Source organism: Gymnoscopelus microlampas (genome assembly GCF_963454915.1).
Source record: "Gymnoscopelus microlampas genome assembly, chromosome: 24".
NCBI classification, from domain to species: Eukaryota; Metazoa; Chordata; class Actinopteri; order Myctophiformes; family Myctophidae; genus Gymnoscopelus; species Gymnoscopelus microlampas.
Genome location: NC_139961.1, coordinates 15,077,769 through 15,221,947, shown reverse-complemented (window position 1 = coordinate 15,221,947; position 144,179 = coordinate 15,077,769). Strand labels below are relative to the sequence as shown.

Here is a 144,179-nt window from a genome sequence, read left to right as displayed (position 1 = left end):
TCTGTCTGTCACTGTGTCTCTCACTGTGTCTGTCACTCTGTCTGTCACTGTGTCTGTCTGTCACTCTGTCTCTCACTGTGTCTGTCTGTCACTCTGTCACTCTGTCTCTCACTGTGTCTGTCTGTCACTCTGTCTGTCACTGTGTCGGTCTGTCACTCTGTCTGTCACTCTGTGTCTGTCTCTGTTTCTCTGTCTCTGTGTCTCTCTGTCTGTGTCTCCCTATCTGTGTCTGTCTCTGTGTCTGTCTCTGTCTCTCTCAGTCTGTCCCTCTGTCTCTCTCTGTCTGTCCGTGTCTGTCTCTCTGTGTCTCTGTCTCTGTCTCTCTCAGTCTGTCCCTCTGTCTCTCTCTGTCTGTCTCTCTGTGTCTCTGTCTGCCTGCCTGCCTTTTTTTTCTCTCAAGTTCAGTGTTTTATGTTTCTATGGCTTATTGTGCATATTACTTATCATTACTTTCTTTTTTCTTTCTGCATTCACTGGCCCCGTGAATGCTTCTACAACGCTGCAGAAAAAATATAATGGAGATGTACAGACAGATCCCAGCTGTCAAACGACAATTGTGTAGCAGAAAAGACATGACCAGTCAGAGAAGTCGTCCATTGACAAAGCTTGATCTGATAATCCAAGATGGAGTACAGAGAGTTGGAGGCCATCTCCATGCATCTGTCATGCCAGAGCATGGAAAGCTCCTTCCACCACCTCCTTCTAACACCACCTCCTTCTAACACCACCTCCTTCTAACACCACCTCTTTCCACCATGCTTCTGGTATGGCAGATGCATGGAGTAGGCCTCACACCCCAGTACTCCATCTTGGATTATTAGATCAAGCTTTGTCAATGGACGACTTCTCTGACTGATCATGTCTTTTCTGCTGCACAATTGTCGTTTGACAGCTGGTATCTGTCTGTATATCTCAATTTTTTTTTCTGCAGCATTGTAGAAGCAGATCCTTGACACAGAGAATCCAGGCCACAGTGCTCTTCAACCGGTACCAACTGGAGTAATGGTTGATGAGCTTGCTCAGGTTATTCATTTACTTAGAAAGTCTGCAGCGTCCGCACTGGCCGCAACGCTGGTCCCTAGAGCTTCATCCAGGGTGGTCCTGCCAACGTTCCCAGTCTCCTGTGTGGCTCCTTTTACGAAGGTAGGCTGCCAAGATGTCCATGTGGACATGATGGAGGTAATTTGGGGTAGAGCGGCTGAGTTGGATTTGACAGACCAGGAGTGTTGGTGTAGGGAGAGGGCATGGCTGAAGAGCTTTGCACATCACTGACTTCTTGCTGCAGCCCAAGTCAAAACAGTGTGATAGCTGAAGTAAGTCTACAAGTACACCTGACTGGTAGCAATAGCCTGGTTGTGATGTGTAGATGTGATCAATCACGGTGTGCTCTTTGGTCATTGCAGTGGAGATAAGCATTTGTTGTGGCTTTTTTTAAATTACGGGGCCAGGCTCTGCAGAGCAAGGCTCCATTTTGTTATTGGCATTATTTCTCTTCTTCTTCTTCTTCTTCTCTGTGTCTGTCTGTCTCTCTGTCTGTCGGTGTCACTCACTGTGTCTGTCTGTCACTCACTGTATCTGTCTGTCACTCACTGTGTCTGTCTGTCTGTCACACTGTGTCTGTCACTCTCTGTCTGTCTCTGTTTCTCTGTCTCTCTAGCTGTCTGTGTCTCCCTATCTGTGTCTGTCTCTGTGTCTGTCTCTCTCAGTCTGTCCCTCTGTCTCTCTCTGTCTGTACGTGTCTGTCTCTCTGTGTCTCTGTCTGCCTGCCTGCCTTTTTTTCTCTCAAGTTCAGTGTTATATGTTTCTATGGCTTATTGTGCATATTACTTATCATTACTTTCTTTTTTCTTTCTGCATTCACTGGCCCCGTATTATTGCTGTTTGCAGCTATATTTTTTATTTTATGTCTCTCTCTCTCTCTCTCTCTCTCTCTGTCTCTCTGTCTCTGTCTCTCTCTGTCTGTCTGTCTGTGTGTCTGTCTGTCTGTGTCTGTCTGTGTCTTTTTGTCTGTCTGTCTGTCTGTCTGTCCCGCTGTGTCTGCCTGCCTGCCTGCCTGCCTGTCTGTCTGTCTGTCTGTCTGTCTGTCTGTCTGTCTGTCTGTCTGTCTGTCTGTCTGTCTGTCTGTCTCTCTCTTTCTGTCTGTCTGTCTCTCTGTCTGTATGTGTCTGTCTGTCTGTCTGTCTGTGTCTGTGTGACGCCTTCTTGGCCTTAGATCTTTGTCGGAGTTCCTTGGGCTCCCCTCATTAGTGGGGAATCCTGCACACCTGTGTGGGGTGATTGCTCACCCTATATAATGGGGCATGAGCCTTCACTCTGTCTCTTGACATTCTTAACGGCAATCGATTATAGATTATAGATTAATTGTTAACATCCCTAGTCTCCATCTAAACTTCCTATAAAAACAGTGTGAACAAAACTGTTATGGCAAAAGCTACAGGCTAGTGATGCACTTAAAGTTTGGGCTAGTGATGCACTTAAAGTTTGGGCTAGGTTGTCGTTTTCAATGTTTTTTTTTTTGATTTTGTAAATTCATGTGACGCGGCGTGTGCTAAAATGGATCGCTGCTACGTAATTTATTGTGACTATTTATTTTCAGTTATGCTACACACGGCCCGTCGCTACTACCGATCGGATGGCTTAGTGAGGTCCTCGGACGGGCACCGCCGGAGTCGGTCACGGCCCCGGGGAGCGCTCGGAAGTTGACGGGTACCCAGAACTCGAGGCTGTTTTCCGGAGAAAAACTGCCTCGCCGCCGCGGTCCACGGCCGGGGGCGGTGAGTGGCGCGTGGCACCGGGCTCCACGGGGCCCCTTCTCGCCCGCGTCGCTCAGCTGCCGTCCCCCGGCAGGGCCCAAAGGCCTTGTCAAACTCACGGGTACCCAGAACTCGAGTCTCTCCTCCGGAGGGTCGTCGGGGGGTTCAATGTCCGCAGCCCCGATCCCCGCCTCGGCGGGGCGGTGACCTGTGGCGCCCGGGGGTCCGTCGCCAAGAAAAAACCTCGCCGCGGTCCGCAGCCGGGTGTCGGCAGTGGCGCGTGCCGCCGGGCTCCTCGGGGCCCGGTCGCGCCCGCGTCGCTCAGCTGCCGCTCCTCCGGCCCGGGCCCAAAGGCCTTGTCAAACTCACGGGTACTCAGAACTCGAGGCTCTTCTCCGGAGGGTCGTCGGGGGGTTCAATGTCCGCAGCCCCTATCCCCGCCTCAACTGGGCAAAGCCACTCGGCGGGGCGGTGACCTGTGGCGCCCGGGGGTCCGCCGCGGTCCACGGCCGGGGGCGGTGAGTGGCGTGTGGCGCCGGGCTCCACGGGGCCCGTTCTTGCCGGCGTCGCTCAGCTGCCGCTCCCGGCAGGGCCCAAAGGCCAAGAAAAACCTTGCCGCGGTCCGCGGCCGGGTGCGGTGTCGGCAGTGGCGCGTGCCGCCGGGCTCCTCGGGGCTCGGTCGCGCCCGCGTCGCTCAGCCGCCGCTCCTCCGGCCCGGGCCCAAAGGCCTTGTCCAACTCACGGGTACTCAGACTTCCGAGCGCTCCACCGGGGCCGTGACCGACTCTGGCGGCGCCCGTCCGAGGACCGCACTAAGCCATCCGATCGGTAGTAGCGACGGGCGGTGTGTAGCATAACTGAAAATAAATAGTCACAATAAATTACGTAGCAGCGATCCATTTTAGCACACGGCGCGTCACATGAATTTACAAAATAAAATAAAAAACATTGAAAACAACAACCTGACACACATCACTCCATAAAAGCCCAAACTTTAAGTGCATCACTAGCCTGTAGCTTTTGCCATAACAGTTTTGTTCACACTGTTTTTAGCGTCTGAGGAGTTGCTGGATAATTTTACTAAGGACCAATTGAATAATTGCTCAACATTATTCCATAGACATTGACACCAAACGTGTCATTTTGTGGATCTTTTGTGAATTTATTGTGGCATTTTTGTGGCACTTTTTGTGATTTGTTTTGTGAACGATGTGTTTTCACTTGGACCCCCCCCCCCCCCCCACCATGATTGGTGGGGGGGCGGGGTCCCCACTCTCGGCCTGCACCTTGTCGTGGTGAGTGGGCTTTAAACCAAGACAGGCCATTTAACCAATTTAAAACCGGGACAGCGTCTGTCTGTCTGTCTGGTATGTATAAAGTGTTTTAAGTGTTTCAGAAAACTCGTAGGGTTTAGAATATTGGTTCTAAAAAATAGCAGATATACAAGCTCGCACACATCTGTTATTTTTTAAGATTTTGGAAAAAAAAGTAGCCTAAGGTTTGGTCTTGATCAAAAAATAATTGAAAACCTCAAAGGGGTATTTATTAAATATAGTATATAATAATACAAAAAAATAGCAGATCTACAAGCTCGCGGCACAAAGTGACGCGCTGCAAGCTTGTAGATCTGCTATTTTTGAAAATCATTGAAAAATATCAAATGCTTGGAAAATGTTGAATCATTTTGAGTTTTGAGTTTTTTACATAATTCTTCTCTTCTGGGGGTCCCCGGCACAAAACATGTTCAGATGCTGGTCCACAGGAAAATGCATATAAATTTGGGGGTCCTTGTTTCCAGAACATTGTAAAATGGTGAAAATAGCCGATCTGCAAGCTCACAACACGCCGCATCGGGAGCGTCTCTAGGTAAAAGTTGAAATATAAATGAGAATGAATGTTAACCCTTTAAGACACTCGATGCCGCGCTATGAGCTTGTGGATCTGCTATTTTTGAAGGAAAAAAACGTGAAAATGTGTGCAAATCTTTGAATGTATATATTTTTAAAGCGAATATTTGTAACTCAAATATTTGCTTCTGGGGGATTCTGCTAATGTCCAAGTTTTTTTTGAAAAAAAGTAAACTTTTTCATGTCAAGAGCCCCCAAAATAATATGTAGTTGGCCCCCCATCTCAAAACATTTAGTTGTTGTTACCATGGTGTTCCAGATGGCGGCGTGCTGTATACGTTTGGAGACGGGAGGCATGGCAAGCTGGGTCTGGGAGAGGAGAACTTCACCAATCAGTTTAAACCGACTGTCTGTCCACGCTTCCTCAAGTACAACGTTCATTCGGTGGGTTGTAGTAGCATGGACATGCTTGCTGCATGTTTCTCTTTTTGTTGTTGTCGTTTTTCCATCGTCCTATTAAACGTCTGCGATATGATTATTGTGAGCGATTTCTCTTTTTTTTATCACGATAAAGGATAATAAACGATTATCGTCCCTATATAAGGTGATGTGTGGTGGTTGTCACATGGTGGTGCTGGCACAGCCCCGCGGCGAGGAGAGCGGCGAGCTGACCCTGGAGGAGGACGACGCCGTGGCCAACTACCTGGAGAGACTGGAGCTCCTGGGGGACGCCGCCACCACCTCCACCCTGGAACGGAGCCTCTCCGCCCGGGTTCGCAGGAGGGAGAGGGTGGGTAGAACTTTAGGCCTCGGAGGGACACTGTAAATGGTGCATTTATATGGCGCTTTTATCCAAAGCGCTTTACATAGATTGTGCATCACAAGCGACGCGTTGTGTGCTTGTAGATCTGCTATTTTCAAAAGATTTTTTTTATACATGACAAACTTGTGAAATAGGACATAGTGCATAATGAGTACTTTTACTTTTGTACTTTAAGTACATTTTGATACCAATACTTTTGTACTTTTACATTGCAGTATTGATACTTTTACTTAAAGGTAGGGTAAGTGATTTTCTTTGGTTAAAATAAGTGTTAACTAGCTCTATATTCTGATAGTACTCGTTGCTATAGTATAGAGTGTTTGTTCAGTAACAGGAGTCTCCATGTCTCCTGTGCATTTTTATAAAACAGAAAATGCATTTTTGTTTCAGTTTCAGTTTCATTTCCTATTTTATCCAATCAGGATAGAGAACTCAATCAGGATATAGATTAAACAAGTGAAATTGGAAGTGTTGACACTAAGAAATGAGCAGGCAAAATTGGAACTGGAACACTATAAAAATGAAGCTTAAAAATGGGTACTTTCTCCTGATTGGCTGAGATTTTGACACCTACCGGAAAATGTATGTTCTGTGTATTAAAGAGCTGGAGAGGCGGGGAGACTCCTGTTACTGAACAAACACTCTATAGCAATGATTACTATCAGAATATAGTGCTGTAACCTTTTAACACAATACTTTTTGTTTTAACCCAAAAATATCACTTACCCTACCTTTAAGTTAACAATTATTTTGAGTACTTTTTCCACCACTGCCCAGCCCTAACACATACCGTCCTTTCAGGAGCGCTCCCCGGACCAGTTCCATGTTTAGCACCCTTCCTGCCAGCGTGACCGCTGGTGACTACCTCGGCTCCCCTCTGCCCGTGCCCTGCCAGACCATCCCGCCCAGGTTGCCCCTGCCGCGCCTGACCCGCGGAAAGACGCCCAACGCCACCCTACCTCGCCTCCTCCTTTTCCTTCTCCTTCTCAGTGGTGGAAAGTAATTAAGTACATGTACTTAAGTACTGTACTTCAGTACAGTTTTGAAGTATTTGTACTTTACTTGAGTATTTCCAACTTCCAATACTTTTACTCCTACTCCACATGTATCTCAGAGGCAAATATTGTACTTTTTACTCCACTACAATTATTTGAAAACTTAGTTACTAGTTACTTTTCAGATATAAATTATTATATTATGAAACATACATTAACCACTTTAGCCCTATTTTATACCTAGGCTTTTTGAAAATAGCCGATCTACAAGCTCACAACGCGTTGTGAGCTTGTAGATCGGCTATTTTCAAATATTTTTGTACTTTTACTTTTGGTACTTTAACACATCGGGTGCCAGCATCTTTTCATAACAACTTACTGTGGGTGCCAGCATTCTCCCCATTGACTGCGCTTTGCTGTTTAAAGTTTCCGCGTGCGTTACAAGCAAATCCACGCGCAAAAAAAAGCATCGATTCATGTTGTCCCATGAGCCTGGCTACAGCCTGGAACCATAACATTACCCTGGCGAGTTACAACGTGGGGGGATCGCGCATGACCGGTTTTCCCCACAGGAAACGGATTTGGAAATATAGGCGTTTCAAAGTAGGAAATAGACAGGAAGCGGATGGGGGAAAAAAAATTGTTTCCGGTGAGCGATCTGGCACTTCCTTCGCAGGATTACAATGGGTGCTCCCAGAGCTGCTCTAGCCCCGCCCGCGCGGAGAAAAACGAAAAAAACAAAAAGACTAAACTCACGGTTCAGACCGTGTTCGGCACCGAAGCGGCAGAACCGCCACTATGTAAACACACGGTTCAGACCGTGTTTGGCACCCGATGTGTTAAGTGCATTTTGATGCCAATACTTTTGTACTTTTTTTTTCTCTCTCTTTTTTTTGTACTCTGAATTTTGAATTCTGGACTTTTACTTGTAACAGCATTTCTACATTGCAGTATTGGTACTTTTACTTAAGTAAAACATTTTAGTACTTTTTCCTCGTACTCTGTAGATTTGCCTCCTCTTTTTTGTGATTCTTCACATGGTTGAATAAATGCAGAAGGGGTGCTACTCTTAATCGAAGTAATCTAATAGAATTAGAATGATTAATTCATAATCGATCCCTAGGTGAAAAGTAAAAAAGTAAAAAATCTAAAATAGTGAAAATAGCTGATCTGCAAGCTCACAACGTGTCACATAGATCATTGTGCGACAAAGTATGAAATAGCCCTTAAGTCGATTCATTGTGAATACACCTGGTGTATTATGCACAGTACATGTTAAGAAACCATTGTTTTAAATGTATTAACCTGAGGAAAATGATAGAAACAACACAATAGTCTAAAGGCTCACCTAGTTGCCCCAAGAGGTTGCACTGTTTCAGTTTTTACACATTCACCCATTTGGTTTTGAGATACCTTGTGTGCAAGTGGAAATCTTGACCTTAGCATGTCTAGTGATACTTACACTCTGTCGCAACCCAATCCCACAGTTGTTAAATTGTAATAATCAGGATTGAGGAGTTAACACATTGACTGCCAGAGTTTATTCCAAATTTACCCCCTTGGCTGCCAGCGATTTGCGTGTTTTTTTGTTTTCTCTATTTTCTTATTTAAATGCATTTAAGTTTCTCAGGCCATGGTTTTGAACACATACGACGATCGACCAGCAGAGCGCAGCAAAATGACACCCTCGATGACTCGCTGACTCGCCCCCCCCCTCCCTCCAGGCTCAAACAGTCAAAACAACATGAACCGGATGTGATTGTCTTCGACAATCTCTGATCGGCTTGTGATACGATGTGATACACGACGACGATGCCTGATCGTCACCCGGACCAAAGAAAATAAAAGGGGAGCTTTCCCTTTGTATTTTATAGCGTGTCCAAAAAAGGGGTTTTCTCTATTCTGGACGAAAATGACCGGAGAAAAACGATGTGACCCGGAAACGAATTTTTTTTTTTACATCCGGCTTCGGGTGAGTGTGACGTAGGTGGAAAACGAAAGTGATGATGAAAAGTAAACAGACCCGCGCGATCACAGATGAAACCAATGAAAATACCTAATATCGAGTTAACTCGATCTAGGCAGTCGAGCGTTGGATTACTAATATCGAGTTAACTCGATCTAGGCAGTCACCAGACACCAACTAAACACAGGTAAACTAATGGTTGCAAAGTAGGGATGCACCGAATATTCGGCCACCGAAACATATCAGATAATGGTTAAAAAATGCATTTTTGGCTTTCGGACGAAAGGGTTTCAACTTTCCACGCTCCACACTGGTCGTAGGCAGTGTTGCCACATTTTGTGAGAGAAATAAGCAACCAGGTCTATGAAAACAAGCCCAAAAGAAGCCACTATAAAAGGCTGAGCACTTTTAAACCTGTACATCTAGCCGATCAAGCTTGTAGCTTGTAGAGATGCTATTTTCAAAAAATCTTGGAATAAAATGTGGATTATTTAAATAAATTCATCATATATATGTATATATAAATCATATTCGGCCTTTCGGTACTCGGTTTTTGGCCAACTGTTTTCTATTTTCGGCATTCGGTTTCGGCCAAGAATTTCCCATTCGGTGCATTTCCCATCCCTATTGCAAAGCTGATGAACAGCGTTGCATCTTGGGAGTAAACCAGTTACTGTGACAGGAAATGTAACTAAAATGTACATGTTGAATTGAGACAAATTATGCATTTTTGCAGGTGATATAGAAAGTTAAAAAAAGGGGGGGGATGAAACATCTCACCTCAGGTCAAACACAGATAAGAGAACAGCAACAAACAAATAGTCCCGTCTTAGATTACAGGATACGAAGTGATAATGTGAAATATCTTCCTGTTTTGTGACATGGCAGAGCCAGAGCAGCTTGAGAGAGACAGCCTGACTGATACTGACAGTGTTAAAGACCTCGGAGACACCACAGATTTCCTCAATATGGTAAGTCATGTCACTTAGTCTTCCCTTAAAGGGAATCGCTGGAGGTCCTCAAATGATTTTTTGGGGATTGGTTGGGGGGGGGGGGGGGGTTAGGGGAGGATTAGCTTTAATGTGCAACATTGTTTTCTCACTCAACAGTAAACAAACCAACTTACAGTATAAAGTGTATACATAACAGGGTATCTGCACTTTCCAAAGTTACAATTTAATTACTTTATAGACCTTTTTCATGCCAAATTGTCAAATATCACGTAAGAAAGAGGCATCATGAAAATAGCCGATCTACCCATTGTGAAAATAGATGATATACATTGCAATATTTGTCTGTGGAACTGAGTCAAACTTAATGTATTGCCTCAACTCCTACAATTCCAGGTGCTTGTCAGGGTCTGGGGTTCCCAAGTTCAAATATGATTATTTTGGGGGGTCATGGCCTGAAACGTTTGGGAACCCTTGCCTTATAGGACCATACTATGAGCGTGTAGATCTGCAAACCTTTGAATATGTATATTTTTAAAGCGAACATTTGTAACTGAAATCTTTGCTTCTGGGGGTCCCACAAATGTATTTTAAACCCATATTTTTGGGACAAACATCTGTCTACAAAGAGAGACAACTTTTCTTCTATGCAATTGCAAGTTTATTTGTTCAGCGTTAGAAATCAACTAAATATGACATTGCTGTGATTTTGTTTCCCCATGGCAGACACATGTGATGAAAGTGGACCCTGGTGACAAGACCCTCACTTTGTCCCCTATTCAGAAGGTAATTGAACGATCTCACCATATCTGTCTCACAGTCACACACTTGTCACACATTGTTATCTCATCAGGTTGTGCATATTGTTGCTGTTGGCCAGAAACCAGCTAACCCATTTTTTTCTCCATAAATCAGTGCTATTGAACACCCTTTACATCTGTGTTTTGGTAAAAAGAATATTGAAAAGTATTAAAAAGTGATTCTGACAAAACCAGCTAACTCCATTGGATCCTCAAACTGTCTGCTAAACCAGCTAAGTCCACCAAAGGGTTCAGCTGTTCTTATCAATGATGAACAAAACCTCCTAACTCCACTTTTTGCTGATTTCCTGAAAAATGGAAATTTTAGAGTTAGCTGGCTTCTGCCCGACGGCAGAGATATCAGATGCCTTACATTTTACTTTCTTTTTTTCCATGACCCATTTATACACTATTGATTTACCAACTTCTGAGTCTTTGCTAATATGAATGTTACACATGTGTTCAAATGTTCAGTGAGCAAAAGGGTCTTATGACAAAGCGTAAATTAGACTTGTCATTTATCATATCATACCTGTCGCTCTATCTTCCATGCCTTAGTTTTTACTTTTAAGTCATACATTTCTGGCTCTCCTATCCTTTTCTTTTTTTAACCTTTTGTCTTTTGGTTCACTGTCTCATGCTGGCTTACTTTTAATTTCCTTTCTAATTCATTCTTCTCACCTCCTATTCTTTTTCTTCATGCTTTCTCACACGTTGGGATTAGAGGAAGGGTAAGCACGGTAAGGCCAGGGAAGGGGAGTGCGAAAAAGACAACCAAAAGGCAGAGGAAAAGCTCGCACGGCGGGGGCGCGTTTCGCCTGCGTCCTCGTCTCCCCGGAGGGCGGAGGTCAGCCCGCGACGGGCGCCGCTGCCCACTGAACTCTTAGGGAGCCAGAGCTCGCTCGCGGCACAGAGCCCCGGCCGCCGGGAGGCAAAGGGTGGCGGGGCGTCGTCATCCCCTAAAATAGGAGAGGAAAAGCTCCCGCAGCAGGGGGGGCGCGTTTCCTCCACGCCCTCGTCCCCCCCGGAGGGCAGAGCTCAGCCTGCAGCGGGCACCGCCCACTGAACTCTCGCGGAGCCAGAGCTCGCTAGCGCCACAGAGCCCTGGCGGCGGTCGGAAGGCACAGGGTCGCGCGGCGTCGTCCCCTAAAAGAGGAGAGGAGAAGCTCTCGCAGAAGGGCCGCGTTTCCTCCACGCCCTCGTCCCCCCGGAGGGGGGGGGGCGCCGAGGCCGCTGAACTCTCGCGGAGCCAGAGCGCCCGCTCACTCGCAGCACAAAGCCCCGGCCGCCAGAAGACACAGGAGACCCCGAGCCGAGGAGAGGAAAAGCTCCCGCGGCGGGGCCCCGTCTCCTCGACGTCTGCGTCTCCCCGTAGGGCAAACCTCAGCCCCGCCGACCTCTTGCGGAGCGAGAGTCCCCGCTCGCTCGCGGCAGAGAGCCCCGGCCGCGGTAAGGCGCGGGGTCGCGGGGCGGCGACGCCGTCCCCGAGCAGAGGAGAGGAGGAAAAGCTCCCGCGGCAGAGGCTCGTTTCTTCGACGCCCTCGTCCCCTCGCAGGGCGGAGCTCAGCCCGCAGCGGGCGCTGCCCACCACCGAACTCCTGAGGAGCCAGAGTCCCCATTCGCTTGTGGCAGAGAGCCCCGGCCGCCGGAAGGCACAGGGTCGCGAGGCGTCGTCCCCAAGCAGAGCAGGCGGTAAGGAGAATGTTGTGTCCGCGGAGCGGTTAGAGCCTGCCGCTACAAAGGATAGAGCCGCTAGGAACGAACCTTTGAGCACAGGCAATGTTAGCAATGTAAAGACCCAACCACAGCCCAGGGCAGTCCAGGTCAAAAGCCAACAGGTTGAAGTCGTGAAGCAGGCAGGAAGGGGACTGAGTACAGATTCTAAAGTCGATGAGAGTTCTGCTCAAGGTCAGAGTCCAGGGCCCAGAAAGACACAGTCTAAACCCAAAGAGGTGAAAGGTCAGCTAGCGCAGAGTGAGACCAAGCCGATTAAGGTAAAAGGCAAAGGAGTCACGTTGTCTTATGAACACGGTGGCGTAGACGCCAACGCTCTTGATCTAAGGGATTCTTTGGATCATGCAAGGAGCTCGGAGAGTCCGCAGACCCTTTCCAAAGGCCACAGGGAGTCCAAAAAGACCTCCAAGTCTAAAGGGCAAAGGGCCCTATCGAAAGATCCCAAAAAATCTAAGAACGAGACAAACATAAAGGAGGCTCGAGCCATGAAGGGCGCTCACCCTGAAAGTCCCAAGCGAGCAGAGGTTGAACGAAAACCCGGCGGGACGTCAAAGCTCGGCCTCATCGCAGCCGCGTCCTCGCTGGCAGCCGGCTCGACATTCGTCAGAGAGGTAACATCCGTTGGCAGTTTCGCTTCACCGTCACCCGTCCCCTCCGACGGATCTGGCACGGAGAGCGACTCCCGCGACATCTTGAGAGACAGCGTGGCCAAATCCGAACACTCGCAGAGCGAGGAGTCCGAGTCCAAATCCGAACTCTTGCAGAGCAAGGAGTCCGAGTCCAAATCCGAAAGCTTGCGGGGCGTGGATTCAGACTCAGATTCCCGGTCATTCGCCGCTGAGGACGGCAGGAAGACCGCTGTCAGCATCAACATCGTACCACCAAGAGACAGTCCCGAACAGAGTGACTCGGAGGAGGAGGAAGAGGAGGAGAGGGACGGAAGCGGCGAAGAGAACATGGAGGGTAGCATCGCCGACACGGCAACGGATGACCGGGACGAACAGGGGGCGGAAGAAAGCGACGGAGGGCAGACGACGAGCGCGGCGGAGAGCGGGACCGCCACCGAGTCGGAGGCGGCCAGCGCTGCGACGGCAACGGAAGCAGAGGATAGCGAAGAAGACACCGACACCCTGACGCAAGGAGCAGAGGAGGAGGAAGGTGAAGAAGAAGAGAAAACTAGCGAAGGCGAGGCAGAGGAGAGCGACAGGGGAGAGAGTGAAGGAAGCCAGTCGAAGGGAGACGGGCAGCAGGAGGCGGAGGAGGAGGAGGACGATGGGTCGGAGGCCACGGCGAAATCTGAGAGTGGTGTGGACGAAGAGGAAGAGGAAGAGGAAGAGGGGACAACAGGAAGTGAGGGAGTTAGTGAATCCGAGACGAGCAAGGCAGGAAGCAGAGTAAGCCAGGAAGAGGAGGAAGAAGAGGAGGAGGAAGAGGGGACAACAGGAAGTGAGGGAGTGAGTGAATCCGAGGCAAGCGGGACAGGAAGCAAAGTAAGCCAGGAGGAGGAGGAAGAAAGTGAGATGGCGTCAAGTAGCGAGATGGAGAGCAAGGGAGGGGATTCTGAGAATGAGGAGGAAGGCGAGGAGGAAGAGGAGAGTGGGGAGGAAGAGGAGAGTGGTGGGGAGGAGGAAGAGAGTGGTGGGGAGGAAGAGGAGAGTGGGGAGGACGAAGAGGGAGAGTCGGGCACGTCTTTAGAGTCCTCAGAGGGGAAAGAGAGCGAGGCAGAGAGCGGGACAGTGGAAGGAGAGGAGGAAGAGGAGGGTAGTGAGGTGGAAGAAGAGGACGAGAGCAGCGAGAAGGCAGAGAGCGATAGCCAAGCGGGAAGTGAGGATGAGGAAGAAGAGGAAGAGGAGGAAAATGAATCTGAAGAAGAGGAAGAGGAGGAAGATGAATCTGAAGAAGAGGAAGAGGAGGAAGATGAATCTGAGGAAGAGGAAGAGGAGGAAAATAAATCTGAAGAAGAGGAAGAGGAGGAAGATGAATCTGAAGAAGAGGAAGAGGAGGAAAATGAATCTGAGGAAGAGGAGGAAAATGAATCTGAAGAAGAGGAGGAAGATGAATCTGAAGAAGAGGAGGAAGATGAATCTGAAGAAGAGGAGGAGGAAGATGAATCTGAAGAAGTGGAAGAGAGCGAGGAGGATGAGGAGGAGGTGAAGAAGAGTAGAAAAAAGCCAGCCGACGTCCAGAGACAAAGTACCAAATCCGCCACAAGGTCCAAGCCAAGGTCCGGGAACAAAGGCCAGGACGCGGGGGAGGCGGAGGAGTTTTGGGACGATGTCTTACCTCAGTACCTCCGTCTGAAATAACGCTTGCCTTTTGCCAGATCACGAACCACAGAATAGATCAATACAAGACTGAGAGACACTAGAACTGACCATCAGTCAGGCTTCGCTTGGATGTGCGTTAACCATTAAGACCTGGAACGCATCTGTGTCATTTTTAGATTTGAGCTAAAAAAGCCTTATTTTACACTTTGGCTATTCAAAAATAGCAGATATACTTGAGCTTGTATATCTGCTTTTTTTGAAAAATCTTGACAATCTTAGCAAATCTTTGAATATATATATATGTTTTCAAGCGAATATTTTTAACTCCAATCTTTGCTTCTGGGGGGTCCCTGGAACAAAATATTTTGAAATGGGGGGTCCACCATTATTAGTGGTGTCAAAAATAATCGATTAATCGCAATGCGGACATTGACTATTATGAATCGATTCACAAATGTAAAAAAAAAAATGTTTTCATTTATTCTTCTTTTTTTATTTTATTTTTTTATCATATTGCTAATTGCACAAAGCAGCAGACAGATTTATATGTTGTTGAGTATATCTGACTGCTTGTAATGACTGATGAAAAAGTTGCCGTGTTGTGCAGCTATATAGAAAAGTGTGATGCATCGAGATGCATCGTAGAATCGAATCGTTAACCTGGTGAATCGTAATGGAATTGAATGGTGAGGGCAGTGCCAATGCACACCTCTATTGGTTATGGTATCCATAACGATAAGCATCATGGTGGCTGTGAACACGGATGTAAGGCACGCTTATGTCCTATCTAAATGCTTTTATATAGGGCCGCAGCCAGTGTTGCCAGATTCTGTGAGAGAAACAAGTAACCAGGTCTAGGAAAACCAGCCCAAAAGAAGCGACTATGGGCCACATGAGCACTTTAACATATACATCAGCTATTTGAAAATAGCAGATCTACAAGCATTCGCGACGCGTTGTGAGCTTGTAGATCGGCTATTTTCAAATAAAATCTTGCAGGGAAATTATAATAAGCAGATCTGGCAACCCTGTCTGCAGCTATGGATTTTCTTTACTTTTTTTGATTTAATCGAATAATGTTGAAGCGCTTTTTGTTTTTATAACTTTATTAAATGTTTTATATATCAACACAAACACATTCTCTAATTGAGTTTTTAGAATCGACTAACCACTCTGTTGCACCCTTACTTTTATATCTATGAAAACCCCTGACTGACCTTCAGTATTCTATGGTTGATCTATGATGACAACTTGCCTTTAAACTGTGCCGGTAGAATAATCATACCATCATGATTAATCCCAACGATTTTATGATTTGAGGGATTTTTTTCTTTTCTTTCAGAGATGTACCTTGTCCTTTCCTGCGTTTTACAATAAATGTTTCAGATTTTATAAAAAAAAGTGTTCTCTCCTGTTGTGAAGTAGGCTACATTAATACTTAAAACAAAATGCCAGACATTCTAAAACAAACAAAAAAATGCAGAAATTAATAATAATGATAATAATAATAATGATAATAATATAGCTTCGACACCCCTGCTTTTAAAGAGTTGACAGAGGTCCCCAAATGCCAGTAGAACACTGGTCATACATAAGTCGCAATTCCCATGATTTAAATAAAATTATTATTTTAAGCAATATTTTATGTAAAAAAATATCAGAAATTGCCCATCTACAAGCTCACATCACGTTGAAAGACGTGTTGCGATGCTAATAACGATACATTTCCCAGCCCTTCTTTAAGGTATTCCAAGTCATTTTAAACCTGTTAGAATTGTCAGCACGCCATGGACTGTCACTCACCAGACTTATTAAGCGTTTCATTTGGCCTGTTCCAGTCAGAGGTGGGACCTGTTTTCATTCTCCATTCATTGTAATCCTCTCTCTCTGTGTAATCCCACTAGTAATCCTTAGCAATCCCTTATGGTGCGTACTCTGTTGTAGTATGGAACTCAAGGTTGGATTCAGTCTACTTTCAACTCATGCTGACAGTCAGGAATTGCTTGAAGATAGGATCTGATTCAGTCATTTTAATTAATTAGAGGACTTTTATTTTTTTTAATGTTTATTTATTGGTTCCCCATTAGCTAACAATAATGTAACAGCAGCTACTCTTCCTGGGTTCTCCAGGAATGCATCAAAAGTTACAATTATCCACTTTGGATTGTATAAAATATCCACTTCCTACACAGCAAAATCCTGAATGTTCATTTAACTCGGAGGGTGTAAAAATGGACCTGTCCATTTTTTGTTAGATTAACGTTTAACTGAAACATAGTCATTTTAATTTTCCACTTTGAATTCTGCCGTGTGAATTGGTTGAATTGAAAGTAAATTGAGTCCATTCTCCTCTCAAGCAGTAAGAACCATGTGTTGTGGATGGATGTCCTCGTAGCTTGTAGCGTCCTCGTATTCCTGTTACATTGTGTGTTGTCTAAGATGGTACTTTGACCCAAGTTTGCAGTGGTGTAAAGTAACTAAGTACATTTACTTAAGTACTGTACTTAAGTACAATTTTGAGGTATTTGTACTTTACTTGAGTATTTCCAATCTCCAATACTTTTACTTCTACTCCACTACATCTCAGAGGCAAATATTGTACTTTTACTCCCCTACAATTATTTGAAAACTAGTTACTAGTTACTTTTCAGATATAAATGATGATATTATTTAACATACATTTACCACTTTAGCCCTATTTTATACCTAGGCTATTTGAAAATAGCAGATCTACAAGCTCACAACGCGTCGCTTTGCGACGCGTTGTGAGCTTGTAGATCTGCTATTTTCAAACATTTTAGTACTTTTACTTTTGGTACTTTAAGTACATCTTGATGCCAATACTTTTGTACTTTTACTCAAGTCAATTTTGAATTCTGGACTTTTACTTGTAACAGAGTATTTTTATTTTCCAGTATTGGTACTTTTACTTAAGTAAAAAATGTGAGTACTTTTTCCACCACTGCAAGTTTGTGACATGACATACTTTAATGGGTCTTTTAGTCCAGGGATTCCCAAACCTTTTCACTCAATGCATTTGCTGTCTCTCCAGGACCCACATGTACAAAAAAATCATTATGAATGAATCATTTAAGCCCTATTTCAAAAAAAGAGTGAAAATAGCCGATCTTCAAGCTCACAATGCGACACGTTGAGGGCTTATGGATCTGATATTTGCACTCTGCACCCCCCCCCCCCAGGATTTAAGACCTGAGGAAAGTAAGGATGAAGAAGAAGACGAGGAGGAGGAGGAGGAGGGAAAGGAGAATAACACGTCTACCGTGACAGAGGGACGGTCCTCGCAGAGTTTGGACGGTTCGATTGGGGACGTGGACGAGGTGTCTCACAGTCCTGTAAATACCGTATGTAAATTTCACACAGCATTGTACATAATCGGCGCCGTTCGGGGCAGAAACCTCTTAACCCATTAAGACCCGAGGCCGATTCTAAAAATGTTTTCTAAATCCTAACAGTTTTTTGAAAAAAATATAAAAAAATATATTTTTCACAATTTTTCAAAAATAGCAGATCTACAAGCTCATAGCGCAAAGAAATCTAAAATGACACAGATGCGTTCCTGGTCTTCATGGGTTAACCCATTCAAACTGGGAACGCATCTGTGCAGCCACTTTAACCATTATTTTATTTGTATACTTTAAAAAATAGCAGATCTACAAGCACGTAGCGCGGCTATGAGCCTGGAACAACATGTTTTCAGATGGGGGTCCGAGGCCAAATACATATCATTTTGGGGGGTCCTTGACATGAATACGTTTGAGAACCACTGATTATAGCAACATACGTTTGTTTTGAAAAAAAAATGGATTTAGAAGACATTTGTAGAATCCCCAGAAGCAAAGATTTTAGTTTTAAAAATAGATATTCAAAGATTTGCACACATTTTCATGATTTTTCTAAATAAATAGCAGATCTACAAGCTTGTATATCTGCTATTTTTGAATAGCCAAAGTGTAAGACAATGGTTAAAGTGGTTAAAATCTAAAATGACAGTTGCTTTCCGGGTCTTAAAGGGTTAACTCACATATTTTATCTTTCTGTGGTTTCTTTTTTCGTAAATTAATGCCCTGCTTGATCATACTACAGTGTCACCCAAAAGTATCAAAAATAGCAGATCTACAAGCTTGAAACGCGGTGCAAAATGACACTTTTTGTAGTTTGTCGATCTGCTATTTTTGAATTTCAATCTTGAAAAGTAACAGTTTTGGACATACGAGGTTTCCACGCGAAATAGAAGATATTTTGCCCTGTAACAACTTATGTCTTTGTTGAGTGTTGTTTTAACTAACAAGGGTCTCCCTGTTCCTCCAGCTCTTTAGTAAACAGAAAATACATTTTTCAGGTCGGAATCACAGTCAATCATTTACAAGCCCTTTAACCCCATTGTCTGTGTTAAGGTACTTATTTTCTAACCTGACTCTGCCAGACCGAAGAAGCTTGCGTCACATTTGTTTCACATGCTATAGTCAATACCGCCCCCATATGGCGGAGTCAGGTTACTTATTTCCCCCCATTGAAAGCAAACTATTTGAACCTTGTGATCCTTTCGAGGCTTCCTCCCTCTTTCATTGGTGTGCCGCCCAGGTTGTGCCTAAACCCTAACATTTAACCTCACAAACACTATGCCTAACTCTAACCTTAACTATAACGCAAACTTCACAAACACTATGCTTAACCCTAACCTTAACCCCTAACCTCACAGAAATTATGCCTAACCTCAAAACCCTGTCCACCTGGGCGAAACCCCAGGAAAAAGAGAGACTCCCTGATCCTATCATAAATGATTGGATGGACTTGACTGGTTGGATGAAACGTGAACGCGTGATTCATTTATGTGTTCCCTACAGATGCACCGTGCACCACAGATGCATAGGCTGACTGAGTGATGAAGTTACAGCATTGGTCGGCCAATTGGCCCAACAATAAACTAGCTAATCAAAGAGCAATCGTCCCTCCAGGCCATGTGAGAACAATGGCGGTTTGTCTGGAAACGATCTCTATTTCACCTATACAACCCAACAAAATTAGGTTGTGTAAAATGGTTTGCGAAGCACTTGCTATCCTGTCACATTCAACAATCTGTCAAGTCACTGCCCGGCAGAGAGTCAGAGTCATCGGCAGAGTGTCTCATCGCTGGCATGCATCCGTTTAGGCCTGAGGTTCCGATTCTGCAAAATGTCTTTCTGAAAATGTTTCTATATCAGTGGTTTTCAAACTTTTTCATGTCAATGACCCCCAAAATGATATGAATTTGGCCGCGGACTCCCATCTGAAAATATTTTGTTCCAGGTACCCCCAGAAGCAAAGATTTGAGTTACAAATGTTCGCTTCAAATGTATATATATATATATTCAAAGATTTGCACACATTTTCACGATTTTTCAAAAATAGCAGATCTACAAGCTCGTAGCGCGGCACCGAGTGCCGCGCTACGAGCTTGTAGATCTGCTATTTTTCAATAGCCAAAGTGTAAAGTAATGCTTTTTTTTAGCTCAAATCAAAAAGTGACACAGATGCGTCCCAGGTCTTAATGGGTTAAATTAAAGGGTAATGTCCTATATTTCCAGAAGACCAAAGAGCTGAAAGAAGAATCCGTACCCGACGGAGAGCCGAGAGGTGAGCAAAGCATTTTCGAAGGCGTTTCTCGATCGTTTTATGAAGCTGCATGTCGGGAAGAAAGGATTCACTCTGTGAAGTTTACTATATTAACTGTCTTATTACATGTACATACACGTCTGGTTATGTCTACAGAGTCTGAGATCACAGAGGGGTCCGGTACCATCGATACGGACGACACGGACATCAGCAGCAAACCAGCCAATGGGACAGCAGATGACAAATCGAGGAGCCAGTCAGGTTCAAGCAAAAAGGTGTGAGGATGTTCACAAAATTTAAATCGGCACACACCTGACGTTTATGGCCTCAAGTAGTGTCTATGAAGTTTTTAAAGGTAGGGTAAGTGATTTGCGTTGGTTAAAATAATTGTTAAATAGCTCTATATTCTGATAGACCTCATTGCTATAGAGTGTTTGTTCAGTATTAGGAGTCTCCTTGTCTCTCCACCTCTTTATTAAACAGAAAATACATTTTCGTTTCAGTTTCATTTCCAATTTTATCCAACCAGGACAGAGAACTCAATCAGGATACAGATTAAACAAGTGAAATTGGAAGTGATGACACTAAGAAATGAGCATGCAAAATTGGAACTGGAACACTATACAAATTGAGCTTAAAAATTGGTACTTTTTCCTGATTGGCTGAGATTTTGACACCTACCGAAAAATGTATTTTCTGTTTATTAAAGAGCTGGAGAGACCTTTTAACAAAATACTTTTTGTTTTAACCAAAAAATATCACTTACCCTACCTTTAAGTATACAATATATATCTCTGCTGTCGTCGGGCAGAAACCAGCTAACTCCAAGAGTTAGGAGGTTAGGAAGTTTTAGGAGGTTGTGTCCATCATTGATAAGAACGGCTGAATGGACCTCCAAGCTCAAAAAAGGGGTGGAGCCTGGAGTCAGCAAAACCAGCTAACTCCACCCCCCCCTTTGCTGGAGTTAACTGGTTTAGCATAAAGTTTGAGGATCCAATGGAGTTAGCTGGTTTTGTCAGAAGCGCTTTTTAAATACTGTTCATTGGTTAAATATTTTTTTAAACAAACACACAGACGTAAAGGATGTTCAATAGCACTGATTTATGGACTTAAAATGGCGTTAGCTGGTTTCTGCCCGACAGCAACGACAACACTTCATCTTTCTTTGAAACCAGATTGTGGGAGATATCTAACTCTGCCTTTTTATGTACCGTTGTCCTCAGCTGTTCTCGTTCAGGCGGCTGTCGTCCTCCAGGTCCAAGCGGACCGACGAGAAGGGCACCGTCGGTGTGAACACGGCCGTCCAAGAAGAAGAGACCCCGTCCGGGTTCATCAGCAGCAAACCAGAGGCAAACGCAGGCGGAGAGCAACCGACGCCACCTTCTAACGCCCGGCGCCAGCGGTCTCGCTCTGAAACCTGCACCTTGCTGTGATAACACACAAAACGCCACTTCCGTTCCTTTTTGGAAGAAGAACCTGCTTTTCCTCCACGCTGCAGTTCCAAAACACTAAAGATCTTCCCATGGGGGCGGGGGGATGAGCAGTAATCGTATACGAACCGTTCAATGTGCCTTTGTTTCAGATGAACCACTATTATTATTATTCAAAGGTCAACCACTATCTGTTCACAAAGTGACCTATTTATTGAGTCCCTCGCCTCTGCTCCGATCTCTCCGGTTATGTCCAATCAATCGCCTGCCATGCAGGAGCGAGCCTACCAAACAATACACCTGTGAGCGAATGTTCCTATGGTATACTTCACAGATGCGTGCGACGCATCTGTTGGCCTAATATGACATGCCCCGAACCTGAATTGGGACCTTAGGGCAGGGGTCTTCAACCAGTGGTCCGGGGACCACCAGTGGTCCTTGAGGGAGTACCAGGGGGTCCCCAGCGAAATTAGTTAACATAGCGTCACAATCATTTTAACCGCTTAGCTTTGGCTATTCAAAAATAGCAGATATACAAGCTCATAGCGCGGCACCGAGTGCCGCGCTACGAGCTTGTAGATCTGCTATTTTTTTAAACCTTGAAAAAGTGTGCATATCTTTGAATATTTATATTTCTTTAAAGCAAAAATTAACTGATATCTTTGCTTCTGGCGGTCCCTGGCACAAAACATTTTCAAATGGTGGTCCCCGGGTCCCCGGGCCGCGGCCAAATGTATCACTTATTGTAAGTCGCTTTGGATAAAAGCGTCTGCTAAATGACTGTAATGTAATGTAATGTAATAACAATTTAGGGGTCCTTGGCATGAAAAAGGTTGAAAACCACTGCCTTAGGGTCCCAATTCAAGCATGCAGTGTGCACTAACAAAAGATCATCCTACTGAGACCTTACCCTCTGTTTCGGTAAGAGGCGATGATGAGCCCTTCAGGATTACCACAATGATGTGTAAGCCGTAACATATATCCTCTTTTTCACAATACTAAACCCAAGGAATTGAGAGGAATCGATTCTCACTTAAAACCCCATATCCTCTGACGATCACATCATGCCCAGTGTGTAGTTGGGGATGTCACTGTGGTTGATGATTTGACTGATATACCATTGGTTCTCAAAGTGAGGTCCGGGGACCCCCAGGGGTCCTTGGGGGGGTTCCAGGGGGTCCCCAGCAAAATGTGTTAATATAGCATCACAGTCATTTTAACCTTTTATACTTGGGCTATTAAAAAAGAGCAGATCTACAAGCTTGTATATCTGCTATTTTTGAAAAACCTGTGACAATTTGTGCGAACCTTTGAATATATGTGTATTTTTAAGCGAACATTTGTAACTTAAATCTTTGCTTCTGAGGGTCCCTGGAACAAAATATTTGAGATGGGGGTCCACGGCCAAATACATCATTTTGGGGGTCCTTGACATGAAAAAGTTTGAGAACCACTACTGTATACTATATACTCCCATTTTTCCAAATCTCTCTTTTTTTTAATGACCTCCTTGAACAAAACCACAGCTTTTGAATCAAGTATATGTACTTAAATGACAAGATTCCAGGAAAATCATCAGCAGACAGTTCAAACTAGGGCTGCAACTATCGATTATTTTCAAAGCGATTACTCTATCAATTACATATTTATATATATATATATATATATATATATATATATATATATATATATATATATATTCATTTATATATATTTTTATATTTTTTCTATCAACAAATTCTAATTGACTTTTTGTCTAATTGATTAAATCAATTAGATTAACCCCCTTAAGCCCTATTTTATACTTCGCCGTACAATGGTATAACGAGAAAGTAGCCAATCTACAAGCTCACAATGAGTCACAAACTTGCAGATCGGCTATTTTAGCGATCGAACTGATCGCAATCCGACTCGTTCGGTTAACTGTTGCACCCCTAGTTCACACACTCACTCGCAGCATTACTCAACCTAAATACACTAGACCAGGGGTCTTCAACGTTTTTCATCCCAAGGACCCCCTAGCTGAGAGAGAGATGAAGCAGGGACCCCCCACTACATGTGTATTCATGTAAAAAAAAAAATCTGACATTTAACCACTTAAACCCTCAATACTTTGTAAACTTGACTGTTGGCTCTGTACTCGGTCTACTCTTTCTTCCCTCTACACCTTGCCGAAAATAGCAGATCCACAAGCGCACTCGCGAGGCGTTGTGAGCTTGTAGATCTGCTATTTTCGGCTAATGTTCCCCTCAGAATAGGGACGCTAGTGTAAAAAAAAATCCCTGTCCGCAAATATTTGGCGGCCCCGCTGTAGTAACTCTGAGGACTCCCTTGAGGCCCCGGACCCTCTGTTGAAGACCCCTGCACTAGACCCTCCATGGTAGCTGGTTGAACAACACTGCACTATGACATGTATTATTAGTATCATTAGTATCCCCATGTTGCTGTGGATAAAATGTTTGTATTTTTTATGGGTTTGTTTTGTATCTGTGTGGCACATCTTTTTCCTTCTAGGCTGTAGTTGAGCCTCTGTGCGTGCGTGTGCGCGTGCGCATGCACTTTTCTAAACTGTGAGATGTAAATATAATTTAATTTATTGCTTAATGAAACATCCTTAAGCACATTTGGGCATTTGCACTTTTTGATGTAATTTGTATGTTTCAGGGTAAACGAAGAATTTTATATTGTGATATGATAATCCCCAAACTCTTGTATGTCCATTTTTCTTGGATTTTTGTGATACAAGTAAAGCATTTTGATATACTGTTGATATACTGTGTGGTGATTTGTTTTTATGTCGTGACTGCAACTATTAGTGGTGTAACATTCAAAAACTAAATAGTAACATTCAAATATAGTATGTGATACAGTTTATCCCCTCCCCTTATCTTACCATACTTTTACAGATATTTAACTTGGGTAGCACTTTACAATAATGACCCGTTATAAAGCATTTATAAACGTTTATAAGTAGTTTGTAGACTATTAACAAATCATTAACAACCTGTTTGTTGACATTCGTAAATGATTACTAAAACCTTTATAACTACAGTTACAAATCATTTGTAAAGTATTAGTAAGTAGTGAACTATTCATGAATAAGCCATTTATATACATCTGTAAAAGATTATTAAATCATTTGTAACGACCCATTCTAAAGCATTTATAAACGTTTATAAGCAGTTTGTAGACTATTAACAAATCATTAACAACCTGTTTATTGACATTCGTAAATGATTACTAAAACCTTTATAACTACGGTTACAAAGCATCTATAAAGGTATTAGTAACTATTCATGAATAAGCCATGTATAATACATCTGTAAATGATTATTAAATCATTTGTAACTGATGTTACATAATATATACAAGCTATTGGTAGCTTGTTCATGTTCAAACTCTGAGGACCCCCTAGGGGTCCCGGAGCCCCTGTTGAAGACCCCTGTTCCACAGGCCCCTGTAAGCAAATGGAAACTGCACTGAACAGCTGGCTGGTGTCACAGGTCTGTAATCGTTTAGACAGCCGACATTTGTCTTTTTTGGCCGGTGCAACCGCCCCTATATGTGAGGTTTGGACATCGACACCCATTGCACCCCCCCAACCCTGCGCTGTGATTGATTGGCCACCATGACTCTATTCAGGACTGTGAAACACATGACACATGTGCATAGCCCTATAAATAGGACTAACACATTTATGTTTTTTTAAGTGAATCACTTCCATTACTGTGATGACCACTGTGACCACACCGCCCACTTCACACTGGGTGTGATTTTTTTAGGTACCGGAAACAATTACAGAAGATATAAAACAAGCTGTTACTTTACATAGGTTGGGAGACCAGTTAAAAAAAAAAATCTCAGTAAAAAAAGCATAGAAGGTTGATCAGCGCACTGCTTGATGGTACAGCTGCAGAAAACGAGGTCGGGACGTGCCGCTCTACTACCGTCGGTGGTAAGTGGTTAATGTACTGTATGTATGTTTTTGTAAATGAAATCTACAACTAGTAACCAAAGTTTAATTGTAGTGGAGAAAAAATTACAATATTTGCCTCTGAGATATGGAGTAGAAGTATAACGTTTCCAAAAAAATGGAAATACTCAAGAACAATCAAAGTTTGTCAAAATTGCACTCAAGTACAGTACTTCAGTACATTTACTTAGTTACTTTGATGTGTTTAACATCAAATCTACAGTAGAAGTAGTTTGGCTGTAGTTTTGCTTAGTCTGCTTTAGGCTATTTGTTTATTTACTTATTAATTCATGTTAACTACACAAAACCAATAACGTCCTTAATTCTGGTGCAAGTGTTCGGCGAAAATAGCAGATCTAAAAGCTCACAACGTGCCGTGTAGTGGCAGGTTGTGATTTGTTTTAACAAAAATCTTCCCTTCTCGGGGTCCCTGGCACAACACTTTTCAGATGGGGGGGTCCGTGGCCAAATACACTCTTGCTATCATCGGCACCGTGCCTTATATTTCCTCAGTCCTACAGTATGTTTTCCCTCAGTCGTATCGTCTTTTAACAGTCTCATGCTCGAATTGACCGTCGTTTTACGGTTATTTTAGTTGGTTCGATGAATTTCAGATCAAAATAAAACGCGGCATTTGTATTTCTAGTGCTCATTTGTATGTGCGAAGCCCAGTGTTGTCTGAAAGCAGCAGCTTTGGACCCTGCAGACTACTTATAAATCCCTGGCTTTGAAAATTAACAACTAGAAATGTGGGCTCCGAGGAGCGCAAATCTCCACCAGGAGGCATGCCCCTGTGATAACACTTACAATGTCTCTCTCTCTCTCTCTGAACACATCCATGGGGCAAAAACACATCATCATCAAAAATGATGATGTGACAATTTCACTTAGGCCTGGCTGTCAGGACAATAGGAGCAAGCAACAACACAATGATGCTTGTCTCCTATGACAGTGGTTCTCAAACCTTTTCGTGCCAAGGACCCCCAAATTTGACACTTATTATCCCGCGGACCACCATTTGAAAAGATGAGCCAGGGACCCCCGATAAGAGAAGATTATTTACGGCTCTAGCAGTGATTCTCAACCATTTTAATTTCAAAGACCCCCAGTTTGACATGCATTAGGCTGCGGACCCCCATTTAATGGCATTTCTATCACTTGGACCCCAATTTATATTGTAAAATCTATGTTAATTTAACTCTGAGAGTGTACAAATGGAACCAAATGGACCCGTTAGGGTCCATTTGGTTCCATTTGTACACTCTCAGAGTTACAGACCCATAAGGGTCCATTTGGTGCCTAATCTATCATTTAGCTGGGGACCCCCTGGAACCCCCTCAAGTACCCCTGGGGGTCCTCGGACCCCACTTTGAGAACCAATGTCCTTTGACGAGGGTTCCCAAACTTTTCAGGCCAAATAATTATAATTGAACTGGGGACCCATCCTGACAAGCACTTGGAATTGTAGGCATTGCATTTAGTTTGACTTGGTTCCAGGGGCGTCAATTGGGTATGGCAGGCTATTGCAGCTGCCATACCCTGGCTCCAGGGGAGAAAAAAAAAAAAAGTACTTTTTTGATAATAAATCGGGAAAATCAGGCAAAAATAAGAATTAAATAACATAACTCTAACCTAACCCTAAAACCGAAATAAAGTAACCAAAAACTGGAAAAAAACGAACCCAACCCGCCCAGAACCGCACAAAAATTTCGCGCGCGCGCGGGGATGACCTCATGCACGCGCGCGCATGTTGCCATACCCTAGCTTTTGCTGAACTGACGCCACTGCTTGGTTCCACAGATAAATATTGTGAATAAAGCGGAACTATTAAGCTCACTGGCCGTCTCTCTCTCCCTTGAGCAGCCTGAGCGGCAGGCTACAAACACTAGCCCCCTGCTGCACACACGCTGCAGTCAATGAGATTCCAGCGTTCCATAGCCTGAAGGGTTGAGACCAGGTTGAGATGACGTTTGATACTGAAACTTTTTTTTTTAAATGGCCATTTTCACCACGACTTTAAGACCTTGTCTGTCTGTCTGTCTGTCTGACTGTCACACTCTCTCTCTCTCTCTCTCTCTCTCTCTCTCTCTCTCTCTCTCTCTCTCTCTCTCTCTCTCTCTCGCCCATTGTAAAACTAAACTATAAACGTGTTAAAAGTTAACCCATTAAGACCTCGCCCCACACCCTGCATCTTATGTCCAACCGCCTCTTGCCTTCGCTTTGCTGCTCATACATAATAGATTCTTCTGATGAAATGATGCATGACATTTAGATAAACGTAGACTAAAGCCGTGGTTCACAAAGTGGGGTCCAGGGACCCTCAGGGTTCTTCGAGGGGGTTCTAAAGGGTCCCTTACAGGTCTGTAACTCTGACAGTGTACAAATGGAACCAAATAGACCCTTTTATGGGTCCATTTTGGTTCCATTGTGGGAGTTCTTGAAATGAAAAAGTTTGAGAACAGACTGAGCTATGTTTTTTTTGTCTTAACATTTAAGTTATTCTGTAGACTATGTGAAACATGTTCAGTTACACTATTACTCATCCTGGATAGTTGATTAAATCAGAGCATGTTTGAGCAAGGGGAACACTTTTAACAACTTGACCCGAGTTGGAGATGGAGTTTGGCTAGAGGCTCATTTCACCACCAGCTGGGGAAACAGCTCAGAGTTAACATCCAACTAATTAACCCATTAAGACCTGAGGCCGATTCTAGAAATGTCTTCTAAATGCTAACAGTTTTCTGGGGGGTGGGGGGGGGGGGGACGTATGCTTCTGTATCAGTGGTGCTCACTAACTTTTTTCATGTCAAAGACCCCCAACATTATACAGATGTGCCATTACAGAACTTCACAGGCCCTGCCGTTGGCAATTAATGGACAAATCAGTGGGAAATCCAAACCTTTTCATGGAGAAAGTGGGACATTTGCCACGTGCAAAATGGTGGTAGGTGTGAAATAGTGTAGATTTTAAAAAAAAATAAAAAAGAGGCTAATCAGGCGCTAACAGGTGGGAAAACTGTGGCTTTTCAGGGGACTTTCAGGGAAATGTGTGAAGTTCTGAAATGGCACATCTGTATGTATTTGGCCACCGACCACCCATCTAAAAAATGTTTTTGTTTCAGGGACCTCCAGAGGCAAAGACTTGAGTTAAAATTTACAGATATACAAGCACATATAGCGCGTCACTTCGTGCCACACTATGAGCTTGTAGATCTGCTATTTTTGAAAAATCTTAAATAAATATATTTTTAAGCAAACAGTTTTTTAACTCAAATCTCAAAACCATAAAGTATAACATAATGTTTAAAGTGGTTCAAATCTAAAGTGACACGCTTGCTTTCCCGGTTTTAGTGCGTTAATTAGCAGTGGGACAGCCCTGGGCCCCTCGCAGACTTATCAGGAACTCCACATCAAAGAGATTGGGTTTACGGTTTAGGCTCCGTTTGACGTCACACGTTGTTTTCAGACTTTGAGCAGGCCTATATGTGCAGTGGCGTGCACAGACGTTTTGAGGGGCAGGTGCTCAAGTAAATTATACTTTTTTTTGTTTACTTGGTCTGCTCTTTTTTCCCTCTACACCTATACCTCTTTGCCAAAAATAGCCGATCTACAAGCCTGTGAGCTTGTAGATCGGCTATTTTTGGATAAAGTTCTCCTCAGAAAAGGGATGCTAGGTTTCGAGTGGTTATGGTAAAAAGAAAAATCATATCACATAAAGATTTGGCGGACCCCCTGTAGTAACTCTGAGGACCCCCTAGGGGTCCCGGACCCCCTGTTGAAGCCCCTGCTGTAAACTGAAAAAAAAGAAAAAAAAGTTTTTTTTCCTTTTTTTCAAAAGGGCACTTCTGGTCAAGAGAGTCTATCTGTGCACGTCCCTGTATATGTGTGCAAGCATGACACATGGCAGCCCCGGGCTCAGTGGAGATCGTGAATAAAGATGGCACTGACAGAAAGAAGCTCTTTCCGTGTCGCCTCGGCATGAGCAGTGTGCTGGGAAAAAGTACTGAAATTGTTTTACTTAAGTAAAAGTATCAATGCCACAACGTAGAAGTACTCTGTTACAAGTAAAAGGCCTGTGTTCAAAATGTTACACGAGTAAAAGTACAAAAGTATTGGCATCAAAATATACTTAAAGTACCAAAAGTAAAAGTACTAAAATGTTTGAAAATAGCAGATCTACAAGCTCAAAGCTTGTAGATCAGCTATTTCACACTCATATTGTTTCAAGACTTTATAAATTCTGCTTCCTCCAGTGAATCACATGTCTGTTTTATCTTTCCCTATTTGTGTCATTTCTCATTAAAAGTGGTATGAGTGCACCATCTGGTGGAGTCATTGTAAAACTACACCACCTGATCCCCAATCTGGGAACCCATTCGTTAAAAAAAAGGAGACAAAAGCTGAACATGTCTTGAGAGATTACCTGATCTGATCTGATAATTATCTGCTGGAGACTTGGTTAAATGCATTGATTCAGTGTCTTATAACTGCTCTGGCCAATTGGCTAGGCTCAGTGGTGGACAAAGTACTCAATAGTCAAATATTACTTAGCTACAAATGAAAGTTGCTCAGTCAGATTTGTGTATGACTTGAGTTAAAGTACTGTAGTAATTAGCCTACTTGCTTTTAAGAATACTCATAGATCTGTAGATCTGCTATTTTCACTATAATTGAAATAGAGCTCAAGTGGTTAATTCATAATGTAGGCCTACCTTTTCCCTTCCTAGAAATGTAGTGGAGTCAAAGGTACAATATTTGGCTTTGCAATGTAGTGGAGTGAAAGCCATAAGTATGCAAAAACACAAATAACAAAATAATGCATGTTTGTTATTATACACCCCTAAACTAATGCTAATCTTGTGAATCACAATGAGAGGATTTAAACAGGACATGCTTGAAGCCAGTGTAGACATGGTTCACATGATGCTTGTCTGTTACAAGCGTCATGGAACCACCTGTTCCTGGTTTGCGAGGTTTGTACATTTACAACTTGTACATCTACATACACATTCAGATTTCAAATATAAAGTGCTGAACCCACGGCCACGGATGTTTCAAGTTAAAGCGCCCTGGTCTAAGTGCTTGTATCTTCCGTATTGTTCAATAAGAAGCCTTTAATCCGATTGGTGGCCATTTTCTCAGAATTTTCTCTGATACTTTCAACCACGTGACCCTATTGGTTGGAAGATGTATTGCACCCTAATACATTATAAAAAATAAAATGGAGAATGGCCGCCAATCGGATTAAAATGCGTTTTATTGAACAATACGGAAGATACGGGTACTTAGACCGGTGCGATTTAACTTGTAACATCCGTGCCTTGGGGCTAAGCACTTAATATTTGAAATGTGAACGTTAATGTAGATGTGGCAGTTGTAAATGTAAAACATTCGCAAACCAGGAACAAGTGGTTCCATGACTGTCATGGTATGACTGTCATGTTTCAGGGTCAGGTTTTTTCCCCAGCAGTGACAAACAGCTCCCCTTACTGGAGAGGAGCTACAACCACACAACATCTCTAAGGTCTTCCATACATCAAATGCAGAAATATTTTACTGCAAAAGTGTTTAAATTGATGTATTGTTATTATAAACCCCTAAACTAATGCTAATGCAACAGAAATAAAGCCTGACTGTACCACAGGTCCTGGCCACCACCCTGCCCCGGCCCCCAGCTCATCGACGGGAACCTGGGCTACTGGCACGGTGAAGCTGATGGTGGCACAACGTGGCCGTGCTCATGATCACAGCATGGTGCCAGTGATACTGGACACCATGACCATGACCAGCAACCTGGGCTGCAGGAGGTTAACCCATTAAGACCGGGAACGCATCTGTATCATTTTAGATTTCTTTGGCTATTCAGCTCATAGCACGGCACCAAGCGCTATGAGCTTTTAGATCTGCTATTTTTGAAAAATCGTGAAACACATTCAAAGATTTGCACAAATTGTCACGATTTTTCAAAAAAGAAAATAGCAGATCTACGCTATGATCCGTGCTATGAGCTTGTAGATCTGCTATTTTTGAATAGCCAAATTAATCTAAAAATGACAGAGATGTGTTCCCAGATTGAATAGGTTAATAGACATAGGCATAGACTTGAAGGAGAATCTCACAACTGTCTAACTTGTGAGACAACACATTCCGTTTAAACCAGGTTTACAAACTGTAAGGTGTAAGGTGTAAGGGAATGTGTTAATATAGCATCACAATCACAGGTCCCTGGAACAACAGATTTGTCCACGGCCAAATACATTTCATTTTGGGGGTCCTTGACATGAAAAGGTTTGAGAACAGTAGTGGAGCAGTGGTTCTCAAACCTTTTCATGTCAAGGATATATACTCCCATTTCTCACAGGCTTTATTTCCTTCCAAATCCTTTTTTGTATGACCTCCTTGAACAAAACCTCATAATAAGTAAACATGGGCATTTGTAAGTGCACTAATTCTTTGGACACATTGTGCAGCTTTTGAATCAAGTATACTTAAATGACAAGATTCCAGTACAATCAACAGCAGACACTTCAAACTAGGGCTGCAGCTATCCATTATTTTCAAAACTCTATCGATTACACATTTATATATATTTTTACATTTTTTTAAATCTACAAATCAACAAATTCGAATTGACTTTTTGTTTAATTGATTAAATCAGGTAGATTAACCCCCAGCCCTATGACCATGTTGCTGTGGATAACATGTTGTTTGTATTTTTTTATGGGTTTGTTTTGTATCTGTGTCACTGTGTGGTACATGTTTGACCCAAGGAGGCTTTGTCTGTCGGTCTGTCCTCTTTTCCTCCCCAGCCATTCAGGAACGCTTCAGACAGTAGTGAATGGGGACACTTACAAACATTGAATTACCTTTAATTCAACTGGTTTAAACATGTGCCGTGTAACTGTACAGGATCTGTACTTGTTGTAATTGTGGTGCCTAGTTTGGTTCATTATTGGCCATTAGATCATATTTATGGAATAGTTCAAAGAAAGACATGTCTAAATGTGGTCATTAACTACAGTACATTATAATTATAGACTGTCGTGACTGCAACTATTAGTGGTGTAACATTCAAAAACGAAATAACCCCACCTCTTTTTTTTGTAGCCACAACCCCTCTTTCCTCTCTCAATTTTTATGTAAAATTTCAGCTGTCCATTCATAATTTTTCTATAACCCCTCCCCTTTATTGTCTGGAAACCAGGGGGAATAAACCCCCCCGCCCTCCCCGCTCTCGCATGGTCGGGACAATCTTCAGTACCTTGCTTCACGGGACTTAGCTGGATTTGGCTTAGGAGCAAACCAGGATTCGAACCCGCGGCCCTTAGTGCGACGAGCCCTAGCCTGTTCTGCTTGGTGGAACTGCTAGGCCTGTGACTTAGTCCGCCACGCTATTGGTACCGGCTAAACCTGATGCTTTCTGTGTTGGTTTTGACTAGTGCTTCTGTAGCCCCTAGAGGGCAGTAGAGGGTCGGGACAATCTTCAGTACCTTGCTTCACGGGACTTAGCTGGATTTGGCTTAGGAGCAAACCAGGATTCGAACCCGCGGCCCTTAGTGCGACGAGCCCTAGCCTGTTCTGCTTGGTGGAACTGCTAGGCCTGTGACTTAGTCCGCCACGCTATTGGTACCGGCTAAACCTGATGCTTTCTGTGTTGGTTTTGACTAGTGCTTCTGTAGCCCCTAGAGGGCAGTAGAGGGTAAAGAATGAGCGGAGTTTAGGTCAGATCATGAAGGCAGCGTCTTATGGTTAAAAGAAAGACATGCGGTCATTAACTACAGTGACTGCAACTATTAGTGGTGTAATATTCAAAAACTAAATATGTGATACAGTTTATCCCCCCTCGATAACTCCCACCTCTTTTTCTTTCTACAACCATTCTTCCCTCTGCTCTAAATGTTTCTGTAAAATGTCAGCTGAATAGTTTATATCAGACGCCAATTCATTGTATTAACGTCTCTCTAGGTATATATAATGTGACGAACTCCTGTTCCCTAACTAATAAAATAGCCTACATTTTCACTCATGTCATTGTTATCCAAGTACCAAAAGTACTCATTATGCAGAATGTCCCACTTCAACTTTTCAGATTGTAGTGGGTTGAGCTTTATGCTGGTTGCCCCTAGCAACGCAACGCCACGCCCCCCGTAATCAACAGGCAGCTGTACGTGGCCGCTAGTTAGTTTGTCTGGCTGGTCGTGGCACCGTTTCCGTGTCTTTCTTAAGGTACCATAACTATGTATTGACGTGTGAGCTTGGAGAAACCTAATGTTGTCCTAACTGCTCCCCCGACCTCCTTGTAAACGGAGGTGCTCCCGGTGTCCGTCTGTGCCACTTTATGGAGGTCGCTGCGCACATAGTTTTTGTTTTAAGTCATTGGTCAGGTTATTATGTCCCTTTGTTTAGTTAGAAGCTCCGTTTGCCTCTGCTGTTTTTGTCCTTATTATTTTTGGTTTATTGTTTGTGCAAACCAGCTGTTCTCACTGATAATTAGAAGGCCGATAGGTGGGTAGTCACGGGTGTAGTATTGGGGTTTGGTATTTAGCTTTAGTGCATGATCAAGAATCCAGTGTTGTGTGTATTTTAATATATTTCTCTCTTGTCTTACAGTGAGTGAAGTGCTTGTGTGCGCTTTTGATGGCAGTGAAACCCCTCTTTCCCACCTATACCCCCCGGCTACTGGTATCTTAGCTAATGCCCCTTTTTGATAGATATTTGTACTATGTTTTCATTAGTTGTGAAATTGCTGCTAAATAAATATATTTCCTAAACTTCATGAACTTTCCATTTTTATATGCTTATTCTGCCTTGAATTATAAATAAAAATAAACATCATTTTTAAACTGGAAACCCACGTCTCTGCCTCTTATTAATAACCTGTGGTCGGTATTCAATGTGTATTGTGCATCATATGGTATTCTCTGGGTGGTGTAAGTGCCCTGGTCACAAATAATGCCAGTCCATCAACATCATTAAAGGTATTGGCTGTAACGTTATGATCAGATCATTCAAATTGGATATTTAAAAAAAGGAGGCCCACAGTCCATGTAATCTGGCAGATCCAGTACAGGAGCTGGACAATGAAAACAAAAAAGGCAGTAAAGAGTCTCTCAGTAAAGAGGTTCCAGGCTTACCGAAACGACCAGAGTATTAATGTTTCGTTAGGTTCAATTCTCTACAGTGTCCTATACTATATTACTACACTATTATATTACTTACTACTACACTATATTACTTACTACTACACTAGTATACTATATTACTACACTATATTACTTACTACACTATTATATAGGTTCAATTCTCTACAGTGTCCTATACTATATTACTACACTATTATATTACTTACTACTACACTATATTACTTACTACACTATTATATAACTAACTAACATACTTACTACTATATAACTAACTAACATACTTACTACTATATAACTAACATACTACTATATAACTAACTAATATACTTACTACTATATAACTAACATACTTACTACTATATAACTAACTAACTACTATAGAACTCTAACATACTTACTACTATATAACCAACATACTACATAACTAACTAATATACTTACTACTATATAACTAACATACTTACTACTATATAACTAACATACTACTATATAACTAACATACTACTATAGAACTAACTAACATACTTTTACTACTATATAACCAACATACTACTATATAACTAACTAATATACTTACTACTATATAACTAACATACTTACTACTATATAACCAACATACTACTATATAACTAACTAATATACTTACTACTATATAACTAACTAACTAACAAACATACTTACTACTATATAACTAACTAACTAACATACTTACTACTATATAACTAACTAACATACTTACTACTATATAACATACTTACTACTATATAACTAAAATTCTACTATATAACTAACATACTTACTACTATATAACTAACTAATATACTTAACTAACATACTTACTACTATATAACTAACTACTATATAACTAACTAACATACTTACTACTATATAACTAACATACTACTATACTTACTACTATATAACTAACTAATATACTTACTACTATATAATACTTACTACTATATAACTAACTAACATACTTACTACTATATAACTAACATACTTACTACTATATAACTAACTAACATACTTACTACTATATAACTAACTAACATACTTACTACTATATAACTAACTACTATATAACTAACTAACATACTTACTACTATATAACTAACATACTACTATACTTACTACTATATAACTAACTAATATACTTACTACTATATAATACTTACTACTATATAACTAACTAACATACTTACTACTATATAACTAACATACTTACTACTATATAACTAACTAACATACTTACTACTATATAACTAACTAACATACTTACTACTATATAACTAACTACTATATAACTAACTAACATACTTACTACTATATAACTAACATACTACTATACTTACTACTATATAACTAACTAATATACTTACTACTATATAATACTTACTACTATATAACTAACTAACATACTTACTACTACTTACTACTATATAACTAACTACTATATAACTAACTAACATACTTACTACTATATAACTAACATACTACTATAGAACTAACTAACATACTTTTACTACTATATAACCAACATACTACTATATAACTAACTAATATACTTACTACTATATAACTAACATACTTACTACTATATAACCAACATACTACTATATAACTAACTAATATACTTACTACTATATAACTAACTAACTAACAAACATACTTACTACTATATAACTAACTAACATACTTACTACTATATAACTAACATACTACTATAGAACTAACTAACATACTTTTACTACTATATAACCAACATACTACTATATAACTAACTAATATACTTACTACTATATAACTAACATACTTACTACTATATAACCAACATACTACTATATAACTAACTAATATACTTACTACTATATAACTAACTAACTAACAAACATACTTACTACTATATAACTAACTAACTAACATACTTACTACTATATAACTAACTAACATACTTACTACTATATAACATACTTACTACTATATAACTAAAATTCTACTATATAACTAACATACTTACTACTATATAACTAACTAATATACTTACTACTATATAACTAACTAACATACTTACTACTATATAACTAACTACTATATAACTAACTAATATACTTACTACTATATAACTAACTAACTAACAAACATACTTACTACTATATAACTAACTAACTAACATACTTACTACTATATAACTAACTAACATACTTACTACTATATAACATACTTACTACTATATAACTAAAATTCTACTATATAACTAACATACTTACTACTATATAACTAACTAATATACTTACTACTATATAACTAACTAACATACTTACTACTATATAACTAACTACTATATAACTAACTAACATACTTACTACTATATAACTAACATACTACTATACTTACTACTATATAACTAACTAATATACTTACTACTATATAATACTTACTACTATATAACTAACTAACATACTTACTACTATATAACTAACATACTTACTACTATATAACTAACTAACATACTTACTACTATATAACTAACTAACATACTTACTACTATATAACTAACTAACATACTTACTACTATATAACTAACATACTACTATACTTACTACTATATAACTAACTAATATACTACTATATAACTAACTAACATACTTACTACTATATAACTAACTAACATACTTACTACTATATAACTAACATACTACTATACTTACTACTATATAACTAACTAATATACTTACTACTATATAATACTTACTACTATATAACTAACTAACATACTTACTACTACTTACTACTATATAACTAACTACTATATAACTAACTAACATACTTACTACTATATAACTAACATACTACTATATAACTAACATACTACTATATAACTAACTAATATACTTCTTACTTACTAGAATATACTACTACACTCCACCCCCTAGCTCCACCCCTGTCTCTAGCTCTGCCCCTTCCTCCCTAGCTCTGCCCCTCTCTATCGCTCCACCCCTTTCTCTCTAGCTACGCCCCTTCATCCATCTCTCTGTAATATTTCAGCTGCCCGTTTATATTTTTCCTATAACCCCCTCCGCTGTACTGTCTGGAAACCACGGGGGAGTGATCCCCCGGGCTCACCCCGCTCACGCACGGATGAGATGATCTTCGGTACTCGACACTGGCGCAACTTATTTCGACTAGTATCTGGCATGGCAATGCCAGTCCTTGTGACTTGAATTTAGTCCGCTAGGCCATCAGTACCGGCTGAAATTCACTGCTTTCTGTGTTGCTTTTAAGGCTTTCTGGGTGTGTGAGTTCAAACCTCACTCACTCCTTACCCTGAACCTTTCCTAGTAAAGGAAAGATTCCTGGTAAAGAGCGAGTGGGGCTTGAACCCACAGCCTCTGGATTATGCAGGCAGTGTCTTACACACTGAGCTATCAACTGCCTGACTGTGATAAGGTCTCCATTCGTCTTTGACAAACAACACACAATACCAAAAAAAAGGATCTTAACAGCATAATATTTTGTCTATGGTTTGTAGTGCTGTTGCTTGTCTAGATGTTTGAATGTTAATGAACCCCAATGGAAACGAAGCCTTTGGCTTTTCTATTTGGCCTTCAATTCTTAGCACAGCACAGTGGTCCACTGGATTAAGAGCCTGCCTGAGAAACCAAAGGTTATGAGTTTGATTCTTAACTCTGACAATATGAACACATTTGGAATAAATATATATATTCTTTAAAAGTTTTGTCATGGGGGGCCCTGACAGTACTTTTTCTCTTTTCACAATGAGTTCCACTGCCAAATAAATGTCAATTTGGGGGTGCTTGACAAGAACATGTTTCACAGCTTCCAAGGTAAGCTATAGATGAATGGTTAGTGTGACTACCTGGTGCGCCATAGGTTACAGGTTCAAGGCTCAACCACTGTAGTTGGCCACAGACTGCCACTGTAGTTGGCCACAGACTGTCACTTCCCTACAAAACCATAGCAATGATTAGATCACAAATCCAGAATATAGAGCTTATGGGGGGGATAAAAATGATTATTTAACACCTTTTAAATGAGTATAGCCTGACTTTTTTTTAATGTTTTACTTACTTACATTTTGTAAAGCTTGACTCTGACTTAGTAGAGTCTGCCTTTTGTTTCCTTTCAATTTGTAACATTACATCTTAATGAAAGTGCCATAGCTGAGTGGTTAGTGGGCCTGCAATATGGTGTATGCTTAAGAGTGATTTGAGGCTGCTAGTTGTTATAGTGAAGAGGACACATTTCACATTATGTGACTGTGGCTAGAAACATTTGTATGAATAAGTTTGATTTTCGTTTTTTCCCCATATTAACACAGTTCTAATGTTGAGGAAGGTTTTAATTCCAGTGTAGTATTGGGGTTTTGTGCATGATCAAGAATCCAGTGTTGTGTGTATTTTAATATATTTCTCTCTTGTCTTACAGTGAGTTAAGTGCTTGTGTGCGCTTTTGATGGCAGTGAAACCCCTCTTTCCCACCTATACCCCCCGGCGACTGGTATCTTAGCTAATGCCCCTTTTTGATAGATATTTGTACTATGTTTTCATTAGTTGTGAAATTGCTGCTAAATAAATATATTTCCTAAACTTCATGAACTTGACCTTTCCATTTTTAGATGCTTATTCTGCCTTGAATTATAAATAAAAACAAACATCATTTTTAAACTGGAAACCCACGTCTCTGCCTCTTATTAATAACCTGTGGTCAGTATTCAATGTGTATTGTGCATCATATGGTATTCTCTGGGTGGGTCACAAATAATGCCAGTCCATCAACATCATTAAAGGTATTGGCTGTAACGTTATGATCAGATCATTCAAATTGGATATTAAAAAAAGGAGGCCCACAGTCCATGTAATCTGGCAGATCCAGTACAGGAGCTGGACAATGAAAACAAAAAAGGCAGTAAAGAGTCTCTTGCCATTTGAACAGCCAATTCATGGAAAAACTTTACTAGATCATGACATAAGAACAAGTTGACAAAGTGTAAAAATCAAACTTTATTTAATCCTTGGTCTGGGGGAAATATTTAACTGGTCAGTGAAACAGTAAATCCAGGACCAGTCGCCCAAGCAGAGAATGCAGGATCGGCCCAACCTCGACAAAGAAGTTACTGCAGAGCAGGAGCTCGACGGCCTTGCTGTGACATCGTCTTCATTCCTCTTTGACAAACAACACAAAAAAACTGACTAAACTATTAACATGATACTGACTATGATTCTCCTAAACTATGCAGGTTAATACTGTCCCTAAATAAATATAGTTTCGTCAGGTTCAATTCTCTACAGTGTCCTATACTATATTACTACACTACTACACTATTATATTACTTACTACTACACTAGTATACCTACTACACTATTATATTACTTACTACTACACTAGTATACTATATTACTACCTACTACTATATAACTAACTAATATACAACTAACTAATATGTAATCTAGAAAACAAGTTGAATCCACCAGGAAACCTGTAACTCTCAGCCAACAGTATAGCTCGACTGGTAGAGCGTCTGTCCAATGACTTGACTTGACTTGACTTGAGTGGGTTCGATTCCCACTCGAGTCAAGTGTCCCAGGTAACTTGGGGCAACGTCTGTCCAATGACTTGACTTGACTCGAGACGCTCTACCAGTCGAGCTATACTGTTGGCTGAGAGTTACAGGTTTCCTGGTGGATTCAACTTGTTTTCTAGAAGTTAGTCTGCAAAGGGAAGCATCACTAAGGATATCAGTCAATTTATCCGTTGCCCCAAGTTACCTGGGACACTTGACTCGAGTGGGAATCGAACCCACTCAAGTCAAGTCATTGGACAGACGCTCTACCAGTCGAGCTATACTGTTGGCTGAGAGTTACAGGTTTCCTGGTGGATTTAACTTGTTTTCTAGAAGTTAGTCTGCAAAGGGAACATCCTACTCTCTCTCTCTCTCTCTCTCTCTCTCTCTCTCTCTCTCTCTCTCTCTCTCTCTCTCTCTCTCTCTCTCTCTCTCTCTCTCTCTCTCTCTCTCTCTCTCTCTCTCTCTCTCTCTCTCTCTCTCTCTCTCTCTCTCTCTCTCTCTCTCTCTCTCTCTCTCTCTCTCTCTCTCTCTCTCTCTCTCTCTCTCTCTCTCTCTCTCTCTCTCTCTCTCTCTCTCTCTCTCTCTCTCTCTCTCTCTCTCTCTCTGCCATTGGTACCGGCCAATCCTCACTGCTTTCCGGGCGGTTTTAGACTAGTTCTTTTGGAACTCAGTCTTTAAAGGAAGGTTTCGGGGTAAAGAGTCAGTGGGATTTGAACCCACAATCTCTGGAACATGTTAAGAGTGTTGGCAGTGACTCAACCCGCTGTGCTACCAGCCGCCTTGCTGTGATGAGGTCTTCATTCCTCTTTGAGGAACAACACACAACAATACAAAAACAAAAAGATCTTTACAGCATATTATTTTGTCTATGGTTTGTTGTGCTGTTGCTTCTGAATGTTTAATGAACCCCAATGGAAACAAGCCTTTGGCTTTTCTGTCATTGTCTAATTGGCCTTCAATCTTTAGCATGCCACAGTGGCCCACTGGATAAAGAGCCTGCCTGAGAAACAGAAGGTTATGAGTTCGATTCTTAACCCTGACATTGTGTGAAAATAAACACATTTGGAATAAATATATATATTCTTTAAGTTTTAAATATAAATCTTTTTCATGGGGGCCCTGACACTACATCTTTTCACATTGAGGTCCACTGCCAAGTACATGTTAATTTGGGGGGCCCTTGACAACAAAATGTTTTAGAACCACAGATTTAAGTGGAGCTGTAGCTGAATGGTTAGTGTGACTGCCTGGTGAGCCAAAAGTAACAGGTTCAAGGCTTGGCCACTGCAGTTGGCACAGTCTGTCGATTCCCTACAAGACCACAGCAATGGGGGATTTAGGGACATCTGAATTCAATTCACCCTGTAATAAGGTTTATCTTGTCAATTATCATATTCAACACTGATCACATTAAATTATCCAGGCACTTATATTCAACACTGATCACATTTTAGGTATTTTATACCTAGTTTTTAATGTCTGACTTGTTTTTGCTTTTCTTGGAGGCTGCTAATTTTTTGGACAACTTGGTATAGTCTGACCTTAACATGATTCTAATGAAGGCTCTGTTCCATTTAGCGTAGCACAGTGGTTCATACAGCCCTAGTATGAGACAGTCCGAGTAGAAGAAAATACCACCATTTTATCATGAGCATTAGTGAGGACCAATTATATGAAGATGAATATGGGTGAAGTCGGCCTTTAAGCACAGTACTTGAGTAAATATGCTCCTCCTTACTTTCCACCACTGTGAGAAAAGTGAGTTGCCAGATTCTGTGAGAGAAACAAGCAACCAGGTCTAGGAAAACCAGCCCAAAAGAAGCGACATGGGCCACATGAGCACTTTAACATATACATCAGCTATTTGAAAATAGCAGATCTACAAGCTCACAACGCGTCGCGATGCGACCCGTTGTGAGCTTGTAGATTGGCTATTTTCACATAAAATCTTGCGGGGAAATTATAATAAGAAGATCTGGCAACCCTGCCGGTGACTTGTAAATTCAAAGTAGTTGCTAAAAGTGGGTGGAAACGATTCAGACCTTTGTCATGTGATGTCATGACCACAGTAAACAACTATAAAATTCATAGAAACATATGACACATTGAGTGATTGCAGCACTTACACACGAAAAGATTTATTTAATGTCTCCACAGTTACAAAATAGCATTTTTTTTGTAATCAATATAATATAATTTTTTATTCATTTTTCTGACTTGCTTGAGGTATACAACAATAATTTTCAGTGAATAACAATTAAATGGCACACAAAGAGAAGTAGATGTTAGTAAAATGAACGAAGGAGGATTACTGAGCAGGATATTCGCTTCCAACACTTTTTCTTCTACATCTCGGATGCAAATATTGTACTTTTACTCCACTACAATCATTTGAAAACTTTAGTTACTAATTACTTTGTCGATTTTGATTAACCACTTCAGCCCTATATACATTTCGGCCATTTGAAAATAGCCGATCTACAAGCTCGCGATGCGACGCATTGTGAGCTTGTAGATCTGCTATTTACAAACGCTTTTTATACATTTGAAAACTTCAAACGGGGCATTCTGCATGATGAGTACTTTTAACTTTTGGTACTTTAAGCATATTTTCACACCAATACGTTTGTACTTTCACTCAAAGTAAATTTTGAATTCCGGACTTTTACTTGTAATGGAGTATTTCAACATTGTGGTATTGATACTTTTACTTATTAAAGAATTTGAGTACTTTTTTCCATCACTGGTAAAGACTAGGACCACTACTAGCATCTTGTAAAGACTAGGGTTGTGTCCAAAACCACATGCTAGTACGTAGTACATACTATGCTATTTTCACCCTACTATTTAGTATCGTCTAGCTTAGCCGTAGCGGTTCACTTGGGATATATACTAGCTTAGCCGTAGCGGTTCACTTCGGATATATACTAGCTTAGCCGTAGCGTTTCACTTCGGATATATAAGTAATTTTTCGCATGTCCGAATTGAAACCATATTGCTTAGTAATTAGCAGGCTGAAAATAGCAACTTGTGTAGCATTTAGTATGTTAGTGCTGTATGTGGTTTTGCACGCAACCTAGAACTTACTGTACTTCTTCCTACCTCGCATCTTTTGAGAGGCTAAACGCTGGATATCTTTGTGAATAACGTTCCGATCCTCCCCGGTTCAATTCAACGGCAGCTTCGACAGCATATCTCTGGACTGAATATTTTCTGTGCATCGATCGTTCGGAACCCGCCACCTGCTTTTCTGGATGGAAAACAGACCGAATTCATTGACGTCCACTGTACAGATTCCCATATAGATACACAGCCACACCACGTATATACAGGTATACACCACCGTACCTTCTAAAATGAGCCAGAAATTACCTTTTTTTACTTTTCTTTTTGGACATCACCATTACACAGTTTCAAGGCATCGTCGCCCTGGGAGAGGGTGGTGGGGCCATGGTGGGGCCGGGGGGGTGGGGGGCAGAAATAAAGTAGCACAAAGCCATTCACAAGGTCATTCATCATTGTCCAAGTAGACAGAAAAGGCGAGGTACTCTAAGACACAGGTGATGGTTTTTTTCTTCCTTCTTTTTTGTATAAGATACAATTCCAAGTGCAAGGGGTAGTCGTCGGGTCGGGCAGTATAGGGGTCAGGCAGGGCGGGCGGTCGGTCGGTCGGTTCACTGGGGCAGGGCTTTGAGGATGGCGTTGACCTCCTCTGCCACGGCCGTGAGCGCAAACTCAAACTGGTCCTGGAGACGTGGAGAAAAGATTATTTTTGTACATCGCATGCTTTCGTCATAACGGTCTCTGTGATTTTTGTGGACACACACACACACACACACACAAACGGTAAATTACTGAGTTTTAAATTTAACTCTCAGAGTGTAAAAACAAACATCAACCCATTAAGACCGGGAACGCGCCTGTGTCACTTTTTTGATTTCTTTGGCTATTTTTTAAAAATCGTGAAAATGTGTGCATATCTTTGAATATATATATTTTTCAAAGCGACCGTTTTTAACTGAAATCTTTGCTTCTGGGGGGTCCCTGGAACAAAGTATTTTCAGATGGCGGCCAAACGCATATCATTTTGGGGGGTCCTTGACATGAAAACGTTTGAGAACTACTGATTATAGCGCGTACGTTTAAAAAAAAAAAAGTGTTAGGATTTGGAAGACATTTGTAGAATCCCCCAGAAGCAAAGATTTGAGTTACAAATGTTCGCTTTAAAAATACGTATTCAAAGATTTGCACATATTTTCACGACTTTTCAAAAATAGCAGATCTACAAGCTCATAGTGCGGTACTCGGTGCCGTGCTATGAGCTTGTATATCTGCTATTTTTGAATAGCCAATGAAATCTTGAACCAATGAAAATGACACAGATGCGTTCCCGGTCTTAATGGGTTAAATTAAATCAACAATCCGGATTTTACTGTGCAGGCAGGCAGATAGGCATGTACAGTATGAAGACAAGGCATGCATGTAGGTAGGTAGGAATGTAAGTAGGTTTGAATTTAGGGAAGTAAACAGGTAAACAGTAAGTAATAGACAGACAGACAGACAGACAGACAGAGGGAGACGAGGCAACAACTCTGTAACCCCAATCTACACTAAAATCCTCAGTTTTAATATAACTGAGAGTGTACAACTGCACCAGTTGAGGGTCCATTTGGTCTCATTTGTACACTCTCACTCTCACGGTTGGATTGTCCATTTTGTTTCACAAATATCAATCGTGTAGCTGCTGGGGACCTCCTGGGATGCCCTCAAGGACCCTTTGCGGGTACCCGGACCCCACGTTGAGAAGCACGATGATGTAAAACCGCGCCTACCTTGGTGCATACCATCCCGGGTCTCTGGTCACGAACGTGCTCGAGCGTTGCGGCGATGTCGATCTCCTTCACACCTGCAGCATGACGATTGTACGCGGTCAGGACAGTGAGGGTGCAAAAGGGAGGGAATGTGGGAGGCCAGCGTTGATTTCGTCGACTAAAACTATGACGAAAAATGTTCGTCGACTACCTTTTTTCACTGACGAAAACTAAATAAAAAACTAAGCTAGGATGACTAAAACTGAGACTAATTATATAGACAATTTCGTCAACAAATAAAAACTAGACTAAAATGTCAGACTAGTGGAGAAGAGATCCAGTAGAACTAAAAGACAAGTCATTTTGTGTTTGGTTACGCTCGGGTGTTGTGCTCTGGAGATAGCAGATCTACAAGCTCACAATGCGTTGCGCTGCGCCGCGTTGTGAGCTTGTAGATCGGCTAATTTCAGCATGCAACCAAGTGTAAAATCAGCCTTTACGACGCCATCAAGGCACCACCAAAATACATTATAGTCGACTAAATCAACTGTAGATTTAGTCGACTAAAATCTTATGATATTTAGTCGACTAAAACTAGACAAAAACTAAAACATTTCTGGTGACTAAAATATGACTAAAACTAAATCAAAATGTGGTGTCAAAATCAACACTATGGGAGACCAGCGTTTGGATCCAGGTCCAATACTATACATTCTGTACACACAGACAGACTGGGCTCACCTTTAGCCATGCGGTTCAGAACCATGTCAATGAGGATGTAAGTCCCGGTCCGTCCGGTGCCATCACTGTTGGAAACACACACATGTCAACCAAATACTATAGAGCAGTGGTTTAACCCATTAAAGACCTGCAGCCGATTCTACAAAATGTCTTCTAAATCCCAACAGTATTCTGAAAAAAACGCATGTTTCTATATCAGTGGTGCTCAAACATTTTCATGTCAAGGACCCCTAAAATTATATGTATTTGGCCGCCGACCCCATCTCAAAATGTGATGTTCCAGGGACCCCCAGAAGCAAAGATTTGAGTAAAAAATGTTTGCTTGAAAACAATATGTATTAAAAGATTTGCACACATTTTCATGATTTTTCAAAAATAGCAGATCTACAAGCTCGCTATGAGCTTGTAAATCTGCTATTTTTGAATAGCCAAAGTGTAAAATAATGCTTTTTTAGCTCAAATGAAAAAGTGACTACAATAATGGTGTATGCATGCCACCAAGTGGACGTACAGTGTACTGCATCTGAAAGGTTACCTGCAGTGCACAATGATGGGGCAGGATCGGCCTCGGTAGCACTTGTTCACCTTCCTGTGCGGGGTATAGAGAGACATAGAGAGGAAATCATTTAACATCCAACGTCTGTGTGTAGAGATCTACCTCCTCTAACTCAGCAGAAACTTCTAAATATAAGATATAAAACCAGAGTAAGCTCAATGGTTTAAGTGACTCCAATAGGGTCTCTGTGTTCACTTGACCGTTTCTAAAGATTATCCAATCAAAGCCAACTTTGAGAGACCTGCAGTAATTCAAAGTTAGTAGCACATATAGACAGTGGTGGAAAGTATTTAAGTACACAATTTTGAGGTATTTGTACTTGAGTATTTCAACTCATGTTGTGCGCGGTCGATAGTTCTGTCAGGACAACACATAAATGGATAAAGACAACTCATGAAGAATAAGATATATTTATTGAATATAAAATGAGCAATATATTTAATATGGTTTGGCGATGAAAGCAAGCAGAATGAGAAGTGCAACCTTCCAGCTTAAATAGAGCGGTGTGCTGTGAGTGGATGAGTATGTGGAGCTGACCTGGTCCAATGGTAGGCCACCAACAACTGCACTGTGTTCCCTGACAGAACTTGACATTTTTTTTTGCAGTCAGCGCATTAAAAAAAACAACAGAGTAGCTTGCAGAGCGTTCTGTCCCAATAACCAGTGACCCACCTGTCACTCACTTTCAGGACCCTCCCTGTAGCCACCTTCGACTCACACGATTGGCCAGAGGGGGGGGGGGGAAGCATCATCTGTCTCGAGCATTTATCTGCTTCAAAAAGGTGTGCGCGACGCTCGGAAAGATGCGCAAGACCATCAAACGGTCAAACCACACGATTCTCATTGACAAAGCATTGGCGGATGCCGCCCCATAGGTAAAATAACTGTGCCCTGATGGAGCTCTCTGCTGCAGCCACATGAGTCCATGATCATTGTTGTGACTATGCAACTGGAACCAGACTACTAGCTGCAAATCACAAGAACGTCCCAGACACACATGTTGTACAGTATACCAACACTACAACCTCCATCACACAGAGAGAGCGAGAGAGAGAGCGAGAGCGAGAGAGAGAGAGGCAATTATTTTGCATAATAGTTTCCAAATAGTGGAAATAGCAGATCTACAACCTCACAACGCGTCGCGATCTTTTAGATCGGCTATTTCCCATTTTTTTCCCAAAGTATAAAGTTATTAAGTAGGTCAGTAAAATGTCTTTGTATATTCAAGTTGTTTTGTCATATGTGCCCTGTGCATACTTCAAAGCCTAAAACAGAACAGAAATATATAAACAGAAATATATTTTTTATTCAAACGGTATGTTTCCCAGTGTTCAACGACTAAACGCACAATGAAATCGTCAATCGCAATTATTTAAGTGACAATTAATCGTCAAGTAAAGTTTTACAATCGTGACAGCCCTAGTGACAAACGTGTTTCTGTCACCACCGCGCTCTAGTGACCACATCTGGTGTGTGTGTGTCCTAATAAACTGTTCAACAATAAAAAATGAAAAGGGGTCGCACTCAGAAATAAAACCCGTTTCCTTTTCATTCTTCCATATGCCTTACGCAGATCACAAACCTTACGGCTATGCATAGCTGAAACCCTTGTGATCTGTGAGGCATTTATATGGAAGAATAAAAAAGGAAATGTTTTATTTTGTTTAGGATGGACGTGTATGTGAACATGTTTTTTAGCTCAGTGGTTCTCAAACTTTTTCAAGACAAGGACACCCAAATTGATATGTATTTGGCCGCGGACCCCCCATCTGAAAAGGCTCTGTGTGCCAGGGACCCCCAGAAGAGAAGATTTACGTAAAAAAAAAACTCGAAATGATTAAAAAAACTTCGATAGCTTTCAAAAATATTTTAAAAATAGCAGATGTACGAGATCGCACGAAGTGACGCACTGTGAGGTTGTAGATCTGCTATTTTTTAATATCCAACATGGATAAAGTGGTTAAAATAATTGTGATGCTATGTTAACTTATTTAGCTGGGGACGCCCTAGAACCACCCCCAAAGACCCCTGGGGGTCCCCGGACCCCACATTGAGTACCAATGCTTTAGCTAACTTTTGTCATAGCCTACTACACGAGGACTGGAATGTGTTCAGGAGGACAGTGGTATCATCATTATATGCCCCAGGCAGGCTGCAATACCTGCGGAAGTCCAGCAGGGGTCGCGTGGAGGTGGGGATGCCCTGGGCGGGCCAGCTGAGGAAGTGGAACTGGGTCAGGGTTCTGGTCTCCTGGGTCTGGACGTTCTTCAGGTAGAAGCTCCGCACCAGGAAGTCGTTGCACCAGATGTGCTCCGACACCAGGTTCACCTGGGAAGCAATGGACTTCATTGATTGATTGATTGAACACTTTATTAGTCATAAATGTAAAACAGCATGAGGTATAGTCAAACTTTAAAGGGATAGTTCACCCCCAAAATGACTTTTTTTTCTATCGATCAGTCACCCCATGGAGACTTGAATTCATGGATATTTTTTTTTGTTTTTGTCGCATTCCTAAGCCAATAATCTGATGATCAAATTATTGTCTTAGGAATGCGACAAAAACAAAAATGGATGAATTCCACATTTTGGTGGCAGGGTAGTAGAATGAGAACAAACAGCGCATGCACATAAACTCTCATATACTCTCTCTTGCACGCACACACACAAGGGCGTGCACACACACACACACACACACACACACACACACACACACACACACACACACACACACACACACACACACACACACACACACACACACACACACACAGTACTTAAGTACAATTTTGACGTACTGTATTTGTACTTTACTTGAGTATTTCCAATTTCCAATACTTTTTCTTCTACTCCACTACATCTCCGATGCAAATATTGCACTTTTACTCCACTACGTGTATTTGAAAACTTTAGTTACTAATTACTTTGTCAATTAAGATTATTATTCAAAAGCATACATTAACCACTTCAGCCCTATATACATTTCGGCCATTTGAAAATAACCGATCTACAAGCTCACAATGTGTCGCGATGCGACGTACATTGTTAGCTACATACAGACATACACACACACACACACAGTTCTGACCTCATAGATGTGGTACAGGGAGGAACCCTCGTCCGGCCAATAGCGGTCACACTGCTTCTCTCCATCCTCCACCAGAGCGGTCATCATCACGATCACTGAACAGCCGCTCTCCCACACCATCTGACCAACACACACACACACACACACACAAATCCTGTTATTTTATCATCACGATGATCACATAACCATGCAACCACTGTTATCATCACTATCAACATAAAAGTAAAGTGATTCTTCATGGTACGTTTCGAGCTCACTAGCTCTTCCTCAGACTGAGGAGTGGTGTAAAGTAACTAAGTGCATTTACTCAAGTCAGTGTTGATTTCGTCGACTAAAACTATGACGAAAAATGTTCGTCGACTACCTTTTTTCACTGACGAAAACTAAATAAAAACTAAGCTATGATGACTAAAACAGAGACTAAAAATATTTTTAATTTCGTCAACAAATAAAAACTAAACTAAAATGTTAGTGAGGGACGAGTGGAGAAGAGATCCAGTAGAACTAAAAGACAAGTCCTTTTATGTTTGGTTGGACTCGGGTGTTGCGCTCTGAAAAAGCTATTTTCAGCATGCAACCAAGTGTAAAATCAGCCATTACGACGCCATCAAGGCACCGCCAGAATACATTTTACCCGACTAAATCAACTGTGGATTTAGTCGACTAAAATGTTATAATATTTAGTCGACTAAAACTAGACAAAAACTAAAACCTTTCAGATGACTAAAATATGACTAAAACTAAATCAAAATTTGCTGTCAAAATCAACACTGACTAAAGCATACACAACAAATCCTGTTATTTTATCGTCACCATGGCATCACATAACCAACCACTGTTATCATCACTATCAACAAAAGAAATGTCATGTGATTCTTTTTTGTTACCACCCCCACGAGTGACGTTTTGAGCTTACTAGCTCTTCCCTCAGACTGAGGAACTTAAGGAAGAGCTAGCAGTGGTGTAAAATAACTAAGTACATTTACTCAAGTACAATTTTGAGGTATTTGTTTTTACTTTACTGGAGTATTTCCAATTTGCAGTGCTTTTACTTACTCCACTACATCTCAGAGGCAAATATTGTACTTTTACTCTACTACAATTATTTGACAACTTCAGTTACTAGTTACTTTGTCGATTTGGATTATTATCACAAAACATACATTAACCACTTCAGCCCTATATACATTTCGGCCATTTGAAAATAGCCGATCTACAAGCTCACAATGCGTAACATTGCGACGCATTGTGAGCTTGTAGATCGGCTCATTATGCAGATGTCCCAAGTTAAATGGGACATCTGCATAATGAGTACTTTTACTTTTGGTACTTTAAGTACAATTTGATGCCAATACCTTTGTACTTTTACTCAAGCAAAACATTCGATTACTTTTTACACCACTGGAACTAAACAGAAGAACACAATAGAACAGGTATTAGTGTATTCCAGAACAGAGCTTTGGGTAAACAGACCTGCCAGAAGTCAGAGATGGTGTGTGACAGGGGTCCCTGGGTGGCGATGTAGGCGGGCATCCTGGGGTCGTGCTCAATCTAAAAGCAGGAAGAGGAAGGTCATGTCAACACAAGCACTGACTGGGTTTCCATGACGACAGAGCTGTCTGTCTAGAGTGCGCCAAGGTCGGCCTCAGGCTAAACGCCAAGAAAACTGAGGTCCTCACCTACAACGTTCCACCAGAACATCAACCTCTGACTACAACAGGAGGCACTGTGCTGAAAGAAGTCGAGGACTTCAAATACCTGGGCGCATGGGTCAACTCAACTGAGCAAGATCTTAAAGTGAGGAAGGCACTTGCATGGAGGGCCCTGAATGGCATGACCAGTGTATGGAACTCCAATCTCCCCCGCCAAATCAAACTCAGCTTCTTCAACGCGACAGTAGAGTCCGTTCTTCTCTATGGCAGTGAATGCTGGACCCTGAAACCAGCCCTTGAGAAGTCCCTGGACGGGTGCTATACCAGGATGCTGCGTGCAGTGCTTAACATCAGCAAGAGTGCGCATGTTACCAACAGAATCCTGTATGAGGGAATACCAAGGGTGAGCGAGAAGATTGCTGTAAGGAGAATGAGACTAGCAGGACACTGCCAAAGGCACCGAGAGCTGCCAGCCAGCAAACTGGTGCTGTGGGAACCAACACATGGGCACCGGTCAAGAGGACGCCCCACACTAACATACGTGGACACGCTCAAGAAGGATGCAGGAGCCCATAGCACCAATGAGCTGGCCAGATGTATGGAGAATCGGGATGACTGGAAGCAACGATGGAGGGCTCGTCTGAGGACGACCTAGAGAGATCTACAAGCTCACAACGCGTCGACGTGTTGTGAGCTTGTAGATCTGCTATTTTCAAACATTTCAGTACTTTTACTTTTGGTACCTTAATTACATTTTGATACCAATACCTTTGTACTTTTACTCAAGTAACATTTTGAACACAGGCCTTTTACTTGTAACAGAGTATTTTTATATTGTGGTATTGCTACTTTTACTTGAGTAAAATATCCGAGTGCTTGTGCGACCGTGCGTGTGTGTGTGTGTGTGTGTGTAATCTTACTATGGTGCTGGCATTGATGTAATCCACACGGGACGGGTTGACCTCTGCTTTCAGCTTCACTCTTGAGTGATCATCTAAAGAAGAACATCCACACTCTGAATACAATTATGCATACATGGGCAACTGGGCGGCCCGGGGGCCACATGCGGCCCCCACCTTCACTTAATGTGTCCCGCAGGTTAATATGGGAATACTGATATATTATTGATTTCAGCTGTTTACAATTCCAAACAAGCAAACATGACCCGCTTTAATTACTTCAGTCTATTAGTAGCTTTATCACTAGTATTACAATTCTATTGTATTTCTTATGTCCAATGTATTTGTATTTAAGTTCATAAGTATAACTAAATGCATTTGAAAAAAAAAAAAAAAAAAAAAATCAGGATTCTAATTCAAAAGTAGCAAAAATAGCAGATCTACAAGGTCAAAACGCGTCGCAGTGCGACGCGTTTTGACCTTGTAGATCTGCTATTTTTGCTACTTTTGTGTGACATAGAATGGCGAAGTACGCATTAATTGATTTACAATTTTCTTCGTCATTCAATGGTGTCACGCTGCGAAAATAGCCAATCTACAAGCTCCTCCTTTGCTACTTTTTGACAAATCTGACAAAAATCTGATAATGTTCTATACCAGTGGTTCTCTACCGGTGGTCCGGGGACCACCAGTGGTCCTTGAGGGGGTACCAGGGGGTCCCCAGCAAAGGTAGTTACTATAGGGTCGCAATCATTTTAACCACTTAAACCACATTTTATACTTTGGCTATTAAAAAATATGCCAGGGATTTTTCAAGAATAGCAGATATACAAGCTCATAGTGCCGCACTATGAGCTTGTATATCTGCTATTCTTGAAAAATCCCTGGCACAAAATATTTTAGAGATGGGGGTCCGCAGCCAAATACCTTGACATGAAAAAGGTTGAAAACCACTGCTCTAAACTAAAAACAAATTTTGACTATTTACTTTTTTAACGGAGGTCAGTGGGATTTCACGGATTGTCCACATGTGGGCACGGAGGATCGGTTAGACTCTTTCAGGATCTTTAAGGATCTATATGGCGGTCAAATCAGGCAGAAACCTTGCCCAAATATGGAGTCATTACGTCATGGATGGAAGTTCGAGAACCACTGTCATAGATGACTGACGTCATAGACTGGCCACTGTCTGAGATCCACATGAAGCCATGATGCTGTTAGGGGACCCGCGCAGTCTTGTTGGATTTCGTTGCTGTCGGGCAGAAACCTCTTATCTCTAGCTCATTTGATTTAGCTATTTGTCTCATCTGTTTAACACATTGAGTGCCAAAAACGGTCCGGACCGTTTTTCATAATCCAAACGAGGTGTGCCAAAAACGGTTATGGCCGTTTTTGGGCAAAAATATGAAGGAAAAAAAAAGCACCAGGAAATATGATTTTACGAAGATTTAGACTCCAATCCACTTCCTGGTTAACGTATGACTTCAAAAGCCTGTATCTCGGCTCCTGTGTACTTTTTGTTTTTACGATGTATTTTCAACTGGCTGCAACTATGGAACGGATTACAGAATGTTTTTAATCTTTTTCCCCGGAATGTACGAGACCTCTATGTGTGTAATGAGGGTATCACCGTGAGGACGGTGATCACTGAAAATGTTTTGTGACTACTTGAAAAAGGTTCAAAAATGGTTAAAAATCCAGGCACTGGAGGTACCCTGTTTTGAAAAAACCCTGGCACTCAATGTGTTAAGAAAGTAGGTAGCTGATATATTGCACTTTTACCTTAGCGCTAGGTATACTCTTGGTTGGGCTGTCAAACGAATATTCGATATTCGAATATTATTCTTATATGGGGGAAATATGTATATTCGAATATGAAAATTAATATTCGATATATATATACATTTTTTAAAAATGTTTATTTAACAGGGACAATACAAAAAACTATGTATCAAGTTATAAAAACAAACAAAATATATGTTTTATTGGATCCGAGCACTTGATACATTGTTTTTTTGTATTGTCCCTGTCAAATAAACATAATATTATTATTTTTTTTTTAAATAATTATAATAATATTCGAATATATTCGAATATCTGCCAATTCGAATATTTAAGACCAATATTCGATCATTTCTGAGGAATGTTACCAGCCCTAGTTCACGGCAATGAAATAGTTATTTTTGAACAAATCGATCACCAACGACCCATCACTAGAGCGGGTGACTCACAGGGCACAGCGTCCGGGCAGCGGTTCTTCTTGGCGTTGGCCTCGCTCTGGGCCGTGGAGACGGCGCTGGGCTCGGCCTGGTAGGAGCACAGGGCCTCCCATTCCTTCTGCAGGCGGTCCTTGTTCCTCAGGTGGTCCTCCATGTAGGCCTGGAGGAGGAGGAGGGGACACATGGGGGTCTCTGCTTAAAACGGGACCCATTCAATCCCGGAAAAGCATCTGTCATTTTAGATTTTTAGCTTAATAGCTCGTTGGCTCTCAAATTTGGGTCCAGGGACCCCCAGGGGTCCATATTTTATACTTTGGCTATTCAAAAATTGCAGATATACAAGCTCATAGCGCTATTTTTAAAAAATCGTGAGGATTTATTTGTGTAAATATTTGAATATATTTAAAGCGAACATTTTCTGCTCAAATATTTTACTCAAAGCTTCTGAGGGGGTTCCTGGAACAAATGACATGAAAAGGTTTGAGCACCACTGACATAGAAACATACGTTGTTCAGAAAACTGTTAGAATTCAGAAGACATTTTTTGAAACGGCCTCAGGTCTTAATGGGTTAACTAACACAAGGCTTTGTTCACAATTCAGAATAATACATTTACATACACAAACTCAAAAAACACGATCACTATTCACCATGTAATCTGAAATGCAATAGGCTAAAATGTAACTTAGATAGCATGTTATGTAGACAGATGCCAGGTCATTGTTGGCCTTGGCATCCTATAGTGCAGTGGTTCTCAAACTTTTTCATGTCAAGGACCCCCAAATTGACACTTATTAGCCCGCGGACCCCCATTTCAAAACATATGCCAGGGACCCCCCATAAGAGACGATTTTTACGGCTCTAGCAGTGATTCTCAACCATTTTAATTTCAAGGACCCCCAGTTTGACATGTATTTTAGGCTACGGACCCCCATTTAATGGCATTCATATCTCTGGGACCCCAATTCATATTGTAAAATCAATGTTAATTTAACTCTGAGAGAGTACAAATCTCTCAGAGATTTGTACTGTATTACTTTATTATTAGATTACTATTTTTTTAATGCATTTGATGTATTACGGTGTATTATCTTGTGTCATTGCTTACTATAATTCGCTCTGGATTAAGAGCGTCTGCTAAAGGTCTAAACTGTAAACTATTCTATTGTACTCAAATTCAGTCTGGTCAAGTTAGCCTTTATTATGTAAGCCACGAGGAGTGCAAGCAAAACTATTGGAATGAGGTTGCCTGTGTATTATGTCACTAAAAACACACATTTGTCCACCAGAGGGTGCTGAACACACCACAGACAAACTTGGGCCCTCTAATGACAAATTATGAGCCAATGACACACGCCTTCACCTTGCCTTGTTTGTGTGCCACGCGGAATCACAATTCTTGTTCTTCTGTAAAGTTGCTTGCAAATATTGATAGTTGCAGGTTGCGAGTTTTTGGGCTTGTTTCTAAAGTGTAGCTGCTTATTTGGGCTTGCTTCCAATTTATTTATTTATTTGTATTATTATTATTTGAGAATAGTGGTTCTCAAATATTTTCATGTGATGGACCCCCAAATTAACATGTATTTGTCCCTAACCCCCATTTTAAAAAAAGGGTTTTATCCCACGATTTTTGAAACCCATTTTTTCACCCAGTGCCAATTGACTAAACTGTAATCCTGGGCGCTACTCTCCCTCTGCCAGCCTGGGGAGAGCCCCATGTTCATGCTTCCTTCAATGCATGAGGAGTGAGCAGGCCGCTTCTTATCACCCGACAGGGGGGGGGGGGGGGGGGGGATTTCCCCGGTAGGACGTAGCGCGTGGAAGGAACACGTTATTCCAACCAGTTCCTTTCCCCTCCATCAGGCGCCCCGGCTGACCAGGGGGAGGCAGTATAGAGACCAGGATTACTGCATGGTTTTTGTATAGGGTACCTACCCTAGGAGACACGGGGAGAACATGCAAACTCCATACAGAGAGGCCTCCATCTGAAAATATTTTGTGCCAGGGAGGCCTGCATGTTTCATAAAGCTAAATGATGGATAGTTAGGAACCAAATGGACCCTTATGGGTCTGTAACTCTGAGAGTGTACAAATGGAACCAAATGGACCCTAACGGGTCCATTTGGTTCCTTTTGTACACTCAGAGTTAAATTAACTTTGATTTTACAATACAAATCGGAGATAGAAATGCCATTAAATGGGGGTCCGTAGCCCTCAAACTGGGGGGTCTTTGAAATTAAAATGGTTGAGAATCTGCTAGAGCCGTAACAATCTTCTCTTATGGGGGTCCGTGGTTTATCTTTTCAAATGGGGGTCCACAGGCTAATAAGTGTCAATTTGGGGGTCCTTGACGTGAAAAAGTTTGAGAACCACTGTCATAAATCTTCCAAATATTTCACGTTTTTTCGTAGACCTGGTTTGCTTATTTCTCTCTCTAAATCTGTCCAAAAACACTGGCGGCCCCGCCCACGTTACCAGGATCATGTGACCGGTGGAGATGTCCATGTTGGCCTGCGCGGGCTCCTCGCACCAGGAGGGGGTGCTGCTGTGCGAGCTGGGACTGGGCTGGGCCGTCCCGCCGTCGCTGAACTGAGACGACACGCTGCTCACCTGTGGGGAGGGAAAAAAGTACTCAAATGTTTTACTTACGTAAAAGTATCAATACTGCAATGTAAAAGTACTCTGTCGCGTGTAAAAGTCTGGAATTCAAAATTTACTTGAGTAAAAGTACAAAAGTATTGGAATCAAGATGTAGTTAAAGTACTAAAATGTTTGAAAATAGCAGATCTACAAGCTCACAACGCGCCGCGATGCAACAATAATGCGACAATATTTGCCTCTGAGATGTAGTGGAGTTGAAGTAAAAGTGTAGACAATTGGAAATACTCCGGTAAAGTAAAAGTACCTCAAAAGTTTACTTAAAGGGACATTTCAAATATTATTAACATTGAGTGACTGTAAGTTCTTCCAGGGGTGAAATGCTCCTTTAAGTACAGTACTTGAGTAAATGTACTTTGTTACTTTACACCACCGCTGCTCACCCTGGAAGTGTCCGTGCAGCCAGCTCCACCTCCTCCTGCAGCTCCTCCCACGCCCGTAACTCCTCCTCCTCCTGCGACACCACCAGCTCCACCTGGTGTAGTGACCCCTCCTCCGCCTCCTCCTCCACTGCCCGGAGCCCCCCCACCTGCCCCTCCTCCTCCTCCTCCCCCCACGGCCCCTAGCGCGGCCGCTTCCAAGCGTCCAAAGGGCCCCTTGGAGGAGGCCATGTGCTGTCGGCACAGGTCCTTGTCGTTAAGATGATGAGAGAGAGAGAGACAGTTTAAACTTTAAAAAAGTATTTTTTGGGTGAACTATCCCTTTAAACTTTAAAGGGATAGTTCACCCAAAAAATACATTTTTTTCCCATCGATTTAGTCACCCCATGGAGACTTGAATCCATGGATATTTTTTTCCACACTCCACACAAAAAAATACATTATTTTCTACTTTGGCTATTCAAAAATAGCAGATCTACAAGCTCATACGAGCTTGTAGATCTGCTATTTTTTTTAAATCGTGAAAATGTGGTGCAAATATTTGAATATATATTGTTTAAAGCAAACATTTTTAACTATTCTTTGCTTCTGGGGGTCCCTGGAACATCATATTTTGAGATGGGGGTCGGCGGCCAAATGCATATCATTTTGGGGGTCCTTGACATGAAAAAGTTTGAGAACCACTGATATGTAGAAACATACGTTTTTTTCAGAATACTGTTAGGATTTAGAAGACATTTTGTAGAGCCGGCCTCAGGTCTTTAATGGGTTAAATCGTGGCACGCCCTTTCTCCTTATCTAATCACGCATCATGACGTGCAGGTACACCCCGTGGAGACTTGAATTCATGGATATTTTTTTTGCCGCATGCGCTAGCGAGCGGCTCTGTAAACAGCACCAGTCTCTTTCCGCCACCCCGAGTCAAAATTTTCGACACCTGAGTAAAAAGTGTCGACACCTGAGTGTCATTGGCTGTCCTGGCTGTCCATCACACTTCCCCGTTTTTAAGCTCCCCTTTTAAGCCAATGGGGAGACGAAAATGTAATGGACACGTTAGTCAACGAATTAGACGAGACGAAAATGTTAGGGCGGGACGAATGGAGAAGAGATCCAATCAGAATTACTCTTTTTGAGGGACTAGTTGGGAAGGGAACCAATCAGAACGATCCTCATTGTTAGTTAGGTCTATCCACCCGGAAGCACACCATATTAGGGGCCAGCATGGACGAACATCATAACAAGGCAACGCACGGAGTTACACAGCAGAGAGAGAGAGAAAGGGAGACAGCTTCAGCCCAGGAGGGTTAGCCTAAATGCTAGCGTGCTTCATTAGACCTATAGTTTGGCTATTAAGTTATTATTTGCCCATGTTCACACCGACTTCAATCTTAGCTATTGTTGGGAAGACCCGTGTGGTGTCACAAAATGTTGCCACCACTTATATAAAAAACTTTAGAGCGTTAATTTGCGACGCATGTGTTGCCAGGTTTGGCGAGAGAAACAAGCAATCCAAAAAACAAGTAATCAGGTCTATGAAAAGATTGGGGGCAAAAAAGCCTTCCACATGCGGCTTTATTATGACTTTGGTCATACTTGTTTTTTTTGTCGCATTCCTAAGCCAATAATTTGATGACCAGCGGACCGGTATATGCAGCGGTTCCGGTAGGAGACACAAAGGAGACTCTTTGTGTCTCCTACCGGAACTGCTGCCGGTCATCAAATTATTGGTGAGTGGTACGGTACAGAAACTCCATAACGGATCCGCCACATTTAAAGAAAATAGCAGCTCTACAAGCTCACAATGTGTCGCATCGTAAGTATAATATTTGCCTCTGAGATGTAGTGGAGTAGAAGTAAAAGTACTGCAAATTGGAAATACTCCAGTGAAGTAAAAAAATCACACCCAGTGTGAAGTGGGCGGTGTGGTCACAGTGGTCATCACAGTGATGGAAGTGATTCACTTAAAAAAAAACACTTAAGTCCATACTGCTATTCATAGGGCTGCACATGTGTCATGTGTTTCGCTAGCCAATCACAGTCCTGAATTTGCAAAGTCAGCCAATCACATAACAGCTAGTGGTGATGACACTAGCTGTAATGTGATTGGCTGACTTTGCAAAAGTATAGATTTGCATTGACTGTGGAAGGGTTAGCGTTGTAGACTGCATTGTAGACTATTGGCCAATCACGGTGCAGGATTGGTCAGTGTCCAAACCTCACTTATAGGGGGCGGTTACACGGCCCCAAAAAAAATCTCAAAATTGTACTTAAGTAGAGTACTTAAATGTACTTATTTGCTTTACACCACTGGTAAACACACGCGCGCACACGCACACACACACACACACACACGCACACACACGCACACACGCACACACACGCACACACACCTGGTACTCCTGGTGAGAGATGGGACCTCCCTCGGGACCCAGGCCCAGCTTCTGTGCCGCCAGGCGGTGGGCGTGGTGCCGCAGGCAGGTGATGGTCATGGCCGCCACCAGGACTCCGCCCACGCAGGCTACGGCCACCAGGGTGGCGGTCGCCCAGCGGGAGCCCCGATGAGGAACCCGCGTTGCCAGGGGCAACGCCTTGGCGTCGTTCCTCTGTGGTGTGTGTGTGTGTGTGTGTGCGAGAGAGAACAGAGAGAGAGAGGAGAGACAATAAGACAGACAGCACAGAGGAGAGAAATAAGCAGGGGTGGAAAAAGTACTCGCCTTTTTTTACTTAAGTAAAAGTATCAATACTGCAATGTAGAACTACTTTGTTACAAGTAAAAGTCCGGAATTCTAAAGTTGAAAGTGTTTGAAAGTGTCCAAAAAAATAACAATATATAACTATAATAGAGCACCGAAGTCTGATGTAATTTACACATCCTACCTGGGTCGCGGTTTCCCCACCCCGTTCGGAATTCCCATAGACGTGTTTAATATCGAGTCAAATAAGAACTGTGTTCCAAAAATAAACACATGACCCCGGCGGTTTTACTCATATGGATATGAAGCATCAACTGACGGTGAGAAAACGTTAATGTTACTTCCGCCGAATTAGTTAAATTTTCACCAGGAACAGACTGTATCAAATATGAGTGACTGACTATCATAAACGATACAGAGCCTCCTCCCTGACAATATCGCCGAGACAGGTTGTTTATTTTTGGACCCCGAGACGATTCTAAGATGACCCAATGTTATTCTCCATAGCGAAATTACTTCACGAACCAGGGGATGGACGAGTGACGTCAGGACTTCAGTACTCTATAACACTCCACAATCATAATCCATGGAAACCCTTGATCCACAGCCTGGGGGTCCACAATCACCATCAGACCTCCAGCTTAGCGGTTTGCTCCAGCTTAGCGGTTTGTGTAGTGTCATACACGGGCGCCAAAGTTAGGCGCCCGTGTATGACACTAGTTGTGACACCGCATTCCTTTAAATCCTGTCATGCCCTTTCTCCTTATCTAATCACTCATCATGTACGTGCAGGTACACGATGGCTTTGACTCCTTACCAAACCAAAAAAAATAGTTTTGGCTTGGTAAGGTAGAACTGGTAGAACTTGATCTCCTCCTGACCTAGGCTCTAACACAGTCCTCTGAAAAGCCAGCAATCTCTATAATAACCATATAACACGCATCTAAACGTCACTTTGCTCATGTAACGTGTGATGGAGGCACTAACTGTACTGATATGACCCAATTATTGAAATATCCCAAATATGGAATAGACTTTCACCATGCCACATTTAATGCCTGTCTTAGCCAATAGCCACCTGGCAGTCTTAAGGTTTTCTTCAGAATAGATAACCTCTTTAACACCCGACATCCCCATTTTGGTCATATCATTATAGGCCAAGTACATAATAAATAAATAATTAGAATCATTTCTGAAATGTTTTGAAAATACCGGATCTACAAGCTCTCAACATGTCATGATGTAATGTGTTGTGTGTGTGTGTTTTTTCTTTTACGTATATTTATTTGTGGCTCAGTGGTTAGCACATTGGCATAGACACTATGGAATATTAGGAGTTCATTATGTATTTATGGTCAAATTATTGATCACTTATTTCTTATGTCTGCAAAAATTCTATATTGATGAAAATGTCCACCACAAGCTGGCATGGTGATGACCCCTCCTAGTAACTAAAGTTTTCAAAGAATTGTAGTGGAGTAAAAATACAATACTTGTCTCTCAGATGCAGTGGGGTAGAAGTAAAAGTACTGAAAATTGGAAATACTCCAGTAAAGTAAAAATACCTCAAAATTACTAAGTACTTGAGTAAATGTACTTAGTTACTTTACGCCACTGACAATGGCTCATTCATTCATACATTGGGAGGCGAAGCGGCGAACAGTCGACGCCGGGGTCCTCTCTTCCCGCATTCACACACCAATGGTGGCAAGCTAGCGTCGACCGACTCATCGGAGGCAATGTGGGGCTCGGTGTCTTGCCCAAGGACACATCCACATGTGGACAGGAGGATGCCGGGATTCGAACCGCCGACCTAGGGATCATGGGACGACCTGCTCTAACCCCCTGAGGCACAGCCTGAGTAGGCCTATGCTTACTGTGTTTCAGTGGCGTGCACAGACATTTTGAGGGGCAGGTGCTCAAGTAAATTATACTTTTTTTTGTTTACTTGGTCTGCTCTTTTTTCCCTCTACAACCTCTTTGCCAAAAATAGCCGATCTACAAGCCCACAACGCCTCGTGCTGCGAGGCGTTGTGAGCTTGTAGATCTGCTATTTTTGGCTAAAGTTCTCAGAAAAGGGATGCTAGGTTTCGAGTGGTTATGGTAAAAAGAAAAATCATATCACACAAAGATTTGGCGGACCCCCTGTAGTAACTCTGAGGACCCCCTGTTGAAGACCCCTGCTGTAAACTGAAAAAAAAAATGTAATTTTTTTTTTTTTCCAAAAGGGCACTTCTGGTCAAGAGGGCAAAGGGCAGGTGCTCTAGCACCACCTAGAGTCTATCTGTGCACGTCCCTGCTGTGTTTGCTCTACAAACCTCTCCAACTCCTGTCTGGAGAATCTTCAGGCCTGATTCAGATTCCAAGAAGTTCTTCTCTGCAACTGCGTGAAAAAAAACATAAATAGTTGCTAAGTTACTGAGAACAAATAAGACACGGGCATGCTATTACGACAACACTAGAACAGGTGGCCCAAATATCAATACTCAGTGCTCAGAATGCAGTTGAACCCTTCACATTTTAGTTATTAATAGCCCCATTAAGTACCTCTCACTCCGCTATACAGCTCCGAGATGAGGTACTATGCCGAGGTCTCCCAGAATCGGTGGAACGGCCGCAAAGGCTCCGCTGTTGACACTTTTGTCAACATCGTATCCAAAAACTAATGGTAGATTCCAGAGTGTACAGATGTTTAAGGTTTGGTCCGGCACAAAACATTTTAGGTCAGGGACGAAACTACCCGTTTAAATCGCTTATTTAGTCAGCATGTGGCCATGTTTCCCATTGTAGCCAAACCGGGAGCAGTACTGGCAGCGGACGTAGGGGGGTTTTCCGGGTTGAATGGGAAACATGGCCACAGGCTGACTAAATAAGCGATTTAAAGGGTCTACACTATGAATTTAAAAAATAATAACAATATTTAATATCATATTGTTTATGTCCCTCAAACGTTTTTCAAAAGGTTTGAGCCTAAATCAAGCCTCAGATATACTCATTCCAACTAACTTCTCTCTGGCTTATAAAGCACTTTCACCTGCAATACCACATTGTCCTGTTTGGCATGGGGCGCTATTGAGCCAGTTTGTATGCATGTTATCTCCTGGTTCTGTGTGGAAAAAGTAAGAAAAAAAATATGAGAAAAGAAAAACATTTTTTTTTTTTTTTTTTGGTTGGAAATGAAAAATTGGAGGAATTGTTCCCTGACGTGACGTAGGCAGGGGGAACAAATCTGACGGACTGTTTTCAGACCAATTTACATAAAAAACACAGATAGCCTATGAAAGCCTGCATGCTCGAAGTCGGGTATTTTTTGGAACAGAAGAGAGGTGGGGGAGACCAAAAACACACAAAAATGAAGAAAAAGTTAAAATTCATGGTGTAGACCCTTTAAACGGGTAGTTTCGTCCCTGACCTAAAATATTTTGTGCCGGACCAAACCTTAAACATCTGTACGCTCTGGAATCTACCATTAGTTTTTGGATACGATGTTGACAAAAGGGTCAACAGAGCCTTTGCGGCCGTGAATAAATATATTTTTAAAGCTAACATTTGTAACCGATTCTAGGAGACCTCGGCATAGTACCTCATCTCGGAGCTGTATAGCGGAGTGAGAGGTACTTAATGGGGCCAAGTTATTAACTACGTATTGGTTTTAACCCATTTCGACCTGAGGCCGATTCTACAAATGCCTTCTAAACCAGTGGTTCTCACAATTGGAAAAATAGCATTTGTTCAAGCTCGCAGGTTGTATATCTGCTATTTCTTTTAAAAGCCAACGCTAAATATGCTATGTAAAATGCTATAAAAATGTACGCAAATGGCCCACTGTCTATGCATAGTCTATTAATCTAGATGGTCTACAAACAGACAAGCAAGTAGACTACCTGTTGGACACTTTTTCATCATTGGCTGTCCTTTAAGCCAATGGGGACACTTCCCCATACAAGGCATGAAAGGCGGTCGTCCTCCCATGCTATGGCATCATAACACATGTACTATGGCATCATAACACTACTAGAAACGCCTGGCTGCCAGTGTTGCCAGGTCTGCTTATTATAAGCCATTATAAGTTGCTTGTTTTTGCAGCATGCTGGTACAATATGACTGTCATGTTTCTTGTTTTTTTTTTTTTATCTTTTGTAGAATTATGAAAAAGGAAATTCCTCGTTCACAATAATAACACGTACGTGCTTTCCCAGCAACGGACTCGGCTGTCTGGTTCTGTGGGTTCGGGCGGACGCTAAAGGTGACCGCCGGGCCGACCACACTGCAGGAGAGAACACACACACACACACACACACACACACACACACACACACACACACACACACACACACACACACACACACACACACACACACACACACACACACACACACACACACACACACACACACACACACACACACACACACACACACACACACACACACACACACACACACACACACACACACACAGAGTGGTGGAAAAAATACCCAAATGCTTTACTTAAGTGAATACAGCATTGTAAAAAATGACTCTGTTACAAGTAAAAGTCTGTTATTCAAAATGTACTTGAGTAAAAGTACTAAAGTATCGGCATAAACATATACTTAAAGTACCAAAAGTAAAAGTACTCACTGTGCAGAATGTCCCATTTCACAAGTTCAAAATGTATGAAAAAATCTTTTGAAAATAGCCGATCTACAAGCTCACAATGCGTCGCGATGCGACGCATTGTGAGCTTGTAGATCGGATCGGCTATTTTCAAAAGATTTATACCGAAATGCCTAAATATATATATACACAGCTGAAGTTGTTAATGTATGTTTTGTAATCATAATCTAAATCTACAAAGTAACTAGTAACTAAAGTTTTCATATAATTGTAGTGGAGTAAAAGTACAATATTTTCCTCTGAGATGTAGTGGAGTAGAAGTATTGAAAATTGTGAACACTGAAGAAAGTACAAAGTACCTCAAAATTGTACTCAATTACAGTACTTGAGTACATGTACTTAGTTACTTTACACCACTGCGCACACACACACACACACACACACAAGATGCCGTACAAGTATGAACCCACGCAGCCTGGTATAGAAGAGAGGGAGACCAGTGACAGTGACAGGACTATTTGTCACAGATACTGTCAGGGTCAGTGACAGAGACCTCTGAAGGTCCCTTGTCGACGGCCTACACTACCCTAGTAAGGGTGTCAGGCATAATAAAGTGAAGTGACTGTCAGGGTGCTGTGGCAATAGGAATGGATTGGAATTCCCTTAACATACCAAACTCGACCCCCAGCAAGCGGTGGAAAGTAAGTAAGTACATGTACTGTACCTCAAGTACTGTACTTTGACTTTACTTTGGAACTATAGCCCATAGCGGCCCGCTTTGCGGCCGAGATCAAAGCGTGTCATAACTCTCTCTCTCTATGTGTCTGGTTTTTATTGGTTACATATTTATAAGCCCCACACTTTCAAAATAGTTTGGAAATAATACAAAAAACCACACCCTGTGTGAAGTGAGTGGTGCCTTTGATGAGCCCCGTATTGACCCCCGTATTGATGTTGTCATCAATGTTTGTGGACAGACATACATACATACATACATACATACATACGGACACACGGACAAAGCCATGTATAGGAGTGGTTGCCTTCGGCACCACTCAAAAATGGCACATCTACAAGCTCACAATGCGTTGCGATGCATTCAATGCGTTGCGATGCTAATATTTATCTGTGGAACGAGTCAAACTATATGTACTGTACCTACAATTCCAAGTGCTTGTCAGGGTGGGGGGTCTCCCAGCGCCCCGGCTGTCATGGGGGAGGCGGTATATAGTGACCAGGATTACTACATGTTTTTGTGAGGGTATTAACTACCCTGAGAGACACGGGGAGAACATGTATCTCAGTTCAAATTTGATCTGACATTTTTGGGAACCCTTGGGTTATTAAAGTGGGGGGGTCTCTGTCTGTCGTACCTGATGTTGAGGAAAGCAGAGGTGGGGAGGTGAATCCTCTCTCCTAGGAGGTGTAGTAGACGCACCCCATCGTTCCAACCGAGGGGGCTGGTGGGGAAATAATACACGTATTCATGCCGACAGTGGTGGAAGAAGTACTCAGACATTATTACTTACATGTTAATTGAGTGAAAGTATAAAAGTATTGGCATCGAAATATACTTAAAGCACCAAAAGTAAAAGTAATAAAATGTTTGAAAATAGCAGATCTACAAGCTCAGTGTATATAGGGCTGAAGTGGTTAGTGTATGTTTTGTAATAATAATCAAAATCGACAAAGTAACTAGTAACTAAAGTTTTCAAATAATTGTAGTGGAGTAAAAGTACAATATTTGCATCCGAGATGTAGTGGAGTAGAAGAAAAAGTATTGGAAATTGGAAATACTCAAGTAAAGTACAAATACCTCAAAATTGTACTTAACCCATTAAGACCTGGAACGCATCTGTGTCATTTTTAGATTTGAGCTAAAAAGCATTATTTTACACAATGGCTATTCAAAAATAGCAGATCTACAAGCTCATAGCGCGGCACCGAGTGCCGCGCTATGAGCTTGTAGATCTGCTATTTTTTTTTAATCGTGAAAATGTGTGCAAACCTTTGTATATATACCTGTATATAATTTTAAAGCCAACATTTGTAACTCAAATCTTTGCTTCTGGGGGTCCCTGGAACAACATATTTTGAGATGGGGGTCCGCGGCCAAATACACAAACATTTTGGGGGTCCTTGACATGAAAAAGAATCGGAACCTCAGGCCTTAGTAGTTACTTAGTTACTTTACACCACTGGAACACATCCACTCACCCCTGGTTGGTGACGACGTAGCCGACGGGGTCGCGCGTCACGGACGCCCCGCCGTTTGCGTCCTCCGAGTCGGGAGGCAGCTCCTTCCGTCCCGGTTTCACCTCCTCCGGGGCCGGAGGAGGCGCGGCGGTGGGTCTCGTCTCCTTCTGGACCCCCTGGGGGTCCCCCGCGGCGGGTGCCTTGACCAGAGGAGAGGACGGGTCCACGGGAACCGCCGCCGGATCTTTCCTGTAGGTCATGGAACCCTCCGTGACCTGAAGGTGAAATGAAAAGATCAGATATGAATACATTTAGGTTTTTTTTTTTGTTAGTTAGTTCGAGTGGTTCTCAACCAGTGGTCCGGGGACCACCAGTGGTCCTTGAGGGGGTTCCAGGTGGTCCCCAGCTAAATGATGGAGAGTTGGTAACCTAATGGACCCTTATCTTTAACTCGAGTGTAAAATGAAACCAAATGGACCCTTATAGATCTTTAACTCTTGAGAGTGTAAAATGAAACCAAATGGACCCTTATAGATCTTTAACTCTTGAGAGCATAGAATGAAACCAAATGGACCCTTATAGATCTTTAACTCTTGAGAGTGTAAAATAAAACCAAATGCATTTGGTTTCATTGTAACGCTCTCAAGAGTAAAATTATTGTTAAACATCTGCATTACTTAATTTACAAGAAGTCTACACAATTAGAGAATGTAGAATAATTGTTATTTTGATCAACGTTTGCCTGTTATCTCTCCTAATGGTACCAACATCAATACGGCATGGTTGGAATTGTGGACAAAATCTTATCCAACGATAACAAAATATTTAAAGTTTTTGGTCTGAGAGTCTAAATCTCATCAAACGGTAGTTATGTGGCTCAAATGAAGAATAAATAATGGACCTTCATATAAAAAGGGTTGAAAACCACTGAGTTAGTTAGTTAGTTGGTCAGTTACTTAGTTAGCTAGTATTATTAAATTCAAATAAACGCTAAAACTCATGTCTGAACTGTACTTTCCTTTGAACTTTCTTTTGTTTTATTCTTTTTTTGTGACTTTTATGCCTTTATTCGTAGGATAGGATAGTAGGCTGACAGGAAATGGGGCAGAGAGATGGGGGGTGACATGCAGCAATGGCCGTTGGGATCGGGACTCGAACCCGCGACGCTCTGTCAGGCTATACTTTAGAGCCTAGGTGCCTGGCCTGCTACGCCGGCGGTCCAGGCCTCTTTTGATTTATTGTTTTTTACTTTTTTTCTTGCTTTATTTGTTTGCTTCTGATAACAATGTTGCAAATGTGCTTGATGCGATTTATGACTGAAAATCAATAAAGAAATCTTATAGATATAGATACCAGAAAGGTCTCTCAGCTGGCCTGTTATCTGTAATAAGTTGGACATTGGAATACATGGCACTCCTTTACTTTTACAAAAGAAGAGGATCTGAGACCTCTTTGAAGTCATGCTGATGAATGTAATCGACCAACAACTCAGTTTTGATGATGGCTATTTTCTCTCTGATGAAGAGGCTTTAACACTTCACCATTATCCCAAGCCTATGCACTGCCATCCACTGGCCATTCAATCATAAAGCAACTGTAAGCAAACTACAAGAAAATGTCATCCTTACCTTCTTTCCTGAAACAGCGTTGTTCGGATATTTATCTGAATGGTAAAGACAAAATAATAATAGTCTGTGTGGTTGTATGTCATGGAAAGAAAACTTGACACATCTGAATATTCTAAATATTCTGAATATATAATAATCATCATCATTATCATCAACACAATGAGACGGTAATTTTGTCAAGTCAATATATTGTATTTTCACACCAAATACCTGCTTAACATATCACATTTATTTCTCAAAGGTCTAGTGAAATGAAAAATGTTTTTCACAATTTCAGAGCATATCCGTGGTCATCATATGGGCATACCTAACAATAGATAATAGAAAACATTGTGTATTTTTATATCAAAAGTCAATAAAAAGCCAATCTTAATTACTTCCTGAGAACGAAAACGTGCTGCTTGATGACACAGATCAACTTTCATGAATAAAAATGAATCTTGATTTCGTCCACCTGTGTGATTCCCATATAGCTGCACGTTCCTCCAAACACTTTTAATTACAGAGCTCCTCTGTTTTGAGTCTCATTCAAGATGACATCCAGACGGTGTATTACTCATTTTAAACTTAATCAGCACACTAAAATATGTATCTGAAAACATTTTATTTTAGAAATAAGCAACTTGGTAACAAACAAATCCTGCACAGTGGCCGTCTCTGTCTCCCTTCATGGCCAGCCTGCCCCTGCAAGGCTACAAACACTAACACTGCACACCATAGCCTGAAGGGATGGAACCTTCTGATTGGTTGCGAGGCCATTTCAGACTGACACTTCAAAATAAAATGACTGAAAATGTCATTGCACCGGACCTTTGAATAACACACCAAAACGGCTCAAACCTTTGGTGTTCTTGTCGGTGTAGGAGGCGTCCATCTGCAGCTGTTTGAGACCAGCAGGCATGCTGTCCAGCTGCTTGAGTGCAGAGGGCAGGCTGTCCAGCTGTTTCAGTGCAGAGGGCAGGCTGTCCAGCTGTTGGGTTGAGAAGTCTTTGATGTCGTTGATGCCGTAGTGATCCAGCAGCAGGGCCAGCTTCTGCAAGGAGCCGCCTGCGGGCCACACAGGTGTTAAGTGTTAACCACTTAAACCTATAGCTCTGGTCCACATTTTCACCATTCTTTTCCAAAAATAGCAGATCTACAAGCTTGTAGTGCGGCACTCTGTGCCGCACTACAAGCTTGTATATCTGCTATTTTTGAATAGCCAAAGTGTAAAATAATGCTTTCAAAAAAGTGACACAGATGCGTTCCAGGTCAAGTACCCACAGCAGATGGCACAAATGATTTCTCGTACCTTTTTCTGTAGTTAACGAGACCCTAAGCCTCCTGCCTGATGGTAATAGCTCAACTGATTAGTGACGACGGCGGGTAGAGTCATTATAAAACTCCATTATTAATTATTCATTGTATTTATTGAATCGGTTTTGATTCAATGAGGGCTTTGTTGTCGTTGTTCAGTGTGATGTATGCTGACAGTGGGTGAGTATAGGATCATATAACTGTCAAGTACATCGCTGAGTAGTTGAATTTTCATTATGGATGACATGATTGTGGGTTTACAGTCTCATAAAATGTGTATTATGTTCATGTCCCTCCCTCTCTCTCTCTTCCCCTCTGTCTCTCCACCCCGTCCGTCCGTCCGTCTCTCTCCACCCCGTCCGTCCGTCTGTCTGTCTGTCTGTCTGTCTGTCTGTCTGTCTGTCTGTCTGTCTGTCTGTCTCTCTGTCTCTCTGTCTCTCTGTCTCTCTGTCTCTCTGTCTCTCTCTCTCTCTCTCTCTCTCTCTCTCTCTCTCTCTCTCTCTCTCTCTCTCTCTCTCTCCCCATGTCTGTATGTCTGTCTCTCTCTCCCTGTCTGTCTGTCTGTCTGTCTGTCTGTCTGTCTCTCTCTCTCTCCCCATGTCTGTCTGTCTGTCTCTCTCTCCCCCTGTCTGTCCGTCTCTCCCCCTGTCTGTCTGTCCGTCTCTCTCTCCCCCTCTCCCCATGTCTGTCCGTCTCTCTCTCCCCCTGTCTGTCTGTCTTTCTCTCCCCCTGTCTGTCTGTCTGTCTTGCCTGTCTCTCTCTCCCCATGTCTGTCTGTCTGTCTGTCTCCCCCCCCCCCCCCCTCACCATCCAGTGCAGCCAGAGACTCGTAGTCCTCCTGCGGCGGCGGCTTCATCTTCTTCTCCGGACGCTCTTCTTCTTCTTCTTCTTCCTGCCGCTGCCTGCTGCCTGCTGCCTGCTGGGAAACGTAGTCCTCTCCGTAGTCCAGGGGGAAGTCCGGCCGCGCCGGGAAGAAATCCGAGGCGGTGGGGAGGCCGCCGGCCGCTCTATGGTGAGAGAGGGGCTGCGTGGAGGAAGAGGAGTGGTGGAAAGTAACTAAGTACATTTACTTAAGTACTGTGCTCAAGTACAATTTTGAGATATTTCTACTTTAATAGAGCATTTCCAAAACTTTTACTTCTACTCCATTACATCTCAGAGGCAAATATTGCACACTCCACTGCACTTAGTTATTTGAAAACTTACTTAGTTACTAGTTACTTTGTAGATTTAGATTATTATTACAAAAGATCATTTAACCACTTCAGCCCTATTTAAACTTTGGCTATTTGAAAATAGCAGACAAGCCCACAACGTTTTGCAACGTGACACGTTGTGGGCTTGTAGATCTGCTATTTCAATACTCAAGATTTTAATACACTTACACTATACATATAAGATACCTTGTGAAACGGGACATTTGGTACTCTAAGTACATTTTGATGCCAATACTTTTGTACTTTCACTCAAGTGAATTATGAATTCCGGGAACCTTTCACTTGTAACACAGAGTGTTTCTACATTGCAGTATTGACACTTATTTAAAGGTAGGGTAAGTGATTTGCTTTGGTTAAAATAAGTGTTAAATAGCTCTATATTCTGATAGACCTCATTGCTATAGAGTGTTTGTTCAGTAACAGGAGTCTCCTTGTCTCTCCACCTCTTTATTAAACAGAAAATGCATTTTCGTTTCAGTTTCAGTTTCATTTCCAATTTCATCCAACCAGGACAGAGAACTCAATCAGGATATAGATTAAACAAGTGAAATTGGAAGTGATGACACTAAGAAATGAGCAGAAAAAAATGGAAATGGAACACTATACAAATTAAGCTTAAAAATGGGTACTTTCTCCTGATTGGCTGAGATTTTGACACCTACCGAAAAATGTATTTTCTGTTTATTAAAGAGCTGGAGAGACGGGGAGACATCTGTTACTGAACAAACACTCTATAGCAATGATTACTAGTATCAGAATATAGTATTTTAACCTTTTAACAAAATACTTTTTGTTTCAACCAAAAAATATCACTTACCCTACCTTTAAGTAAAAAACATTTAAAAAAAGTACTTTTTCCACCACTGAGGAGGAGGAGGAGGAAGGGGAGGAAGAAGAGAGGAGGAAGGAGACCAGGTCCTCGAGTAGCTGCTGGTCCTGGTGGTCCACCGAGCCGGATCCTCTGGACGAGGAGCGAGGGGAGGCGAGGCGAGGGGGGCTTCTGCCGTCGTACAGGGAGTTGAGGGAACGCTCCTCTTCGTCTTGGTAGCCGAACTGCTGCTGCAAAGGAGGGACAGACGGACAAGAGGCCGTGGTTCTGTGGTTCTTTTTAACACAGAGATCTTCAACAGGGGGTCCGGGACCCCTAGGGGGTCCTCAGAGTTACTACAGGGGGTCCGCCAAATCTTTATGTGATAGGATTTTTCTTTTTACCATAACCACTCGAAACCTAGCATCCCTTTTCTGAGGAGAACTTTAGCCAAAAATAGCAGATCTAAAAGCCCACAACGCCTCGCGCTGCGAGGCGTTGTGGGCTTGTAGATCGGCTATTTTTGGCAAAGAGGTATAGGTGTAGAGGGAAAAAAGAGCAGTACCAAGTAAACAAAAGCAAGTATAATCTTAAACACAATTTTATACAATATAGAGGGCGTCCCTGCTTCATCTCTCTCTCAGCTAGGGGGTCCTTGGCCTGAAAACGTTGAAGACCCCTGTTTTAACACATTCAATCCGAGAACACATCTGTCATTTTAGAATTATTTGGCTATTCAAAAATAGCAGATATACAAGCTCATAGCGCGGCACGCTATGAGCTTGTAGATCAGCTATGTTTTTTTAAATCGTGAAAAGTTGTGCAAATCTTTGAGTATATACATTTTTAAAGCGAACATTTCTAACTCAAAGCTTTGCTTCTGGGGGGGTCCCTGGAACAACATATTTTACAAATGTTCGCTTTAAAAAATATATATATTCAAAGATTGGCACAAATTTTCACGATTTTTCAAAAATAGCCAAAGAAATCCATAATGACAGAGATGCGTTCCCGGCATTCCAAGGGCGTTTCTTTTCAGTTTGATATGCGTTAGTAGCCTCCCCCATTTTTTTCCCCCTCTGGGACCCCAATATATACAGTCCTGCAAAATCCTCAGGGTTCATTTAACTCGGAGGTTTGGTTACATTTGTACACTATTCACGTGGATCCATTAGGTTCCTGACCATCAATCATTTATCAGGGGACCCCCTGGAACCTCCTTCAATGATCCCCGGGGGTCCCCTGACCCCAGGTTGAGAACACAGTTGACATATCTGATATTTCAGCTGACTGGATACTCCTCCCTGCCTGGCAGCAAGGACTTCCTACTTAACCCATTAAGAACTGAAGGCGATTCTACAAATGTCTTCTAAATCCTAACAGTATTCTGAAAAAAACACTCGAGTTCTGGGTACCCGTGAGGCGGGCCCGTCCGTCCGTTCGGGCGGGCCCTGAGTTTATAGGTTCCGACCGGAGACTCCCCGCCGACGAGCGCCGCACGCCCGCCGCCGGCCCAGGGTAACACTTATCGCCACAAGAAGGCCCACGGCCCCGCCGACGACCCCCGTGAGAGAGCGCGACGGGGCATAGGACCCCAGGGGACGATTGCGGAATACTCTGGCGGCCGCGAACGGCCACCAGGCCATTCCTGGACCGGGGCTAGACGTACGGACGACCCGGTGCGAGTTTGACAAGGCCTTTGGGCCCGGGCCGGGAGGAGCGGCGGCTGAGCGACGCGGGCGAGACCGGGCCCCGAGGAGCCCGGCGCCACGCGCCACTGCCGACACCGCACCCGGCCGCGGACCGCGGCGAGGTTTTTTCTTGGCGACGGACCCCCGGGCGCCGCAGGTCACCGCCCCGCCGAGGCGGGGATCGGGGCTGCGGACATTGAAGCCCCCCGACGACCCTCCGGAAAAGAGCCTCGAGTTCTGGGACCGCGGCAAAGGGTTTTCCGTGCCTCCAGACCCCCGCGCGAGGGTGACGTGTTTTTTCGATAACTTTTTTCATTTATTTTTTATATTTTTTTTGGAAAATGAAAACAATTTAATACAATAAAAAAAATAATTAAAAAAAATGAAAAAAGTAATCGAAAAAAACACAGCCCCCTCACATATTAGGAGGGCAGGGTGAGTCAGCAGAACCAAGGACGGGTGTTTTTGATGAATCTACCAGGTTAAAAATGGAGTGAAGTTGAAGTTATAATGGGTTTGTATAGGAAGGGGTGTGTCTGATAAAATGATTATCAAATATCTAAATACTAAATTAAGCAACTTAAAAACGGTCTGGGGGGCTCACAAAAGCCTGAGTAGACGATAAAATGACCCAAATAAATAAATGTCGCTGCGGTGCACTACAGTGCAACCGTGTTTGTGCAAGACCGACGTCGTATTCGATGACGCAAGATTCGAGGCGGCTCAGCTTAAAAGCCGACTACACGCGGTGTGTGAGGACCATTAGCGCAGGAGAGAGAGACTTACCGAGCAGCCTAAGAGATAAACCATTAGAGCAGAGGTAGAGCTACAAACCAGTACTTATTAGCTTATATTATTCTGCCTCTAATCGCACCATAAACATTCCTGGATAATACAGTAAGACAAATCCCTGGTTTAAGGTCTTTCAGGAGACTGGACAGTTCCCAGTTGAGCGGTTCTAAGTGGTTGTTTCTTACAATATATTTCCAGTGTTTCACACGTTCACTTTGATTCTCATTTGCGTAGTTATGGCCTCTGTCAGCAGCCTCCTGTCTGAAGAGAACTTCCTGTGTTCCATCTGCCTGGACGTGTTCACTGATCCAATCACCACGGCGTGTGGACACAACTTCTGCAAAACCTGCATCACGCGTTACTGGGATGCCAACGTACCAATGTGTCGGTGTCCACTATGTAACAGAACATTCCATAGGAGGCCAGAAGTAGCCGTTAACACGTTCATTTCCGACATGGTCGATCGGTTCAGGAGCCACAAGTTGAAAGAGCAATACGAAGGCCTGACAGAGGCCGAGGTTCAACGGATGATCCGGGAGAGAGAGGTGCGGATCCAGGAGGTCAAGCTCTCGGTGGAGAGCTGCAAGGACGTCGCGGACCGAGAGATCGCGAACAGCGCGCAGGTCTTCGCCGCGCTGATGAGCTGCATCGAGAGGAGCCAGGCCGAGCTCATCCACGTGATCGAGGAGAAGAAGAAGACGACGGAGAAGCAGGCCGAGGGCATCGTCGGAGATCTGCGACGGGAGATCACAGAGTTAAAGAGGAGGAACTCCGAGCTGAAGCGGCTCTCGCAAGTCGAGGACCGCCTCCACCTCCTCCAGAGCGCCACGCCCATCGTCAGCACCCTTCCGCCCGCCGCCAAGGACTGGACGAAGGTCAGCGTCAATCAGTCGTCGTACGCGGGGACCGTGAGGACGGCTGTGGCTCAGCTGGAGAAGGCCCTCAGTCTGGAGATGGAGAAGCTGTGTAACGCTGAGCTGAGGAGGATCCAGCAATACGCAGGGGATGCAGCTCCGGACCTTAAAAATACATACAAATAGGAGGATCTCGGTTTTTGGCCCCTGTCTCGCCGGGGGAGGTTCTGGGACATCCAGCACTTAATGTCAAAGAGAGACATGACGGGATATGGGGACATACTGTCGGCGTTGCCAGATTCGGTGAGAGAAACAAGCAACCAGGTCTAGGAAAACCAGCCCAAAAGAAGCAACTATGGGCCACATGAGCACTTTAACATATTCATCAGCCATTTGAAATTTTTCAAATTTCAACTAAAATCTTGCGGGGAAATTATTACAAGCAGATCTGGCAACCCTTACAGTACGGTATTGCATAACAATGGACATGGACGGAAGGAAGTAAATTCATGAATGTTTTTCACATATTACGAATAATGTCACGTTGCGAAATCGAACGATCAGCCTTGTCCAAACAGTTCCAAACTTACATAATCAATATCAGAAATGATCTAGTACGGAGACAACAGGTACTGACACAGACGACACAAAGTACTCTGACAATGGCTACTACGCTAGTATGATTTATCAAAAAAGATTGTATTTTTTAATTTACTGTGTGTGTGTGTGTGTGTGTGTGTGTGTGTGTGTGTGTGTGTGTGTGTGTGTGTGTGCGTGTGCGTGCGCGGCTAGCCTCACGACGTCTGAGATCCACATTGGAGCCAAACCATTCCCATGTGGATGCCGAGAGCCACATGATTACATTTTTTTAAAGGCGTGGCTCTGTGGGAGGCTATAGCCGCTTATAAATGGGTCTGTCTGCCCTGTCTGTCGTTGAGTGTGCGCGCGCGTGTGTACGCATGTCTAATCGCAAGCTGCTGGACGGATTGGCGTCACATTTCTTGTGCATGCATACCAGTCGGCCAAGAAAGTAACTATACCCACATTTCTCTTTCCCATAATATGGGAAAAAATATTCATCAATATTATTGTGCATATCTTTTGTCGTATCAACGGAACTAACATAGTATACTTTAACCCATTGAGACCTGAAGCCGATACTACATGTCTCCTAAATCCCAACAGTTTTCTGAAAAACGTATGTTTCTATATCAGTGGTGCTCAAACTTTTTCATGTCAAGGACCCCCAAAATTATATGTATTTGGCCGCGGACCCCCATCAAAATATTTTGTTCCAGGGACCCCCAGAAGCAAAGATTTGAGTTTAAAATGTTCGCTTTAAAATATATATATTCAAAGATTTGCACACATTTTCACGAATTTTCAAAAATAGCAGATCTTCAAGCTCGTAGCGCGGCACTCGGTGCCGCGCTACGAGCTTGTAGATCTGCTATTTTTGAATAGCCTAAAGTGTAAAATAATGCTTTTTAGCTCAAATCTAAAAATGACACAGTTCCAGGTCTTAATGGGTTAAATTATTAGTTATCTGTACCACAATGAAAACTCACTTTTCAAGGTTTGAAAGAAGAAATAGCATGACTTTTTTTTATATACAGTATATACACATTTTTAAATACATTAATGTTACATTGTCATTAAAATCTTAATATATTCACGGCCCACCAGTCAGTGTTGCCAGATTCCGTGAGAGACACAAGCAACCAGGTCTAGGATAACAAGCCCAGAAGAAGCGAAGTGGGCCACATGAGCACTTTAAACCAACACATCGGCTATTTGAAAATAGCAGATCTGCAAGCTCACAACGCGTCGCAACGCGTCGTCCGGCCCACAGGTTGACAATCGCTGTCAGAGACTCATGATGTCATAGACTCATGATGTCATAGACTGACCACATGAAGGCCAACATCCACATGGGAGCCATGCCGTTATTACACTATACCTCTTATTTGTATGACGTGGCTCTGAAAGAGGTTAGCCATCTAGATCTATAAGAGTATCTGGAGCTAATATATGCAGTATATCGTAAAGTATACAGTATATATATATATATATATATATATCTATATATGTATATATATATATATATATATATATATATATATATATATATATACATACATACATGGTATGTCAGACTACAGCGTCACACAAAAGTAACAAAAGTAGCCGATCTGCAAGCTCTAAACGCGGCGCGAAGCGACGCGTTTTGAGCTTGTCGATCTGCTATTTTTGTCGTTTCGTTATTTGGATCCTGAAAAATCACACCCTGTGTGAAGAGAGTGGTGCCTTTGAAGAGCCCCGTATTGATGTTGTCATCAATGTTTGTTTATTGGACAGACATACATACATACGGACACACGGACAAAGTCATGTATAGGAGTGGTTGGCACCACTAAAAAAAAAACAGTTTTGGACGATATATGCCATAGAGTCATAATATATCCAGAGAATGGACGGCCCTGCCATGTAGTCGCATTTCAGTGACATCACTGTCTATGCGAGCGCCGAGCGCCGACCTCGAAGAGGGGAAGGGCAAGTTAATACAACAACGGTAAACCCACACGTTTACCGTTGTTGTATTAACTTGCCTGGATGTAGTTGGGGAAATAACCCGACTAAATGGAATGGGGCCATATCCCGACATTTTCAACTACTTAGTGAATTCTCCAGGTTAGTATCAATATACAAAGTCTTCCAAGATGCTGTTTGGATAATTGTCCAAAATAAATAGCCTATAAAAACGATACATGAGAGACAAACGTTTGTAGTCCGCCGTGTGTCTCTATGCGCAGTAGTGTCCTAAATGTGGAATGTGTCTTGCGATACCAGATTTGTCCACCAGGCTCCTATGGCTTCATTAATCCTCCGTGGTGGATCTGGGGGCTTGTATATATAACACGTCAATCTCGGAACCCAGAGACACACTGAAAAGGAAAAACAGCGATCTCTGCTGTTCGTTCCTCCTCAGTGTGACTCTGGGACAATGCCGACGCAGCACATGTGCGCAAGGAAACAGGGTTTAAGTCTGCCTTCACCGCTCCACTTCCGGTGGTGAGCTTGCGTTTTCATTCCGACAAGATAACATTTCTACACGGAACACTAACACGGATGACCATGGATCGTTTTGGTTATAAGCCCACTTGTTTCTATGATGAAAGAGTAAGTTCAAATGTGAATATCTTTCCGTGGTTTTGTCTGCTCCGCGGATGCTATTGTTAAATTAGTTTCGGCTAGTTTCGAGTAGGGAAGGACGACGGACACGTGAATCCCGCCCACTACATTTGATTGGGTAAAGCGCGGCCTGCTTCCTGATCTGAAGGCACGCCCACTCCCACACAGTGTGCACACGTTATGACGAACCTTCAGGAAGATTCCAACGCAGTGCAGAATCTGTTCTTGAGAGATTAATAACACGTAGATATTAGGCTTTTTTGGGGTCTTCAGGCACAGGCTCTGTGCCTCCCTGCTACACTGGACACGTAGGGTTGGGTATCAATTGGGTTTTTATCTGATAACGGTGCCAGAACCGATACTTTTCAATACAAAAAAGTGTAATTATTGACAATATTGGAATTTTTTGTTTTGTTTTTTGTTTGCCAAAAAAAATTGTTTGCCAAAAAAAATCCAAATTTAATTTGGACAATGTTGTACTCTCCAGGGGGACCCTTGGTTTTAATTCTGAGAGCCTGCCTTACGTTGTGCTGATTCTAGATCCGCCTAAATCATCACACAAGTTACACAGCACTACAATACGGTACCTAATTGGTTTTCACTTGCATATTTTTCGACATAAATACGTTTAGTGACCACTTCTCTAAATAGTAGCTCTCAGTAGCTTTGGAACCAGACATTTTATTTTTCTTTCATTTTTCTTTTCATTTGGTCGGTGGTGGAAAAAGTACTGAGACCCACTAGACCATTGGTTCTCAAAGTGGGGTCCGGGGACCCCCAGGGGTCCCTGAGGGAGTTCCAGGGGGTCCCCAGCTAAATGATATATTAGGCACCAAATTGACCCTTATGGGTCTGTAACTCTGAGAGTGTACAAATGGAACCAAATGGACCCTAACGGGTCCATTTGGTTCCATTTGTACACTCTCAGAGTTAAATTAACATAGATTTTACAATATAAATTGGGGTCCAAGTGATAGAAATGCCATTAAATGGGGGTCCGTAGCCCTAATGCAGCGGTTCCCAAACTTATTTAGCTGTGCACCCCTTATTACATCCTGACCTAGATGACGCACCCCCCCGGGGCGTCATCTAGGCAAACCAATTAGGTTGGTTTGCCTAGATGGCAGGTCACGCACCCCCTGGTGGGCGCTCGCGCACCACAGTTTGGGAACCCCTGCCCTAATGCATGTCAAACTGGGGGTCCTTGAAATTAAAATGGTTGAGAATCACTGCTAGAGCCGTAAAAAATCTTCTCTTATCGGGGGTCCCTGGCATATCTTTTCAAATGGGGGTCCGCGGCCCAATACGTGTCAATTTGGGGGTCTTTGACATGAAAAAGTTTGAGAACCACGGCACTAGACTATCCCTTGTCTAGGTCTGATGTCTGGCGTGACATTTCCTGACCTGGCGGTAGTTGTACGGGTCCAGCAGAGGGGTCTGCATGTGAACCGAGGAGCGGGGTGGATCCAGCATCATGTAGTCCAGGTACTGTTGCATCAGCTCGGGGTCGGTCTGCTCGGCACCCCCCTGGGCCCTCTGGTTGGTGGCAACATTCCCTGGAGCTCTGAGAGAATAGGACATGAGATTAACCACTTCAACCTGGCAGCCCTATTTCGGGCATGTCATTTATACGCAATCTTTTTTTGCCTATCCACAAGTTTCCTAGGGCGTTGTGGGCATCACTTCCTGTCAATTTGATCCAATCAAATCCAATCAAATCCAATGACATCCAATCAAATCTGTCTGTCTGTCTGTCTGTCTGTCTGTCTGTGTGTGTGTGTGTGTGTGTCTGTGTGTGTGTGCGTGTCTAAAAGTCATTAATAGGAAAATGGTTTATGTTTATGTAGAATACAGTATTATGGCCGAAGCTGTGAATAGACAGTGAGATGCGTCTGCACCGGTAGTCCTTTATGTTTAGATTTCGTACAATCAGTCCGTTAATACATAGATTAATTAATTCATAGATTGTTAATACACAGATTGTTGTGTGTTCTCTCACTGTTTCAACGTCCTCTCGCGTCGTTTGCCGGTAGAGCTGGTGACTCGTGGGACCCGACTCAGCTCTCGTCCAATGATCAGCTGGGTGATGTCATCCTGCCAGGTCAGGCCTGTGCACCCATAGGGTGACAGAGACGTCAAATCACACAGTTATTTATTTTTGATTGTTACGTTTTCCATTAGACGTATACCACCTTCTAGGGCAGTGGTTCTCAAAAGTGGTGTCAGGTGGGGATCTCCCCAGGGGTCATTGGGGGGGGGGGGGGGGGGTTCCAGGGCAGAACCCTATACCTAACCCTGACCCTAACCCTAACCGCACGTGGAAGCCACTAGTCGGAGTGGCGAGATGTCGGAATGGAAGGAGCACCCCGAATAGGAGCATTAAGCTGAATGTGAGGAGAAAATATATATTAATTACATTCATATTTAATGTAATTACTGCTGTGACTGACCTTTTTAAGGGGTCTGTTGCCACGGTGGCCTGAGAACTCGATTGAGACCAAACAAAATAGCAGGGCATCTGCACCGATCTCCTTATGCAACTTTAACAATAACGCGCTTTAGGAGTGACTGTTTGAGACTCAGACAACGGCTAGCTTTGCTACAACCGAACAAAAGTGAGGACATTTCACTGGTCGTCACTTTTCAAGAAGGTTAGAATTTGAGGTCAGAAGCAGCACTATGTTAATGTTAAAATTGTGTGAAGGGTTTTTTCTTTTTTTTTAACACATCGGGTGCCAAACACGGTCTGAACCGTGTTTTCACAGAGTAGCGCTTTGGTGCCGAACACGATCTGAACCGTGTTTTCAGCTTTTTCCACACGGGAGGGGCTGGAGCAGCTCTGGAATCACCCGTGGTGATTCTGAGAAGGAAAGGACAGATGGATCACCGTGTCAAAGAACATGGCTCCCATCCGCTTCCGTTCTATCTCCTTCTCTAAAACCCCTATAAAAGGTCCTTACACACCGGGGCGATTTTTTCATGCGAATAATACGCTTCTTTTTAAAACCGTATAAAGTCAATGGAAGTGTACATGGAGCGAAAAAGCGAAAAAGCGTCTTTTAATTATTCGGAACGAGTCCGAATTTTGCGTATATTCGCATATTCGCCCGGTGTGTAACCACCTTAACTCCGAAACTTTTTACGCTGTGGAAAACGACTCATTTTGTATGCACGATCGCTGCGCCACTGTTACTCGCGTGAGAGATGCTATCGTTCCAGGCGTTAGCCAGGACCATCGGGCAAAATGGAGGCATGCTTTTTTTTCCACATGGAATGCACGTCGTGGAGTCTACAGCTTAAACAGCGCTGCGCAGCTCAACGGTGAGATTTCGGCACCGAACGTAATCTGTTATTATAAAATGCTGGCACCCAATGTGTTAAAGATATTTTTGGGCCTTTTTCTGCCTTTATTGATAGGTAGGTATACAGTAGACCAGTGGTTCTCAACCAGTGGTCCGGGGATTACCAGTGTCCCCAGCTAAATGATGGAGAGTTGGTAACCAAATGGACCCTTATAGATCTTTAACTCTTGAGAGTGTAAAATGAAACCAAATGGACCCTTACGGGTCCATTTGGTTTCATTTTACCCTCTCAAGTGTTAAATTATTGTTAAACATCTGCATTGCAGACCAAAAGGAAAACACAACGCTGTTGCTTTTGATGCTTTATCTGACCCACTCTTAAACAAAATAATTAAATTCAAGTAAACGATCAGTACACTTAAAAAATACCAATGAAAACGATCAAGCTCAGTTCTTTGGTCCCGCAAACGCAAAGTTCTTTTAAATGTTTCCAATGAGTATTGTAATCCAAAAGTAATCCAACAGATATTGTCGACCTTCTATTTTCCTGAAAATCATGTAAATCCCAAAGTCATCAAATGAAAAGGCAATGCATCGCATAAAAAGTATACTCCTCAACCAACCTTCAAGTCAGGAGGCCACGTGAGTTCCTTTGTCCAAAAGCTCCGACTGGCTTCAGGGTTAAACACTCAGAAATGTTCCTCGACCAAACTTCTCCCCTTCCACTCCCAAAGTTCTCCGGCCACACTACTCAGTGGTTTATTAAAGGTAGGGTAAGTGATATTTTTTGGTTAACCCATTGAGACCTGAAGCCGATTCTACATGTCTCCTAAATCCCAACAGTTTTCTGAAAAACCTATGTTTCTATATCAGTGGTTCTCAATCTTTTTCATGTCAAGGACCCCCCAAAATTATATGTATTTGGCCGCGTACCCCCATCAAAATATTTTGTTCCAGGGACCCCCAGAAGCAAAGATTTGAGTTAAAAATGTCCGCTTTAAAGATATATATATTCAAAGATTTGCACACATTTTCACGAATTTTCAAAAATAGCAGATCTACAAGCTTGTAGCACGGCACTCGGTGCCGCGCTATGAGCTTGTATATCTGCTATTTTTGAATAGCCCAAAGTGTAAAATAATGCTTCTTAGCTCAAATCTAAAAATGACACAGTTCCAGGTCTTAATGGGTTAAAACAAAAAGTATTTTGTTAAAAGGTTAAAGCACTATATTCTGATAGTAATCATTGCTATAGTGTGTTTGTTCAGTAACAGGAGTCTCCCCGTCTCTCCAGCTCTTTAATAAACAGAAAATACATTTTCCGGTAAGTGTCAAAATCTCAGCCAATCAGGAGAAAGTACCAATTTTTAAGCTTCATTTTTATAGTGTTCCAGTTCCAATTTTGCCTGCTCATTTCTTAGTGGCATCACTTCCAATTTCACTTGTTTAATCTATATCCTGATTGAGTTCTCTATCCTGATTGGATAAAATTGGAAATGAAACTGAAACTGAAACGAAAATGCATTTTCTGTTTTATAAAGAGCTGGAGAGACAAGGAGACTCCTTTTACTGAACAAACACTCTATAGCAATGAGTACTATCAGAATATAGAGCTATTTAACACTTATTTTAACCAAAGAAAATCACTTACCCTACCTTTAATTCCTGATTTTGGTTTTGTTTTGGCTTACAAGAGTCTCTTTCTCAAACACCACCAAACACTCTTTTTTCAATACCTAAAATGGAACCCCCGGCCGCCTCACTTCCTGCACTTTTATAGCTGTTCCTGATACCTCACTTCCTGTGGAACTTTTGCAACATTTGCTGCTTTTTCCCCACAGCGCCCCCTATGAGTGAACCCCGTCAACAGAAAATGATTTATAATGGCCATAATCACCTTACACAAAACAAAACATGTTTTCCCGTACACTACATTTAGGTGTTAAATATTCAACCATATTTTAAGCAATATATTCCCCTGTTCACCAAGTATGTTATGATTCTTATGTGTCTTTTTCTTTCAATACTCATCAAACCTGGATAGGAAATACATTATTTCACACATTAAATGTGGTAGTGTGACAACACCAATGTCTCTTAGGGCTAGGGTTAGAAATAGATGTAGTGTTTAATTCATCCTACGTATAAAGAATGCACTGCAACACTTGAGGCCAAGTGTTCATGACGAATAAAATCACAGCTTCGACGTTCAACGGCACTCGCCTTTGGCGCGTGCCCTGCGATCACTGCAGTATTTTCCAATGGTGTAAAGTAACTAAGTACATTTACTCAAGTGCCAAGAATGCCAGCACTAGATATACCCTGTTTTAATAAAACTCTGGCACTTAATGTGTTAAGTACACTTTTGAGAAAATTTTACTTTACTGGAGTATTTCCCATTTTCTGTACTTTTACTTCTACTCCACTACATCTCAGAGGCAAATGTTGTACTTTTACTCCACTACAGTTATTTGAAAACTTGATTTACTAGTTACTTTTCAGATATAAATTATGATATTATGAAACATACATTAACCACTTTAGCCCTACTTTATACATAGGCTATTATAAAATAGCCGATCTACAAGCTCACAACGCGTCGCATCGCGACGCGTTGTGAGCTTGTAGATCTGCTATTTTCAAAAACTTTAGTACTTTTATTTTTGGTACTTTAAGTACATTTTGATGCCAATACTTGTGTACTTTTACTCAAGTTCATTTTTAATTCTGGACTTTTACTTGTAACAGAGTATTTCTACATTGCAGTATGGATACTTTTACTTAAGTAAAAAAATTGTATACTTTTTTCCACCACTGCATTCAAACTGTGGACTGTGGCACTGTCACCTTGTATCATCAGCTCCTTGAGGACCTCCTGGAGTTTGTGGAGAACAGGAACAGACACCTGGTACTGAATCAGCTGCTCCTGAGGCCCACGGCACTGTCCAAACAACGCGTCTACAATGAGGAGAAGAGACAACAGCATCAACTACAGATAGGCTACATACAGTGAGGCATGCGGGCAAAATGCGCTCACACTAATACACACACAAACACAAAATGCATTCAAATGGGTGACAAATTAAATGAAGGGCCTGAATAAATGAGAGGACATAACAAATGTAGATGCAATCCATTAAGACCTGGAACGCATTTCAATCAGGAACACTCTCGTCTTAGTAGATAAAGATCACCATTTATTGCCACAAATGGAATACAGTTAAGCTTGGCGTTAAAGCTCCGCTCATGGGAGAATATTCACTGAATTTTGTCGAAGCAGCCTGCTAAGCATATATTCAGAGAATGCTTAAGCAAATCCCCCATAGGGGTACAATATGAACAACAAGCAGTATATTGACATATTAGATGATTCAGCATATACACATGTACATGATAAACACCAGAATTTAAGCCAATGCATACTTTAACAAGCAGATATACATGATAAACACCAGAATTTAAGCCAATGCATACTTTAACAAGCAGATATACATGATAATCACCAGTATTTTAGCCAATGCAGACTTTAAACAAGCAGATATACATGATAATCACAAGTATTATGGCCTATGCTAGACTATAATCAAAAAGGTGGAGGCTGGGGTGGAGGAGGCAGCTTAGCAGAAGTGGTCAGGCAGCAAGACCAGCAGAGCCTAGAGAATTCGAACCATATTTAAAGGAACCTTGTTGCTAATGTGTGAGCTGTGATTGGAGTATGAATGAGTGACGTAATGACCAGCTGAGCTGTGAATGGGGAATAGAAAGCTGATGTTCACATCAGCTGACTGACCGCTGGTTACAGCTTTGGCGTGCACGACTTCCGTGTCCTGCATGAACTAACGCTATGCTTCATTTGTGTCACTTTTTGATTTGAGCTAAAAAAGCATTATTTTACACTTTGGCTATTCAAAAATAGCAGATATACAAGCTCATGGCGCGGCACCGAGTGCCTTAGTTACTTAGTCAATAACTACATAAAGAGGGATGTTATAGTAGGGTTGCAGTGCATTTAACGCCTCATTACAGAGACAGATGCAGATTTGCGAGTTCAGCAGAGCAAACACCATAGACACTGGTCTGCAGAGATGTGGAAAAAAACAGTGATATGGTGAGATGAGTCATCCCTATTCCCCAACATTATTCTCTCACCATATTCTCGCACAAGTGGGCGAGTGCATGTGTGCCGTGTGCCATAGACCAGTGGTTCTCAACCAGTGGTCCGGGGACCACCATTTGTACTTGTGGGGGGGGTACCAGGGGTCCCCAGCGAAATTAGTTAACATAGCTTCACAATCATTTTAACCACTTAGCTTTGGTTATTGAAAAATAGCAGATATACAAGCTCATAGCGCGGCACCGAGTGCCGCGCTATGAGCTTGTAGATCTGCTATTTTTTGAAAAACGCAAAACTCTAATCTTTGCTTCTGGGGGTCACTGGAACCAAACATTTTCAGATGGGGGTCCGCGGCCAAACGTATATCAAGCTAGTCCTTGGCATGAAAAAAGGTTGAAAACCACTGCCATAAATCAAGAGAACGAACGACACAGGCCCGAATGTTTGAGGGTCCGCTGGCTCCGTTATATTGTGTGTGTGTGTGTGAGTCGGGGGGGATTTTTCTGGCATGGTTTGGGTTCAATTGTAGAGGGAGGAGACACTGCAAAATAAATACAACGTTATTCTGAGATCGCCTTTTGTCCTAGGATGAAACACTTCTATCCTGGTGGGAGTGGTCTTTTCTAGGATGACAATTACTGCCCCAATCCAGAGGGCACGAGGAGGTCAATGAATGGTTTGATGAGCATGCCAATGAGGTACTTATTGGGCAGAAACCTCCATATTATGTTTAAATCTCCATATTTTAATATTTTATGTATAACTTTTTCATGAGAATACTGTCACACAAAAGTGTCAAAAAATGTTGAGCTTGTAGATCGGCTATTTTTGAATTTTGTGAAGAACAAAAAATACATATTTTTTTTAATTGATGGAGTCTGTGTGTGGGTTTTATAATTATTGAATCAATGAAAAGTATTAACAATAGCTTGTGAATAAATAATAACTACATTGGATCCATTGGAACACAGGTTATTTTTTGCATTTCCTGAAAAGTTTCTGCCTGATAGCGACAATATGCAACAGGCTTCCGAGTCACCAGATTTCAACACTTATGGGAGATCTCAGACCATTAGACAGCGCTCTCCACCACCGTCATCAAAAACACCCAAATGAGGGAATACATTTTGTTATAATGTAGTGTTCCATCCCCCCTCCAGCAGAGTTACAGAGACGTGTACAATCGATGCCATAAGGTGCACTGAGGCGGAAACCATCAATTTGATTTGTCACCTGGCACGCACACACAAACACACAGGACACACACACACACACACAAACACACACACACACACACACACACACACACACCCACACACACACACCACACACACACAGACACACATGTGCGCGCATGCGTATTATAAACCCACACTTAACCCATTAAAACCGGGAACGCATCTGACTTTAACCATTATTTTATACTTTTTCTATAAAAAAATAGCAGATATACAAGCTTGTAGATCTGCTATTTTTGAAAAATCTTGAAAATGTGTGCAAATCTTTATATATATATGTATATATTTTTTAAAGCGAACATTTTTAACTCAAATCTTTGCTTCTGGGGGGTCCTTGGTAGGAACAACATATTTTGAGATGGGGGTCCGCGGAGTAATACATATCATTTGGGGGTCCTTTACATGAAAAGGTTTGAGAACCACTGATATTATAGCAACATATGTTTTTTTTTCAAAAAACTGTTTTACTGATTTAGAATACATTTGTAGAATCCCCCAGAAGCAAAGATTTGAGTTACAAATGTCCGCTTGAAAAATCACATATTCAAAGATTTGCATGAATTTTCTAGATTTTTCAAAAATAGCAGATCTACAAGCTCATAGCGCGGCACAGAGTGCCGCTCTATGAGCTTGTAGATCTGCTATTATTGAATAGCCCAAAGTATAAAATAATGGTTTAAGTGGTTACACAGATGCGTTCCCGGTCTGAATGGGTTAATGGCATAAGGCCATCAATAAAGGAAGATACACACGTGTGTGTGTGTGTGTGTGTGTGTGTGTGTGTGTGTGTGTGTGTGTGTGTGTGTGTGTGTGTGTGTGTGTGTGTGTGTGTGTGTGCACGCAGGCAAACACACAACACACACACACACACACACACACACACACACACACACACACACACACAACATACAGACAGACAGTAATAAGGTGCACTGGTGTGTAGAATAGATCTTGGTGAGTCATCACCTTGCTCTCTCATCCCCCCCGTCCCCGCCCCCCTTTTTCTTACACATGAGGGAGACACTCAGTCGTCAGGCAGTTGATGTCATTGTTGTCATAGAGACGCAGAGGGTGCGCCGGGATTGGTCTATAGCACCACTGACGGAGAGAGAGAGGCCTTGTTTACGTTTGCTCTGACACTCACTCCCTCTCTCTCTCTCTCTCTCTCTCTCTCTCTCTCTCTCTCTCTCTCTCTCTCTCTCTCTCTCTCTCTCTCTCTCTCTCTCTCTCTCTCTCTCTCTCTCTCTCTCTCTCTCTCTCTCTCTCTCTCTCTCTCTCTCTCTCTCTCTCTCTCTCTCTCTCTCTCTCTCTCTCTCTCTCTCTCTCTCTCTCTCTCTCTCTCTCTCTCTCTCCAATCACTCTATCTCTTTAATGTTCTCTGTTGTCGCCTCTTTACTTTGCTCTTTTTCTCCTCTCTTTATCGTCCTCTGTTCCTCATGCCTCCTCTCTCCTTTTCGCCCTCGATTTTTGTCCTCTACGCCTCCATTTCTCCGTCTGGCGCGCTCCTTCGGTCTCTTAAGTTATCGTTTATTACTCCCTCTCTGTCTGTCTCTCTAAGGCCATTAAGACAGGGAACGCATCTGTGTCATTTTTAGATTTCTTTGGCTATTCAAAAATAGCAGATATACAAGCTCATAGCGCGGCACCGAGTGCCGTGCTATGAGCTAGTATATCTGCTATTTTTTTTTAAATAGTGGAAAATGTGCGCACATCTTTGAATATATATCATTTTAAAGCCAACATTTTTAACTCAAATCTTTGCTTGGGGACTCTACAAATATCTTCTAATTAAACCCTAACAGTTTTCTGAAAAACATATGTTGCTCTAATATCAGTGGTGCTCAAACTATTTCATGTCAAGGACCCCCAGAATGATATGTATTAGGCCGCGGACCCCCATCTCAAAATATTTAGTCCCAGGGACCCCCAGAATCAAAGATGTGAGTAAAAAAATTAGCTTTAAATATACATCACGATTAAAAAAAAATAATACAGATCTACAAGCTCATAATATGAGCTTGTATATCTGCTATTTTTGAAGAGCCGAAGAAATCCAAAATGACACAGGATAAGTTCCCGGTCTGAATGGGTTATGCCCGAACCATACATGTGAGCTTGTAGGTCTGCTATTTTCGGTGCGTGACGCCATCATACAATGGAGAATAAATGAGCCATTACTGTCTGTGTCTATCTCTGATGATATCTCAATCTCTCTCTCTATTTCTCTCTCTCTCTCTCACTTGCCTTCATTCAGGAATAAAACGCCATTTCTTTTTTACATTCGGACACACAGACTGCACCTTCGTGCACACGCCCACGCGCACGCGTACGTATATAATGGCAAACACGTCAACCCTACTTATGCACTTGTGACAACATAAGCACGCAATTTCCACTCCCCTTCGACCTCCCACGCTCTCTATCCGGCCGAATGAACACGTGTGCGCGTGTCGTGTGTGCTTATGTAGCATGACGTCCATAAGCGTGTGTGCGCACACACACACGTGCATCATGGACTCCCGGGCATATCCATAACATCCCACAGGAAAGCCCCCCCCCCGTCCACGTCTGCAAACAGTACGAACTGTTTCCACGCAACTGTGGTGTCCTGAGCTTTAATTGAATCACTCCCGTGAAAATAGAGAATAGAATAGAGATATTTTATTTTATTTTATTTAACCCATTAAGACCGGGAACTGTGTCATTTTAAGATTTCTTTGGCTATTCAAAAATAGCAGATATACAAGACTATTCACAAGCTTTTTGAATGCCCCCCCGATGGTTGAATTTGTACCATCTTATCATGCTTAATAAGGAGGGTTTGCTCTTTGTCGTTTTTAATGTTTTACTACGGACTGAATGTTGTTTATGATTGACCGTTCTGTTCTGTTCTGCTTTATATTGTTCTGTATCGCACTTTGGTACAGTGAGTTATTTTCAAATGCGCTACATGAATGCATTTGATTTGATATGAAGGGTTTTACGTGAAATATTCACAGACGCTCTCTTGCGTGGTTCATTCAACACATCCCTCTCCACCTCTCTCTTTCTCTTATTCTGTTTTGTAGGATGTCTCTCCCTCTTTCTCTCCCACTATCTCTCTCCCTCTCTCTCTCACTCTCTCCCCCACTCTCACTCCCTCTGTCTCTCACTCCCTCTCTCCCCACACTCTCTGTCTCTCACTCCCCCCCCCCCCCCCCTCTCTCTCTCTCTCTCTCCATCTCTCTCTCTCTCTCCCCTGCCTCGTTCGGTCTCCCAGCAGTGTTTCTTGATGAGAGATGACTCGACAGCGCTGTTCTGGGAGCCCTACAGCCGTGCTGTATGTCTGAGGCATGCTGGGGCTGTTGTTTACCCCGACAACAATACTGTTTCCTCCAGTCCTGGGGTGAGAACGTTACGAGACGTTAAGAGCAGCCCCCTTATAAACCCTTCAATGAGACAAAAAGTATAGAGAGCAGCTAGGGAGGACGGTGTGGGTGATCTGATCACAGATGGTGTAAAGCAGGGGTCTTCAACAGGGGGTCCGGGACCCCTAGGGGATCCTCAGAGCTACTATAGGGGGTCCGCCAAATCTTTGGGTGATAGGATTTCGTTTTTTTACATTAACCACTTGAACCCTACAATTCCTTTACTGAGGGAAACATTAGCCGAAAATAGCAGATCTACAAGCTCTCAACGCCTCGCGCTGCGAAGCGTTGAGATCTTGTAGATCGGCTATTTTTTGGCAAAAAGGCTATAGGTGTAGAGGGAAAAAAGAGCAGACTAAGTAAAAAAAAATAACAATAACAATATAGAGTAGGGGGTCCCTGCTTCATCTCTCTCTCAGCTAGGGGGTCCTTGGCCTGAAAACGTTGAAAACCCCTGGTGTAGTAACTAGGTACAAGTACTGCAAAACATGTGAGTACTTCTTCCACCACTGGATCAGCATGTACAGTATGGTCCGAGAGGCAAGGGTCTCCTTAACCACTTAAAACCCTATAGCATCCCTATTCTGGGGTTAGCTTTCGCCGAAAATAGCCGATCTATAAGCTCCACAGCGCGTCAAATATATTTAAGTGCAGCGCGAGAGCTTGTAGATCGCTCACGTTGAGTGAAAACAGGCGGCGGCCTAGAACCCTTGGGAATCCAGTCAACTAAGTTTTTAAACACCGACCATCTTCGACTGACACAGACCGACTGTGAAGCAGGGGAGTCAGCAACTCCGCACTAGGAAACACATTGCTGTAGGCTACTGTGTCTGCCGGGATTGTTTGCCGCATTAAAATGCCAGGCAGTAGTGTTTATATACCCTCTGGTGAGATCTGGCCTTCAAAGCTGACGTTAAGTATAATGTGCATTGTAGACAGAGCAGTGAAAGACATGCAAAACATAATACCCTAGACATGAACACAACACATGCACAGTCAAATCTGGGGGTGTTTTAAAGGTTATATGACATTCATCTTCACTTTTTTTATTCTTTATGTTTTTTGGGGGGGTTTTATGACCTCAATTACAGCCCAAAAAACTGAACTTTGAACATTCAGTTGATTTTCATTGTGTTTTTTTCTTTTTTTTAATAACTAGGTCGAAAAGTAATCTGGGATTGGCCCCTTGACTTTGATGTCATAGTCACTTAATCCCACCCCCTCTCCTCCCACACCCCTCCCCTATTCTTTCCTATGGGGGGCGGGGGGGGCAGAGGCGATGATTGGCAGGCAAAATCCCTCAACAGCGATTACTTTTGACATTGCAGTTGTAAAATCTTTAGAAATGTGAGAGAAAAACACCTGCATTGGCTCACTAGAGTGGAATTTTCAGTTCAAACTTTTTATACACTTTGAAGGACCATGACAGAGACTTTTAATGTGTTGTAAAACTGAATGTCATCATGAAACCTTTAATGTTTTATTTAACCACTAGTCTTAAACCCTCTTTATACTTAGTAAACTAACACTTAGTTGACTGGGGTCAGCTCTGTACTTATGACACACACATTACAGTTCGGTTTATGTGGCAGCACACATAATATTTCATATACGCCTGTGAGAATGCACAAGACAACATGGCTTTTGAGAGACGGATGTTCATGCATAGGCGATCCTGCACTCGAGTGGATGCATTGATGAGATATGGCAGCGTTCTCCGCACTGCCAAATATCTGATTCCAAAACCCATGTGGAGCACATCATAAATCATGTCTACTTCTGTTCTGCGCCCTGTTACCAAGTCCTTCTTACAGAGAGATTTGTGATAATAAGACACTGAAGCGAAATATGTCAAATCATATTTTTATATAGTTTTATAAAACTAATATTTAGATTGAGTAACATCATTGTGTATTCTACATACAGTAATGACGTCATCATGCAACGACATCACAATGTTGTCATCACAATCATGTCTTTAAAATGAACCGTCAAATAAACGAAGGAATCGTTTATTTGAAAAGAAAGAGAGAAACCTTTCCCTTAGCATTTTAGCGTGAGGATTTCCATAGCCTGCCTGGGGCTGGCCGGGGTTGTGCTGGTCATCAATTTGCCAAATTAGGGAGAATCAACAGGCATCAGCCTCCTTGAAAAGCCAACCAATTGGCTTTACAGACCGTTAAGATTTTCATGACGTTTCTTTGTGCCGGTGTGAGCAATGTTGCGCTGGACGTTGCACCTGAAAGGACAAGAGAGACACCATCAAGCAACCGTTGCGTTGGGGAACATGGTGTACACCTGCGGAGGGATGTGTTCCGGCGTCACGCGTCACATCGACGTCCACGTCTTCAACGCGGTGTCTTTGCGCTGGAAGAAGTTGCAGCCGGTGACGACTGGAAGAAGAAAATGTCCCCTGGAGGAGGTTCCCACCAGGCGCCACAGCCACACGGCCGTGCTGATGGGACACAGCATTTACATCTGGGGAGGGTTAAAGTACATGGGGGGGTCCTGCAGTGAGCTTTACGCGTTCGACGTCGACGCCCAGAGATGGTCCAAGCCCACGGTTTCCGGGACCGTTCCGGAGAAGAGGATCAGCCACTCGGCCTGTGTCTTGGGGAAGGTCATGTATATCTATGGAGGATACACCCAGCGGAGTGGATACACTAACGACATCTACAAGCTGGACACGGCCACAATGGTCTGGTGCTTAATTACCACCCGAGGGACTCTGGCACATGCTTCGTCCCGTCACTCCGCCACCATCATCGGGACAAAGATGTTGGTATTTGGGGGCCAAGGGGACCAGGGGGACCACTACAATAATATCAGTGTGTTTGATACAGAGACCAGCTGCTGGCTGAGCACGCCCCCTGCACAGTTTCTTCCAGAACAACACTTCATGTGTCATTCGGCCTTTGCCTACAATGGAGAACTGTACATATTCGGCGCTTACAACTTCCCAGAGTCACCCTTCAATGATCTGTGGAAATTCAATTTAGAGAACTTCTCCTGGACGAGGGTCGAGCCCAAGGGGGAAGGCCCGTGTTCCAGGATGTCAAGGCCATGCTGTTGCATGGTGGGAGAACGCGTCGTCCTCTTCGACGCGTTCGGAGGAGACAACACGCACGACGGCCTGTACATCTTAGATCTACGGCCTGGTCTGAAGGCACTATGCAAGCTCGCGGTCATTCGGTACGAGCTCGAGCAGTCGGGACTCCCACACAACGTCAGGTGGGAGCTGGCGGCCATGACCAACCAACAGCCACAGAAGAAAATAATACCCCGCAAAAAGGAAAAAGACAAAATCATTATAGCTGCCTGCACTGCGATGGTCGGGGATGGGCAGTTGGAAGTGGAATTGGAAAAGGAGGAAATTGAGAGAGATGGAAAATAGCGAAAAAGGAGGAAGACAAAATATGGAAGGCTGGATCACCAGAAACTGTTTTGACCAAAATGTTCATTAAACCATGAAAGACCCCTTCCCATCTCCCTGTACACGGATTGTGTGGCCACGCACAAATAAGACTGTGAAATGTTGGTATCAGAAAATGTATGTTTAATAAATATGTTCTATTTATAATTGGTTACATGAGGACATCATTAAACTTGCTTTCAAAAATGTAATTAGAGATACAATTCTGTAATTCACCACACTGCCTCCACCATCTTCTTTTTTTTTTAATGAACACTGTAGCTAAACTTAGCAAGAATTTGCTGTAGATGTTTACAATACTGTTTACAGTAAAACATTTAGATGAGGGCACCTTTTTTTAATTCCATAAATCTGTCTGGATTGTTTGTTGAGGACAGTCTGAAGATAAAGTCCTCTCGCCCATGGGGACGTGAAAGAGGGATTTGAAAACTTTAGTTACTAGTTACTTTGTAGATTTTGATTATCATTACAAAACCTACACTAACCACTTCAGCTCTGTATACATTTCGGCCATTTGAAAATAGCCGATGCGACGGCGATCCGACGCATTGTGAGCTTGTAGATCTGCTATTTCAAAAGATTTGTATACATTTGAAAGGGGGAGCAGGGGGTCATCAATATGCCAATACACGGACAAATGTGACCGTGGCAAGACTTGTCCTTGTCCAAATCTTTGATTTTGTTTTTACATAACATTATAGTGATCTTATTTCGATCATAAGACCCACTTACTGAATGCCAGGTTTTCTTCAGAATATGTATGACACTGATTTACAAAGGCACTATGGCACATTAGGAGTCCACCAGTAAGGTGGTTCTCAAACATTTTTCATAACGCTGAGTGTGTACGGGTCCATTTGGTTCCATTTGTACACGGTCAGAGTCACAGACCTGTAACGGTCCATTTGGAACACCTTCAAGGAACCCCGAAGGTCCCTCGACCCACTTTGAGGACCACATCACTAGCTAGCTATGATTTGGCAAAAAAAAATGCATTTTGATGATTTGGCCAAAAAATGCATTTTGACAAAAATGTCCACCACCATGAACCCTGGTCCAGGCTCTCCGCTGTGAGGGCGCCGGGGCCGTTCACGCTGTGGCAACAACACATCCTCATGTAACAACAAGAGACAGAGATCTATACTGTACGTGGTCCCAGGTGGGACAGCACTGGCCTTCTACAGAGCCAAGAAACCAACAGATGAGCCTGTCATCGGTATCTCCGTGTACAACGTGGTTCCCTTCGATGCTGGACAATTAGTTTAACCCGCGGTCCTGTGTTTCTGCTTCGAGGAGCAGCGTATGAACCCCCAGCAGTGGTGGAAAGTAACTAAGTACATTTACTCAAGTACTGTACTTAAGTACAATTTTGAGGTATTTGTACTTTACTTGAGTATTTCCAATTTCCAAAACTTTTACTTCTACTCCACTACATCTCAGAGGCAAATATTGTACTTTTACTCCACTACAATTATTTGAAAACTTTAGTTACTAGCTACTTTTCAGATATAAATTATGATATTATGAAACATACATTAACCACTTTAGCCCTATTTTATACATAGGCTATTTGAAAATAGCCGGTCTACAAGCTCACAACGCATCGCGACGCGTTGTGAGCTTGTAGATCTGCTATTTTCAAATATTTAGTTAGTTTTACTTTTGGTAATTTAAGTACATTTTGATGGCAATACTTTTGTACTTTTACTCAAGTACATTTTTAATTTTGGATTTTTACTTGTAACAGAGTATTTTCATATTGCAGTATTGGTACTTTTACTTAAGTAAAGAAGTTGAGTACTTATTCCACCACTGACCAGACAATATCATGCCTGTGTTCGACATCGACACGGAGTTCGATGATGACCCGCCCTGCGCATGGCGCGCGTCGACACTATTGCGCTCTCCTACAACTTCGAGGACAAGTAGGGACAGGGGTTACAGGCTAAGCTGGTGGAAGGAACACTGTTGGATGCTTGGTTCTTAGCCATCAGTTATTTACAGTAGTTGGCGGCCCGCCGGGGGTCGCCAGATGCTACTTTGAGATGTCAGTGTTTGCTAAATATTATACTGTAAATTGTAACTCATGACAGGCACTCTGGAAATGAAATTGATGTGCTCTAACATGTTTATTTTAATGTATCTTTTTTTATTCTTCATTTACGATAACGTTGTTTTTTTGTCTTTCGTATATGTGTGAGAATGTGTATATTGTATTCGTTACTATTTTTTTTTTTATTACAGTGCAATTCTTTAACCCATTAAGACCTGGAACTGTGTCATTTTTAGATTTGAGCTAAAAAGCATTATTTTACACTTTGGGCTATTCAAAAATAGCAGATATACAAAAATAGCAGATATACAAGCTCATAGCGCGGCACCGAGTGCCACGCTACGAGCTTGTAGATCTGCTATTTTTGAAAATTTGTGAAAATGTGTGTCTTTGAATATATATATTTTTAAGGGAACCTTTGTAACTCAAATCTTTGCTTCTGGGGGTCCCTGAAACAAAATATTTTGATGATATTTTGAGCACCACTGATATAGAAACATACGTTTTTCAGAAAACTGTTGAGATTTAGGAGACATGTAGAATCGGCTTCAGGTCTCAAAGGGTTGTACAGTATACTATTTGACCCCTGGAGGAATAGTCACTGTTGCGGCAGTGACAAATGGGGATCTGAAATAAACAATGAATATTAACTGATGGAGGTACTGTATACTCCCAACCCAGCATACTGACCGTCAGAGCACAGCTGGTCTCTGCCACAGAGTTTCTTCTCAAACAGGCACCCTGCAAACACAAAGAGATAAGCTATATCAGAATCCATACAGAGATACAGACGCATTTTTTTAATTTTTAACACCTTCACTCTCTTGTCCAAAACAGGCGTCGATCTCTATGACGTCAGACGCCATATTTGGGCAAGTCTTTCAGGCCAATCGGGCGAAAAAATGATTATTGGCTACGTACTGGCTATTTCTTAAGCTTTCTGAAAATAGAAGATCCACGAGTTCACGACACGTTGCATCGCGAGGTTGTAGATCGGCTACAATAATAATTGCAATAGTAATAATAATTTTTACAAAGAATATATGTACTGTATGGGCAACATTTCAGTCCAATCGGGAATAACGTATAATTGGCTAATGTATATTTCTAGATGATGTTGACTTCTTCATCATCTTACTAGGGTACTGAAAGCTCCATAAGAACCACCTGCTTTGTACAGAGGACAAAATCAGATGTGAAGGTATAGTGTGGGTTATCTCCTCTGCGAATTTGAGCTGCTTCTTAACCAATAAACAGCCAGCAGTTCGCTTCAGTTAAAACAGGTTTCCAAAGTGTTCCATGGCAAGGACCCCACATAGCCATAATCTAAAAAGACAGCTGATCTAACAGCTCACATGTGTTGTGTGGCGACACATTGGGAGCTTGTAGATCTGCTATTTTCACTATTTTTTTAATCTTTTTATGTTTATATATATTTGTATTAATTCTTTTTAATTTATTTAAAGGTAGGGTAAGTGATATTCTTTGGTTAAAACAAAAACTATTTTGTTAAAAGGTTAAAATGCTATAGAGTGTTTTCTTCAGTAACAGATGTCTCCCTGTCTCTCCAGCTCTTTAATACACAGGAAATACTGTAAAAGTACAAAAGTATTGGTATCAGAATGTACTTAAAGTACCAAAAGTACTTCACAGAATCTGGCAACGCTGGTTGTACTGGAGGACAGCCTTGGAGCCCTCTGACTGGGCTTGTTGGGCCTTGGGGAGGATGAGCTTGATGGCGGACTGAATGTCCTTGGATGAGATGGTGGAGCGCTGGTTGCGGTTAGGGGTTAGCCAATCGAGAGGCTTCGCTGGCGACGCGCTCAAAGCTGTGAGTCTTGTTTCCCAATGGACAAAGTGTTTGACTGTACTCGTGATGCTTTACATTTCTGTCGAATAAAATATTCAATCAATCAATCAATCAATCATGTGGCCAGTCTATGATGCCGGCAAGGTTTCAACCCGATCGGGGAAAAAAAAAAGTGTGGCCATATTTAAAAAAAAAACATGAGCTTGATAATTCTTAAGCTTGCGCTGATGTTTCCTTCTCAATCATCTCTTACCAGTGTACTGTAAGCTCCATAAGAACCACCTGCTTTGTAGAGAGGACAAAATCAGATGTGAAGGTTTATCTGCGATAAGAAGATACCTCTGTGAATTTGAGCTGCTTCTTAACCACTTAACACTAAACCACTGTTTTTCGAAATTATTTAGAACATTTCTGAATTTTTCTGCATAGTGACATCACCAAAATAAGGGACGTCAAGGTTAAAGTGGTTCAGATCCGCCTGCAACTCCCTTTGCTCCTCATCCCTGCTTTCACGCCGTTCTTGTCCTGACAAAGTGGATGAAACGAGGCCCATCAGACACCTTCTTTCTTGCCTGCTCCACATCATCTGCCAACTGAGTCAGAAAGGACAGGACATGATCAAGGTTGGCTGTACTTCCATGTGTGAAGGTTTGATGTCTTGCCCAGGTCAGTGCCCTTTGTTGCATGATCTCCCACCTCACACAGTACTATTGCCCAGCTTGTTCATGGCTACAGCCTTGACATACCAGCTTTCCTCCTCTGCCTTTGGATTATAGCCTTGTTCCAGCTTTTTTTGGTGGATGAACCCAGACCCAAGCCTGCCTTACATATATTTTCTTGTATTAATATTATTTTTTCTATTCCATTTTCCTCTTTCCAGTTGGCCCCTGGTGGCCCCCACTTTGAAAACCACTGAGTTAAAATGTGTGTGTTCCTTAGAGGGACCTTTTTTTCAACAAGACTACAGTTTACAGTGAGCTGTTGTACTGGAGGACAGCCTTGGAGCCTTCATTCTTGGCCTGCTGGGCCATTTCAGTTGGGAGGATGAGCTTGATGGCGGACTGAATCTCCTTGGATGAGATGGTGGAGCGCTGGCTGCGGTTAGCCAATCGAGAGGCTTCGCTGGCGACGCGCTCAAAGCTGTCGTTGACAAAGGAGTTGACGATCGCCATGGCCTTGGAAGAGATGGTGTTTACAGGCTTGATATTCTTCAGGACCTTGTGCACATAGATATTATAGCTCTGCTTCCTGGTCGTCCTTCTGTGCCCGGTCTTAATTCCGGCCTTCATGGTTGTCTTTGAGCCCTTCTTACTCGCTGACCTTGCTCGTATAGTCATGACTTTCCTGACTTATTCTTCACAGTAAAGATTGGTATCTGTTTTAAGAAGTGTTGCAAGCTAGTTTCCAGGATTCTCTACAGTCGGTTGGAGTTGTGTCGCTAAAGTTCATTCGACAATTCATTATGTAGGGCAATTACATGGTTATGATGATGACGTTGTGATGTCATTGTGTGACTTCTTCATTACGTAGATTAAAATACACAATGAACGGTGCTGTAATTATAATGGGGTCTAAAAACGGTTTCAACCCGATTACATTCTTTATTAAAATTGGCAAGGTTTCAACACGATCGGGAAAAAAAAACGTGGCTACTGTATATTTAAAAAAAAAAACATGATGAGAACTTGATATTTCTTAAGCTTGCGCCGATGTTTCCTTCTCAATCATCATTGGCTGTACTTCCATGTGTGAAGGTTTGATGTCTTGCCCAGGTCAGTGCCCTTTGTTGCATGATCTCCCACCTCACACAGTACTATTGCCCAGCATGTTCATGGCTACAGCCTTGACATACCAGCTTTCCTCCTCTGCCTTTGGATTATAGCCTTGTTCCAGCTCCTTCTGGTGGATGAACCCAGACCCAAGCCTGCCTGCCCTGGGCGGCTGACCCCACGATGTCAGCATGACGATTCAGATGATCCTCCGTCTCCCTCAAGCGCTCTGCATGGCTGACCACTTTGCATCACCTGGTGTAGCCTACTCTTGCGTCTTTGCTGTCGTGCAGCATCATGGCCTGGTTTTGGCCACCGGTCATGATCCATCTCGTCAGTTGAAACTAAAGGGATGTTTCCAAAGTTTTCCATGGCAAGGACCCCACATAGCCATAGTCTGTGGCTATGGGCACCTATTGAGAAATTGAGACACATCGTGAGCTTATAGTATTTTGGATTCTTTTTATGTTTATATATATTTTCTTTTATTAATTAATATTATTATTTTTATTCCATTGTCCTCTTTCCAGTTGGCCCCTGGTGGCCCCCACTTTGAAAACCACTGAGTTAAATTCATGTGTTCCTTAGAGGGACCTTTGTTTGCAACAAGACTATTACATTTCACAATGAGTTGTTGTACTGCTGGACAGCCTTGGAGCCACTAGACTGGGCTTCCTGGGCCATTTCAGTTGGGAGGATGAGCTTGATGGCGGACTGAATCTCCTTGGATGAGATGGTGGAGCGCTGGCTGCGGTTAGCCAATCGAGAGGCTTCGCTGGCGACGCGCTCAAAGCTGTCGTTGACAAAGGAGTTGACGATCGCCATGGCCTTGGAAGAGATGGTGTTTTCAGGCTTGATATTCTTCAGGACCTTGTGCACATAGATATTATAGCTCTGCTTCCTGGTCGTCCTTCTGTGCCCGGTCTTAATTCCGGCTTTCATGGTTTTCTTTGAGCCCTTCTTGCTCGCTGACCTTGCTCGTATAGTCATGACTTTCCCGACTTATTCTTCACAGTAAAGATTGGGATCTGTTTTAAGAAGTGTTGCAAGCTAGTTTCCAGGATTCTCTTACAGTGGGTTGGAGTTGTCGCTAAAGTTCATTCGACAATTCATTATATATAGGGCAATTACATGGTTATTATGATGTTGTCATTGTGTGACTTCTTCATTACGTAGATTAAAATACACAATGAACGTTACCCTAATTATTATGAGGTCTAATAACGGCGTTGCATAAAGTGTGATCCGTTTGGCTCTGAAAAACGCTAGCACATTATTAGTTCCAACCTCTTACAGCTGAGACCTAATAGATACATTTGGCGTCTCCCCAGGATGCAAACCTACAAAAATTTGATTTAATAATTGTGAAAATAACCGATCTAGACCTTTTTGAAATAATAATGGGAAAAGATTAAGAAAATGTAAAGAAAAGAAAAAACATTTACTTGTGACCCATAAAAATGGGTCCGCGACCCAAAAATGAGTTTGTGCCTTATCGTTTTGGAAACACTGGGCTAGCAGAATATGCAGGTCTTGGGCAGATCTGCGCTTACCACCCGTATTGGATGTCACATCGTTACTATGCTGTCGGATGTGTCAGGAGGTGCTGGGCTGTAGCATGTAGTGTGCGTGCGTGCGTGTGTGCGTGCTTGCGTGTAACACAGGCGACCTTTCGCAAAGGCTCCAGGTTGTAAACAACAGCAGATGTCATGCGAAACGAGCCACACGCTCCCTTGTGTTTGCGCGTGTGTGTGTTTGCATTGACTTTTTCATTAAGGCCTTATGTAATCCCATGTCATATCTCTTATGTATCCAGGTTATCTGTGAGTGGTGAAAGAACAACAAGGAATAGAACAGACTGCTGTTCCAAGATCCATACAAAGATGACCGTAAAATGTGTTCTTTATAGTAAGTAGCCAAGATATTACAGGACACATAAACACACACGCGGACAAACGTTTTTCATGAGATCCCAGAGTGTAATGCCTGATTTATACTTGGTCGTGCGTCGCGTTGCGCACCGAAAATAGCCAATCTACAAGCTCATCAACACGTTGTGATGCGACACGTTGTGCGCTTCGCCGCTTGTAGATCAGCTGTTTTCGATGCACGACTCTGACGCGCAACTCAGTACAAATCAAGCCTTTAGTTTAGTCATTCAAATTGCTGAATTCATACTAAGCAGGCAGACTGAACAGATGTGGACTCTGTGTGTGCAGGCAGGCGCCCTGACTGACCCTGACACCTGTCGCCGCGCGGCAGCCAACCAACCGATTAACGCACCGTGGAAAATAGCCATTAAACCGAGAGAGCTGATACCATGACGGACAGTGGTGTGTAACGTAAGTAGGTACATGTACTCAAGTACTGTACTTACTCATTCAGTGCCAAGTAATTCTTTTTTCGATTTTCTTATCAAGTAGTCACAGTATATTTATCTCCAGTATGATCGATCCCCTGATGGTTGCAAATCACGGTGGGTTTCACTGTGCTTCCGTGAAAAAAACGTTTTAAAAAAGGCATCGCAACCTCCCGTTCGCTCGTTATACGCCGTTGAAAATAGCACGTCTCGGCAAAAAATACATAGTAAAACACAGGAGCCGAGATACAGGCTTTATCCCAAATACTTTAACCAGGAAGTGAATGGAGCAGTAAATCCTCTTGGGATCACGTTATCTCCTGGTTCTGTGTGGGAAAAAAAACTAAAAACAACAAAAAAGACGTGACAAACTTTATCAGACAATAAAATAAAACGATGCCGTTTAAAGAGACTCTCCCCCACCCCGAAAGAACTACCTTGATCCTTAGAATACAGTACACCATCAGTAACTGAAAAAGGACATTGTCTATTACGTGATATTAAGAATTAAGAATGAGAAGTACAATTTTGAGGTTTTTACTCGCTAGCTTTAGTTACTAGCTACTTTGTAGATTTTGATTATTATTACAAAACCACTTCAGCTCCGCAGCCTGTCAATGATCCAAGCACCACCGAAGAAGAGTACACCCAGAAATCACGTGATCACAACAAAAAAACTATCTATGCACCTTTCATGTTAAAGGATTTATAAAAGTCACATTTTCTCGGCTTTCTGTTGTTTTTCTGCTTGTTTAAAAAAAAGAAAAAGCCACATTCAAATGGCACATGTCAAGGACCTCCAAAATGGTATGTATTTGGCCGTGGACCCCCATCTCAAAATATGTTGTTCCAGGAACGCCCAGAAGCACAGATCGGAGTTAAAAATGTTCGGTTTAAAACATATATATACTATATTTTTTCAAAGATTTGCACACATTTTCCACGATTTTTCAAAACAATTGCAGATCTACAAGCTCATAGCGCGGCACTCGGTGCAGCGATGTGATGCGTTCCCAGTCTTAATGGGATAATACAACACAATACAATATTACTAGCACATCTGCAGTGGTTGGAGGTGATCCCCCCTGCTCTGGTGTCGGGTAGGACACCCACTCATTGACAAGTAGTACTGCCTGGAGCGCATAAGCACATAATCTCCTCTGGCCAAGCTGGTAGACATGAGACTCATGGCTTGCAGCTCGAAAGAAAACAGTGTGTGTAACGTCTCTCAACTCTGTGTCTGTCAAGTTACAGGAGCTTGTACATCTGCTATTTTTAAAAAGATCTTGAAAATGTTTAAAGAATTTTTTAATATTAAAAAAAAAAAGAACTTACAACACAAATCTTATGTATCCTCATATCCTCCACATATTAATTTGGGGGTGCTTGACGTGAAAGATTTTATGGCATTGTTTCTCAAAGTGGGGTCTGGGGACCCCCAGGGGTCCTTGGGGGATTACCAGGGGGTCCCCAGTAAAATGTGTTCATAATGCGTCACAATCATTTTAACCCCTTTATCCATGTTTTATACTTTGGCTATTCAAAAATAGCAGATCTACAAGCTCATAGCGCGGCACTCGGTGCCGCGCTATGAGCTTGTAGATCTGCTATTTTTTGAAAAATCATGAAAATGTGTGCAAATCTTTGAATATATATATTTTTTAAAGCGAACATTTGTAACTCAAATTTTTGCTTCTGGGGGTCCCTGGAACAAAATATTTTGAGATGGGGGGGTCCGCGGCCAAATACATATCATTAAGGGGGTCCTTGACATGAAAAAGGGTTTGAGAACCACTGCACTAAGGGAAGAAGATCCCCATGTCTCGTCAGAGTCTGTCCCCCCCCCCCCCCCCCCCCCCCCATTCCCCCGTCAATCACCAGCTCCAGCACAGAGCTTCAGTTCATTGTGCAATTATCAAGCATTATTGGAGGTAATGGTGTGTCGTATGAGTCATCAGGGTGTAATTGTGTGCGTGACACAGACAGGCCAGATGCCGATTAATGAAATGCCAATGCAGCACTAGCCGAGTTCATTTAAAGGGGAATACCACTAATTGTCAACATTGAACTATGTCTTTAATACACCAGCTGTTGTGTGGAAATAAGATTTATTTTTTTTGAAAATGAGTGGTATGGCCCTTTAAGCCAACGAGAGACAGTCACAGAGGAATCCCTTGTCAAGACTCAAGTCGCTTTAACACACTGGTTCCAGGGGTGGAAAAAGTACTCAAATTCTTGACTTAAGTATCAATATTGTAATGTAGAATACTTGCAAGTAAAAAGAGTATTGGTATCAAAATGTACTTAAAGTACCAAAAGTAGAGAGTACTCATTAGGTAGAATGTCCCATTTCACAACTTTCCCATATAAAATGTATCTTTTGATAATAGCAGATCTACAAGCTCTCACAATTTGAGCTTGTAGATCGTCTATTTTCAAATGGCTGAAATGTATATAGGGCTGAAGTGGGTATTGTGCGTTTTGCAATAATAATAATTGAAATCCACAAAGTAACTAAAGTTTTCAAATAATTGTAGTGGAGTAAAAGTATAATATTTGCTCTGAGATGTAGTGGAGTAGAAGTACTGAAAATTGGAAATACTCTAGTAAAGTAAAAGAAATACCTGAAATTGTACTTAAGTACAGTATGAGTAAATGTACCTTGTTACTTTACATCACTGAGGGGGGGCGGTATAGACATTTAATAATTAGGAACCAAATGAACCCTTACGAGAACCAAAACGAGACCTTTGCAGGTTCGGTTCCATTTGTACTTTCTCAGAGTTTAGAGTTACAGACCCCTAAGGGTCCATTTGGGCTCCGGGTGGGCCCGAGAACCAGCATTTGAGAAACAGTGCTCTATATAAAAAATGTAAAGCATATATAATAATAATTTAGCTGCTATAGGAGATTAGGAGCCCAGCCAATGTTGCCTCTCTGTCAAACCAAATTAATTTCATGCCCTCATTGTCTGGACTGCAGCGGACAAATTAGAGCTTATAGATTCAATCCAAGCTACAAAACTCACTTAACTTGTCTCATAGTTATGGGAACAGAACTGTCATGTGACCTTTAAGTCTGGAAGTATGTATGACACACACACACACACACACACACACACACACACACACACACACACACACACACACACACACACACACACACACACACACACACACACACACACACACACACACACACACACACACACACACACACACACACACACACACACACACAAGATTCTACAGCATTAAAGGGCAAGACCACTTTGGTAGAGGTTTGGGTTGTGTAGTTACCTTGCCATGATGTAACTCCAAAGGTGGGCAAGAAAACAAAAATAATTGCTCCATTGATTAGGAATTGATAATTCAAAATATGCTCCTCATTGACTTACATTGTACGGTAAAACAGCTCTCAAAGTCACTCTTTTAGCACAAAAACGAACGCAAACAAAGTTGATTCAGACAATATAGAGCATCACCAAACCCAGTACTGTTTTTTTTTAAATAAAAATGTCAACTTCCTGTTGATTTTGCCATTTTAATAGAAAACCCGGACTGGATCCGCGGATCCGGATCCAGATCTTCAAATAGTAAAATCAACAGGAAGTTGACATTTTTATTTAAAAAAAAAAACAGTACTGGGTTTGGTGATGCTCTATATTGTCTGAATCAACTTTGTTTGGGTTCATTAACGTGCTAAAAGAGTGACTTTGAGAGCTGTTTTACCGTACAATGTAAGTCAATGAGGAGCATATTTTGAATTATCAATTTCTAATCAATGGAGCAATTATTTTTGATTTCTTGTCAACCTTGGGAGTTACATCATGGCAAGGTAACTACACAACCCAAACCTCTACCAAAGTGGTCTTACCCTTTAAGGGTTTCCTGTGAAACTGCAGGTCTTTCGTATGTCTTCCTCCATTACTGCCTACTGACTGTCTGTCTGTCTCTCTCTGTCTATCTATCTCTCTCAAATGTACCAGTAAGGGTGCCAACCGTGCCATTTGGTTCCATTTGTACACTCTTCTGAGTTAGATTGACACTAAAGGATTTTTCTGTGCAGGTTCAACTGTTCCTAGAGCGAGGCTGGGGAACACTAACATGAAACGAGGTGCTGTTTGCATTTGTGTGTAAGAGCAATATGCAGTTTTTAACCCATTAAGACCTGGAACGCATCTGTGTCACTGTGTCGAGCTAAAAAAAAGCATTATTTTACACTTTGGCTATTCAAAAATAGCAGATCTACAAGCTCATAGCGCGGCACCGAGTGGCGCGCTATGAGCTTGTAGATCTGCTATTTTTGAGAAATCGTGACAATGTGTGCAAATCTTGGAATATATATTGTTTTAAAGCGGACATTTTTAACTCAAATCTTTGCTTCTGGGGGTCCCCGGAAGAAGATATTTTGAAATGGGCGTCGGCGGCCAAATACACATCATTTTGGGGGTCCTTGAAATGCAAAAGTTTGAGAACCACTTATATAGAAACACACGTTTTTCAGAATACTGTTGGGGATCCAGAAGGCATTTGTAGAATCTGCTTCAGGTCTTAAAGGGTCAAGGCCTATTTGTGTAGCCTATTTCCAGGGAAGCACACTGTCTGAGATTCCTTACATACTGAGCATACTGTAATGAAATAGTCTACACATACAGTACATTTTGACTTGACTTGATAGCAGTTCATTATTGAATAGTTCTATCTAAACAGTGTCGTAGAGTAACTAAGTACATCTACTCAAATACTGTACTTAAAGGAGGAGTTCACCCAAAAAATGACTTATTTTCTATCAATTGCACACCCCACAAAGACTTGAATTCATGGATTTATTTTTGTTTTTGTGGCATTCCTAAGACAATAACTTGATGGCTGGGTGTGTATCCGGTAGGAGACACAAATAATCTACTTTGTGTCTCCTACCGGACACATTAGCCGGTAGGAGACGGGAATCAAATTATTATCTTAGGAATGCCACAAAAACAAAAATAAATCCATGGATTCAAGGCTTCATGGGGTGTGCAATTGATAGAAAATAAGTCATTTTTCGGGTGAACTACTCCTTTAAGAACAATTTTGAGGTATTTTTTATTTTACTGGAGTATTCCCAATTTTCTGTACATGTACTTCTACTCCACTCCATTTCAGAGGAAAATATTGCACTTTTACTCCACTACAATTACATGAAAACTTTAGCTACTGGTAGATTTCGATTAATATTACAAACCCAACCCACTAACCTCTTTAGCCCTATATATATTTTGGCCATGCATCGCAATGTGACCCATTGTGAGCTTGTGGATCGGCTATTTTCAAAAGATCTTTTATACATTTTGAACTTGTGAAATGGGACATTCTGCACAATGAGTACTTTTACTTTTGATATATTTTGATGCCGATACTTTCGTTCTATTACTCAAGTACATTTTGAATGCGGGACTTCTACTCGTAACAGTAGCCTACATGTGAGTACTTCTTCCATCACTGACTTTGACTTGACTTGATGGCAGTTCATTATGGAACAGTTCTAAAGAAATGTCCATCACGAACAGTCCTTTAGTAAGAACAATCCCACCCAAAGTGCCGTAGCCTGATGCTGTGCCATCTATCAATGCATTAATTGGCATTGCATGGCCTCCGTATTCGTAAGCGGATCCCCTGAGCATAGAAGATTGCTGTAGAAAATGCAGTGTGTGGAATTACACGCCAAAGAAGACTGGCAGAATAACATTCCTGACAGGCACACTCTATCACAAGCCACCCGCAGTTTGAGTGAAAAGGGGTTGAATATATTACTGGGGGAAAAAAGGATACATTACACCTACCCACACACACACACACACACCCTCACCCACACCCCCACACCCCCCCACACACACACACACACAATGTAGAAGTACTCTGTTAGAACTGTAGCGGGTACCAGGTTTTTATTGAAAGGAGGCATATATAAGAGAGAGGCCTATATTTCTATGTTTATTATATATATATATATATATATATATATATATATATATATATATATATATATATATATATATATATATATACATATACATATACATATACATATACATATATATATATATACATATACATATACATATACATATATATATATATACATATACATATACATATACATATACACATATACATATACATATACATATATATACATATACATATACATATATATACATATACATATACATATACATATACACATATACATATACATATACATATACATATACATATACATATATATATATATATATATATATATATATATATATATACACATACATACATATATATATATATATATATATATATATATATATACACATACATATATATACATATATACATACATACATACATACATACATACATACATACATACATACATACATACATACATACATATATACATATATACATATATACATATATATATATATATTTAATTAGAAGAGAGGCTTCTAATTGCTTGTTTCAACAACGCCCCCGGTCATTAATAGAGGGACGTTTTTTAATTGAATTAAGGACACTATTACAGGATTTAAGGTAAGCTATGTGTGTATTACATACATACGCTCACACACAGACACACAAGGAAGGCTATGTGTGTGTGTGTGTGTGTGTGTGTGTGTGTGTCTCTCTCTCTCACTCACACACACACACACACAGGCAGTCTGTTTGGTATGGCCTCCCCCCACCCTCTCTCATAATGACGCTGGTATGCTATGACCCTCATCTCTCTGACGATGAGCATGGTTTGACGTGCGAATAGGCTCGTCAGGAGGAGTGAGTCAGACCTGACGAGACGAGGCCAGCGCCAGAGTGTAGCTCATCTTACAGTGTGTGCTATAGCTGCACGTTCAAAAACATCACAAAACTGTTCAATTGTCACTCTTAGTATACGTTAAGTACAATTTTTTATTATTTTTATTTTTGTTCTACTCCACTACATCTCAGAGGCAAATATTGTACTTTTACTCCACTACAATTATTTGAACACTTTAGTTACTAGTTACTTTGTAGATTTAGATTATTATTACAAAACATACTGTACATTAACCACTTCAGCCCTATATACATTTCGGCCATTTGAAAATAGCCGATCTACAAGCTCAGTAGATCTGCTATTTTCAAAAGATTTGTGTACATTTTGAACTTGTGAAATGGGACATTCTGTAATTTTACTTTTGGTACTTTAAGTACTTATTGATACCAATACTTTTGTACTTTTATTCAAGCTAATTTTTAATTCTGGAATTGTACTTGTAACAGAGTATTTCTACATTGCAGTATTGATACTTTTACTTAAGTAAAACATTTGAGTGCTTTTTCCACCACTGGTTTGCACTATAGCCTATGAGGAATTTGACTTGGTAGGTCGCTGCCTGTGCACACAAATATATATCAGTGACGGTGGTCTCACACGTTTGGTTTTACCTACGACAGACGCGTTCTAAAAGACGGGTGAAAGCCTAAGCCGAGGACGGGGTGTAGCCAGGGATGCCAGATCTGCTTATTATAAGTTCCCCACAAGATTTTATTTGAAAATAGCCGATCAACAAGCTCACAACGCGTCGCATCGCGACGCGTTGTGAGCTTGTTGATCTGCTATTTTCAAATAGCTGATGTATATGTTAAAGTGCTCACGTGGCCCATAGTCGCTTCTTTTTGGGCTGGTTTTCCTAGACCTGGTTGCTTGTTTCTCTCACAGAATCTGGCTGTGGCAACACTGGGTATAGCTGTTCTATGGTAGAATGGCCAACAGAGGCGCTTAATCCTATATGTATCCTGTGAATATCAATAAACAAGCATCTTATATCTCTCGTCAAACTCAATTCAGTTCTACATGGCGTAGCTTAGCCTACCCTCCGTGTGTGCAGCAGTGGTGTAAAGTAACTAAGTACATTTACTCAAGTACTGTACTTTTTTTTTTGGTACTTTTACTTTACTGGCGTGTTTCCAATTGTCTATACTTTTACAGGCTAATATTGTACTTTTACTCCACTACAATCATTTGAAAACTTAAGTTACTAGTTACTTTGCAGATATAAATTATTACATTATAAATCATACATTAACTATGTTAGCCCTATTTTATACCGAGGCTATTTGAAAATAGCAGATCTACAAGCTCACAACGCGTCGCAAGCTTGTAGATCTGCTATTTTCAAACGTTTTAGTACTTTTACTTTTGGTACATTAAGTACATTTTTGATACCGATACTTTTGTACTTTTACTCCAAGTCAATTTTGAATTCCGGACTTTTACTTTTAACAGAGTGCTTCTACATTGCAGTATTGATACTTTTACTTAAGTAAAACATTTGAGTAGCTTTTCCCACCACTGGTGTGCAGTGCACAGAGCGAAAGCCAAAGCAAAATCATAAACGTGAAGCTCTATTCATTCATTCACTTGGTGGTTGCATAGCTCTGTCCATGGTCCTGAACAGCCACAGCTCAAGGAAACATGCGTACATATACATTGAAGTCTATGGCACCAGGTCTTATAGAGCACCAAAGTCTAACGTCATTTACGCATCCTACCTGGGTCGCGTTTTTTTTTCCCCCACTCTGAATTCCCACAGACGTGTTTAATATCGCGTCAAATAAGAACTGTGTTCCAAAAATACACAAATGATCCCGGATTGACTCTTATGGATATGAAGCATCAACTGACGGCGAGAAAGCGCTAATGTTACTTCCGCCGAATTGGCTACATTTTCGCCAGAAACAGAGTGTATCAAATATGAGTGACTGACTATCATAAACGATACATAAACTGACAACGCAGTTTATTTTTGGACCACAATTCTTATATGAGACGATTCTAAGATGACCCAATGTTATTCTCCATAGAGAAGTTACTTCCGCGACCCAGGGGATGAACGAGTGACGTCAGGACTTCTGTACTCTATGACTGAACTTAAGACCTGGAGGCGTGGCCAATGCTTTTTTTCGCTATTGTGAGTGGCCAAAAAGAATTGGCAAATGACTCCAGGTCTTAAGTTAAGTCATAAGACCTGGTACTTAAGACACACAAAATAAGGCCCTATTAGTCCAGCGCAAAAGTGGGCCTAATGTTGAAATGGCCTTGAATGCCCACCACCACAACCAGTCTTGCCAGATTCTGTGAGAGAAACAAGCAACCAAGTCTAGGAAAACCAGCCCAAAAGAAACGACTATGGGCAACATGAGCACTTTAACACATACATCAGCTATTTGAAAATAGCCGATCTACAAGCTCACAACGCGTCGCATCGCGACGCGTTGTGAGCTTGTAGATCTGCTATTTTCAAATAAAATCTTGCGGGGAAATTATAACAAGCAGATCTGGCAACCCTGACCACAACCTGGTTTTAATGTGTTTGTATGGGGGGGGTGAGACGACTGAAAACTGTCCACAATAAAGCAAAAATGACTCACCACCTCTGTCATGTGCACAAAGGCAACTCCACCAGGTACCTGTGTTTGTTAGCTCAGATAGGTAGGCTACAGATTATATATCCGTAGTCATTTATTCTTGAAGATGGTGCCTCTCATAGGCCAATGTGTAGGACAATCTACATGTTTCACATATCTGACTTTGTTTACATGTTATTTCTATATGGATAATTTGAAGAAACAACACATGCATACCTTTTCTGCTGCAACTTACACGTTAATTAGTCAGATCTGTGTCTATTATTAAAGGTTGGTTGGGCTGTCTCTTGGGTTGCAGGGGCGGGTGGTTTGGGAGGGTTTGGTTGGCTGTGGTACTGTTGTACAGTACATTTACTCAAGTATACTGTACTTGAGTAAATGTAAGTACTACAATTTTGAGGTATTCTTACTCTACAGTATTTCCAATACTTCTACTCCACTACATCTCAGAGGCAAATATAGTACTCTTTTTTCCACTACAATGATTTGAAAACTTTAGATACTAGTTACTTTGTAGATTTTGATTATTATTACAAAACATAGGCCTACATTACTAACTTCAGCCTTATACATTTCGAGCATTTGAAAATAACCGATCTACAAGTTCACAATGTGTCACAAGCTTGTAGATCGGCTATTTTCAAAAGATCTTTATATATATATTTTTTTTTACATTTTATACATTTGAAAACTAGTGAAATGGGACATTCTGCGTATGAGTACTTTCTACTTTTGGTACTTTAAGTAGGCCTACATTCAGGGAAATTATAATAAGTAGATCTGGCAACCCTGACCACAACCTGTGTAAAACAGAGTATTTCTACATAGCAGTATTGATACTTTTACTGAGTGAGTGAGTAAACTCCCCCCGCTGTGAAAAAAGTGAAAAACAAGGATTGCTCACCGCTGCGACAAAGTCATAGGATGTGATTGTTAAAGCTGTCGATGCTTTCACTTACATGCTCTAATAAATGACACATTAAAGCTATATTTTAAGCATCTATCCAGAGCTTATAAAACCAGAGCAACCCATTAGGATGGTTATGGTCTTAAGTTCCTATAAAAAACATAAAAGTAATATCACATACATACATATATAGGCCTACATACATACATACATACATCACAAGACAAACGCAATTATTTTCCACTATTCAATGTGTAGTCAAATCATTAAAAAAGTAATGGAAAAATCACGGCCCTCGCATTTCATTTAACATTGTTCCATTTATTTTTAATATATTTTTCAAATATTAATTTTATTTGAAAGTGAAATATCCCTTTAAACAACAAACCAGTATTCGTGAAAGAGAATTATAGTTCCCGACTAATTAATGGGTTACAGGCTTCAAACTCAACAAACAAAATAGCCTACCAAACCCCAATTTATTGCCAAATGGTGAGATTTTACCACCACCACCTCAATGCTTGGGGGAGCTAACATGATAGGTGGGCACATCCATGTAAAATTGGATAATTTGTCCAAAATGTAAAAAAAAGAATTGGAAAATGTTTTTACGTTTAAGTAAAGTAGGCTACACGTGATTAGAACATGCTTAAACATTCGACAATTAAGCTCTAATATGTCTACAACCGCTACAAAAACCAAAGTAATTTCGGGGCATAAACAAGAAGTTGAAGGATAAAATTAAGTCTGATAATGATGTTCACATCATGTACACTTTACATTACTTAAAACCATTTTTCAAATATTTAATTTATTTTAACATTTTGGACAAAAACAGCCAATTTCACATCGAGGTGCCCAGATGTCCCTATAAGTGCCCACCTATCCTGACCCATCCCCACAAGTTCATTAGCTCATTGGTTAATATAGAGTCACAATCATTGTAACCACTTTAACTAGGCTATTCAAAAATAGCAGATCTACAAGCTCATAGCGCGGCACCGAGTGCCGCACTATGAGCTTGTAGATCTGCTATTTTTGAAAAATCATGACATTTTTTTGAAAATATTTGCATATGTATTTTTTTAAGGCGAACATTTTTTAACTAAAATCTTCGCTCCTGGGGGTCCCTGTAACAGAAGATGTTCAGATGGGGGTCCGTGGCCAAATATATATCAATTTAGGGGTCCTTAATTGGCATGAAAAAGTTTGAGAAGCCCTGCATTAGCTGGACTTCATATGACCTGCGACTCTCCACTGATTCTTACCGTATTGGGCAGACATCATCTCCAGCTGCGCCGACAGTATGCTCATCCATAGAAGCAGTGATCGCCTGAGCCGTGGAGACTTCATGGCGAGAACAATAATAATATCCCCGTGGAAACAAACAAGAACGTTTTATATATCTATTGATCCGCCTCTCTCTCTCCCTTTACAAGCCGCCAGCCATCTCGTACTAGTAATAGTACAGAGAGGGACTCTGCTACTCTCTGACGGAGCTGCACGCCTACAATGGGAACTCTCCTCCTGTGTGTGTGTGTGTGTGTGTGTGTGTGTGTGTGTGTGTGTGTGTGTGTGTGTGTGTGTGTGTGTGTGAGAGAGCGCGCGTGAGGAGGTGGAATGGAGGAGGGGGAGAGAGAGATAAGAGAGACAGACAAGAGACATAGAAACAGAGAAAATGAGAGAGAGGGGGAGAGAGAGAGAGAGGGGGAGGGAGGCAGAGATACACAGAGAGGGAGTGGTGGAAAAAGTACTCAATTGTTTTACTTGAGTAAAAGTATCAATACTGCAATGTAGAAATACAAGTACAACGTCTGGAATTCAAAATTTACTTGAGTAAAAGTACAAAGCTATTTGTATCAAAATGTACTTAAAGTACCAAAAGTAGAAAGTACTCATTATGCAGAATGTTCCATTTCACAAGTTTTCTAATGAAAAACCTTGTAGATCTGCTATTTTCAAGTAGCCTAAACTATTTGTCCCTGAGATGTAGTGGAGTAGAAGTAAAAACACTGAAAACTGGAAATACTCCAGTAAAGTAAAACAAATACTGGCCAGGGCTACCAGGAAGAGATAGTCTACCATTGCAGGTATTGGTTCTTCTGAAGAACCATCCTGAATTTAACTGAAGTGATGGAGAGGAAAAGCTACAAAGCTAGAGTTAATCCATTAAGCAAGCAGATCTACAAGCTCATAGTGCGGCACTCGAAAAATTGTGAAAATGTGTGCAAATCTTTGAATATATATGTTATTTTAAAAGCGAACATTTTAACTAATATCTTTGCTTTTGGGAGTCCCTGGAACAAAATATTTTGAGATAGGGGTCGGCGGACAAATACATATAATTTTGGGGGTCCTTGACATGAAAGAAGTTTGAGAACCACTCATATATAGCAACATACATAAAAAACAACAAAAAAACTGTTTTAGAAGATATTTGTAGAATCCCGAGACGCAAAGATTTGAGTTACAAATGAATGTTCGCTTTATTTTAATAGAGAGAGAGAGAGAGAGACACAGAGAGACAGAGAGAGACAGAGAGAGAGAGAGAGATGCACAAATTTGCAGATGGACATGCTCATAGCACGGCACTCGGTGCCGCACTATGAGCTTGTAGATCTGCTATTTTTGAATAGCCAAAGGAATCTGAAAAAATGACACAGATGCAGTCCCCGGTCTTAATGGGTTAACACATTGCAGCCAGCCATCTCATTTCTGATTTCCTTAGTGCAGTTACGGGCATGACGTGGCACTTAGGGAGTACATATCTCAAAGTGTCATCATCGCAATCTTCCAAAAAGCCAGTCCAAACTATTGGCAGGCAGCACTTTTCCACGTCCATCATTGTGTCATTAGGTGAATTGAGTGCACTCTTGTACTGTAAAGCATTGGTTCTCAAAGTGGGGTCCGGGGACCCCCAGGGGTACTTGAGGGGGTTCCAGGGGGTCCCCAGCTAAATGATGGACAGGAACCAAATGGACCCTTGTGGGTCTGTAACTCTGAGAGTGTACAAATGGAACCAAATGGACCCGTTGGTTCCATTTGTACACTCTCAGAGTTAAATTAACATTGATTTTACGATATGAATTGGGGTCCCAGAGGAATAAATGCCATTAATTGGGGGTCCATATAGCCTAATGCATGTCAAACTGGGGGTCCTTGAAATTAAAATGGTTGAGAATCATTGCTAGAGCCGTAAAAAATCTTCTCTTATGGGGGTCCCTGGCTTATCTTTTCAAATGGGGGTCCGCGGGCTAATAAGTGTCTATTTGGGGGTCCTTGCCATGAAAAAGTTTGAGAACCACTGCTGTAAAGTGATATATCGTGCATGAGCACCAAACTCCTGCACCACTGGGGCAAATTAAGATGAACAGCTTGACACAATGGCTTTTAATTAAACCGATTTTATTTAATTCTTTTTTATAAACAATTCCGTTGAAAAGCATGATCCAAAAACTTTGTCACGAGGACCAGCTTAAAAAGGGGTAGTTCACCTTTTTTTCCTATCGATTAGTCACCCCATGGAGACTTGAATTCATGGATATTTTTTAGTTTTTGTCGCATTCCTAAACCAATAATTTGATGACCATCTGAATGATCTTGTCCTTGTCTGCCAGCTTGCCGTTTTGTTCACGAATACAATTATCTTTTGCAACAAGGACGCCATCCTGTTCCGGTTGCATGGACTGCATCTGGTTGGCTATTCTATTGCATTCCTCAACCCTCCATGGGGTGACTAATCGATAGAAAATAAGTCATCTTGGGGCCGAACTATCCCTTTTAAAGCTTCATTTATACTCCATCACACAACCGGGTCGGCTTGCTCGAAAAGAACTAAATGAAAACAAACATAAAAACAATCACATTGCTAATCTGAAATAAGCCATTATAGGAGCAAATCGTTTCAGAAACGCATCTGTCTTTCTTTACCCCCATTAAAAACAATGGTGACTGCCTAGTAAGTGTGACATTACATCATTTCTCAATTGTAGGTGGACACTTAAAACGTACAACCCTCGAAGACAATGCCACTCAAATAATACTCATTATTACACGTCTTCTTTGTCGTCACAGAGTCTTGACCAGTGTTGGACAACTGTAATATCACGGGCCCATAAAAGACACAAGCGGTGTAAATGTAATGTTGTTGTTGGCTTGCTTGACCATCTGTTCTTCTTGGTGTCAACAGCATTGGTACAATGGAGTATATCAATTAGGCTTAAGAATGTAAGTGCTTAAGGAGTGTAATATGTTGTTTGTGTGGTGCTCAGAGTATATAATTAAGTAAAGGAGGTATACAAAGTTGGATTACAGCAAAGGGAGACAAAGTACGCCTGAACTGGAGGAAAAAAAGAATGCAACATTTTCAGCACATAATTGTATGAGTCAGGACATCTGTTATTTTGACCTATTTAATCCGGGGACGCATCTGTCATTTTTTGATTTCTTTGGGCTATTCAAAAATAGCAGATCTACAAGCCGAGTGCCACCGAGTGCCGCGCTATGAGCTTTTAGAACTGCTATTTTTGAAAATATCGTGCAAATCTTTGAATATATATAATTCTAAAGCGAACATTTAAATTCAAATCTTTGCTTCTGGGGGATTCTACAAATGTCTTCTAAATCCTAAGTTATGTTGCTATAATATCAGTGGTTCTCAAACTGTGTTAAAATGTCAAGGACCTCCAAAATTATATGTATTTGTCCGCGGACCCCCGTCTCAACATATTTTGTTCCAGGGACCCCCCAGAAGCAAAGATTTGAGTTACAAATGTTGGCTTTAAAAATATATATATTTGCACGAACTTTCAAGATTTTTCAAAAATAGCAGATCTACAAGCTCATAGCGCGGCACTCGGTGCCGCGCTACGAGCTTGTAGATCTGCTATTTTATACGGGACCGCCAAGCTTCAGACTGGAAATGCCAGAAATGATGCCAAAAATAATGGCTTGCCACAGCAAATGTTGAGTGACTACTGCTTCAGTTATACTCTGCCGCACGACGAAGTATAAATCTTCAGGGTTTACAATGAAAAGGAAGTAAGGCAATTAAAGGGATAGTTCACCCCCAAAATGACTTTTTTTCTATCGATTAGTCACCTCACGGAGACTTGAATTCATGGATAATTGTTACGTTTTTGTCGCATTCCTAAGCCAATAATTTGATGACCGGCAGCGGTTCCGGTAGGAGACTGGAAATTAAGCGCTGAGCGCACTGGTCCATACAAACCAATAGGAGAGTGCGCTCCCGGTGCGCATTTTCCGAACGCACCCAATGAGTCTCCTTTGTGTCTCCTAACGGAACCGCTGCCTACCGGGTCCGCTGGTCATCAAATTATTGGCTTAGGAATGCGACAAAAAAAAAAAAAAAAAATCCACTAATTCAAGTCTCCATGGGGTGACTCATCGATAGGAAAAAAAGTATTTTTTTGGGTGAACTATCCCTTTAAGCATCTCGCTCGTTGTTGCAGGGATTCAAACTTTGACTTTTTGGAAACGGTGAATAAACGTTCAGTTTATTCACTATGGCCCTTCTGCCGGAACATTCTGCTGTCTCCCAAACTCAGACAAATTTGTATATTGTAAATTAAACATTCATTTTATTCCTTTTTTTTTTTTTAAGAGTGGACCGTTTTGTTCCTTTGCCGGGGGGGGGTCATCGCTGATTAGATGATGCGTCCTCACGTCCTCTAATCCACGGTCACCAGGCTTCTCACTGTCGGGTACAACTCAAAGAATCCCTGGCAAAGAAAACACACACAGTACAGTATAGGACATTTGTTGATAGCGTCTTATTTTCAACCCATTGAGACCTGAAGCTACATGTCTCCTAAATCTCAACAGTTTTCTGAAAAACTTATGTTTCTATATCAGTGGTGCTCAATCTTTTTCATGTCAAGGACCCCCAAAATGATACGTATTTGGCCGCGGACCCCCATCAAAATATTTCGATCCAGGGACCCCCAGAAGCAAAGATTTGAGTTAAAAATATATTATATTCAAAGATTTGCACACATTTTCACACATTTAAAAAAATAGCAGATCTACAAGCTCATAGTGCGGCACTCGGTGCCGCGCTATGAGCTTGTAGATCTGCTATTTTTGAATAGCCCAAAGTGTAAAATAATGCGTTTTAGCTCAAATCTAAAATTAATGACAAAGTTCCAGGTCTTAATGGGTTAAACCTGATAAAATCCCCCATTAGGGGGCCGTCACAATTATTGCATAATCGTCTAAATCAGTGGTCCTCAAACTTTTTCATGTCAAGGACCCCCAAAATGACATGTATTTGGCCCAGAAGCAAAGATTTGAGTTGCAAATGTTCGCTTTAAAAATATATATATTCAAAAAAGGTTGGCAGAGATTTTCAAGTTTTTTTTCAAAAAAAGCCAAAGTATAAAAAGGTTAAATTTATTGCGTTGCTATATTAACACATTTAGCTGGGGACCCCCTGGAACCCCCCACCCCACGGACCCCTGGGGGTCCCCGGACCCCACTTTGAGAACCAATGGTCTAAAATTATTCGTAATTATTTGAGATCATCACAATTATTTTCCCATAATCGTCACAATCGTTTCCATGTTGAAAATGTTTCACATATTTTTCAAATATTTAAAAAAGCAAAAATAGCTGATCTACAAGCTTACAACTTACAAGCTTGTAGATCAGCTATTTCTATTTTTACATGTATAAAATTATTAAATATGTCAATAATTTCTTTGTATATTTAAGTTACTTGTCATATCTGCCCTGTGCAGTTTTTGATTACGAAGCCTAAAAGGCAAACAGAAAATATGTTTGTAGTCATACGTTTCAATGCTCAATGGCCAAACACATAATTAAATCGCTAATCACAATTATTTGTGAGACAATTAATCGCCAACTTAATAGAGGCGTTCACCCAAAAAATTACTTATTTTCTATCAATTGCACACCCCATGAAGCCTTGAATTCATGGATATGTTTTTGTTTTTGTTGCATTCCTAAGCCAATAATTTGATGACTGGGTGTATTTCCGGTAGGAGACACAAATAATCAAATTATTAGCTTAGGAATGTGACAAAAACTTGAATTCAAGGCTTCATGTGGTGACGTGCAATTGATAGAAGATAAGTAGTTTTTTGGGTGAACTACACCTTTAAATTTGTAATCGTGACAGACCTTATCCCCAATGTCATCTTGTGTGCAAAGCACAGAAGATAAACAACTTCAACTATGAACAATCTTCTTCTCGTCATTTCGTCAACATTTGCAAAATAACCCATTGAGGCCTGAGAGGTTCCGATTCAGCAAAATGTCTTCTAAATCCTAAACGGTTTCCTGAAAAACGTATGTTTCTATATCAGTGGTGCTCAAACTTTTATCATGTCAAGGACCCCCAAAACTATATGTATTTGGCCGTGGACCCCCCATCTCAAAATATTTTGTTCCAGGGACCCCCAGAAGTAAAGATTTGAGTTAAAAATTATCGCTTTAAAACAATTATATTCAAAGATTTGCACACATTTTCACCATTTTTGAATAGCCAAAGTGTAAAATAATGCTTTTTTTTTTTTAGCTCAAATCAAAAAGTGACACAGATGCGTTCCAGGTCTTAATGGGTTTAAGTCAGGGGTCTCCCACGTGGGAGAACACACTTCTACAGCTCTTTGCGAGACCAGAATCCCCTACTTGGCCCAGGGGGGAGATATTCATCTTGATGAGCTTCAGGCAGCACTAAATGTCCACCAGTAGGTGTGCTATCTGACAATGGGGTCTAAATTTCTCAATGGAAGAGAGTAGGGAGACTCTCCTCCAGCCGCTGCAAATGTGCCAGTTATATTTTATCAACACCAGTGGTGGAAAAAGTACTCACATTTTTACAAGTAAAAGTATCAATACTGCAATGTAGTACTCTGTTTCAAGTAAAAGTCCGGAATTCAAAATTTACTTGAGTAAAAGTACAAAAGTATTGGTATCAAAATGTACTTAAAAAGTACCAAAAGTAGAAAGTACTCATTATGCAGAAGGTCCCATTTCACAAGTTTTCAAATGTATACAAATATTTTGAAAATAGCAGATCTACAAGCATTGTGAGCTTGTCGATCGGCTGTTTTCAAATGGCCGAAATGTATGTAGGGCTGAAGTGATTAATATATGTTTTGCAATAATAATCAAAATCTACAAAGTAACTACCGGTAGTTACTAAAGCTTTCAAATAATTAAGTATAATATTTGCCTCTGAGATGTAGTGGAGTAGAAGTAAAAGTGCTGAAAATTAGAAATACTCCAGTAAAGTAAAAGGTACCTCAAAACTGTACTTAAGTACAGTACTTGAGTAAATGTACTTAAGTTACTTTACACCACTGGGCAATACCCCATTGTACCTGTTGCACCCATTAACATTCGACCGATCGACTAAATATGGAGATACAGGGATCCCTGATGTCGTCAGAAACTTCTGACGCTGTGTTGATGACGTCAACGGGCATATACGAACGTGACGCAAAGCTCCACCAATCCGTGATCGATGGAGCTGGCCAGTCTAGTCCATTAAGGCCTGAGGTTCCGATTCTACAAAATGTCTTCTAAATCAGTTCTAAAAAACAGCGTTTTGAAAAAAACGTATGTTGCTATGTCAGTGTTTTTCAAACGTTTTAATGTCAAGGACCCCACAATGTATCCATCGCAAAATATTTTGTTCCTGGGACCCCCCCACACAGGCAAAGATTTGAGTTACAAATGTTCGCTTTAAAAATATATACATATTCAAAGATTAGCACAAAATGTCTCGATTTTTCAAAAATAGCAGATATACAAGCTCGTAGAGTGCCGCGCTACGAGCTTGTAGATCTGCTATTTTTGAATAGCCAAAGTGTAAAATAATGCTTTTTAGCTCAGATACAGATACAGACATTTGTGGGTTTTTTTGCTTCTCGAGTGTCAAACCGACAAACATACAAAGATTTCGTGAAGTAACAGATAACAGATACGTTCCTGATTGCAGCTTTAACACAGAGCAAAGGAGCCAACTAAGAACACGAGAAATGGATTAGAGAGAGAGAGAAAGGGAGCGCTAGTGTTTGGTTCGTTAAACACAATGAAGTGTTCTCTCACAGGTACATTTTTTCACACCATCAGACTTATAGCTGTGGATAGGAGCGGTGTTGATTTAGACAGCAAATCTTGATTTAGTTTTAGTCACACAGTCTTTTGAATGAAATTGCATTTAGTTTTAGTCATATTTTAGTCATCTGAAATGTTTCAGTTTTTGTCTAGTTTTGGTCGACTAAATATCATAAGATTTTAGTTGACTAAATCCACAGTTGATTTAGTCGACTAAAATGTCTCTTGGCGGTGCCTTGATGGCATCGTGATGGCTGATTTTACACTTGGTTGCATGCTGAAAATAGCAGATCTACCTACGTTGTGAGCTTGTAGATCGGCTATTTTCAGAGCGCAACACCCGAGCGCAACCCAACATAAAACGACTCGTCTTTTAGTTCTACTGGATCTCTTCTCCACTCGTCCCTCACTGACATTTTAGTCCAGTTTTTATTTGTTGACAAAATTGTCAATACATGTAGTCTTAGCTTTAGTCATCGTAGCTTAGTTATTTATTTAGTCAGTGAAAAAAGATAGTCGAGTAACATTTTTCGTCATAGTTTTAGTCGACGAAATCAACACTGGATAGGAGGCGAGGGGGGGCAGGGGTTTTACCTTGAAGAGCGTGGTGCTCTGCAGCACGCCGGAGGTGCAGCACATCTCCCGGATGGAGTGCATGGACAGCTGGGGGGCCCCGATGTCCAGCACGGGGATGCCCAGGCGGGCGGCCAGGATGGGGCCGATGGTGGTGCCGCACGGGCTGTCGTTGCGCACCATCACGTCCTGGCAGGAGGACAAGGAGAGAGAGAGAGAGAGAGAGAGAGAGAAGTCGAGTCAAGTCTGCTGTTATTTGGCAAAATACACGTTTCAGAGAACGCGAGCGTTTCAGAGAACAAGAGAAGGGTAAAGGCCTGATTTATCCCATTAAGGCCTGAGGCCAATTCAAAAAATGTTTTCTAAATCCTAACAGTTTTTTGAAAAAAATAAAAAATACATTCAAAAATAGCAGATCTACAAGCTCATAGCACGGCACTATGAGCTTGTACGGTATATCTGCTATTTTTGAATAGCCAAAGAAATCTTAAAGTGACACAGATGCGTTCCAGATCTCAATGGGTTATACTGTGTTGCGTGCCGTTGTCACATGCTAAAAATAGCAGCAGATCTACAACGCGTAGCGAGCATGTAGATCAGTTATTTTCATTGTTAAAGGGATAGTTCACCCCCCCAAAAAAATCGATTAGTCACCCCATGGAGACTTGATTTGATGACCGGCAGCGGTTCCGGTAGGAGCTGCCTACCGGTCAAATTATTGTCTTAGGAATGCAACATAAACATAAAAAAACATATCCATGAATTCAAGTCTCCATGGAGTGACTAATCGATAGAAAAAAAGTCATTTTGGGGGAAAACTATCCCTTTAAAATCTCAGCGTTTTGGGTCCATTTGCAACCACCTGACCTTGGGGGAAAGACCATGAAACTGCTCATGATCATTCTTTGTAATAAAGTGTTATTTCTTTGCTCTCGGGTCAAGCACATCGAAATGAATGGCTGAAGCACAAACGTCTACGATTGAGACGCGTTTCCCCCCCCCCTTTCTGCTAGAGGAGTGGTTTTCAACCAGTGGTCCGGGGACCACCAGTGGTCCTTGGGAGGGGTACCAGGGGGTCCCCAGCGAAATTAGTTAACATAGCGTCACAATCATTTTAACCACTTAGCTTTGGCCATTAAAAAATAGCAGATATACAAGCTCATAGCGCGGCACTGCCATTTTTGAAAAACCTTGAAAAAGTGTGCATATCTTTGAATATTTATATTTTCTTTAGTGAAAATTAACTGATATCTTTGCTTCTGGGGGTCCCTGGCACAAAACATTTTCAAATGGGGGTCCGTGGCCAAATATATATCAATTTAGGGGTCCTTGGCATGAAAAAGGTTGAAAACCACTGTTGCTATAGGACTTCATAAGCAGAGACACTCCAAGGCTAGAAAACGCTACTTATTTATTTGCATTCAAGTCTGACACGACACACAAGTGATTTGTGTTGCTCAGGGCCGACGGCATGCTTTTGTACGGTTGAGCAAAACAGATCCGTCTTTTGTTCTGTGTCCCAGTATAACTACAGCGTAGTGCAGCGGTATCCACTTAGGTTAACATGTGTGTATTAAACGTTTCATGTATTCTGTGCATGTACTGTCCTCAAGCAGTGGTGGAAAAAGTACTCAAATTCGTTACTTGAGTAAAAGTATCAATACCACAATGTAGCAATACTCCATTACAGGTAAAAGTCCGGAATTCAAAATTTACTTGAGTAAAAGTACAAAAGTATTGGTGTCAAAACATACTTAAAAGTACCAGAAGTAAAAGTACTCATTGTGCAGAATGCTCCGCTTCAAGTTTTCAAATGTATAAAAATCGTTTGTAAATAGCAGATCTACAAGCTCGCGATGCGACGTATTGTGAGCTTGCAAATCGGCTATTTTCAAATGGCCGAAATGTATATAGGGCTGAAGTGGTTAATGTATGTTTTGAAATGATAATCAAAATCGACAAAGCAACTAGTAACTACATTTTTCAAATAATTGAAGTGGAGTAAAAGTACAATATTTGCCTCTGAGGTGTAGTGGAGTAGAAGTACAATATTTGCCTCTGAGATGTAGTGGAGTAGAAGAAAAAGTATTGGAAATTGGAAATGCTCAAGTAAAGTACAAACACCTCACAATTGTACAGAACTTAATTAAGTAAAATGCACTGGGCTACTTTACACCACTGTCCTTAAGGCATGTGAAGTAGCAGCACCTTCTTCAGTGAGATTTAAAATGCACCGAGGTTGTAAGAATTAACATCACAGACCATTAGTCATGCGCTTAGGATTGCTTTTAAAACGCTGTTTCTGGTGCCGCGCGGCTTGACGTTAATTGACCTCAACGGTGCCGGAGGTGTAATAAGGACAAGGATAATTCCTTTTAACAGGTCGTTCATGAAAGTCCTTGCGGTCTTGTTTCCAATGAGAACCTGTGAGCAATTAGGGGTTAAGAGTCTTGCTCAGGGACAAATTTCATTTCATCGAGTCACACAGAGTTTAAATGGGAGCTTGCATCATCATCAACGTGCCATTCTTTATCTCTAAGTCTCAGAGGTGATTCAGAGAGCCTTTTGTCTGCAGAAACGGGGAAAAGTATAATGTAATGCGTGATGATCTGTATTATTGTCCCTGTTCCATCCGATCCTCGTTTTAAAAGAAGTCGAGAATAGATTACGTCTTTCATTTTCTACGTTGCCAAGGAGATCTCTCTGCTGGCTAACCGGTGACTCACTCTCTCACACACACACACACACACACACACACACACACACACAACAGACAGGGAGGCGTTGAGCCCACACCTGTGAACAAACACAATACAATCTTGGTGTGTGTGCACACACACACGACACAAATTGCCATTCTTGTTCGTACCTACTGTGTAAAGACGCAATTGAGCTTTAAAACCAGAAAAGCATCCGTGTCATATTTTATACTTTGGCTATTCAAAAATAGCGGATCTACAAGCTCATAGCGAGTCACTTCGTGCCGCGCTATGAGCTTGTAGATCTGCTAATTTTGAAAATAATCGTGAACATTTGTGCAAATCTTTGAATATTTATATATTTATTTCATAGTGAACATTTGTAAGTCAAATCTTTGCTTCTGGAGGTCCCTGGAACAACATATTTTGAGATGGGGGGGGAGGGGGGTCCCTGGCCAAAAACATGTAATTTTGGGGGTCCTCGACATAATAAGGTTTTGGAGCACCACTGATATAGCAACATAAGACATGTCTAGAATAGGCCTCAGGTCCGAATGGGTTAACCAACAGTGCATGTTATTTTCAGGCACACACACACACACACACACACACACACACACACACACACGCACACACACACTTACCTGAAGAGGTACATCAACACGTGCAGCGATCTCTCTGACGATAGAGGCAGTGACGGCCGTGGTAGCGTAGCGCTGGTTGCTATTGAACTTTATCACTGGACCCTGACACCAATTAAACATGAACATGCATGTGTTAATAATAATAATAAGCTTTATTCCAGACACTGCAGTAAAAAAAAAACATACAAACACCCTCTAAAATGTCTCCAGAAACCTGGTAGACCACCAGTACCTCGTACTACTTTTATCAGGCTCAGTTATAATTACATTTTCGGAGGCTTTTAGGCTCTCCATAAATGTATACATAACGTTAGGGGGCAAGGCGTCCAAGGTGGGAACATTCACGATACACAATGACACAATCATTACTGTACATGGCAACTGTACTGTAGCTCATCGGTTCTCAAAGTGGGGTCCGGGGACCCCCAGGGGTACTTGAGGGGGTTCCAGGGGGTCCCCAGCTAAATGATGGATAGGAACCAAATGGACCCTTATGAGTCTGTACCTCTGAGAGTGTACAAATACATTTGTACACTCTCAGAGTTACATTAACATTGATTTTACTATATAAATTGGGGTCCCAGGGATAGAAATGCCATTAAATGAGGGTCCGTAGCCCTAATGCATGTTAAACTGGGGGTCCTTAAAATTAAAATGGTTGAGAATCACTGCTAGAGAGCCGTAACAATCTTCTCTTATGGGGGTCCCTGGCTTATCTTTTCAAATGGGAGTTTGCGGGCTAATAAGTGTCTATTTGGGGGGTCCTTGACATGAAAAAGTTTGAGAACCACTGCTGTAGCTACTGTAGACCTGTTGTAACCTATACGTTGTTATACCTTTTAATCCGGGAGCCACCTCTGTGTCTCATTAGTTGTTGCTATACATATACATACAGTAGCAACATAATTATATACATTTCTTTTGTTAGAATTTATATTCATAGCGCGGCACTCGTGCCACACTATGAGCTTATAGATCTGCTATTTCTGAATCATCTTGAAAATGTGTGCAAATCTTTTAATATATATATATTTTTAAAGCGAACATTTTGTAACTCAAATCTTTGCTTCTGGGGGGTCCCTGGAACAACATATTTTACAAATGTTAAGACATATATATATATATATATATTGAAAGATTTGCACAAATGTTCACGATTTGTCAAACAAATAGCAGATGCACAAGCTCGTAGCGCAGCACTCGGTGCCTATATTTATATTTCAGCCTATAAGGACATGCCCCAACACAGGGAAGCCAGCCGACGGACAGACTTAAAGGTAGGGTAAGTGATTTTCTTTGTTAAAATAAGTGTTAAATAGCTCTATATTCTGATAGTCCTCATTGCTATAGAGTGTTTGTTCAGTAAAAGGAGTCTCTTTGTCTCTCCAGCTCTTTATTAAACAGAAAATGCATTTCCGTTTCAGTTTCAGTTTCATTTCGAATTTTATCCAATCAGGATAGAGAACTCAATCAGGATACAGATTAAACAAGTGAAATTGGAAGTGATGAATGGGTTCGTTCTCCCGATTGGCTGAGATTTTGACACCTACCGGAACATTCATTTTCTGTTTATTAAAGAGCTGGAGAGACATGGAGACTCCTGTTACTGAACAAACACTCTATAGCAATGATTACTATCAGAATATAGTGCTTTAACCTTTTAACAAAATACTTTTTGTTTTAACCAAAAAATATCACTTACCCTACCTTTAACGTGAGCTTGTGACAACATAACAACAACATTGGATCCACTGGGACAAAAGGTCATTTCTTTTTCCCCTTTTGCTGAAAAGCAGCAGTCCTGGACATACGAGGTTTCCGCATGTATATGTATATGCATGCACGTGTGAGGTTAACCCATTGAGACCTGAAGCCGATTCTACATGTCTCCTAAATCTCAACAGTATTCTGAAAGACGTATGTTTCTATATCAGTGGTTCTCAAACGTTTTCATATCAAGGACCGCCCAAAATTATATGTATTTGGCCGCGGACCCCATCAAAATATTTCGTTCCAGGGACCCCCCCAGAAACTAAGATTTGAGTTTAAAATGTTCGCTTTAAAAATATATATATTTCAAAGACTTGCACACATTTTCACGATTTTTCAAAAATAGCAGATCTACAAGCTCATAGCGCGGCACTCGGTGCCGCGCTATGAGCTTGTATATCTGCTATTTTTGAATAGCCCAAAGTGTAAAATAATGCTTTTTTAGCTCAAATCTAAAAATGACACATAGTTCCAGGTCTTAAATGGGTTAAAGAAGGTGTTACTGTACCTTGTGAAAGGCCGGTCTGTGATTCTCGTCATGCTTCTCTCTATGGAAGAGATCATCAAAGCAGCATTTTACATTCCAGTACAGGAGTACTGCACTGCACCGTAACCGTGTGCACTTTACTAGAAGATTTTTGATTAATCAATGCAATTATCTAGACCATAAAATATGGTGATAAATTACAAGTATTCATCACATCAGTTATCTGAACAGACATCTTGACATTGTATTTATAACATGGAACAAAGACAAGACATTCACATTTTGGTAAAGTTATAAATAGCACCTACAGAAAGTACAATTTTGAGGTATTTGTACTACTACTTGAGTATGTCCAATTTCCAATACTTTTACTTCTACTCCACTACATCTCAGAGGCAAATATTGCACTTTTACTCCACTACAATTATTTGAAAACTTTAGTTACTAGTTACTTTTTAGATATAAGTCATGATATAATTAAACATGCATTAACCACTTTAGCCCTATTTTATACATAGGCTATTTTCAAACATTTTAGTACTTTTACTTTTGGTACTTTAAGTACATTTTGATGCCAATACGTTTGTACTTTTACTCAAGTAGATTTTGAATTCTGGACTTTACTTGTAACAGAGTATTTCTATATTGCAGTATTGGTACTTTTACTTAAGTAAAGAAGTTGAGTACATTTTCCACCACTGCATGTAGTAGTGCAGTGGTTCTCAACCTTTACAGGCCGTGACCCTTCACTGTCATCTTGGGGACCCCCTCCCCTTCAAAATCATGTGGGGGGGACCCCACAGGTTGAGAACCAGTGTGTGTAGTGGTGGACCGAGTGCAATGTAACTGACTGGTAGTTGGGGTGCAGGGCGTGGGCCATGTCGGCGCTGATCATGAAGGACTTGGGCGCCGCCTGCTGGAAGGCTGTCAGATTGCCGGCGCTGGAGGCCAGCCGGCTCAGGATCAGCTCCGTCAGGTTGGACTGAGCCCCCTGGGCGCTCTCTGAACCCACCTGGTCAACACACACACACACACACACGTTATAATAACAAGTAAGACGCGCGAACGCGGGAAGCGAACGCAAAACAAAAAAATAATAATGAAAAAAAATATGTAAAAAAAAGTAAAACGTTTTTTAAATACCAAAAAAAATCTGCGTTAAAAGGAGCATCTTAGAAAAATACAAATTCCCCAAAACAATTTTTTAAATGTTTTTGAACAATTCAACAAAGTGTTTGAAGTGCCTGTTTCACCCACTTCCGGGGGGCGGAGCCAAAATCCGAGGCCGGCGTATTTGTTCGTAGACCCCCACTTAGGGGGGGTAGAAAAAGTTTGGGAGCGATTCGGGCCCTTTTCATTTAACATGGGGTTTCAATGGGGAGTTTTTAGGAGCCTTCTCCGGGGCGTGGCTTCCGGGGGAAGGGGCGGGCTTAAACGCAACCTTGACAGGTGTGTTCAGTTTTCAAAGACCTTTCATTTGATGTATGGTACGTCTATATTGGACATTTACTTGGCTGCACACAGGCAGTGCACACATACTGCACACAGAGAGACAGACAGACACACTGTCGCTTTTCCGAGTACTCAAAGTCGCTTTACAAAACCGAAAAAAACAAATTATTATTAGGAAAAACTAGGTTGCACGTGGCAGATATGACAAAAATGTAAATACACAAAGAAATGCAATGCGGGTCAAAGGGCGCTCTGATCGGACTGAAACCATGCCCAAATTAGGAGTCAAATATCACAGACATGTCATAGGCGACTGACGTCTTAGACGACTGATGTCACAGACTGGTTAACCCATTGAGGCCTGAGGTTCCGATTCTGCAAAATGTCTTCTAAATCCTGGTAAATCTACAGTTTTCTGAAAAACGTATGTTTCAATATCAGTGGTTTTCAAGCTTTTTCATGTCAAGGACCCCCAAAATGATATGAATTTGGCCCCCATCTCAAAATGTTTTGTTCCAGGGACCCCCCAGAAGCAAAGATTAGAGTTAAAAATGTTCACTTCAAAACAATATATATTCAAGGACTTGCACATACTGTATTTTCAAAATATTTTTTAAATAGCAGATCTACAAGCTCGCAGCGCGGCACTCGGTGCCTTTGACAGCGTCACCAGACGCCCCGAAAGCGTGGCTTAGTGGTTCAGGGGCTGGAGCCAGCAGGGTTGCCAGATCTGCTCATTATAATTTCCCCGCAAGATTTTATTTGAAAATAGCCGATCTACAAGCTCACAACGCGTCGTTGTGAGCTTGTAGATCTGCTATTTTCAAATAGCTGATGTACATGTTAAAGCGCTCATGTGGCTCGTAGTCGCTTCTTTTGGGCTGGTTTTCCTAGACCCGGTTGCTTGTTTCTCTCACAGAATCTGGCAACACTGTCTGGAGCCATGCGCATGCGGTACAGTAAGCACGTCTCACCTCCTCGTTGTCATACAGAGTGATCATGCGGATGTTGGTGTCCCTGGCCAGAGAGTCTCCCACACAGGACTCCACCAACCCCTGGAGGAGGAAACCAAACCAAGGACGCATTAGACAAAAAAGAGGAGGGGAAAAAAAAATCACCCCTACTCTCACATAGAATTATGTCTAGATAAGCGTCAACGTTTTTACGGAAACCATAAGTCTGCCGCTGATGAAGTATGGACTCTTTTAACCCTCTTAGACCGGGAACGCATCTGTGTGTCATTTTTAGATTTCTTTGGCTATTGAAAAATAGCAGATCTACAAGCTCATAGCGCGGCACAGAGTGCCGCGCTATGAGCTTGTAGATCTGCTATTTTTTAGAGACATCGTGAAAATGTGTGCAAATCTTTGAATATATATTTTTTTAAACATTTGTAAAAGATTTGTTCCAGGGACCCTCCCCCAAGGAAGCAAAGATTTGAGTTACAAAATGTTCGCAAAAGAAAAAAAAAGAATTCAAAGTTTTGCACACATTTTCACGATTCTTTAAAAAAAATAGCTAAATAAATTTAAAAAAAATTACACAGTCAGATGCTTTCCCTGTGTAAATGGGTTAAATTGGACATAATGTGTGCAGTAGGCCATTTCCGTCCGTCCGTCCGTCCGTCCGTCCGTCCGTCCGTCCGTCCGTCCGTCCGTGTGCGCGCGTGCGTGTGCCTGTGTCTGTGTGTGTCTGTGTGGTGTACCTGCAGGGCACAGTAGCAACTGTGGAGGTTGTCCAGACGAGGAGAATAGATGAACTCCTCGTACAAGCCCCCTAAGACCTGGAGATAGGAGAGATTACATTACCCCAAAAGAACAGATGAAGATGGATATAGATACAAACAAACCAAGCAAATAAACGCACACACATGGTTTTGCAGAGATCGGGGGACATTGCATTAAGCCGGGACATCATAAGATAAGATAAGATAAGAGCGTTATTGTCATTGCATACACAACGAAACATAGTTTGGTCGAAACATGTGATCCACCCGACAGAGATGATATCTGAGCTGTGGTCGATACAAGGGCACATTATAGAAATCACAATACTGACAACAACTGAATACAATGAACATTATCTCAAGAGACTGCAATAGGCTCTATGCACAGCAGCCATATTGGAAAGAATTTGGGCCTCTTTTTACTTCCTTCACAGGTGTTACCAATGATACTAATGAAGGCTCCGTTCCATTCTGGTCAGGGTGCTGATATCATGCATGTTGGCTCACTAGAAACACTCCATTTTGGTTCCCAAATGGCCCCTTATGGTGGGTGTGTAACTCCGAGAGTGTACAAATGGAACCAAATGGACCCGTAAGGGTCCATTTGGTTCCATTTGTACACTCTCAGAGTTATGGGGGTCCTTGAAAATAAGACAACCACTATGCCACACTAAATGGAACAGAGCCTTAATTAGTATTGGTAACACCTGTGAAGGAAGTAAGGAAGGGCCCAATTCATTCCCAATATGGCTGCTGTGCATAGAGCCCATTTATACAATATATGATGTTCTGTTGATAGTGTGTGCAGCCCTGCCCGGTTATGTTTCTGCCGCTCTGCCACCTTCTTTGGCCTGTAGCCAGCCATAGTGTGGGAGTGGCCACTATATCCCCCCCCCCCCCCCCCCCCATACTACAGAAAATCGGCGTGCAAACAAGTTGACACGACACTCCAGACAACAGAACAACAGAAAGGCTTCAAAGACGTTGTTGTGGTGGAGCCCTCACCCCGGGCTGTGTGTCAGCCAGACAGAGCTCAAAGTCCAGCAGGGCGTGGGGCTCCACACTCAGCTCTGAGCTCAGCAGCTTCACCAGCACCGAATGATGTTTCTCCGCCTGATGATGATGATGAGAGACGAGAGGAAGGGCGGGGGGGGGGGGGGGGGGGGGTGGACAAAGGGAGGAGACGTCACTGGATGGAGAAAGAAAACTGATCCACATTTCAAGTTGTTTTTTTTTAGCATCTCGAGGTGTATGATGACAAAATGCACCCGACACGTTGGTTGAACGAACGAAAGCGCACACCATAGAGCCCTGCCTCCCTCCACCTTTCTGTGCGCGGGGCACCGTGTGATGGCAATGTTTTGGGGTTGTGCGCATGTACGAAAAGGCACAGGGAGGAAGGGCAATTATGAAGGACGCCGACTGTTAAAGCCTTGTGTCAATAATGTTTGGTACACGAGTGGACCGGGACCACAAATCAGTCCAGAAATGTCAATGACAGCAGCCCTGTATCTGTTGAAATTGACTAAAAAGAATACATTTGTTAAGAGCATCCAGCCAAAGCGCTTACCAAACCAGCTTATCGGTCTATCTATGAAAGAAATAAAGACTAAAGATCCAGCATGATAGGACCAGTCCTCTGTGTGTTTTTCAGCCCATACAGTAATGTACTGCATAGGCTTAGTGAAATCATCTCACATTTTGACTGCACTTTCAGTGTTGCACTCTATGGCAGGAAACTGAGCACGAAAAGCCTAAGCCACAGTTTATTATCAACTTAATTTTAAAAAGGTGTTGTCCTGCAGAGTGCAGACTATATGATATTATGGACATAAACTATGGTAAAACAATCATTGGAATCAGTGCAATGGTATTAATTAGATGTACTGTAGGCTATGTAACTAAAGTGCACAATGTATGGACTATAACTTAGAGCAGTGCAATAGGCTCATTCATAATTTGCTGCTTGTGAAGGTAAATAAAAGTCATGAGATTTAATAGGATATGTAATGCATCGTGTGAATGTCCCATGTGACAATAAAACACCAACATATGAAAATACATTATTTAACATGGTTCAACTTTAATGTTATGCCTGTGAGCATTTTTACAGTGAATTTTAGCTTGATATAATTAACCCATTTAGACCGCGGAAGAATCTGTGTCATTCTTAGATTTCTTTGGCCATCAAAAAATAGCAGATATAGGGCGCACCGAGTGCCGTGCTACAAGCTTGTAGATCTGCTATTTTTTGAAAAATTGTGAAAATGTGTGTAAATCTTTGAATATACTGTAGATATATACATTTTTAACTAAAATCTTTGCTTCTGGGGGTCCCTGGAACAAAATATTTTCAGATGGGGGTCCGCAGCCAAATACATGTCATTGTGGGGGTCCTTGACATGAAAAAGTTTGAGAACCACTGATATATATAGCATAGTAACATACATTTTTTTCAAAAAATAAACTGCTAGGAGACATTTGTGGAATCCCCCAGAAGCAAAGATTTGAGTTAAAAATGTTCGCTTAAAAAAAAATATATATATATATATTCAAAGATTTGCACAAATTTTCACGATTTCTCAAAAATGTAAAATATTTTTTAAAAGCCAAAGAAATCTAAAATGACAGAGATGCGTTCCCAGTCTTAATGGGTTAACATGGTTCAACTTTTATGTTATGCCTGTGTCACAGGCTGTTACATACTGTCAACAAAGCAGAATTCATGGAATCACAAAACAGGGGGCCATTGGCGTGAGGGGGGGGGGGGGCACAGATTTCGGTAGGTCACCAATTCCGGCAAAACTAGCAACCACCACACCGGGAGTCCGGGACGCATTAACTTATACTCACAGGTTGCAATCAGTGGCAGTTCTAGCTTGCATGGCGCACAAACGCGTGTGTTATACTAGCCTTACATGCATAGGACACCACATAGCTGCAATGCTGCATACCTTTTTCGCATTTTTCATCTTCTTCTTCCCTCTTTTTCCTAAACTGGGCACCTGATGGCTTAGACATTTTTTTTCTTATCCATTTTTGAGTTGATATTCACAATTTGGTAGCATTTTGTAGTGTGACCGATGTTAATAATCGCATTAGTAACTGTATAAGGCTATAGGTGCGCTGTTTGATAGAATAGCTCCCCCACCCTACCTCGGGCTTCCAATGGTGACTCAACCCCCTATATGGTTCTCAACCAGTGGTCCGGGGACCACCAGTGGTCCTTGAGAGGGTTCCAGGTGGTCCCCAGCTAAATGATGGAGAGTTGGTAACCAAATGGACCCTTAGTTGAGAGTGTGAAATGAAACCAAATGGACCCGTAAGGGTCCACTCTCAAGAGTTAAATTATTGTTAAACATCTGCATTACTTAATTTACAAGAAGTCTACACAATTAGAAAATGTAGAAGAATGTTATTTTGATCAACGTTTGCCTGTTATCTCTCCTATGGTACCAACATCAATACAGCATGGAATTGTGGACAAAATCGTATCAAACGACAACAAAATATTCCAAGTTTTGGGTCTGAGAGTCTAAATCTCATCAAACGGTGGTTCCGTGGCTCAAATGCCGAATAAACAATGGACCTTGATATGAAAAGGGTTGAAAACCACGGCCCTATCTGATTACTTCTGAGATGTGAGACCTGATCGTGATCGTGAAGGTACAATATATTTTGTGTGTTTGTATGTGTTACCGTGGTGGTAGCATTGCTTGCGTCCCCAGAGGATGCAGAGCCAGTGTCCAACTCTTCCTGGATGGCAGTGGCTATAATGGGCACTCTGAAACAGACACACACACACACGCTTCCAGTTTCATATAAACTGAACATCTTTCTGTTGTTGCACCGAGTGCCGTGCTATGAGCTTGTAGATCTGCTATTTTTTGAAAAATCTTGAACATTTGTGCGAATATTTGAATATTGTTTTTTTAAGGGAACCTTTGTAACTCAAATCTTTGTTTCAGGGGGGTCCCTGGAACTAAACATTTTGAGATGGGGGTCCGCGGCCAAATGCATATCATTTTGGGTGGTCCTTGACATGAAAACGTTTGAGCACCACTGATTTGAGTTACAAATGTTTGCACGATTTTTCAAAAATAGCAGATCTACAAGCTCGTAGCACGGCACTTGGTGCCGCACTGAGGTTGTATATCTGCTTTTTTTTTAATACCCAAAGAAATCTAAAAATCTAAAATAAAACAGATTCTTTACCGGTCTAAACGTTCTTCAGGCATGTAGTTTAGCTTAGATTGACTCAATTTGGCAGGTTCTCTAAATCTAAATAACATGTACTGACGCCTGTACAGTATATGCTGTCAGTACAAAGAAAAGATACATTTCCTGTCAATCTCGTGCTGTTGTACTCACAGGTGGTTCTCCTTGTTGGGGCCAAAGGAGTCATTGATGTCCCTCTGGAGGTGGATGGCAAGGTGGGGGACCCTGAGAATAGGCCTGGGGACGTGGACCAGCCGATGGACCAGATTGTCTCCACTCTGTCGTACCAGGACACACAGATTTTAAGAGGACATTCCAAAATAAACCCCCCCAATACTCTATTCTTAAAGGAGGAGTTCACCCAAAAAAATGTCTTATTTTCTATCAATTACACACCCCATGAAGCCTTGATTTCATGGATTTATTTTTGTTTTTGTGGCATTCCTAAGACAATAATTTGATGGCCGTGTGTATTTCCGGTAGGAGACACAAATAATCTACTTTGTGTCTCCTACCGGATACATTAGCCGGTAGGAGACAGGAATCAAATTATTGGCTTAGGAATGCAACAAAAACAAAAAAGAATCCATGGATTCAAGGCTTCATAGGGTGTGCAATTGATAGAAAATAAATCATTTTTTGGGTGAACTCCTCCTTTAAGAGCCCCTTAACGGTCTCACTGCCAGACTTATTACTGGCTGCGTTTGCCCACTGCCAGAGATTTTTCAATTTTCTTACCTTTTTCAAGTAGTCACAGAATATTTATCTCCAGTATATTCGATCCCCTGATGGTTGCTAATCACAGCAGGTTTCACTGTGCTTCCGCAAAAAAAAAAAAAGTCATTGCGACCTCCCCGTTCAATTTTATAAGCCTTAGAAAATAGCATGTCTCTGCCAAAAATACATAGTAAAAAAAGTACACAGGAGCCGAGATACAGCCTTTTTAAGTAATAAGTTAACCAAGAAGTGAATGGAGCAGCAAATCTTCGGATCACAATATCTTGGGTACTGAACGTTTTTCTCAAAGAAAAAAAAAAGTTGTTCTTGGAAGCCAGGGCGTCATAAGTCGTTCTTGGCAGTAAGAGAGTTAATAGCCAGAGTAATACAACTGTTATCTGTAAAAGACCATGGGCTACCTTGACCATAACTCGGCCGGCAACGGTCAGGTCGCGGTCGAACCAGGTGTTCCAGATGCCTCCTCCGTAACACTCCACCCCAACCTGCAGGAAGCCCTGCTTGGTCTTTTTAGACCGAGGTTTAACCTGAAACCACGAGGAGAGGAGAGGAGGAGGAGAAAGCAAAGACAGACAATATTGTAAGTAAGAAAGAAAGTACATTTTGTTTATACAGCACGTTTCGAAACAACGTTACAAAGTGCTGTACAATGGGAAACAATAAAACAATCAAGTAAAACAAGTTAAAACCTGGCACATAACAGCAACAGCACAGCACAACAAGAAAAAACAAAAACATTGACCTGCACAAAGTGGGTCAGGCAAATGTGATTTTAACAAGTTCTCAAAACCGTCAACTGACTCAGCATTTTTTATCGCCAAGGGTAGAGCGTTCCACAGTGTAGGAGCAACCACTGCAAAGGACCGTCAGTCCTTTAGTTTTAAGTTTGGCTTGTGGAAAATAATTAGAAAATGATCAAGGCAATGGCCGGGCGATCATTTGTTCATCACATACTAGGGCTGGTGAATTAATATTAAAATTTTGAATATTCCTCGAATATGGGGGAAATATGTATATTCGAATATGAAAATTAATATTTGAATTTAAAAAATAAAACGTTTTTTTGTATTATTTTTATGTTTATTTGACAGATTGGAACCGAGCACTTGATATATTGTTTTTTGTATTGTCCCTGTCAAATAAACATTAATTACATTTTTATTTTAAAGAATCTTTTTTTTTTAATATATTTTTTAATAATAATATTCGAATATATTCGAATATCTGCCAATTTTTAAGACCAATATTCGAATATAATTTCTGAGGAAAGTTACCAGCCCTATCACATACCCAGGGCTAATACAGCCTGGTTATGATGACAAAATGAGAAAAAACGAATGATAAAATGTTGGTATTTGTCACTGCTCTCTTACCCTGAGGCAGGGGCTGTCCGTGTGCGCCCCGATCATCGAGAAGCCATTTCCAGGGAGGTAGCGCCCGCCTACTGCAAACGCGATGATGCTGGAGTAGTTCCTGGTCACAAAGTACTGCAGAGGAAAGGATAGCGTAAATCAAGGGGTCTTCAACTAGGGGGGTCCTCAAGAGTTACTACAGGGGGGGCCGCCAAATCTTTGTGATATGATTTTATTTTTTATTTACATTAACCACTTGAACCTTAGCGTCCCTTTTCTGAGGAAAAAATAGCAGATCGGCTATTTTTGGCAAAGAGGTATAGGGTGTAGAGGGAAAAAAGAACAGACCAATTGAAAAAAGAAAATCTGAAACATAATTTTATATATCATCTCTCTCTCAGCTAAGGGGTCCTTGGCCTGAAAAACGATGAGGACCCCTGGCTTAAAATGATAACGCTGCCCAGCAAGTGTTACAATACAATACAAAATGATAGTCCGTCACTTTAGTATTGTATAGGACTAGAAGTTCGGGCCGCTACGCGGCCCGAACGTCTAGCGTGACGCGTCGTTCACTTTGCAGTGCCACCTTACAGGCACCTCACAGTGTGAGAGCGAGTGCTCTCCTAAATCCACGGCAGGCTTTGAAAGTACCCACTTCAGAAAGAGGTGACGTGCATCACCTCTCCAATGACCAAAACCCACTATGGAAGCCGTCGAACTGGTGCGATCTGACGGCATCCTAGAATTTATAGGTAGGATGTGATGTCATGCGTGATGTCATGCTGTCGTGAGACGCACTGGCGTTGTGTCCATATTCGGGACGACCGTCTCATCGTGATGTCAGATTACGTCACACTGGCGTGATGTCAGATTACGTCACACTGGCCACATACAACGTTCGTACATACTGACAACCGACATGGCGCAGGATTCAAATTGTATATATAGATAAGTTATAAGGAATAGTATAGTGTTGGCTTGTATGAAACCCAAGCCTTATTATTCATGACGTTTGACATGAATATGTTTGAACTAACTAACTTTGAAACCAACTAAATAACTTTGAAAGTTGCAATCCATATCTTTTTTTTAGTGAATAAAATGTTATTTCGACCAATCTGTACGATAGAGTATATTAAACTCATTAAGACCTGGAACGCATCTGTGTCATTTTTTGATTTGAGCTAAAAAGCATTATTTTACACTTTGGCTATTCTTTGAATATAGACATTTTATAAAGCGAACATTTTTAACTCAAATCTTTGCTTCTGGGGGGTCCCTGGAACAACATATTTTGAGATGGGGTCCACGGCCAAATCCTCAGTGTTAATATCACTCAAGAGTTACACATTTTATAAATTAAAATAGGGACTTTATTGTGCAACGTCAGCCTAAAAAGAGCAAGGCAGAGTTTTCCACTTGAACCTATTAAAATAGCTTGAAATGTGAGAGGCCGTTTTAGTTGGAACTGAAACTGCAGATCACGTGAAACTCTGGAAAAAGGAGCCTAAAGCCACTGAAAATATCTTATTACTCTGCAAGTGGCCTCCAGAATCCATGACCATGCGACTCTGTCAAGGCTGGAAGCATCATTATTAGACGCTGTCATGAATGTCTACTCACTTATCTGACACAATAACTCTTATCTCCAATCCAGTAACAACTTGGCATCATTCCAGCTCCTGTTCTGACAGACCAACCAGTGTTGATTTTGACAGCAAATTTTGATTTAGTTTTAGGGTTAGGGTTTTGAATAAAATTCCTTTAGTTTTAGTCATATTTTAGTCAGCTGAAATGTTTTAGTTTTTGTCTAGATTTAGCTGACTAAATATCATAAGATTATAGTCGACGAAATCTACAGTTGATTTAGTCGACTACAATGTATTTTGGCGGTGCCTTGATGGCTTGTTTTATACTTGGTTCCATGCTGAAAATAGCTGATCAGCTATTCATCAGCTTGTAGATCAGCTATTAGATCAGCTTGAAGATCAGCTATTTTCAGAACACCTGAGCGCAACCAAACATAAAATGACTTGTCTTTTAGTTCTACTGGATCTCTTCTCCACCAACATTTAGTCTAGTTTTTATTTGTTGACCAAATTGTCAGTATATTTAGTCTTAGTCTTATATTTAGTCATCGTAGCTTAGTTTTTATTTAGTTTTTATTTAGTTTTTATTTAGTTTTCGTCAGTGAAAAAAGGTAGTCGACGAACATTTTTCGTCAATAGTTTTAGTCGACGAAATCAACACTGCATCCAACAGTAACTCAGGACAACCGTGCAGACACACTGACCTTGGATGTAGGTTTGATGTCCCACTGCTCCGTCTCTTTCAGCTCGATGAAGCCGGCCCCCAGCAGCCGCCGTTTGCACTCGTCAACCACTACGAGCCAAAGTGGGGATAGAGAAGAAGAATACAGACTTACTACACTCGTAAGTTTGTTTGTTTGTATGTTTTGAGCACCGTTTCCTGTCACTTTTCAACACTCTGCACCAGGGGTGATGCAACTTTGATGATGGAGAGGGCTACCACTTTTCTACACTCACTCCAGGGGGCCACATTACATATTGTTGCTGTCGGGCAGAAACCTCTTATCTCCATATTTCAACTTTTTTTCATAAATGAATGCCGTACTTCGTACATTCTAGTATGTCACACATAAGTGTCAAAAATAGCTGATCTACAAGCTCAAAACGCGTCGCATCGTGACATGTTTAGAGCTTGTAGATCTGCTATTTTTGCTATTTTGGAATTGAAATCGTGAAAAGTAACACTTTTATTTAATTTCAAATGCATTTAGTTATACTCAAGTTAACTTTATGAACTTAAATACAAATACATTGGACATAAAAATTGTCATAAAAAGTCATTACACTAATAATATAGACTGAAGTAATTAAAGCGGGTCATGTTTGCATGTTTGGAATTGTAATAACAGCTGAAATCAATAATATATCAGTATTCTGATATTAACCTGCGGGCCGCATTAAGTGAAGGTGGGGGCCGCATGTGGCCCCCGAGCCGCCAGTTGCCCATGCATGCTCTGCACCAAGACATGGTGCAAGACTATCATGGTGCAAAGGTAGGAGCCAAGATTATGCAACGATTACTTGATCTTATCTCCAGATCGAGGTCCACACCTGACACACACTGGCTGACAATGACTTATAGTCATTGTCAGCTGAATAGAAACGGTTTTACATTATGATGTTCAATATCTCCAATACTTGGGCGAAAATCAATGCTCCTCTAAATGGTAAATGGTGCATTTATATAGCGCTTTTATCCAAAGCGCTTTACATAGATTGTGCATTACATTCACCCACACACACATTCACACACCGATGGCATGCAAGGCACCAACCTGCTCTTCGGGAGCAATTAGGGGTTCAGCGTCTTGCTCAAGGACACTTTGACACTAACTCTGGGGGAGCCCGGGATCGAACTGGGAACCTCACGGTTCCCATCAGGGCCGCTCTACCAGCCACTCTAGCATCTCTATTTCCCCTTTTCAAATGTCTTCCTTTCGGTGAGGCAGCAGGTCAAACGCAAAATAACAAGAAGCCATATTTTCTCAAGAATAAACTTAAACGTTCCTAAATCCTTACCATGATATGGTGACACCCCTTTGTTGACAAACTGCAGGAACTCTTTGGCTGCGAGCTGCATGGCTTCGTTTGAGCTCATGATGAGAGACTGAGAGACAAACACAAGACAGACAGAGAGACACACAGAGGGAAGAGTGTTAATGCATAGACAAGACAGACAGACAGATCACAAAATAACGAAACAGACAGCAGTCCTGCAGAGATCTAGATAGGAGAACGCTAGCCTGTCATTGGCCAGACTGATAACGTGGATTCCCTCTCACGTTCCCTACCCGGTATCAGTCTGGACTTCGGCCCCATAGGGAGCGAGTATGAGAAATCAGAACATGATTTTGATGCTTTTCACTGTTGTACGGACAGCAGTTGAAACGCAGTCACCGATTGGCCCGATCATTGAGGAACGTGAGAGTGAATCTAGATAGGAAAACACAGCAAACGTGCAGAGATCTAGATAGGAATACACAGCAATCCTGCAGAGATCTAGCTAGGAAAACACAGCAATCCTGCAGAGATTGATAGATAGGCCATTCATTTCAACACAGGCCATTCACTTGTAACAGAGTATTTTTATATTGTGGTATTGCTTTTACTAAGTAAAAAAAGTAAAATATCCAAGTAGTTCTTCCACCACTGCTTTGCAGAAAAAAAGCACATGAAAGTACAATTTAAATACAAGGTCAACTAAATATCAAATCAAATCTAACTTTATTTGTATAGCACATTTACAACAGCCCAAAGCCACCCAAAGTGCTGAACAACATGGTTAAAACAAGGTAATTCAGACACACAGAAGCATCAACAAATAATATGTATGCAGGACAAAAAAACAAAAACAAAAAATAAAAACAAAACAAGGCAGAGTTAGGACAAAACAGGATAGCTAAGTACAACTAAAAGCAAGAGAGAAGTGAGTTTTTAGTAAGGTTTTAAAAGCCCCAATCGACTGGGCAGATCTAATGGAGAGGGGCAACATATTTATGCTCCTCAAAATAGGATTGAAAAGCCCATGAAAGCCTAATGGTCTGTTTCAAATGGGGTCCTTATGCACTCAATTCATAGTGACATTAAGACAGATATACAGACAGATATACACTACTATGCAGAACATCATAGAAACAGTTTACACATTGAAAAATTAGAAAAACATTATATATAGTAAAAAGTTCGAGAAAAAAAGGGGGAGGGGGGGTTAGGTTGTGACTTTCACAGGGGCCAGTTTTGAATTGCAGCCTCCTGAAGGTACTCTTTTAGGGCAGTTTTGAAGGAGAGTAGGGTTTTACACTCCTTGACTGCTTATGGTAGGGCATTCCACATTTTCGTTGCATAGCAGGAGAACGAATTCAACCCCAATTGTTTGTACCAAATCTGGGGTCGCTACTTGTCAAAAAAGGAGCAAATCTACAAGCTATCACACGCGCTTGTAGATCTGCTCCTTTTTTTGACAAGCAACACCCAGGATTACACACAGACAGGAAGCTAACCTTCCACAGCAACACAGACAAGTCTAATCCCACTTTAAAACGTCCTCCTTGTTGCTCTTTAAGGCTATAAAGTCAAAGCAATCGTCTGTGATCGAGCATGGCAGTGATAATACATACATACATGTATTTATGTCACTTTACCTGCATTAAGTGACTGTACTCCCTGTACCCGGCGTGCTGCTCCTGGAAGAAGATTCAGTGACACCACTATTCACTGTTCAGACCGGGGACTCCCTCTTTCTTTGGTGTTTCGCCCAGGTAGGCGTGGTTATATGCCTACACCTAAGCTCTTACCCCTGACCTCAAACGCACGCCCACCGGGGCGAAACACCTCGGAAAGAGAGAGTCCCGGTTCAGTCAGCTGACTAGACTAGACTGTCCTGCTGCAAACAAAGGTTGTCCTCAACAACACACAGAGAGTACAGCTATGCCCTCTGCTGGTCAGGAGGTGACATTACAGCCCCTTTTACCAAGTAGATTTTTGTTTTGGTAATAAAATATATGTTTGTTTTCGTGTCTTGTTGTCACGTTGTAGTACATAATAATAATAATAATAATAATAACAATAATAATAGTAATAATAATAATAATAATAATAATAATAATGACAACAGCAACGTTTATTATTATCATCATCATTACAATACAAATATAAACATCAGCTAGTTAAAGGTAGGTAAGTGATTTGCAATTATTCAAATAATTGCAAAATGGGTCTATGTTCTGATAGTGCTCGTTACTATAGAGTGTCCTGTCCATATAAGGAGTCTCCATGTCTCTCCAGCTCTTTATAAAACAGAAAATGCATTTTCGTTTCAGTTTCAGTTTCATTTCCAATTTTATCCAATCAGGATAGAGAACTCAATCAGGATATAGATTAAACAAGTGAAATTGGAAGTGATGACACTAAGAAATGAGCAGGCAAAATTAGAACTGGAACACTATAAAAATGAAGCTTAAAAATGGGTACTTTCTCCTGATTGGCTGAGATTTTGACACCTACCGAAAAATGTATTTTCTGTTTATTAAAGAGCTGGAGAGACAGGGAGACTCCTGTTACTGAACAAACACTCTAGCAATGATTACTATCACAATATAGTGCTTTAACCTTTTAACAAAATACTTTTTGTTTTAACCCAAAAATATCACTTACCCTACCTTTAACTTAAGTTGTTATTACATTAAATAATTTAACATCAGAGAAGTGCTTAAAGGAGTAGTTCACACAAAAATGACTCATTTTCTATCATTGGCTCAGGAATGCGACACGTTTTGGGTGAACTACTCCTTTAAAGCTGCGCTATGTAACTTTCCTCTTCTACCCCCCGGATTTTAACCTGGTTTCCTGTGCAAGTGCTGACATTTTTACCATTGAGCTAATAGAGCCTGCCTGCTTGCTCAGGGGATAACATGTAATCTTGTCCATCAGGTCAAAATTTGTGTCAGACCCTGTGTCTAGGTGAGACGTGACCTTTTACACGATTTAAATGTCTCAATAGAAGAGCAGGGAAACAAAACACAACCACCCCAAATGTATGAGTTATATTGTATTAACATACTCTACCATACATTGGACACATTTTCATTTTATTAATACAAAAAAAGTGACATAGTGCTGATTTAAATTAATTATTGTAACATCTGGGAAGTGCTTAATGCATAATATCTGGCCTTTGAGGCCTATATGATTACTTCTCTATGTTTGACGCTTGATTTATTATTATATTATTATTAAGTGTGTTAATGCTTGCTCTGATGTTTTCCTTAAAAGGGGGGGGTCACACTTTCATGAACATATTTTGTACAAAGCAATTACCTTACATACTGTATAACAGTAACATGTGCATATATATGGCGAGGTCAACATATTTTTAAAGACATGTTTCACTCAGATAAACGTACACCATTTTTTTCACTAGAGCCAGTGTAGCAGATGTGAGCCATCCTGCCTTTAAAAGTAAAGTGGTAAAGGATTCATTTACTTGCATAGGAGTCACAGAGCAGTGGTGGAAAAAGTACTAAAATTCTTTACTTAAGTAAAAGTACCAATACTGCAATATAAAAATACTCTGTTACAAGTAAAAGTCCAGAATTAAAAATGTACTTGAGTAAAAGTACAAAAGTATTGGCATCAAAATGTACTTAAAGTACCAAAAGTAAAAGTGCTAAATATTTGAAAATAGCAAATCTACAAGCTCACAACGCGTCGCGATGCGACGCGTTGTGAGCTTCTAGATCGTCTATTTTCAAATAGCCTATGTATAAAATACGTTCAAAGTGGTTAATGTATGTTTTATAATAAGTTATATCTGCAAAGTAACTAGTAACTAAAGTTTTCAAATAATTGTAGTGGAGTAAAAGTACAATATTTGCCTCTGAGATGTAGTGGAGTAGAAGTAAAAGTATTGGAAATTGTAAATAATCAAGTAAAGCACAAATACCTCAAAATTGTAGGCTACTTGAGTACAGTACTTAAGTAAATGTACTTAGTTACTTTCCACCACTGTCACAGAGTGATCGAGTGATCTCCAAACCAGTGTCAAACTGACAACCAATCTGAGGTCTTTTAAGCAGCAGACAGAAGCATGCCTATTAGAAAAGGTTCCCCTATAGAGGGTCATTAGTCTAGGGCCCTCTAGG

General features: G+C 41.6%; 2 protein-coding genes across 3 annotated transcripts; both read right to left on the bottom strand.

The window, feature by feature from the left end:
- Positions 1-42,013: 42,013 nt before the first annotated feature.
- Positions 42,014-113,042, bottom strand: LOC311040560 (receptor-type tyrosine-protein phosphatase-like N; the record flags this gene model as incomplete). Its single annotated transcript, XM_084050891.1, has 25 exons — positions 42,014-43,627; positions 44,714-44,787; positions 45,434-45,498; positions 45,969-46,022; positions 48,151-48,317; positions 49,078-49,197; positions 50,551-50,628; positions 51,650-51,723; positions 53,860-54,007; positions 56,323-56,457; positions 56,889-57,134; positions 59,276-59,488; positions 61,897-61,961; positions 63,766-63,845; positions 65,551-65,637; positions 66,395-66,648; positions 68,002-68,009; positions 68,842-69,048; positions 70,105-70,321; positions 71,367-71,573; positions 79,256-79,415; positions 79,851-79,959; positions 84,001-84,111; positions 96,089-96,139; positions 112,958-113,042. 25 exons carry the CDS (start codon positions 113,040-113,042, stop codon positions 43,556-43,558), a joined length of 3,087 nt encoding a protein of 1,028 aa, XP_083907017.1. The 3' UTR covers positions 42,014-43,555.
- A 3,520-nt stretch (positions 113,043-116,562) lies between these two features.
- LOC311040478 (aspartyl aminopeptidase-like) lies at positions 116,563-141,754 on the bottom strand. 2 transcript variants are annotated; one of them, XM_084050789.1, is made up of 15 exons: positions 141,681-141,754; positions 140,059-140,146; positions 138,744-138,832; positions 136,472-136,585; positions 135,500-135,625; positions 134,517-134,641; positions 133,845-133,929; positions 131,151-131,258; positions 130,125-130,202; positions 129,394-129,474; positions 127,819-127,979; positions 126,989-127,028; positions 124,711-124,812; positions 121,389-121,556; positions 116,563-117,430 (listed from the first exon to the last, which is right to left on the bottom strand). In XM_084050789.1, exons 1-15 carry the CDS (start codon positions 141,684-141,686, stop codon positions 117,380-117,382), a joined length of 1,422 nt encoding a protein of 473 aa, XP_083906915.1. In that variant the 5' UTR covers positions 141,687-141,754; the 3' UTR covers positions 116,563-117,379. The 2 variants fall into 2 exon arrangements, with proteins under 2 accessions (XP_083906915.1, XP_083906916.1); XM_084050790.1 differs by lacking the exon at positions 141,681-141,754 and adding an exon at positions 140,496-140,565.
- Positions 141,755-144,179: the final 2,425 nt, after the last annotated feature.

Excerpts from the sequence above, each read along its gene's own strand:
- LOC311040478 (XM_084050789.1), bottom strand. Across the intron at positions 127,029-127,818 it reads GCCCTGCACCCCAACTACCA|AGAGAAGCATGACGAGAATC; the intron begins GTCAGTTACATT and ends TCTCTTCCATAG. Across the intron at positions 121,557-124,710 it reads GTGTTGATGTACCTCTTCAG|GACGTGATGGTGCGCAACGA; the intron begins GTAAGTGTGTGT and ends TCCTCCTGCCAG.